The 116755-nt window shown below is 38.5% G+C and overlaps 1 protein-coding gene and 1 pseudogene across 2 annotated transcripts; both read right to left on the bottom strand.

The window, feature by feature from the left end:
• Positions 1 to 794: 794 nt before the first annotated feature.
• Positions 795 to 114778, bottom strand: AGO3 (argonaute RISC catalytic component 3). 2 transcript variants are annotated; one of them, XM_070404725.1, is made up of 19 exons: positions 114472 to 114778; positions 106604 to 106775; positions 87341 to 87461; positions 79269 to 79477; positions 77853 to 77989; positions 56285 to 56419; positions 52099 to 52186; positions 51824 to 51971; positions 51319 to 51438; positions 47784 to 47918; positions 47377 to 47510; positions 42814 to 42998; positions 37682 to 37841; positions 36263 to 36353; positions 29196 to 29390; positions 28740 to 28874; positions 21760 to 21861; positions 15342 to 15541; positions 795 to 14763 (listed from the first exon to the last, which is right to left on the bottom strand). In XM_070404725.1, the coding sequence occupies exons 1-19, from the start codon at positions 114488 to 114490 to the stop codon at positions 14655 to 14657; spliced, it is 2595 nt and encodes an 864-aa protein (XP_070260826.1). In that variant the 5' UTR covers positions 114491 to 114778; the 3' UTR covers positions 795 to 14654. The 2 variants fall into 2 exon arrangements, with proteins under 2 accessions (XP_070260826.1, XP_070260827.1); XM_070404726.1 differs by having other exon boundaries at positions 47796 to 47918.
• On the bottom strand, positions 66100 to 66231 carry LOC139004548 (U1 spliceosomal RNA; annotated as a pseudogene).
• Positions 114779 to 116755: the final 1977 nt, after the last annotated feature.

The following is a 116755-nucleotide window of genomic DNA, read 5'->3' as shown; positions in this document are numbered from 1 at the left end:
TCTTGCTTGTTATACCTGAACTGTCTATCCACTTCTGGGCCTGTGAAGAGTCCCCCAGTTCATATCAGTTTTTTCACTAATTGTTCTTAAATTCTTTTACTGCCTGACTTCTTGCCTCCCCTTCCTTCCACTCCACCCAGTGTCTTTTATTTAAGGACAAATGGAGTGGGGGAGAACCTCTTTAAAACCTGAGCTCAGTCCACATGCCCAGCCCTATTAGGTACTTTCTGTATATTATCTCATTGAATGTCCCAACAGCCCTACTGTTATCTTCTTACAGATAGCATCAAGGAACTTGCCCTGAGTGTCATACAATCCAGGTTGGAGCCCAGGACCTCATGACCCGTAAAGCCTGAATTCTTTCCATTGTATCACACTGGTTCCCTTTACCTAAGAGCTACAATGATGACAACACAACAGGAAGCTTGGAGCAAAGCTTTTCTTTTTATTGCAGTTATTAGTGAAAGTTACACTTCAAACTGAAGCTAAGCAACATTAAAACCAGAATTTCTTTTTAAAATCAAGCATTAAAAACAAATACAACATAGAACTTTTCCAATACGCAGAATGGCAGAAAAAGAGGAGTGGGGCTGTCACAGGACATTTTAGTGACAGTTTGGCTCGGAAAGAATTGTGATAATTTAACACAATATTGTAAGTGACTGAACTGCTTAAAAAGCGGCCTTTTTAAGCTTCTCAATCTCAACCCTAAGTTTTTTGTTGTAATTTTTTTGGGGGAAGATAAAGTAAATGAAAGTAGAAAATTTACTACCAAACTTTAAATAGCAAAAAAGTACTTTTGTTTAAAAACTTTATTTGCCTTCTGCTCATCATAATTACATATAGTCTTCAAGGAATTAAAATAACAATCAAATCCAAAGCCTGGCCCCCAAGTGCACAGTGATAAGATTCAGCATTTGGTGTTTCTAATTATACAGTGATTACATACATATGTCATAGCTTGCTCCCACCCCCACCATATTCCCTTTTAATAAATGTGCTAGTCAAGTTTAGTATCATTCAAGATCTTATCTGGTCCTATAGCATATTACAAACTCAGACTCATTCCATTGTTTTAACTGATGCTTCTGCATAACCAAATATTAACAAAGGAATTATAAACATTTTGAAACTCTGAAGTCTTTATATTACTACAGTAAACTGTTCTTACTTATGAAAAGCCAACAAAATATATAAGGCCAGGCCAGGTGTAAGACAGGGTAGGGAAGATGAAGGAGGTTGGAGAATCCCATCATTTAACCACGCTGAAACTTGGTATCAGTAGACATATTTGGCAAGAACAGTTAGTGTGAAAAAGGAGGATGGAAAAAGAAGTTACTCTGATTTTATGTAATAATTCAGTTTCAAAACATACTCATATCGACCCCCAAAAATAGTTCACATCTGCAATACAAATAGGCACACACGGTCAAGATGGTTAAAAAGGAAAATTTGAAAGGCTATTTGTCCATCTGCAGGAATCTGCAGGGGGCCCCACCCCCCACATGTCCTATATTTACATTTTATTTTCAGAAAAGGGTACTATTTCCTCCTCCATTACCTGGGTTTTAAAAAAAGCAGCAGTTATCTACAGTGGGAGCAGTTAGCAATGCTTTAGGGGTGTGCATTTGTGTGCAATAGAAATGTTCTCTAGAGTGAGTAGTCAGATTACACTGGAATGGTTATATTACAGCTTTAGTCCCCCAAACACTAAAGAAACATTTTTTTCTATATAAACTTATATAATACATAGTGTTATAAACATAGAATATTTACACACACACACACACACACACACACACACACACACACCCCACTGCTTTCCACAGCCTAGCAATACATCCATATACTAGCCCACAAGAATGATCTTTATTCACAAGATACAGTAATACTTTTATGGGTCTCTCTGTAACCGAAGAGAGACATTAAAGCTACAAGTTACAGCAAAAATCATTTAAAAGTATTCCTGATACATCCATGTTCTTAGCTGTCTCACTAAACAAGATGGATTTTTTGTTTATTATTTTCCAAGTATGAATCTCCCCAACTGTTTACTTCCAGTACTTGCAGTTCCATTATTCTATAAAACTAAGACAGACACCACCAACTGCCTGCAACAAGGGGATGCCAGCATCTATAGAGATAAAAAAATAAATGTTTACTGTTTCCATACCCTGTGTACCTAAAATGCATTTTTTTTTCTTAAACAAAACCAAAAACAAAAAACTGGTTTGTTGCAACAAGGAATTGCTTATATAACCTTTGCTATTTCCTAGAAACAAGACATCCCCCTGGAAATGGGTAAGCCTATCAAAATGTAAGGCTCTGCCCTGATCCATGAGGATAACTGGGTCAGACACAACAGGCTGCCTAAGAACACCTGCAGAAGTTTAGAATTGAACTAAAATGGGAAAAAAAAACTTTCACTATTTTTTCAACTTTTACAGATACATTGTGATTGGACAGCAAGGTTCAATTCTGCAAAGTGATGAGTGAAATAAGCAGACTTTCCTTCTTAAAACCTAACCCCCTACTCAAAAGCAAGGTACCAAAAATTTGCCCAGAAACAAAGGGATGACTATGTGGTTGTACAGCAGCCCCTGATGGCAATATGCAGCAAAAATGCCTGAGGGAAAAGGCAAAGTTAATTTCTGATTATTTAATGGTTTCACCACATTAACCTACCTCAAAATATAATTGCAGCTGCCATAGTACCACTACAAGGAGTTTGGTTTTTGAAGTTACACTTTTGCCAAGGATTACTGTAAAGAAAACTCAGCCTGTGTGCTAAGTATCTGGCAGGGGAGAAAACAACAGGATAAGCATACCATGATAAGGCCCATGTTTTACCTGTTTGATGATCTATGGCAGTGGTCGGCAAACCGAGGCTCGCGAGCCACATGCGGCTCTCTGGCCCCTTGAGTGTGGCTCTTCCACAAAATACCACGTGCGGGCACGCACGTACAGTGCGATTGAAACTTTATTAATTTTAGGGAACGTTGTGGAGTGAAAGAAGATGTAGTGTCAAGGATTGAGAAAGGTATGTTGAGATGGTTTGGACATATAGAAAAGATGAATGAAAGGAGATAGACGAAACAAGTATACAAGACGAGTGTGGATGGGAGAGTTGGAAGGGGTCGACCTCAGCGAACGTACTTCAATCAGATTGAGGACGTTTTTAGCAAAGGCCAGCTTAGGAGTACCCTAGTTAAGTTAATAACAATGTACCTACCCTATATAGTTTAAGTTTAAAAAATTTGGCTCTCAAAAGAAATTTCAATTGTCGTACTGTTGATATTTGGTTCTGTTGACTAATGAGTTTGCCGACCACTGATCTATGGTAATTAAAGATACTCTCATAGAGGCAAACTGTAAATGAACCCTCATACAATAGGATTATATTATCTTGAAACTTCTGATCAGCTTTTCCTTTGGAGAATTAAAGCATAGTCACAAACACCCTAGTCTTACAGCAACTGTGTGAGGTAGGTGAGCGCGGTTATGATCACTACCAGTTCACAAGGAGAAACTGGACAGAGAGAGTAAGGAAACTGCCTAATGACACAGAGCAAATCAGTGGCAGAGCGCTGACTAAACTCCAAGTCTCTGGCTCCAGTTTTAGAGCTCTTTCTAAATTCTCAAAGCAACAAGTTCTCAACAGTCTTTTTCCAGTTGTGATCTTTTAGAAGTTCCTGCAATTTGAAAACACTTTAAATGCCTTCTTCTTTACACCTCAGGTTTGACTAGAAAATGAGTTAAAACTTTTATAATATAGAATTTTGCACACACCAAGAGGGATATGTGAAAGATCTATTTAACTGAAGTCTGAATAAATCAATATGTAAATTAAGAGGAAAGACTAGCCTAATTGTTGTCCTGGCCAGGTGGCTCAGTTGGTTGGAGTGCCGTTCCATACACCAAACAGTTGGAGGTTCAATTCCTGATCACAGCACACACCTGGGTTGTGGATTTGATCCCCGGTTGGGTGTGTTTAGGGTGGGGGGAGCAACTGATCGATGTTTCTCTCTCATATCGATGTTTCTCTCCCTCTTCTCTAAAAAATTAATAAAAACATATCCTTGGGTTAGGATTAAAAAAAAATTTAAGTGTCCATTCAGATTTTTTACATATTTAAGAAAATATGTATCAGAATAGAAGTCACAAACCTTTTAAAGTTTAAGTTAAAGTTTAATTCATTAAAACCAGAAGCTATATTAAATTTTCCTTAATCTCTGTTGCAAGTTGAAATATTACTTCCAAGAATAATTTTATCACTTTCCTATCACATCATATTTTATATATATATTCTGTCCACACAATCACTCTATCACTAGCAAAACATTCTATGGCTAGAGATCATTCCTGCAGCATTAACACTTCAATCTTAATTCCCACTTAACCAAGTTCAGGTTTCTTTCAATCTATATTAACTAAAGTTACATTCCAATGATTCTTATGATACCTTTTTGTTTTATCCTTCCCTTTATTAACAGTGTGTGTGTGGTGGTGGGGGGTGGGAACTGCACAATTCATAAATGGCATAAAACGCTGATTACCTTACAAAACAGAATGGCCCTCAAGTAAATAAAAGAATGATATGTCAAAGGAAAAACTTTAGAACCCAAACATAAAAAAGTGCTCAGTCTTGCAATCAAGCTGTAACTTGTGGCATGTAATCCTCCTTCCCCAATTAAAATTTATTATTTTCTCATAGTAGAATCCTATATAAACTGCCTTTAAATACCTTTTCTTTTCTTTCTTTTTTTAAAGAGGAGAAAGGGGTTGTACCCTGGGCTAAGAAATAAGAAAGCTCCCGTAAAACTTTTAAAGAATCTAAGAGAGACAAACTATGAAACGTTTCAGTTAGTGCTTGCTATTCCTGGCTTTTGATTTAGAAAAAGAGCATACACGTCCTAGTTGGTGCAGCGCAACTGGGTGGGTGTTGTCCTGTGCACAGAAAGGTTGTCTGTTCTATTCCTGGTCAGGTCACATGCCAGGGTTGCAGGCTCGAGCCCCAGTAGGGGATATGTGGGAGGCAGGAGATCGCTATTTCTTTCTTCCTTCCTCTATCTCTAAAAATCAATAAAAATATATTAAAGAAAAAAAAGAAAGAAAAAGAGCAGATGCACACTTGCAGGGTCATCATCAATACTCTGAGATCAATCACTTTCTGTCAAACAGGGAGATATTTGCAATGAATTACCATGGGAGAGCCAATCTATTGCTACCTAAAACCAAAGCTTCCTCTTGTTATGCTCCCTGGCCTGGGACCAAACTGAATCCATTAACCTGGTTGGGCTGTGTACGTGAGACAAAATTCCTCCTTCTACAGCCTACCAGTGTTTTTCCTAAACCTTTCATCCAAAGCATTTTTGTTACAGGAAAGACCACCTTGTCTGGAAAGGCCATGTTGATAGCAATGTCCTGGCTCTAGTTAAGGATAAATACTTCATTTAATTTCTTTATTATAATTCAGAAGCAACTGTGAGACATCTCAAATTTAACGAGGGTAGATGCAGTTTTACATCTGAGGCAACATGAAGTAAACAGGTTACAGAGGCATTCACTCTTAGGTCTCTTCTGTAGGTTCAAATAACAACTTTTACAATGTGGTTTGAGAACTACACAAATACTAAACAATTGTAAGGTGTCTATGCAAGGATCCTAGCACAATCCCATTAGTTCTTTACAAAGACCTCCTGCTTCCATAGGTTCTTATAATAAAGACTAGAGGCCAAGTGCATGAAATTCATGCACGGGTAGGGTCCCTAGGCCTGGCCTGCGTTCAGGGCCAATCAGGTTCCCTGCCTCCTCCTTCCCTTGCTCCCTCAGTGCCCGGCCACCACTGCTGGTCGCCCACCATGTTCTGCACCACCCCCTGGTGGTCAGCACATGACATAGTGAGCGAGTGAACTCCTGGTCTCCCGGCTGAACTCCCAAGGGCACACTGCATATTAGCCTTTTATATATATAGAATATAGTCACACCTACAACATCTTTGTGGAGTCTTTCCTTCTTTGGTTCTAAAAATGTTATTAAAGGGCCAAATTAAAGGACTTCTCTGTTTGTCTGTCCTTCCAACTAAAGCCATAAAATATAAAGATGGAAAGATTTAGGCATTAAATACTAATCTCCCTCTCTGGCACAGCCTCTTAAGCTGAAAACATAAAATTATAGAGGTGCAGACAATTTTTGGAAATGAAAAACCCCCCACAGAGTTCTAATGACCAACACTCCCATCTGTTTTCTACTCATATAAGACTGTTCATGACCGTTCTTTCTGGGGATAAACTATTACTTAATGCACAAATATTCCTTTCTGAGGAAATAGACTGCAAACACGAACAAGTCACCCAGTACTTCACCACAGTTACTCACTACGGATGCCAGGTACCTTCATTTATGGAGCCCAACAGTTAAAAGAGCAAAATAAGCTCTATGTATGAGGTTCCCATAAGCTTTCAGAAGGAAAAAAAAAAGAACTATTCTACTCAGGCTGCCTTAAAAATGTTGGTCTACAATTATATGCCTGCCAACCTCGGGCAATGCTGAAACATAATGAATAAAACTATTAAAATTACAAGCACAGTAAATATTAAGAGGGGGGCATAATGAAGTCTTTTAATAATAAAGTATTTTCTGACTGCTTGAAACATATTTAGCTTTTATTTAGTAGCAACAAACTGCTATAATCAGAGTGCCAATCTTCAACTGTGGGAGTGGGGGTGAAGGAAGTAGCTCAGACTAGTATAGAAAATGCAAAAAGAAACATGGCAAATGTGTATATGAAACCTCAGGCTGACTCACTTTAAATTATAAAATTTTACGTAATATAAAAATAACGTTTTCCAAATTATAATTACTTGAAACTTTCTCACTTACCCCCTCTCAGTAGAAGAATAGGCTATATAGTTCATCAAAATGCCATACACTAAGCCCTGAGGATGGGGTAATGTTTATCTTCTAATCTCTTATAAAAAAAAAAAGGCTTCCAAGCAAAATCACAGTGTAAAAATACTATGGAGCCTGGCCGGTGTGGCTCAGTGGCTGAGTGTCAACCTTTGAACAGTTTGATACCCAGTCAGGGCACATACCAGCGTTGTGGGCTGGATCCTCAGTGAGATCATAGGAGGCAGCCAATCCATGATTCTCTCTCATCACTGATGTTTCTCTCTCTCCCTCTCCCTTCTTTTTTGAAATCAATAAAAATATATTTAAAAAAATACAGTGGAAATATTTTACCTGCTTTTCAATTAATTCATCCATAAATTATTTTTAATTTTTAAAAAAAATCTATTTTATTGATTTTTTTACAGAGAGGAAGGGAGAGGGATAGAGAGTTAGAAACATCGATCAGCTGCCTCCTGCACACCCCGCACTGGGGATGTGCCCGCAACCAAGGTACATGCCCTTGACTGGAAATTGAACCCGGGACCCTTCAGTCCGCAGGCCGACGCTCTATCCACTGAGCCAAACCGGTCAGGCTATTTTCAAATTTTTAATGAACTGAAATACTACATTAATTAGTGTTTATCCCTAGCTCAACCTAGCCACTTAAACTCTGTTTCTTCTTTGATGTTTAGTGTTGAATATACCTAAAGCATGCTAGGGAAAAGATCAGGGTAGCAAAGTTTCCAAATAATATAATGGGGGGCGGGGAGGGGGGAAGGGAGGAGAGAATCCCATTTCAAAGTCACTTATCAATGACTTCTGGCCTATAAAAATGGTATCATAATCCTAATGCTGGATGATATGACCATTTTAAGCAGTTTCAATGCAGCTGAAGTTAAAGAAATACAACACTCGTTTATTTGACAAGTTGCTCCAAAACTGCCGATCAGATCAAGTAAATCCAATCTGTTAGTGTTAGTTTGCTACTTAAGGGAAAGACATCTAACTTATAGAAAGGCCCCACTTCCCCTCCACATTTAGAAATCTGTCTAAAGACAGTCTTTAATGCCCATTATATAAACAACATTGAATAATTCTAAGTTAGAAAATAGTGTTAATGGTTTATTGGTAAAAATCCAAATTCTAGACTTTATAGAATTAGTAGTTTGGTTGGTATATTAACATTCCATCTTAATCTTTGCTAATAATATTACAAAGGAAGAAGAAAAGCTAGACATATTTATAAAAATAAAATACCTTAACATCTAAGCAAAATATGAAAGTTGCACACAAATTGCCAATAAATATAAACATTAGAATAATTAATATTAAAAAAATAAACTCATAATTGCTATTAAGACATTATAAAAATGAAGAAGTTTAATGTGCATGCATATTTGCAAACAGACAGAACACTCCAAACAAACAATATAATTTTACTATCATTATTACATAATGCAGCATTGAAGGTTACTGAGGTGTTTTTTTTGTTTTCAGTCTACTCCTTTTTGGAGAAATGCTCACCAAATTCATGAGCAAGAACTGGTTAGGGATCATTTACTGCTGTTTACTGTTCCTAGTCTGGGGGAAAATTGCTTTCTGGTAGATTACCAAATTTCTAATAAGTGTGAATGGTCCCGCTATTATCCTTCCTTTTACTTATTTCCCCCAAAGCCCACTTTTGCACATTCTATATCTAATGAACTGATTATACCCTTTTAGATGCACTGCCATCATTTTTCTTAGTTCCCCCATGCTAGAAAAAAGAGAGTAACTTAATCTTGATTCCTAAAACAGAAAACTTCCCTAAATATAGAGACATGATCATTTTACTTTTTCTCTTATAATGATTTCCATGACTTGGCTGTCCCTTTATAAGCAGTCTTCTTTAATAAAAAATATTTAGAAATGGTGGCCAATAGATATTTACAAAAGGGTCAGTCTATGCTGGGGGGAAAAAGGAAATATAGCCTATGACATGTAATTCCTTTCCCTTTGGGCACTTGCTACTTCACCCATATTCTTGTTAAAAAGTTAAGCAGATTTGCTGTTTTATGTGCCTTACAGATTACCTTCAACACAGCTGAGAAATAAAAGCATTTAAAGTTTGTTTTCAAACTTACAAAATATATTTGGTGAGCATTTACCTAGATACTTTACTGAATAAACATTTTACTTCATTCCCTTGGACCAGATTCAGGACAACATATAACATTTATATGAAATTGTCACACTCTTGGAGTTCTAAAATATTTATTTTTAAAAGTTTTAGCCTCATGCTAGTTGAAAAATAAAAATCTATAGCACCATCTTCTGAAAAGGCACTTTCTAAGAACCGCCTTGCTTTAAAAAAAATGATTGAAAAATTTAATACAGTGTTCACCCCAAAGAATACCTTTGTTTTACCCTAGATACAACATTAAATTTTGGATACTTCAGACATTGATTACAGAAAGGAAGAAAGACCAATGGCTGGGTATATGATTAGATAGGATTTTAATTTTGTCACACTGTTTGTTATCTGATATTTCAACAGGTTTCTCATTGGTAAATCTCAATCATCCATATTATATTTATTATCTATCTTTAATTCAATTAGAACCTTTAACTTACATACCTTAAGAGCAAAAGATTCTTGAGGCTTAATCAACAATGTAAAAATCTAGAGTACTATCTTTGATGGGTAAATAAAAATAAAATTCAACTAGTAGTAGATATTAGTACAAGCCTTGACAATAATATCTTAGTTAAAAAGAAATTATTTTAACTGACATGGGAACTTGTAAACTGAAATGTACCGTTTTTAAAAGTAGGAAAATGTAAAAATATTTTTCCTTTGTGGTATTTATAGATATATGACAAAGAGGAGGAGGAGGGGAGATGTTATTCTTCCTGGGAGTCAGCTTAGGTTTCACTAATCACAGTATAATTTCTAACAGTGCCACTGATCAAGAATTTTCTTAGTATAAGCAACAAGATTTTTTTGGAGAAAATTCTGACTTTCACATTTTGTAGTACTGATTTTACCAATTTTTCTTGGCTTACCTGTTGACTCCTATAGAATCACAAAAGTGCTTTATATGATTAAATGGGAGGGAAACAGGAAAATAAAGACAGAGTCTAGAGTCAAGGTTAGACTGCCACTTAGGAAGGCCTCACTTGATATAGTCTCCCAGCTATTATGATTGTAGCTTTAAAACAACCATGAATTCTCAAAAAGAATGAAAAGGATTAAAACTTCATAGGGATAAAAAGCCAAAATAAAGATGCTGGGCCAATGAATCCTGACTGATAACTCATAAAAGGTAATTTAAGTAGCAAGTTACTGTTCAGGCAAACTGTCTTTAAAAAGTATTCAATAGGGAAACATCTAAGATGATGAGTTAAGCAAATATTTAACTCCGGTTTTATGATACTGAATAAAAATTATGCAGAGCTGTGTTAAATTTCTTGGCAAAACATTACTATCAAGTTTGACATAGCAAGACTACAAAATATTCTTGCTAAATCCAAGTGGCTGGCTTCATTGCTTTCATAAAAATCATCACCCCTGGTAAATTCATGTCAGCATGTGAAACTCACCACATTCCTTGAATGACAGTCTCTAATTCCTAGCTTATAATCCATCTAATTACTTCAGATCTATTACTGCCACTCTGAGTGTTCACCTTTTCTTTAAACACCCAGATCCTCTGTCAGTCACTTCTACTTAATGACAACCTGGCTTTTATTTCCCTAGACATACCTTAGGTCTGTCATGATGTCTAGATACTAAAATCCATTTTAGGATAAATATAAAAGTAAACATTAGGCAGTGGTGGGTCATCAGAGAACCTAGTTTGGAAAACTAGTATAGGACTTTACTAGTAGAAGGTCAGGAGTCCCTAAGCTAGAAGGAAGAGATGAATCTTTATCATGTGCCTTCCAGAACACCCAGTACATTCCTACTAGAATCCCTTCTAGACGCTCTTAAATAAATTAATAGGTTACAAATAGGAAGCTTTCCATAGAAGAAAATTTTTTTTTCTGAGAAACCTTTTGTTAAAAGGTAAAGTATTAAGAAAAAAATAAAGGGCATCTTTATTTCTGTGAAAATATGCCAAAACCAGTACTGAGGAGGTTGAGGTACCCTTTTTCCAAAATGCTAAAGTAAAAATCCATGTTTCGGCAAGAGGGGATCAATGGGGAAAAAAGGAGACATCTGTAATACTTTCAACAAATAAAGATAAATTAAAAAAGTAGTGTCCTGATATTAAATTGAAACTAAAATGGCAGCACCCTTTGTTATCATGATATTTCATGTTCTTAATCTTATTTAGAAAAAAAAAAAAAAAAGAGAGTGGGGGAGGGGGTCTAACACTAGCCTTGAAACTTGCTCATCTCCTTACTGTTTAGTGCAGTAACTGTCAGACTCTACCTAAATAAATATAGCAGCTACAGTATTATAAATGTATGGTCCTCAATGCCAGTAACTTGCTACTGTAATATAATAACATGTAACAGCAATTTACACAGACTCATTTGCTATCCAGAGTATAATTAAACTCCCAACTTTTCTTCACATGAAAATCAATTATACCAGCTGCTGGCACTGACATTTTGAAGTCACTCCTACATCACAGAAAACAGCATTCATCATATAGTTAGTGAGCAAGGGCAGGAACAGAAAGGTCACTGTTCAGTTTCATGGCCATTAAATTTGAACAACCTTCTTCAAAAAATGAAAAAGATCAGGAATTCTACACCAGAAATGCAATAATTAAAACAAAAATCAAAAAGTTATTTGTCTCTTAGTCTTCTATCTTAAAACTCTTAAGTACAAGGTTTCTTGTAATTAAGTTTGACATACTAATTTGTTAGTAAGTATAGTAAGCAAAGTAAAAATATACTATACATACTTTTTCAAGTTAACCAACCTTAAACTATTAATGTTGAAACTGTAAGAAACCCTAAAAAAGAACTCACTTCAAAGGTAAAGGTTTATATTTAAAATTATTTTTTCCCTTTATAAAAGTCCTTCCAAATAGATTTAAATTATGGGCTTCACTCTAGTGCAAGTGAAATTAAGTAACTGAAAATTAGGTAAAGCAGGAAATAGGAATAGAACACAGTTCTTCCCTGGGCCCTAAAGTTTCCCACATGAATCTGTGTAACTCCCATTGATAAATGAAGATGTTTTCTCATACCGAGCAAGCACACAACAATCAAGTTTTTACCATCTAAAAACACTATTTTCTTCTCTTGCCCATGTTCTTGACTACTATATTTAGTAAAATTTCAATGTAAAAACCCCCAAACACCTTGCTTTATAGGAATTTTTTAGAGGAGAGCAGGGAGGGTTGGGAGAAAAAATGTATATACTATACAAATATTACCTCGTGTAAAGAGCTTTGAAACAGTGTTGTAAATTGCATTTCAGACACTTCAATATAATAAACATACAAAATACAGTACTTTCTTAGTTTTCTGGTAGAGGGACAGAAGATTTCATAGCTATTGGAGGACATGGGCTCAGATTTTAGGCTCAAAATACAGTAAATTGGCAATTAAAAGTAGATTACAGGTAAGGGAGAAACTATAGAGCTAATCCATTCGTTTTCATAAACAGATGGAATTTTGAAAGGTTAACAACAATGCCCATTGAAAACAATCTGCAATATTTATACTCTAAACCAGTGCAAAAAAAATTAAAATGCAGATTTCATGTGTTACAAAGTGCAAAGCTCCCCTGAAACCAATGTTACTGGTGAACTTGGTTTTGACAGCTTAATGGTACTTTTTAATATCTTAAAGTGAAATCAATAAAACAAAAGTTTTGCAAAACTTTCCCCCACATTTCAGTGATTTAACTCTTTTAAAATAATCCAAGCCCTAACTTCCTTTGTTACCATAACCCTAATTTTAAAAGGAAAGTTAGACGTGAAAAAATAGCAAAGTTTTAAAAAAAGTATCACATTTTCCTGATTCATTTTAATAAATGAAAATGGGCACCTAAGCAGTATGATTCTTCAATAAACATGATTTATCTCCAAAGAATTTAAATACCTTCTAAATCCTAATCTATTCATGACCATTTCTTAATTAAAGTTCAATTTTATTTTTAATATTTAAGGTCAGATTCATTTAGGATATTAATTTCCTTCATTTTCATTATGATTTTTAAAGACATGTTTTAGACTCGAAAATTACAAAACTTTCCTTCTGAAATTAAGGCTGTATTACTTTGCTCTTTTAAAATCATGTATGTGCCTGCTTCTCCCACTATCTGTGGTAAAGATGTCAAACAGCTTTCCTTTAAAACTGCTTATTGCACTAAAAGATAGCAAAAACAAATTGTCAGTTCTTAAAATAAACATGATTATATTTCTATAAAAGATGTTGCCAATACAGTTCTATAATTATTAAAGCACTATTCTAATAAATATAAAAGAAAAGGAAGCTATGCTTCAAAATACATACATATATGTTTATATATATATATACACACACACATATATATATAAAAATATATATATGGAAATCACATTAATGTATGAGAGGCAGCAAGTAAAATAGCAAAAAAAAATATTTTTTAAAAAACCTCAACCCCTTCTTTTTCTCCATCCAATTTCAGAGGCCTCACCCTACAGAGTTTCAATCATTTAAAATATTTACTCTTTGTAAAAGCTTCAAAAATTTCCATGTATAACCCATAGAAACAGAAGGAGAATACTTATCACTCATAGAAAGAGTTATAACTTCTGACAGGGTTTTATATTTATAGCAGCTTTAACAAACTCACTAGAGAAGAAAGAACAGTTTAGGTTGCTACTGCTTATGTATACATTGCACAAATGGCAAATATAAGTTCAGAGCAGGAGGGGACAGACACAGACTCTCATAAACACACACACACACACACACACACACACACACACACACACACAATAATTTTGCTTCTTAAGAAAGCAATATCAAGAGTTGAGGACTCAGAATTGTGTATGAATCAAGAGACAGGAGTAGGTGTGCAAAATAAAAATAAAAGTCTAGTTTGCCATGCTTCATATTCAAATGAACCAGATACATGAACATTTGAGTATCACTGGTAGCATTAAGGAAAAAAAATGTAGATGATGAGGCAAGGGAGGTGGAGCAAGAAATAAAAGTGGTGGTGAGAGGATAATAAAAGGGAAAGAAATTTCCCAATGGAATGAACTATAAAATATATACAAAGAACATATATATCTATTATCAATGCAGATCCAGATATATATGCATATGAAGTATACATGTATACACTTAAAGTATACACAGATACTTTACAAGAATACACGAATACACATTAATTTTGTTGCACACATAATTGTGAACAATCACTGATTATTCATGTAGGTGTGTTTTTTTAAAACCATTATTCACCTTTTCTTTCTTTCTTTTCCTTTTTTTTTTTTTTTGCAAAGATAGTTGTGCTGCCAAGCAACTTGAGGTAAAGGCATTAAAAGGGTTACACTACAAGAAAGTGAAAAAACAAAACAATGGCGATACTTCCTATAGGAGACCGCACAAAAAAAGCAGTTGGCTGGTTTCATATTGCATAATGGTGCTGTGTCCCTTGATAAAGTAAACAATCTTCCTTGTATCAACATAAAAATCAGACCCTGGTCCCCACAGTGTTGGTTTCTGTATGGCTGGAGGCATCCCCACTCAATGGACTCCACTGGAAACATACGGTGTATGTCAATTCATCTTTCAATTGTTCATCTCAGAGAATATTCTCGGACTTTTTAAGCAAAGTACATTGTGCGTAAGGTATCTTGGTGAATCTGTACAGCCTTGGCAAGAGCTTGCGGATCTCGCCCATTGCTCTGTCCTGAAACGTGACTTCCTTCAGCACTGTAAGAGAATTGGCAATGAACACACAAACAAACCCTATCCTGATGTAATAATCCTGAACACTATTATTTGTTGTAGAAAATTTCACAAATATTTTTAGGAATAGAGGCTGGTATAATCTTACATGTCTGTCACCCAGCTTCAATAATTAACTCATGGTCAATTTTACTTCTCTCACTTGCTCAGGATTATTTAGAAGCAAATCCAAGACATCCTATAATTTTGTTGGTATATATCACTTTTATCATCAACAATCTTTCCCTTGAGTTAATCTGATAAAGCAAGTAAGTCACTGTATCATTCTATTACTAATAAGCCTAGACTGCACATTTTAATGGGAACCCTTATCTCGGGCAGTCAGTTCTGACTATCACTGCTTTTCATATGACCACTGACTCCTCTAGTAGGTCATGGAACTTTAATTCTAAATGGCCGTTCTTTATGGCAAATAGAGAGCCACATACTTATATGGAACCACATATTTACATGGAAACAAAGAAATGTCCCAAGAAAATCCTAATATGTAGGCCATATGTGAATTTGGGTAAAAATCTGTATTTGTTACACTTTTATATTACCTGTCATGTTCTTTGTCTACGAGATGATATCTGGCTCTGAATGCCACAAGGTGAGCATAATACGCTGGTGCAGGTATAGAAACAGATCGTGTACAGCGCACATAAGTGTGGCAGAGCTGGTAAGTTAGCAGCTGAAGTTCATCTGCAGTAAAGCAGTTATCATCCCATAAAACATGGTAGTGTGAAGGACGGCTGGTACCCTATAGAGAAGGCAATGACATATTCTGTTGATTTCTAAACTTTTAAATAAATATTTAGCATAGACGAAGTTATACATAAAGTCAGCTTTCTACAACAGTAAAACATATTCTAATTTAATAATGGATTTAAAAAAACATTTAGTTGGTTCTGGGTGTACATCCAAAAAAAGTGAAAGCAGGGACTTGAACAGTTATTATACACCTATGTTCAAAAGCAGCATTAGCCTAAAGATGGGAGCAACCCAAGTGTCCATTAATAGATGAATGGATAAACAATATGTGGTATATACATTTAATGGAATATTATTATTCAGGCTTAAAAAGGAAGAAAAGTCTGACACATACTACAACATGGATGAACCTTGATGACATTATGCTAAATGAAATATACCAGTTACAAAAAGACAAATATTATATGATTCACTGATATAAGGTACCTGGAGTAGTCAAATTCATGGAGATAGAAAGAAGAATGGTGAGGCTGGAGAAAGGGGGAATGAGGAGTTAGTGTTTAATAGGGACACACTGTCAGGAAAGATGAAAAAATTCTTCAGATAGATGGTGATAGAGGTGCATAACAATGTAAATGTAATTAATGCACTGGAATTGTATACTTAAATATGATTAAAATGCTAATTGTATGTTATGTATATTTTACCACAGTAAAAACACCAGAACATTTACTTGAGCTTTTATGTATTAGTTACTATGTTAGGTAATACGGACTCTAAGAAAAACAAAGTAAAACATTTCCTGTCTTTTGGAAAACATAATTTGTAAAGGACTACAGGAGACAGAGCATCGGCAATTATAAAACAAGTAGTAAGTGGCTATAAGACGTGGCACTCAATCCTGTATGAGAATACCAAGGCAAGTGATTGTGGAAGTAAGCCTGGTTCTTCACCACGGGGGAATGAGTGGGATTTGGCCTTTATGTTGAGGTTAGTGAGGAGACACTAGAATGCACGGGGGGCATAATAATTCCTGGTGTATGTGGGGAATGGCTACCAGACCAGTATGAACAGAGTCTGGCACAGGAAGGGAAAAAGATGAAGATGAAAAGAACATTTGGAATCAGACTGAATGACATGCTTAAGAATTGCAGCGAAAGCATTATTTTTATTTTATTTTTTTACAGTTTTTAGGTGTGATGAGATTGGGGTTTTCTAAAAGTAACATCAGCAATAATATGGAGGATGGATTAGAAACAGGAAGAGACTGAAAGCAAAAAGAGCAGTTAGGAGCCTGTTGCAATAATTCTGGTGTGAGATAATGAAGGTATGAACTAAGGAAAGGGCAGAAGCTCATACTTTAACAAATATTTGTTTGTTAGACACTGTGCAAGATTTTGGGGATAAAACTCAAATTATTATCAAATATACCCCCCAAATTACAGGTTTATAATGCCTATATAATGTATTATACATTCACACACATTCAATATTAGGTAATCGCTCACTATATGCCATGTCCTGTATAAAGTGCCAGGCACACAGTAATGAATAAGACACATTCCAGAGATGAGGCAGGTAATGTATAAATAAAATCATCAGAAATTGGGCTATAAGGAGAATTAAAGTTTTTGGTTAAGTACATTGGGGAAATATTCCTGTCTTGAAGATTCATTTGCATTATCAGGAATATCCAAAAGTTCTAAAGTAAAAAAATCTTATTTATTTCCAAAATTTATTGAACAGAGAAATCCTTTTTTCTCCTCTGTGGTATTTACAGCAGTAGTGTTTCTTGGTATACATGGTAAATATGTACTCTAATAATATAGATTTTTATCTCTAGAAGGTCCTTTTAACTTTATTTTTAACTACCCTCCATGAAAATGTACAACATCGATTGTAAAGAGGAGCAGGTATAAGAACATAGATAAATGAGTTGGACAAGAATTTTAAAGCTGTAAGAATGAAACTGGGGTTAGTGTATGTGAGATGTATCTACACTAATAAAAGAGAAACATGGTAATTGGCGTACGACCGCTACCCTTCCCATTGGCTAATTAGCGAGATATGCAAATTAACCACCAGCCAAGATGGCGGCTAATTTGCATACTGCGGCGGGCTGACAGTGCCAACCGCCAGCTCCCCTCCATCCAGGGCTGGCGGCAGAGGTCCCTGCCCTCATCCGGGCCTCCCGCGGGGGACCCTGGGCTGGCGGGCGGGACTGCGATGTTCTGCACCCGCTCCGACCTCATCCCGGCCTCCCGCGGGGGACGTGGGGCTGGCGGGTGGGACCGAACCCGCTCCACCCTCATCCCGGCCTCCCGCGGGGGACCTGGGGCTGGCGGGTGGGACCGAACCGCTCCACCCTCATCCCGGCCTCCCGCGGGGGACCTGGGGCTGGCGGGTGGGACCGAACCCGCTCCACCCTCATCCGGGCCTCCTGCGGGGGACCTGGGGCTGGCGGGTGGGACCGAACCCGCTCCACCCTCATCCGGGCCTCCCGCGGGGGACCTGGGGGTGGCGGGTGGGACCGCGATGTTCTGCACCCGCTCCACCCTCATCCGGGCCTCCCGCGGGGGACCCGGGGCTGGCGGGTGGGACCGAACCCGCTCCACCCTCATCCGGGCCTCCTGCGGGGGACCTGGGGCTGGCGGGTGGGACCGAACCTGCTCCACCCTCATCCGGGCCTCCCGCGGGGGACCTGGGGCTGGCGGGTGGGACCGAACCCGCTCCACCCTCATCCGGGCCTCCCGTGGGGGACCCAGGGCTGGCGGGTGGGACCGCGATGTTCTGCACCCGCTCCACCCTCATCCGGGCCTCCCGGCGGGGGACCTGGGGGTGGCGGGTGGGACCGCGATGTTCTGCACCCGCTCCACCCTCATCCGGGCCTCCCGGCGGGGGACCTGGGGGTGGCGGGTGGGACCGCGATGTTCGGCACCCGCTCAGACCTTATCCGGGCCTCCCAGGGCTGGTGGGTGGGACCGAACCTGCTCAACCCTCATCTGGGCCTCCCGCAGGGAACCGGGGCTGGCAGGTGGGACTGCGGTGTTCGGCACCCGCTCAGACCTCATCCGGGCCTCCCGCGGGGGAGCCAGGGCTGGTGGGTGGGACCGAACCTGCTCAACCCTCATCTGGGCCTCCCGCAGGGAACCGGGGCTGGCAGGTGGGACTGCGGTGTTCGGCACCCGCTCAGACCTCATCCGGGCCTCCCTCGGGGGAGCCAGGGCTGGTAGGTGGGACCGAACCTGCTCTACCCTCATCTGGGCCTCCCGCAGGGAACCGGGGCTGGCAGGTGGGACCGCGGTGTTCGGCACCCGATCCACCCTCATCCGGGCCTCCCGCGGGGGACCTGGGGCTGGCAGGTGGGACCAGGGTGTTTGGCACCTGCTCCACCCTCATCTGGGCCTCCCGCCGGGTCCTGGGGTTGGCGGTGGGGCCGCAGCTATCGGGTACCCACCCGGGTATCCGCTGTGCTACCGGCTGGGCGGCAGCAGTGATCTGACCACTGGCGCATCCCATGTGCTACCCAACTCGGGCGGGCAGGTCAGGGGCATGCCTGGCAGCCTCAGTCAGTGCCTCAAGCCCCAGCAGCAGCAGTGGCAGTGGCAATAGCAGTGGCGGCAGTGCCCCCGACCTGCCCGCCCAGGTTTGAGCGGCCCCAAGCGGGCAGTGCTTTCCATCAGCCGATGGTTGGCGAAAACTCATGCAGGTGAAATCACCAGCGCCTGCTTTCCCACAGGCCTGAGCCCCTCAGGCCTGTGAGAAAGCAGGCGCCCTGAGCTGGTGATCCCAAAGGCCTGATAGCCGGGCAGTGGAGGCCATGTTGGGACTGGGGAGTGGTGAGCAGGCAGAACATGGCCCTGATTGGGCCAGTCGCTATGACGCCCACTGTAGCCAGCACACCGCCTGATCAGGGGGCCAGCAGCCAAACTTGCAGCCCCTCCCCCCTGCAGGCCTTCCCCTGATCAGACTCTCCCATCCACATGGAGAGCAGGGTGCTCAGAGCCTGGACCCTTCCTGGCAGCCCCGAGTCCCTGGGGTTAAGAATTCTGATGGCCCTGCCCAGAGAGTAGAGGTGCCTGAGGGGCAGGGACAGGGACCACAGGCCTCCAGGGAGCACCGCAGAGTTGGCAATGAGAGGAGAGGGCCTGTGAAGGGGGAGAAGGTGAAGCCAGTGGACATCAGCCCAGAATCCAGCTCTTCCCCTCCAGAGGCAGCAGGACCTAAACCCCAAACCCTAGCCAAAATTGGAAGAGCCTGGGGGAGCTTCAGGAAACTCTACGAAAAGCTGCACATTGAGAATGAGAGATTTCGTGAGGCCCTGACCCAGACCATCCCACTGCTGGAGCAGCTCAAGGTGGAGCTGGAGCACGCCATGCAGAGGCAAGAGCACTTTGCAAAGAGGCGGGCCAGAGCAGGCGAGATTTGAGTGCAGGGCCCTGGAGTGCAAGGCCGCTGAGCTGGAAGAGGAGCTGAAGGGCCTGTCCAATCTCCGAGCTGACAACCAGCGCCTCAAGGATGAAAATGTGGCCCTGATCTGCGTCATCAGCAAACTGTCCAAGTGACCCCGGAGGACTTGCTCCTGCACCCGCATTTATACAGCTGCTTTTGCCACATGCACCCCTTCCCTGTGTGAACATGAGTGATAGGGCTGTCGAGGAGTCTCTGAGAAGCCATAACCTTCCTTGAGATCTCCAGGTTAGGAGGGGAGGACAAAGCCCCCAGGAGCCAAGGGGGCCATCTGAGGCCAGGTAGGGGGACCAAGGCTGCAGGCAGGACCAGAAAGGAACTGGGGACCAGGAAGTGCCAAGACCAGTAGCCAGGACCAGAGTGGTCACCCAGAGGTCCCCTCTCACGTGTGCTGCCACCAGTCACCCCTCCAGGCCCTGAGCAGGGATCCTAGAATGTGCCAAGCATCCCCCCGGCCTGGGCCAGGTGAGCATGTATATAGGGTCTGTGTGCAATAGGGAGGGATGTCTTCTATTTTTTGCTGCCCCCTCCCCATCGCTCTCCTGGGCAGGGGAAGAAGGTCTTTTTCAGACATAGCATAGGCACCACAAATTAAAATTGTGGAGTTGCCAAAAAAAAAAGAAAAAGAGCAGGCCGGCTGGCCAAATACCCACTCTCTTCCCACCCCCCCCAACCTCCCCCCCCCCGCCAGCCACATCCTTGGCCAACCTGCCCCACCACAATAGGCCCACAGCCCCTCCCCGTGGCCATCTGCCCCTGATTGCACCCCCCCACCCCAAGAGGGGGCAGGGCTGGGCGGCCAATGTCCTGCAGCCCCTCCCCAGGTTGGCCCCACCCTTGATCCCCCCACTCCAATAGGGGGCAGGGCTGGCCAGCCAATCTCCTGCAGCCTCTCCCCTTGCCCAGCCCCACCCCAGATTGCCCCCCTACCCCCACCGCAATCAGGGGCAGGGCTGGCTGGCCAACCACCCATGGCTCTTCCCCCAGGCCACTGGCCCTGATTGCCACCCCCCCAACCCATTTGTGGGGGTGGTTGCCCAACCCACCAACCACAGCCCCTCCCCATGGCCAGCCCCACCCCCAATCGGCCCCCCAACCCCAATCAGGCTGGTGAGGGAGGGGCAGTTGGGAGCAATCAGGCTGGTGGCAGGGGGTAGTTGAGGGCAAACAGGCTGGCAGGGGAGGCAGTTGGGGGTGATCAGGCCAGCAGTTGGGGGTGATCAGGCTGGCAAACAGAGTGGTTAGGGGCAATCAGGCACGCACGCAGGCAGGTAAGTGGTTAAGAGCCAGCGGTCCTGAGTTGCGAGAGGGATGTCCGGCTGCTGGTAAAGGATCGGGCCTAAACAGGCAGTCTGACATCCCCTAAGGAGTCCCAGATTGGAGAGGGTGCAGGCCAGGCTGAGGGGCCCCCTCCCCCCAGTGCACGAATTTCGTGCACCGGACCTCTAGTATATATATAAAGCTTTAAGATACAGCTATACAGTAAGGTACATCTTCTTGAAATTTCTACTTTAATCAATTGCCAGCAGCCTAAAACAGTTTTGGGCTACATTCTCTCAGACATCTAGGAATACAGATTCACTCTCTGCTGCTGGGATGTTTAAGAAGCACTGAATTAAATAGACATAAGTCCCTCTTAAAGTAAGAAAGGGGAAGACATTTACCTACTGAAAATTTCATGTGGACACAATTTGGAGTGCATAAAAGGTTACTTTCCCTTTTCCTGACATTAAAAAAATATATACATATTAATGGGAGTTCCTGAATTAAAACATTTCATCCAAAGTGTAGGCTTACCTGTATTCCAGCATGACTACAGAGGTAAAAATCAAACTCATATGGGTGTGTAATGTCTGTATCAACTGTTGTTCCAGCTGGGATATTGCCACTTCTTCCAACCTGGATTTGTTTGGTCAAAGTTTAAACAAAAAAGACAAATGTAAACAATGTGTCTGAAGGCACTTTTAAAAATGTATAAATATATAGGGTGATCCCACAATTCACTACTTTCAACTTGATATATTACGTAAGCAGGCATTAAGAGCAGACCTTATTCTAGTCCTGGTTCCTATTCTTAAATGTTGCTGAGAGTGGGAGATGATAAACAACAAAGAGTTATTAGTCTCTACTATATGCTTAGCTGGTGGTAGTGGATCCCAGTATGGGTGGAAGACCTAAAAAATTTTTTTTTCAAGTTACGTTAAGTGCTCTAATTTATGATACCTGTGCATAGCCGGTACTCTCTAATGTGTAATTTATGAAAATTAGCTCTTTCCTTGTTGAACACTGTATTTTTAGAGAGAAAGAATGCTGAAAACAACATCAACAATAATCACCATTTGTTAACCATTTTTATGTTGGGTACTTTACATACATTATTTCTAAGCCTGGTAATTCTGCGGGGTCATCAGAGAATAGTTAGGCACTATTCCCCTTTGTTTGGGGAAACTAAGGCTCAGGACTATAAAATAATTTGCTCACTAGCATACCATAAAGGGCAGAATTGGGAGTCAAACACAGAAACGAGTGCCAAGGCCCTACTTCTTTTATTTTATACTAGCAGTTTCAGTATTTTATAAGGAAACATGATTCTCCCTAAGTAGATATGTGAATGAAATGGTTCAAAATAATGAAAGGCTCCTATTAAAACACTTTCAAATATATATATATATATACTCACCTCCACCTCCTTATACCTAACACTTTTGAAATCATGAACTAACATTATTTCTGCCATGTGAGGTAGTGGCTTGAGTCACAGCCATGTAGACCAACCAGTTAGCCTCTACCAAGCACAAAACAAAGAAAACAGTTCATGATCTACTAAATTATGCTGATTCATTACACATAAATTTAATTAATACATGTAAAAAGTTTTACTCTATTTATTTAATACATTTTATTGATTTCTTTACAGAGAGGAAGGGAGAGGGATAGAGAGTTAGAAACATCGATGAGAAAGAAGCATTGATCAGCTGCCTCCTGCACACCGCCTACTGGGGATGTGCCCGTAACCCAGGCACGTGCCCTTGACTGGAATCGAACCTGGGCCCCTTCAGTCCGCAGGCCAATGCTCTATCCACTGAGCCAAACCAGTTAGGGCAAGTTTTACTCTATTTAGAGAGGTAGCAGAATGCTTGTGTTCACATCACTGCTCTACCAGTTTCTAGTTGTGCGATCATGGTATTTTACTTAACTGTGCCTCTGTTTCCTCATTTATAACTAGAGGCCCAGTACACGAAATTCGTGCATGGGTAGGGTCCCTAGGCCTGGCCGGTGATCAGGACCGATTAGGTTCCCTGCCTCCCTACGTCTTTCTTCTCTCGCCACCCACTTGCCACAGCATCATTTCCCCTGCCTCCTCCTCTCCTCGTTCCCTCAGTGCTCAGCCACCACTGGTCACCCATCATGTTCCACGCTGCCCCCTGGTGGTCAGTGCACATCAGAGCGAGCAATCGAATTCCTGGTCTTCCGGTCAAACTCCCGAGGGGACACTTAGCATATTAGCCTTTTATATATATAGATGATCTCTAATCTACAAGGTGTCCCAAAAAATGTATACATGCTTTAACAGCTGATCGCTAGTAAATAAACATAAAATGTATCCAAATAAACACTGCCTTTATAATTATTCAAAGTGTGTACTAATATATATATATATATTTGGGATACCCTACATTATCAGTAGTATTTAGAGCAAAACTAAAAGAGAAGCAAACAAATGGAGGACTGGCATAAACTAAACATCAGGTGCCAGTAATCATTAAATTTAACTTAGTTTTTCCCTATTCCTACTTTTTAAAAAAAATATATTTATTGATTGATTTCAGAGAAGAAGGGAGAAGGAGAGAGAGATAGAAACATCAATGATGAGAGAGAATCATTGATCGGCTGCCTCCTGCACACCCCCTACTGGGAATCGAGCCTGCAACCCAGGCATGTGCCCTTGGCCGGGATCGAACCTGGGACCCTTCAGTCCCCAGGCTGACGCTCTACCCACTAAGCCAAGCCGGCTAGGGCCCTATTCCTACTTTTAAAGAAACATTTGATTTTCTAGGTGCAGAAATATACCTAGTAATTTGGGGTCAAAGGCCTTTAACAACCTGGCCATAATAAAACTATCACTACTGCTATTAAAGAGGTTATTTCACTGTGAGAAGGGGTATACCACTCTGGAGACAGAATGCCTGATTTGAATCCTAGCTCTACTAATTACCAGCTTTATAACCATGGGAGGTTATTTAACTGCCATGTGACAGTTTCCTCCTGTAGAAAATGGGGATAATAGTAAGTATCTCATAGCGTTGTTTACGAAGATCAAATGAGTCCAATTTATAAAAAATACCTCAAACAATACCAACTATTATTCTTTTTCTCTATTATTAGCAGCATCACCACCACACATGATAACTAGCTAACCTTTATTGAGTGCTAAGTATGTGCCAAGCACCATTCTTAATGCATTACATATTTTAAGTTATTTAGTCCTCTCAACAATCCAAATAAGGTAAATATTAATATGACCCAAACCTTGTTGAGAAAGATACAGGCACAGCAGTGTTAAGCTACTTGCCCAAACTTACATAGTGAGAGTAACCAAAGACCAAATATACACCAAAGATAAGACACACTCCTCTCTCTCTCTCTCAGTCTTTTCTACTGAACCCTTTCCCAAGGGGACACAGACACTAGTAGTCTTAGATTTCTCTGTTATAAGGTTAGCAGGATGGGGGGCAGAGCACTGGAAATGACAGTAAGACTGCTACTTGCCTATGTTACACACAGACCAGAAGACCTATTTCCCCCCAGGTATTTATACCACCTTCCCCTTCCTAATTATAAAAATACATCTACACAATGGAATTCTATGCTGCTGTAAAAAAGAAGGAATTCTTACCATTTGCAACAGCATGGATGGAACTAGAGAGAATTATGCTAAATGAAGTAAGCCAGTCAGAGAAAGATAAATATCACATGATCTCACCCATTTGTGGAATATGATGAACAACATAAACTGATGAACAAAAATAGAACCAGAGACATAGAAGCATCGAACAGACTGTACAACGTATAAGGGAAGGCCGGGGATGAGGGGGTAAGAGATCAACCAAAGGACTTATATGCATGCATATGAACAAAACCAATAGACAGAGACAGTGGGGGTGGGGGTGTGAGGGCTTGTGCTTGGGGGAGGAGGTGGCAGGGGAGAGGTCAATGGGGGGAAAAAGGAGACTCATGTAATGCTTTAAACAATAAAGAATTAAAAAAAGGAGAAAGAAATCACCTTACCATTCCTATCTAGCTATTGTGAAAAATCAGGAATGAGTATGAGTATTTAATCATTGAATATGATCAAATTCTTCTACAATGCCTATGAAATAATAGTGCTTTTTAATACTTTAATTTTGCTGTGATACATTTTATTCATTTTCAGAAATAAAGATAATTTGATCATCAAAAAAAAACATAGTCACATTATAAAATACAGAAGGGAGACAACCAAGATGGCGGCATAGGTTAACACCTGAATTTGCTGCCGCGCACAACCACATTAAAACTACAACTAAAAGACAAAACGACTATCATCCAGAACCACGGGAAGGCTGGCTGAGTGGAAATTCTACAACTAGAAGGAAAGAGAAAAGCGCATTAAGTCCGGTAGGAGGTGCAGAGGTGTGGAAATGTGGAGGTACGGAGGCACACACAAAAGGGGCTGGCAGCTGGGTACGCTGCTGTCTTTTTCAATCGGGAGGGAGATAAAAGCTCCAGACTGCTCTGAACTCCAGTTCTGGATGAGAATCTGGGGACCCAGACTCATATGGAGAGAAACTGGACTGTCTGGCATCAGGCCGGAATGTGAGGGCGGCTTTCTCGCCGAGGTGCTTGCAGCGGTCATTGTCCCTGCACAGGGCTGCGGGACAGAGAGACCCTGGGACCTCTCTGAGGCAGAGCAGATTGGCAGCCATTGCTATTTGCTCTGCCCTGGTGATTCCCTGAGACCCCGCCCCACCCAATTTACAACCCCACCCAAGCTATGCGCAGAGGCTTTTGCCTATGAATGGCCTGGCCTTTCTCCACCTAAAAACCTGTCAAACTGCAGCTGGGTCAGAGAACCCCAGAGCTTCCAAAAGAAGGCCTAAGGCTCGTAGGCAGCCTGCATTGCTTCACAGCTGTGCCTCATTTGGGCACCTCCAAACCCCAAACAAAGAGGAGGAATCTGCAGATCTCTCTGTAGTTCCTGCTGGGTGGCCTCAGGCAGTGGGTGACTTTGCACCTCCTTAGAGATCCAAGAGCCAGTGTACCCTGTGGTCAGAGTGAGACCATCCAGATTACAACTCTTCACATCCATAAGAGACACACTCAGGGGGCAGACTCAGTGAGCACCAAAGCCCCATTGAAGCAAGTCCTGCCCCATAAGGGTGTCTCCAGCACAGAAATTCTCCCATTGTAGACACAACTGGTCCCCACAGCCAATTGGCCTGGAGGTCAATTCCTCCCAGTGATATCAACAGCAATCAAGGCTTAACTACAACAAGACTGTGCACACAGCCCACAAAGGGGTGCACCAAGAGTGTCCACCTCAGGTAATTAGGGAGGCTGAGCAACTGGGCCCTATAGGACACCTAGCACACAAAGCCACTCTATCAACACAGGGAGGCAGCCAAAATGTGGAGGCAAAGAAACAAGTCACAAATGAAAGAAATGGAGAAAAGCAAACTACTGGATATAGAGTTCAAAACCACGGTTATAAGGTTACTCAAGAATCTTCTAGAAACCGCCGAGAAATATAATGAGACCCTAAAGGATATGAAAAAGGACCAATTAGAAATTAAGCATACACTGACTGAAATAAAGAATAATATACAGAGATCCAACAGCAGACTAGAGGATCCCAAGAATCAAGTCAAAGATCTGAGATACGAAGAAGCAAAAAACACCCAACTGGAAAAGCAAAAGGAAAAAAGAATACAAAAATATGAAGATAGTGCAAGGAGCCTCTGGGACAACTTCAAGCGTACCAATATCTGAATTATAGGGGTGCCAGAAGAAGAGAGAGAGCAAGATTTTGAAAACCTATTTGAAGAAATAATGACAGAAAACTTCCCCTACCTGGTGACAGAAATAGACTTACAAATCCAGGAAGCGCAGAGAAGCCCAAACAAAAGGAATCCAAAAAGGACTACACCAAGACACATCATAATTAAAATGCCAAGAGCAAAAGACAAAGAGAGAATCTTAAAAGCAGCAAGAGAAAAACAGTTAGTTACCTACAAGGGAGTACCCATACGACTGTCAGCTGATTTCTCAAGAGAAAATATGCAGGCCAGAAGGGAGTGGCAAGAAATATTCGAAGTGATGAACAGCAAGAACCTACAACCAAGATTAGTCAAGCCAGCAAAGCTATCATTTAGAATTGAAGGTCAGATAAAGAGCTTCACAGATAAGAAAAAGCTAACGGAGTTCATCACTGCCAAACCAGTATTATATGAAATGCTGAAGGGTATTCTTTAAGAAGAGGAAGAAGAAGAAAAAGGTAAAGATAAAAATTATGAACAACAAAGTGACAACAGATACGTATCTATCAACAAGTGAATCTAAAAATCAAGTGAAGCCCTGACTGGTTTGGCTCAGTGGATAGAGCGTCAGCCTGCGGACTTAAGGGTCCAGGGTTCGATTTCAGTCAAGGGCATGTACCTTGGTTGCGGGCACATCCCCAGTACGGGGTGTGCAGGAGGCAGCTGATAGATGCTTCTCTCTCATCGATGTTTCTAACTCTCTTTCCCTCTCCCTTCCTCTCTGTAAAAAATCAATAAAATATATAAAAAAAAAAAAATAAAATAAAAATCAAGTGAATAAAAAATCTGACGAACAGAATAAACTGTTGAATAGAATAGAATCAGGGGCATAGGAAGGGAGTGGACTGACAATTCTCGGGGGCAAGGGGTGTGGAGGGTGCGGGAAGAGACTGGACAAAAATCATATACCTATGGACGAGGACAGTGAGGGGCAGGGGAGTGGCCTGGGAACCGGGTGGAGGGGAGCCATGGGGGGGAAAAGAGGAACAACTGCAATAATCTGTACAATAAAGATTAAAAATAAATAAATTCTATTTCACCTTAAAAAAATACAGAAAATAATTCAGTGAATTTTAAAGGAGGCATTGTTTAAAAGTTAGTTTGCAAGAATTTCCATTAATCACTCTAGACCAGCCGTGGGCAAACTACGGCCCGTTTGAAATGAATAAAACTAAAAAAAAAAAAAAAGACCGTACCCTTTTATGTAATGATGTTTACTTTGAATTTATATTAGTTCACACAAACACTCCATCCATGCTTTTGTTCCGGCCCTCCGGTCCAGTTTTAGAACCCATTGTGGCCCTCGAGTCAAAAAGTTTGCCCACCCCTGCTCTAGACAATCCCCTCGCTTTTAAAAAAGTTAATTTTTACAAGATATTTTAAAAGAGAATGTACCTTTTTTCTTTTGAACATTTAAGGGACATACAAATAGGAAAGAAAAAATTTAAAATTATGAGTTTCTTCACAACAAAAAAAAGTATTAATGGGATTTTGAACATTTGGAATGTTACTAGAATTTCTAAAGTTAAAAATTTTAAATAATTAACCTAATCTTGATGCTTCTATACTCATAATCTGCTTTGCTGAAATCTACTACTATGTATTAGAAACTTTGCTGTTGGCAAAGAGTCTTTATTAAGTGCTCTACAAACTATGTTAGATAAGCCTGGCTTATGTTAGTATTACAAAAGATGTGATTACCCTTTCTGTCCGATCAGCACAAAATAATCGAGTGTGATGTCTCTTCTGAACTACAATGTAGGTTATTCCAGGTTGATAGTCTTTCTCCAAACTGATGCAGGCTTCTCGAATTGCTAGTAGTTCATAATATAATACCTAGAGAAGATGAAATGGAATGACTTGACATAGCCATTCTCTTACACAGACTTCAAAGTAAGATAATTATTTAGTCTCAGTATTTCTTAATGTCATCACTTACAGCTAAATATACCTCTCTATTTCTTCTTAATTATTATCAGAGCATGGTCTTAATAATCAAGGCTTATACATCCATAGTAAACATTTTAAAAGGAAGCATCAAATTTTGATTTTGGGAACTCTCAACTTAATTAAGGTTTCTAACTTCAGAACTAGACACCATATTATATACACAGTATTTGATTTAACCATAGTATGATGAGATCCCAGGCAACCAACCTGCCTAAACTGTCCCTCTGAAACACCATCCCGATAGAAGATGATACGAGTAGGTTTGAATCGAGTTGACTTATAAAATTGAATGAGAAGTTCTCGGACCATGGAGGCCAAGTCCTGGATGATCTCCTGTCGGGGTCTCTGAACTCGTACTGTAGCACAGTATCTGCTTGGGTGGGCATCCATACTACCTACAACCTAAGTTGGAAAAGTAAAGAAAAATAGAAAATTAAGATAGTCAAGACTACATGATTATGAATTTACTGCAATTAAAAAATTGAAAGAAAGTACATGGATTTCATTTAAACTTGTATTTTACTATAACCTTACTATTTACCATTGTTCATTTGGAGGATAATAAAAAACAGATAATTCCCAGTGAAGAACAGAATAAAAGACCCAGTATAGGGTCAAAATTATTTTCCTATAAGAAAGACTGCACTTTACATTTAACAATTAGATTCTAATTTTGAGATGTCGCTGGTACCTAATGATTAGTAAGGGGAAAAAAGAGACAAAAAGATGTACATAAAGAGAATAAAAGAAAGAAGATAAGTAAAAAAGAGGACCCATGAAAACCCTTGATTTCTCTTTATATCTTTTACACTTTAGCAAACCACCCCCGGAAGCCATACTGAAGACTCTGGCATCATCTTAGGACTGCTATGCTTTATAAATTTTATTTTATTTTTTTATTATTATTATTTTTTAAAATATATTTTATTGATTTTTTACAGAGAGGAAGGGAGAGAGAGAGAGTTAGAAACATCGATGAGAGAGAAACATCGACCAGCTGCCCCCTGCACATCTCCCACTGGAGATGTGCCCGCAACCCAGGTACATGCCCTTGACTGAAATCGAACCCGGGACCTTTCAGTCTGCAGGCCGACGCTCTATCCACTGAGCAAAACGGGTTTCGGCTGCTTTATAAATTTTAAAAGAATTTTACTTCTATTACTGCAATGTCCTAGACCAGAAGGCTTGAATCCATGGTCAAGTATTCCTGCGTTGTATTTGTGTTTTTTGTCTGGTCCTAAGAGAAGCTAATCTTGGTTTTGAGAGTAGCTATCTGAATTTTCTATGTTGTGTCTTGTTTAATACTGTTATGTGTTTGGAGCAGAGGGAACTTTGAAGCATGAACTTGTAAGTTCACCATGACTATAGTCACTTATAGACCTACTGAAGCATGATCTCTGGAACCTGAATATTTTAAAAATGTTTAAACATCATTCTAGGCTGCGAACCAGCTTATGGTAACTGTGCCTCCAGCTTCTCTCTCTTCCAGGGTAGTAGTTATACCAAAGTCATGCTTCAAAAATGGAACTCTGCAGTGCACTCAATGTTCAATGCAGCATTATTTACAGTAGCCAAGACATGGAAACAACATGTCCATCAATGGATGAATGTTACTATCATTTTCAAAGATAAGTAAGGTTTATTGGATTGTTAAAACTTCAACTTTATGTAAAGATTATTATACTAGATAATAAAAAATATAAAAAATTTTACAGCTTAATTTCTAAAATTCATTAAATATGCCTAAAATATGTTCACATTTTCAAAAAAAAAAAATTTTTTTTTGACGTTCTAATGTAAGAATTTGCATTCACTCAAAATGTTGGTAGTTGTTAAAATCAAGTAATGTGCCCTAACTGGTTTGGCTCAGTGGATAGAGTGTCGGCCGGCAGACTGAAGGGTCCCAGCTTCAATTCCAGTCAAGGGCATGTACCTTGGTTGCGGGCACATCCCCGTAGGGGGTGTGCAGGAGGCAGCTGATCGATGTTTCTCTCTCATCCATGTTTCTAACTCTCTATCCCTCTCCCTTCCTCTCTGTAAAAAAATCAATAAAAAATATATTTTAAAAAAATCAAGTAATGTTCAAGTTGGGCAAAATATCATATGGCTTTCTCTAGTTTAAGAAATACACTTAACACTTGGATTGCGGGAAACGAGTTAAGTCGGCTCGCGTGAATTGCGCGTACTCCGCGGGAGCCGTCTTAACTCGGTTCATATAGATTTGCGGTGGAGTGCGGGAAACGTGTAAACTCGGGCCGATTGTAACTGCGTATTACCAAATATTTGTTTGTTTGCCGTTCACAAAGATACCTACCTGCGTATGCGAACCGTTTCATACCCATTGGGGTAATAGGTATCATAAAAATCCCTTGTAAGTAGAGAACACTTTATGGCGCTGGTCGAGTACAATACCGTTAGGGTACCAATGTATTGTTTTCTCATTTTATAACCGATATCCCTGGATATCTCACCATGCAAAGAGAATAGTTATTGAGAAATACTTCTTGTGTCCGGACGTCTTTAGTTTTGAGTTTTGTGAATATTATTACGTGTTTAAATATTTAAATATATTGTGATAAAGACATTCATATAGAATTTTTTAACCAAATAAAATAAAATCGTTCCGCAAAGTGTTCGCATAATAATTATTTTTTTATATCAGATATCTATCGGAGTACCGCTATTTTCAGTTAGTATTATTTTTATTTGCTTTAACCTAGAATGTCGCAGCATTCAGACTATAGTGATGATGAGTTTTGTGCAGACAAGTTGTCCAATTATTCTTGTGATAGCGATCTTGAAAATGCGAGTACAAGTGATGAAGATTCTAGTGATGATGAAGTAATGGTGCGTCCCAGGACATTGAGGCGACGAAGAATTTCGAGCTCCAGCTCTGACTCAGAGTCAGATATAGAAGGCGGGAGAGAAGAATGGTCGCATGTTGATAATCCACCGGTCTTAGAAGATTTTTTAGGGCATCAAGGATTAAACACAGATGCTGTTATAAATAATATAGAAGATGCCGTGAAATTATTTATCGGAGATGATTTTTTTGAATTTCTTGTAGAGGAGTCAAACAGGTATTATAATCAAAATAGGAATAATTTCAAACTTTCAAAAAAAAGCCTAAAGTGGAAAGATATAACCCCTCAAGAGATGAAGAAGTTTTTAGGGTTAATTGTTCTCATGGGACAGGTGCGCAAAGATAGAAGAGATGACTATTGGACCACGGAGCCATGGACGGAGACGCCATATTTTGGTAAAACGATGACGAGAGACAGGTTCCGACAGATATGGAAAGCTTGGCACTTCAATAATAATGCGGATATCGTAAATGAATCAGATAGACTTTGCAAAGTGAGACCAGTACTAGATTATTTTGTGCCTAAATTTATAAATATTTACAAACCTCATCAGCAATTATCACTAGATGAAGGGATCGTACCTTGGAGGGGAAGATTATTCTTTAGGGTATATAATGCTGGCAAGATCGTTAAATATGGAATATTGGTTCGTTTGTTGTGCGAAAGTGATACAGGATATATCTGTAACATGGAAATTTATTGCGGCGAAGGAAAGCGATTATTGGAAACGATACAAACAGTAGTGTCTCCATACACTGATTTGTGGTACCATATATATATGGACAATTATTATAATAGCGTCGCAAATTGTGAAGCACTTATGAAAAACAAATTCAGAATATGTGGAACAATCCGGAAAAATCGAGGTATACCTAAAGATTTTCAAACAATTTCTTTGAAAAAAGGTGAAACAAAATTTATAAGGAAAAATGATATATTGTTACAAGTGTGGCAATCAAAAAAGCCTGTATACCTGATTTCTTCGATTCATTCTGCGGAGATGGAAGAAAGTCAGAATATTGACAGAACATCAAAAAAGAAAATTGTCAAACCGAATGCACTCATTGACTACAATAAACATATGAAAGGTGTTGACCGGGCCGACCAATACCTTTCATATTATTCGATATTGCGGAGGACGGTCAAATGGACAAAAAGGTTGGCAATGTATATGATAAATTGCGCATTATTTAATTCTTATGCAGTTTACAAATCAGTGAGGCAAAGAAAAATGGGTTTTAAAATGTTTTTGAAACAAACAGCTATCCACTGGTTGACGGATGATATTCCAGAGGACATGGACATTGTTCCAGACCTTCAACCAGTACCGTCTACTTCTGGAATGCGGGCTAAACCACCTACATCTGATCCACCATGCAGGCTATCGATGGACATGAGAAAGCATATGTTACAGGCAATTGTCGGAAGTGGAAAAAAGAAAAACATTTTGAGAAGGTGTCGCGTATGTTCCGTTCATAAATTGCGCAGTGAGACACGCTACATGTGCAAATTTTGCAATATACCTCTACATAAAGGGGCGTGTTTTGAAAAATATCATACGCTAAAAAACTATTAATTTCTATTTGTTTTGATTTATTATGAAAATTTTATTTTAAACTTTAAAAATATGTGTATATTTTTAGGTAATAAGTATTTTTTGGGTTTTTCGTATTTAGTTTATATATATCGAATTATTTATGTACTGAATAGATAAAAAAATGTCTGTGATTGAATAAATTTTCATTTTTTACACAAGAAACCGAAAATTTCATTTCAATCGAACCCATACTTCAAAAGATACAGGCATTTTAAACTAACTCTGATTTTGCGCGGGAAACCTAAATAATTGCCCGCGCCATCTTATATTTTGGCGGGAAATTCACCCGACACTGTAGTGTTAAAAGAATGGACACGGAAAAATTATAAGTATAGAAGTGGGCAAACTTATAGTAAGGACTAAAACAAAGAATTTAGGTCAAAGTATTAAACTGGACAAAGGTGGGAGATATTTATATTGAAAAAAGTGCAACCCACCAATCTTATATGTAATGCATCTTTCTGTATCAAAGACAGTAATGAAATATGTAAGCAAACTTTTTGAATTACAAAGTAACTGAAATATACAATCTTGGAGAAGTCAAATAGACAAATTAAAGTAGGAAATAAATTAAAGATTTGAGCAATATCATTAATAAACTTGATTTAATAGCTATATATGGAACTTGTAGCCCTCAAACCAGAGCAAAATCATTCTTCTCAAAAAATCCAAAGAACCTATGAAAGTTGACTTTCTCTCTATCCTATTTAAAAAAAAGAGTAATATGCAAATCAACTGAACGGTGGAATGACCAGTCGCTATGACATGCACTGACCACCAGGGGGCAGATGCTCAATGCAGGAGCTGCCCCCTGGTGGTCAGTGCACTTCCACAGGGGGAACACCACTCAGCCAAGCCGGCTCACAGCTGGCCAGTGCAACGGTGGTAGCAGGAGCCTCTCCCACCTCCATGGCAGCACTAAGGATGTCCGACTGACAGCTTAGGCCTGCTCTCCAAGCCATCAGTTGGACTTCCCCCAATAGCTCCTGGGCAGCCAGAGGGATGTCTAACTGCCAGCTTAGGCCCGATCCCCCGGGGAGTGGGCCTAAATTGGCAGGTGGACATCCCTTGAGGGGTCCCGGACTGCGAGAGAGCACAGGCCGGGTTGAAGGACCCTCTTGAGTGCACGAATTTTCGTGCACCGGGCCTCTAGTCTACACTAATAAAAGAGAAACATGGTAATTGGCGTACGACCGCTACCCTTTTCATTGGCTAATCAGTGAGTATATGCAAATTAACTGTCAGCCAAGATGGCGGCGGCAGCCAGGCCGGGATCAGCGGAGCCGAGAGGCCTCCCGGCCGCCTGGATCAGCGGCCGAGAGGCCTCCCGGCCCCAGGATCAACGGAGCAGAGAGGCCTCCCGGCCCCAGGATCAACGGAGCCGAGAGGCCTCCCGGCCCCGGCCTCGGGATCAACGGAGCCGAGGGGCCTCCCGGCCCCGGCCTCGGGATCAGCGGGGCCGAGGGGCCTCCCGGACCCGGGATCAACGGGGCCAAGAGGCCTCCCGGCCGCCCGGATCAACGGGCCGAGAGGCCTCCCGGCCGCCCGGATCAACGGGGCCGAGAGGCCTCCCGGCCGCCGGGATCAGCGGAGCCGAGAGGCCTCCCGGCCGCCCCGATCAGCGGGGCCGAGAGGCCTCCCGGCCCCGGGATCAGCGGAGCCGAGAGGCCTCCCGGCCCCGGGATCAGCGGGGCCGAGAGGCCTCCCGGCCTGGGATCATCGGAGCCGAAAGGCCTCCCGGCCCCGGGATCATCGGAGCCGAGAGGCCTCCCGGCCCTGGGATCAGTGGGGCCGAGAGGCCTCCCGGCCGCCCGGATCAACGGGGCCGAGAGGCCTCCGGGCTGCCCCGGGATCAGCGGAGCCGAGAGGCCTCCCGGCCGCCCGGATCAACGGGGCCGAGAGGCCTCCCGGCCGCCTGGATCAACGGGGCCGAGAGGCCTCCCGGCCGCCCGGATCAACGGGGCCGAGAGGCCTCCCGGCCCCGGGATCAGCGGGGCCGAGGGGCCTCCCGGCCCCGGGATCTGAGGAGCCTGATGGAAGCCCTGTGTGTTCATGCACCCTGGGGGTGCAGAGGTCCTTTCCTAGGCAGAGGCCTATGGCGAAAATTTCGACTCTAAGAAGCAGCCTACGGCCTGGAAGGGGGCTCCCCTGACCTCAGTGCTGGAGAAGACCATTAAGCAGAAAACTAAAGAAACCGATTTTACATCATTTCCCAGGTGGAGAATAGTTGGCATGTAAGCCCCTGACCAGTGCCCAGCCTCTCCTCTGTCAGTCTATCTCACTCTTAGGTACCATGTTCTTTGTTCTGTCTTAACTGCAACTCATTTTTAAACTAGATTGCTTTTAAAAGAAGACTAAATAAAGTTTCCCTTAAGTTATTTAGGTGGTGCTGGGGCTGCTGGGGCTGCTGGGGGCCTGATAGAAGACACAAACATGCAATGGGGGGCCTGTACCCAGCAGCCCGAAGGCCCGCCACCTTGGTGCTGGGGCTGCTGGGGGTATCAGAGACACAAACCCGCAGGCCCGGCACCCAGCAGACCCAAGGCCTTCGTGGCAGAACTAAGGAGCAGCAAGCCAAGCCGTAGGAAGCAGCAAGCAGGTGGGCAGTAACAAGGGAGGGGTCCTGGACTGCAAGAGGGCACATGCTGGGCTAAGGGACCCCCCCACCCATCCCCAGTGCACGAATTTCGTGCACCGGGCCTCTAGTATATTTATAAAAGTGGTTTCAAAGAAAATATCATTAAAATTAAAAAAGTTGAAATCAAATGATCCTTTAAACTTTAGATAAGATAAATCTGCTTAATGACACTCACAGCAGCAATAGAAGGCTTCTTTCCATCACCAGCTGGTGGATGAGTGACATCTGCTCCCAAAAAGATCACTGGTTGCTGGAACACAGAAGGTCTTAAACACATTTTTTAAAAGAGTTAGATAATTCATTTTTTTTCATTATCCATTTATCTGTTTCACATTACTGTAACACAACTGCAAGTTGCTGACACAGCACAGAGAAGGTCCTATATAGACAGCTTCATAGGCCTGAAATACTGACAGCTTTATTCTCTTAGTTCATGAATCCCTGGCCAATGAAGTAAAAGCTGTCCCAGTGGGTCTATCCAATGTCTTATTCAGAGCAGTTTTTTGCCTTAAGTAGTGGTGATGGTGGTTGCAAAGGGAAACTGCTGCCAGCATTCTTCATAATAAGCATAAAATGCTAGACTTCCTCATATTAATCCACCATTTTGTATCAATCTTTCTTTAATGTACTTATATTTTAAGCTTATGTACTTATATTTTAAGCTAAAGAGATTTCTCAAGGCAAAAAAAGATAATTAAACTATACACAGAGAGGGATTATGGGAGTTTACTACTCTTCCTCCCATGGCCAAAAATATAAATTTGAGTAACATATAATTAACAGTTATAAAGTAGTTAGTTCATTTTATCTCTGCAACTATATCCTTCAAGCGATTATTCCTTAGTTCTTGGGCTTGTTGATAACATTCTATATTCATCTCACTTATGAATCTCATCTCATATTTAATAGGAATAGGAAGTAGAGGCAGCAAGGAAAAATAGGGAAAAAGAGCTTTATGTCAAACACACATCCTTATTATAATGCTTATCTGTGTGCATACTGGTGAAGATATTTAAAAAAGCCCAAGCCGCTTCAACTATTAAAAGACACCTGCTGTTCAATTCTCCAAATAACAGTATCTTCCCCAGCACCTGTTTCTAGGTCATTAGTCTCATACTTCCTTAGAGCTTAGATATGATGGCGATCCACAGTAACATCCATTGTCCCACTGACTGCAGCAGGGGTTGATATACTTTCTTAACTGATAAAATGAATTGACATCCTCCTTGCCCATCCCCCCACCATCCATTCTTCCCTCATTTCCTCAGTAAGTAGGCTTATGACATAAGTTGTAGATGACTAGCAAATAATAAGAAAATTCTGGGCTCTCCAGTAAGAAATAAAGCTCTCTATACTTTCTAGATAGGCGAGAAGTATTTTGCATACTAAATGAAAATGGAAGTGGGAGGGGATTTTTAAAAGGAAATTTCTTAATCTTGCTAATCCAAACTCTTTTAATTTTTTGCCAAAATGTCTCCTCATCTCCCATGGCAGGATTCATCAAAGCTGTTTCTAAACAGATTTTAGATGTGACAATATATAGAAAAAATTAAGCTAAAAAACAATATTTTATCAAGCAATTGGCTTCACTTACCTTTGATGAGGTACAAGAATATTATTGATCCCTCCGAGTTTAACATTTATCTTTAGGCACAGATTTGAGAGAGTTTGGGGGGATGTTTTTATTACATTCTTGACTTGAACACACTGTGTAGCCATACCCAAAAGTGTATCTCCTACACGTTTCACCTCCGCTATGGAACAAATGCAGATACCTCTAGTTAGAAAAAAGGCTGAAAAACACTGTATTTCTCCCCTTTAAATACATTACTGTATTACAGGGCACCAAAAATTACACCAACACTAAAACAATGCTGTTAAAACTTAATGTATACAGACAGTCCTCGGGTTATGTCGGACTCGACGTACGTCGTTTTGTGGTTACGTCGCCATCTCCCATTTATTTATAAAAAAAATAGTTCCGTTATTTTGACGTATTTACATATGTGCTTTATGTTTTTTATTATTTATTAACCACAAGTAAAGGTCAGGAATTGTTATCTTTCTTTTAAATTTTTTTTTACTGTTTCACTTCATTACTGCTGTGTATGTGCTCCATGTGAGTGATGTAGGTGCTTATGTAAGTGGTTCCGACAACTTACGGCGAAAATCGAGTTACGTTGCGCCGTAGGAACAGATCTCCAATATAACCCGAGCACCTACTGTATTGCTTTGAAGATCAGCTTAAGCATTTACTGATAATTTTTTCGACTGTTTTCTTCTTTGTGTACTAGTAAAAAAGTTTATTTGTATAATCCTGAAAACACTATAACCACAATAACTGATAAACCATGCAGAGAAAAATATAATACATAACCCCTTGTTATCATTTTACTGTATTCTCTTCAGTAATTTTCTCATTTATATGATTTTAATGCAGTTATAATCCTGATATATTTACAGCTTTCAATCCTATTCTCCAAGATTTAATTTAAAAAGTACAGAGAGACTACAGTGTAAAGAATAAAAGGCCCCTGTTCATTTCCCTCTCTCTGCCATTATAACTACCACAAAGAGTTCAGTGTACTTAACTTCTTACACAAAACACATGGGAAGCATTCTAAAATAAAAATTGAGAACACACTATACATTCTATTTTGCAACTTGTTATTTTCACTTAATAATACAGTATGTTCTGAATCTCAATATATAGGTTGCAGTTATCCTGTTTTTAAATGCCATGAGGTATCTGACTAGTCACACACTGATATATTTTTAGCTTATTTAAGTTCTTATTATTTCAAATGATTCTGTGGATAGTATCCTTGTATATTTATTTTTGTTTGGATGTGTAACTATAGCCTCAGAATAAATTTCTACAAGTAGAATTAAGAGTTAAAGGTATATATATTTAACATTTTTAAACATGCTAACAAACTGCCCTCCTTAAATACTTATTCATTCATTCAACAAATATTTAATGTGCACCTAATCCATGCTAGTACTGTGCAAGGCTCTGGATATATACAATAGTGAGTTAATAGAGACACTGTTCCTGTCCTCACAAAGCTTATAGTGTAGTCAGAGAAACAGGCATTAATTAATTAAAACCCATAGACCTGTACAAAACAAAGAATGAACCTTAACAAACTGTGGACAATAAGTTAATAATAATTTATCAATATTGGTTCATTAAAAGTACCACACCAAGATAGTATTAATAATAGAGAAAATTATGTGCAGGGGAGGGGAGGTATATAGGAACTTTATATTATCTACTCAATTTGTCTCTAAATCTAAAACTGTTCTAGAAAATAAACTCTAGTTCTTTTCTTCCCTGGCTCCTTGAAGATCAGTCGCCATCATAAATGACACAGTAACTATTTGGACCAGGAAGTTCATGACCAACAAACTACTTCAGCGTAAACAAACGGTCACTGACATCCTTCACCCTGGGAAGGCAACAGCATCTAAGACAGATATTTGGGATAAACTAGTCAAAATGTATAAGACCATACCAAATGCCATCTTTGTGTTTGGATTCAGAGTCGATTTTAGAGGCGGCAAGGCAACTGGCTTTGGCATGATTTACGATTCTATAGATTTGCAGGACCTGGCCTATATGAGAAGATGATGCTCTGCCTCATTAGTCATTAAAGAAATACGAGCCCTCGCCAATTTGGTTCAGTGGATAGAGCATCGGCCTGCAGACTGAAGGTCTGAGGTTCGATTCCAGTCAAGGGCATTTGTTTTTCTGTTTTATGTCTTGTGTCATTTTTTTAGTTTATTAAGTTTTTTTCTTACTGATTTTATAAATTCTTTTAGTTTAAACCCTTCTGTATTTTGTCACAGCTTAAATATATTTTTAATTTCATAACCATCATTTTAAATCACTGTATAATATTTCATCAACATACTATAACTTACGCATTTAAAATCAATTCTTAAGTTTTTATGAATGTCATTACAAAAGTTTTGTGCATGGAGATTTTTCTTTCTTTTGAACACATTTTAGAATTAGAAATACTGAATTGTAGACTAAAAACACATTTTATATATTTTTTTTATGAGAATGATGCTATCAATTTCTACATTCCCTGCATACTCACAAGTACTAGGTATTATAATATTTAAATACTAGAGGCTTGGTGCACGACATTTGTGCACTGGGGGGGGGGCGGGGGGGGGGAGGGTGAAGAGTCTCACAGCCCGGACTGCGCACTCTTGCAGTCCAGGACCCCTTAGGGGATGTCCGCCTACCAGCTTAAGCCCGATCCCTCCTTACTGCCCACCTGCAGCAGAGGCGGGAGAGGCTTCGCCACCACCGCTGCGCTAGCCAGCAGTGAGCCCAGCTGCTGGCTGAGCGGCATTCCCCTGGTGGGAGCGCACTGACCATCAGGGGGCAGCTCTTGCGTTGAGTGCCTGCCCCCTGGTGGTCAGTGCGTGTCATAGGTGACTGGTCGTTCCGCCGTTTGGTCGATTTGCATATTATGCTTTTATTATAGAGGATATTTGCTAATTTAGTAGCATACAATTTTTCTTTTTCTTTTTTTTAACTTTTTACTTACTGATTTTAGTGGGAGGAGGAAAAAAATGTCAATTTGTTGTTCCACTTATTTATGCATTCATTGGTTGATTCTTGTATGTGCCCTGACCAGGGATCAAACCTGCAACCTTGGCATATCAGGACAATGTTCTAACCAGCTTAGCTACCAGGCCAGGGCTAAATTTTTAAATTTTTAAAATTAATTTGTACTGCCGAGACCGGTTTGGCTCAGTGGATAGAGCGTTGGCCTGAGGACTGAAGGGTCCCAGGTTCGATTCCGGTCAAGGGCATGTGCCTGGGTTGTGGGCACATCCCCAGTGGGAGATGTGCAGGAGGCAGCTGATCGATGTTTCTAACTCTCTATCTCTCTCCCTTCCTCTCTGTAAAAAATCAATTAAAAAAAAAAAAAATATATATATATAAAAAAATTAATTTGTACTTTACTGGTGAAAACTAACGTTTTCTTATATATTTAGTTGTTTTGTTTTTTTCTTGAGAAATTTTGTTTATATTCCTTGCACATTAATTTAAAATATAATAACTTTTTCCTTTGTTGAACACAATAACATCTATATAAATATTTTAACTAATAATAAACTAGACTTTTATTGTCTCTATTTGCTGCAAATATTTTTCACTTTCTATTGGTTTCCTTTTAATTTTAGTTACACATTTGTGACATACAGGAATTTTAATTTTTATGTAGTCAAATCTAATAATTTTCCTTTGCGAATTCCATCATTTCTAAGCTTAACTGATTATACTCCATTCAGTAGTTTGAAAATTATACTTTCTTTGTGTTTTTCCATAATTCAATGATTTATATTTAACTTATTAATCTCACAAAAGTTTAATTGGTTTATAATAAAATAGCTAAACTTTACTGAGTTTTTATTATAAGTGTTTCTTCCAGGTCATTTACATATGAAAATTTATCTAATTCTTACAACTACCTTGTAGGGATTAGTTATTACCGTCACAATTTACAGATAAGAAAACTAAGGTTTAAGTAACTTACCCAGATCACACAAAGGTACTATATCTGGCAGTACCTGGGTATTAAGCAGCACAGTCTAACTCCAGATCCATAGTTTGACTCCATAACCACTATATTATACTGATAATCAAGTGATCAATGGCATTTAAAATTTTTTTTTTTAGAGAGAGAAAGGAAGGGAGAGGGAGATCAATAGCATTTTTAATGCTTCTTCCTTTAACCATTGTTTTTATTTGTTGTTGTTGAATTGAACATATCAAGATTTTATTGACATACTAGAGGCCCGGAGCACGAAATTCAGGTCCCTCAGCCTGGCCTGCACCCTCTCACAATCCGGGACTGCTGGCTCCTAACTGCTCAACTGCCTACCTGCCCGATCTCCCCTAACCGCCTCAGCCTGCCTGCCTGATCGCCCCTAACTGCTCTCCCCTGCCGACCTAATCGCCCCTAACTGCTCCCCTGCCAGCCTCATCACCCCTAACCACCTCTGCCTCAGCCCCCATCACCATGGCTTTGTCCAGAAGGAGGACCGGATGACAGGAAGATGTCCGGTCTATCTGGTCTAATTAGCATATTACCCTTTTAGTAGTATAGATAAAACAAAATATGAAGTTTAGAACTGGATCACTTAACCCTTTCTCTTCTTATTTCCTCCCAGTTTAAAATGCTTCCATCTCTTGATAGCCAGCATTCTCTTAGATCTGCAGTTGGGCTCAACGCATTCAAGCCTCAGCACAATCTTCTTGTAGTTTTAGCCTTTTTTGCAGAAAATTAGTTTAGTCTGCCCACCATAGCCACTGTGCTTCCCATCATAATGCCGCTTTCCCTGCACATAAGAGAGAATCCTTGCCCTTCTTGTACTATGTGGTAACCCTGTGGGGTTGATGCTTGCCACACTTCTTACAGAATGTCCGGTGGGTTTTAGGAATGTTCACCATGTTTGCGAGAGCGCTATCAGAGGGAAAGCTTAACCACTGTTTTATAATGCCTACTTTAACTACCAAAATTCTTTTCACCAGGTCTCTTCATAGACAAATCTACTGATTTGTCTTTTTAAAATAACAAACATGGTTTTAAACACTGTCAGCTATAACATTTTTGCAAGTTTTAGGATATGTTTTAGCATCATTCTAAAAGGAACATCATATACTTGAGGAAAAATGAAATCTTAAGGTATTCTTACCATATACTGGTGTCTTCCCTGGCAAGATGACAATAATGAGCTGTAGTCCAGAGTACGTGTTCTTGAGATGCCGGAACATGGGCTCCACGCTGTCTGCCCCCTGCGCATATTTGCAAAAGCAAGGCTGGCCCTGGATGGGCATTCCTGCATCTTTAGAAATCTTACGCAACTGGTCCGTAAAACCCCTAGAAGGAGCAATCACTAAATATAAAACATTTGTCTAATCATCAATACCTACAAAGTAGTAATGGAAAGTTTGGGATGGGAATGGAGAATGAAGCAAAGATTAATGTGCTCCATAAATGAAGAGGTCACCACACTATTGATGTTTAGGACAATGTGGGTCAGTAATCTATTTTGCAAACTAACACTACTATACAGTTGTGTAGCATTTTGTAGTTTACAAAGGGCATTAGTAATAAATGTGCTGATTAAGAGCTCAGCTCTAGAGTTACCAAGAGAGGTTCTAATCCCAGTTCTGTTACTTACTAGCTTTGAAATTTTAGGCAATTTTTTTCAGTTTCTTTCATTTGTAAAATGATTACTTCCAGGATAGAGTTGGTGTGCAAATAAAATGAGATAATACACGCAAAGCCCTTAGTACACTGCCCAAGACATGGTAAGATCTTGATAAATTTAAGTTACTGTACATTTTCTAAATTGATCAAGATTCATAAGAAAGAGGTAGGTCATGAAAAAAGAAGTGGTAGGTCAGGTATTATTCCCATTTTATAGGTCAGGAAACAGTTTCAGAGACATTAAGTATTTGGCTAAAGTCAAATGATTAAATTACAGAGTCAGAACTCTGACCTAGTCCAGACTTTCCTTCCATATTAGCTTTCTCAGAAAAGATTAAAAAAGAAAAATGAAACCAATACTTAAAAACAAATGAGGTAGGCAGCACTTTTAAGTATTTTTACCCACACTAAAAAAACAAACAAAAGACGAATAATTTCATATTCAACCAAAATTCTCCATTTAGCTTAGGATAAATGAATAGTGATGTCGAGGTTTAACAATAACTTTATTTGTTTTAAAAACACATAAGGTCCTAAGTCAAGGATCTCAGTTATCGTTGATGAAAAACACTCTGATTCCATGAGGGCAGAGATAAGGTTTGTAGAAATTCCCTTCTTCTTCTTGAAAAAAAATTGGAGGATTTGTTTTTGGTCTCTAGAGGTCACGTAAAATAATCGTAGCATTGTAGTTAAACTGTCCTTATGACATTTTACTTGAAAGCAAGGGGATAAAAACTTTAGAGAAAAATATAGTAAGTGAACCTTAAAACATACGTTTAGATATATGGAGCCAATAAAAAGGAGTGAACAGAATTAAATAAATTTTTTTATTTTTTCACATAAGGAAACAAGGTAAATTCTGATTTGACCTGGGTAAATTGGTCTCTAAATCACTCAAAAACTATTCGTTAGGGGGGCAAGGGCATGAGTGGGGGGTGGGGTGGGGGGTCATGTGGGGATAAGAACACATATGTAATAACTTAATCAATGAAAAATTAAAAAACAAACAAAAAAACAACAAAAAGAATTATTCGTTATGGGCATACTTTATAGGCTCTATTAATGGAGATTTAAATTAGATGCCAATCATTTTACTAAGAAAATTAGATTCTAGAGGGGAGATAAATTTAAATAAATAATTATAATTTTTACACAGAAAGTGACAAGTGTAAATAAAGATATTAATAAATTCGTATGTTTAGAGTTAAGAGATTATTTCCAGAGTCACAAATGACAGAAGATTGAATAGCATTTATTTATTTATTCTTTCTTTTTACCCTCACCCAAGGACATGGTTTTTTGTTTTTTAAAAATTGATTTTGGAATGAGAGAGAGAGAGAGAGAGAGAGAGAATCTATGTGAGAAATGTTGATCCAGGGATGGAACCCAAACTAGGTACCTGACCGGGAAATTGAACCTGAAACCTTCTGGTGTGTGGGATGATGCTCCAACCAACTGAGCCACCTGGCCAGGGCAGATTGAATAGTATTTAGATGAGCAGAGATAGTAAAGAGTAGCATAAGTGGAAATGGAAAACAATGCCAGGGAGATATAAGAAATGCAGTGCTACAGTTTTCTGTCCAAATATGTGAAAATGAAATGACTTAAGAGGCAGGTGAATTATTTGAAATGTTGTACTCAGTTTTAATGTTATTCTTTGTCAAAGAGAAGTCTAAAAGTTTTGGAATGGGGTTAGTCACAAGAGGAACTGGCACTCTTTCACAACAGCACAGCTCCTCAAAGAAAAGTGACAGCAGAAGCCCCTGAGACTGCTAAAGGCCCAAAGACCTGAGAGTCCCAAATGAGAGGAGACAGAGAAGAAGTCAATATGATAAAAAGGAACATGGAAGGCAAGAATGGAGAGAAGGTCAGAAATAAGTCATTGTGCCCTAGCCAGTTTGGCTCACTGGTTAGAGCTTTGGCCTACGAACTGAAGGGTTCAATTCCCAGGCAAGGGCACGTACCTCGGTTGCAGGCTCGATCCCCGGCTCAAGTTGGGGCGCATGGGAAAGGCAACCAATCGATGTTGTCTCTCTCACATCCATGTTTCTCTCTGTCTCTCTGCTCCCTTTCAACTCTCTCTAAAAAAATGGAAAAAATATCCTTGGGTGAGGATTAACAACAACACAAAATTTAAAATAAAAAGCCTGGCTGGCGTCGCTCAGTGGTTGAGTGTTGATCTATGAACCAGGAGGTCACAATTCGATTCCTGGTCAGGGCACATGCCCAGGTTGTGGACTCGATCCCCAGTGTGGGGTGTGGAAGACATTGTGGATGTTTCTATCTCTCTCTCCCTCTCCCTTTCTCTCTGAAATAAAAAAATATATATTTTTAAAAAGTAGTCAACTGTATCTAATGCTGCACAAATTCTGAGAAAAATAATGGCTGAGACGAGACCATTAGAACTGATAAGCACAAAGATACTGGAGATCTTCCAGAAACCAGTTTCAGCAGAGCATTAAAATTTCTAGGAAGGAGAAAGAATGGAAGCCTTGGAAGCCTGAGAGAATAAGTTAGGTAAATTAAAAAACTGAAGATGTTTTTGTTTGTTTCAAATTTACTCATTCATTCATTATTTTTTTTACAGAGAGAGTGGAAGGGAGGGGGAGAGACAGAGTGAGAGAAACATCGATGTGAGAAAGACCCATTGATTGGTTGCTTCCTGAATGTGCCCTGACCAGGGCTGGGGATTGAGCCCTGGTACATGCCCTTGACCGGAATGGAACCCAGGACCCTTCAGTACGCAGGCTGATGCTCTATTTACTGAGCAAAACTGGCTAGGGCTATTATTATTTTTAATCCTCACCCAGGATTTTTTTCAATTGATTTTTTTTAGAGAGAGTGGAGGAGAGGAGACAAACATCGATGTGAAAGAGATACATCGATTGGCTGCCTCCTGAATTCACCCCTACCAGAGCTGGGAGGGTTGAACCTACAATTGAGTATGTGCCCTTGACTGGGAATCTAACTGTAACCCTTCCGTCCGTGGGCCTATGCTCTAACCACTGAGCAATGAGCCAGGGCTTGTTTCTTACAAATTTATCTTTTTTTTAAAAATATTTTTTTTTATTGATTTCAGAGAGGAAAGAAGTGAGTGAGAGTGAGAGAGAGAGAGAGAGAGAGAATCAATGATGAGAGAGAATCATTGATTGGCTGCCGTCTGTATGCCCCACACTGGGGATCGAGCCCACAACTGGGGCATGTGCCCTGACTGGGAATCGAACTGTGACCTCCTGGTTTATAGGTTGACGCTCAACCACTGAGCCATGCCGGCTGGGTGTTTCTTACAAATTTAAACAGAAGATTGGTGAGCACTTACAAATTGAGGACAAAAATCTGGGGTAGAGGGAAAATGGTGGAGATGGAGGCCAAACTTTGAAAAGTAAGGAAGTGGAAATGAGGAGTTAAGCCACTCTTTTAAGGAACTCGAATGAGAAATAAGAATCTTATTTAATACTATTATCTCTATTCTAAAAAGGTAAAAATTGAAACATAATGAGATTAAAAAATTATCCATGGTAATAAAGCTAGGAAGTAGCAAGGTTGGGAATTAAACGTAGTTGCCACTACAGTCAATGATGCTCCTGCTATACCACTTAAGCTAGTCTATTAGGACAGTGGTTGGCAAACTGCCGCTCTCGAGTCACATGTGGCTCTTTGGCCCCTTGAGTGTGGCTCTTCCACAAATACCACGTGCGGGCACGCACGTACAGTGCGATTGAAACTTCGTGGCCCATGCGCAGAAGTCGGTATTTTGTGGAAGAGCCACACTCAAGGGGCCAAAGAACTGCATGTGGCTTGCGAGCTGCAGTTTGCCGACCACTGCATTAGGATGTCTACAAGAATGAATTAGTGAATTTATGATGACTAACAAATTCAGGAATCTTCATCAAAATATTGAGAAGAAACATTTTTAAAGGCTCAGCGATTAAGTACACGTCATACTGAGGCAACATGGGTTAGAACATTAGCTGAATAATTTAAAACTGAAATACAAAATTTTAAAACAAAACGGTTTCAAAGCCAAACTAATGACAAGACTTACTTCAGTATTTCTTCTCTGCACTGCCTCTGTGTGGCAAAACAAGCTATAGCCCACATTTTGATTTCAACTCCTGTGTGGAACTGTTTCCCTCGCATGTCCCATACTCCATGGCTTGGTGTTGCTACTGTTCGATTCTACAGAAGAAGGAGAAATAGAAATACAGCAGAAGAGAACAAACACTTAATATAGTTTATTTCAATAGCGGATATATATATCTAATATTCTACATGGAATAGGTTATTCTAAATCAATATTATTTATACTTTATCATAGAAAAACAAAAACTCTACTAAACCCAAGCGAAGACACCTTGAAACAAAAAAATGTTGAAACAATAAAACATTTTCAAATTCAAGACTTAGAAATCTCCATACATAGAAACTGTTATGTTTGTAATTAAAAACTACCAAGAGGTTTACCCGTCCTCCATACTGGAGCATAGGTGCTGGAAGTACGCGTCCAGTTACATGGGCCATTTCATCCCGAACTTTAAATTGAAACTCCTGAACAAATGGATCTGTTTCATAATTTGCACTTCTTACCTAAGAGCAGAAAGTTAGTAGTTACTTAAAAAAAAAAAAATTCCTCCAAATCTCCTGCTTTACGTATTAGAATTCTCTATTTTTTTTCCTTTCACTGTGTCAACATGTTTTACAATAGGTTTCCTTAATGGTACCCTAAGCTATATATAGAGCAGAGAATCTTAACCCGGGGTTCACAGATCATAAATGATTGCAGGAAGTCTGTGAACCTACTGGTAATTTATAGAAAATTTAAATGTATTACGTTGAATAATAAGAAATTTCAACTATTTATGGCACACGAAAATGGTAATTTTATATGATTAAACATAAAATATTTTGGAGAGGGTGGTCTAGAGATTGCAAGAGAGAGAAATACCTAGCCTAAAATATACTATTAAAACTATGTAGAATAACAAATATTGATATGTAGAATAGCAAATATTGATAACTATTTTTCCTCTAATTACTATGGCTTTCTCCCAATTATTTGATTTATAATATATATAAAATTTACTTCAAGCCCAGCTGGTGTGGCTCCATGGTTAACCATGGGCCCATGAACTAGGAGGTCACGGTTTGATTCCTGGTCAGGGCACATGCCTGGGTTTCCAGCCCGATCCCCAGTAGGGGGTGTGCAGAAGGCAGCCAATTAATGTTTCGCTCTCATTGATGTTTCTATCTCTCTACCCCTCTCTTTCTCTCTCTAAAATCAATAAAAAATGTACTTAAAAATTTTACTTCATGCCGAAACCGGTTTGGCTCAGTGGATGGAGCGTCGGCTTGCGGACTGAAGGGTCCCAGGTTCGATTCCGGTCAAGGGCATGTACCTGGGTTGGGGGCACATCCCCGGTAGGAGATGTGCAGGAGGCAGCTGATCGATGTTTCTCTCTCATCGATGTTTCTAACTCTCTATCTCTCTCCCTTCCTCTCTGTAGAAAATCAATAAAATATATTAAAAAAAAAAAATTTTTTTTACTTCAATATAAAAAGTACCATGGTGCAAAATTTACTTAATGGGATACACTTGAGACAGATAAGAAAGCCAGTATGAAATACAGATTATAATTTTTATATATATTCATACATATAAAGAATCTGTTGTAATTCAGTGTAGACTTGGATCTCAGAGTTCAATTCATGTTTATAGCATGCTATACACACACACACACACACACACATACATATGTGTATATATATACACATACATATACACACACATGTATGTATATATATGTGTACACACACACACACACATACACACACACACACACACTAGAGGCCCGGTGCACCCTCTCACAATCCGGGATCCCTTGGGGGATGTCCAACTGCCGCTTTAGGCCCAATCCCAAAGGGATCCCTGTGGGATCGGGCCTAAAGTGGCAGTCGGACATTCCTCTTGTAATTCGGGACCACTGGCTCCTAACCGCTCGCCTGCCTGTCTGCCTGATCACCCTTAACCACCGCTGCCTGCCTGCCTCATCACCCCTAACCACTTGCCTGCCTGTCTGATCACCCTAACCGCCTCTGCCTGCCTGATTGCCCCTAACCACTCTGTGTGCTTGTCTGATCACCCCTAAATGCTCGACTGCCTGCCTGATTGCCCCTAACTGCCTCTGCCTCAGCCCCCGTGGGTTCATCCGGAAGGATGTCTGGAATGACATCCAGAATGACAGCTGGAAGGTCATTTGGCTGTCCAGTCTAATTAGCATATTACGCTTTTATTATATATATATATATAAACTGTTTTTCAAAACATTTACTTCGTCTCAGGGTAAAGATCAAACAAGGCCATTGTTCAAGCTTTTGAGTAACAATCCATTAAAAGTAACCTATATAATCTAAATATGTAAAAAGAATCTCCTCAATGATTCTCTCATCAATGATGTTTCTATCTCTTGCCCTCTCTCTCTCTCTCTGTAACCAATAAAAAAATATTTTTAAAAAAAGATTGCTTTTGAAAATGCTTTTAAGTTATTTTAGGTAATATTCATATTTCCAGACTTTTTCTCTTCACTTGGACAATTTAAATGATGCTAAAGAAGAACATAAGATAGCCTGGCTAGGTAGCTCAGTTGGTTAGAGCATCGTCCCAATACAACAAAGTTGCAAGTTCGATCCCTGTCAGAACACAATATAAGAATCAACCAATTGTTGAACACATAAATGAGTGGAACATAAATCTAATAAAAAAAAAATGAAGTGCTTTATTTAAAGAAAAAAGAAGAACATAAGATCCAGGTGCCTTTTATTTTTCATTTTGCCTTATTACATCAGTTTTTTAAAAAATATATTTTATTGATTTTTTTACAGAGAGGAAGGGAGAGAGATAGAGTTAGAAACATCGATGAGAGAGAGACATCGATCAGCTGCCTCCTGCACATCTCCCAATGGGGATGTGCCCGCAACCCAGATACATGCCCCTGACCGGAATCGAACCTGGGACCCTTCAGTCCGCAGGCCGACGCTCTATCCACTGGGCCAAACCGGTTTTGGCTATTACATCAGTTTTATAAAGTGGTATTGATAACTCTTCCTTCCTCCCTATTTAGAACAATGGGAGAGCTTAGAAACCCTACGTGGTGAGAGCCATCTGATATTTCTTGAAAAAAAATTTTTTATTTATTAAATTGACTGGGGTGACATTGGTCAACATGAACGTATAGGTTTCAGATGTGGGTTTCTATAAGATCTGTATATTGTACCATGTGACCACCACCCAAAGTCAAATCTTCTTTGGTCACCTTATATTAGAACCCTCTTCTCTCCCCACCCGTCTTCCCTGTCAATCACCACACTGCTGTTTGTGTTCACGAGTTTCAGTTTTATATCCCACATATGAGTGAAATCATATAGTTCTTAGCTTTTTCTGACTTATTTCACTTAGCATAATGTTCTCAAGGTCTATCTATGTTGTTGTAAATGGTGCTATTTCATCCTTTCTTATGACTAAGTAGTGTTCCATTGTGTATATGTACATCTTTATCCAGTCCTCTATCACAGGAAATTTTAGTATTTCTTTGTTCATTCTGTAGTTGTCAGTCTGATACTGGGGGTTAAGCAATCCTACGATGAGTGTTGAACCTCTCACTACCGCTAAACATGATACCTTTACTTTTCTTCCTTTCCCCCTCCTCTTTTAGCTGGGAGGCAATAAAGTTCCAGTTCACTAAATTGAAACATTAGTTCTGAATCTGTTCTGTATCTAATTAAAGAGTTTGGGATTAAATTAAAAGGGTCTAACCTTTCTCATAGAACCTACTAAGGTTTACCCCCAGAACACCACTATATTACTTCCATGATCCCTTATAATTCTCATAGTTCATAAAATGGTAATTAGGTATAAGCTGATAAGGAGATGGTTCTTTAGTAGCTCACTCTAATATATTTTTAAGTCCCATTTCTAAGGTTAAGTACTAACCAATCTGCTAATTTCGTCTTGTCTATCTGGTGCAGATCTTGCTGTTGCTTTGATCATAGTGGAAGTCTGATTGTCCGTTAGCTTCTTGATACATCGTTGCCCTGCCACAATATTACAGACCTATAAATAAAAAAAAGTTTTGTACTAGATGTATATATCCTTTTTTAAATCTCAGTGCCAATTACATATGAAATTATATTTTTAATATACTTCATCAAACTATTACTTTTTAATATCATATTAAGTAAAATAGTAAACAATACTGCTTTACAGTATGAGAAGAGGTAAAATTTATAACTTGAATAAAAAGGCTGAAAAGAAGTGTACCAAAATGCTAACAGTGGTCACATTTAGAGTGGTAGGATTGTGGATAAATTTTTTCCCTATTATTTTATTATCAAAAATTTAGAATAAAATAAATGTGAGCATATAAAGTTATAGGTCATAAAAGACCACACCAGAACGATGAATAAGAAGATATTAATAAGCAGCCTAAACACATTACTTCTAGTGGCAGATATGTATGTTTTTGCTCTTGCCCCACTTGCAGACAGGGAAGGTGTGGGTACTTCAGCTGAAGAGTATACTTTTCTCTGAAATACTGTGCTACTGTTCTCTCCACAGTTTGGCCATTTTCTAACTGCAAAGGAAAGCTGAAAAAAAAAAAAAAAGTGCACATTAACAACTCTTATCCCATTATGAGCCAGCAACACTCCCAATCCTTTAACTTGAGCAAGCTGCCTCACATCATCTCTGCTGACAAACACCAGCTTTTCTTACGTTTGATGACTGGCAGGCCTTCTTGTTACATTACAAACACGGTATTTCCGTCTCATTGTTCCACAATGAGTCACTTCAACCTTCAGACCTGTTCCCAACAAGAAAAACAAGGTTACAGACTGTCAAATGTAAAATATTTATAGCTACCAAATCTGTTCACTACTATAAAAACTCAAATAAATTCTAAACAGAAAATTTGTGATAAAAGCAATGTGATATTAACAAAGGATTTTATATAAAACATTGCAAATAATGGTTACAATTACAATAGACTTAACTCCAAACATCTTCTCTATCATGTCAAGCTCTACACATTAAAAAATAATATCATAAAATCTACAAAGCTTGTAGATCATGGGACAAAGTTCTCCATTAATAAAAACCTTGTTCACTTACTGAGTGAAGATCAGAATTTGGTAAAGCTCAAGAATGAAGACCTTCAGAGCTTTTTAAAGCAGGAAGGAAAAAAAAATCCTGGCCCTTTTAACGTTAAGTGGAGTGACAATTTTGATGAAGTATAATATAGTGACACAGCTTTTAATACTATTAGAATTCAAATGCAACCAAAAGAATCCTAGATCAGGTGATCCCTACTTTCTTATGGAATCACTGACTTCTTTGAGAATCCGATGAAAGCAATAAACTTGGGAAAAGGCACATAATTGAACATGTGATTTTTTATGTTCCTGGATTCTTGTAGCCCATTTGTGGACTCTAGGGGTTTGAGGATATACACCTGCTTTAGAAAGGGAAAGAAGAACTTTTAAATCATTGGCTAAAATTCTTTGGGATACATTTTCTTAAGCAGTGCTGTCCAACAGTTTTCTGAAATGATGGAATATTTGCTATCTGTGCTAATATGGTAATCACTATCAATGTGTTACTGAGTACATCAAGTGTATAGCTACTTTGACTGAGAAACTGAAAATTTAATTTTAACAAGTTTAAATTCAAATAGCTATGTTTGCTAATGGCTACTGTATTGGCCAATGGTTTTAGAGCTATCTAGAGGAGTTAAACACATACAGTGGTTACTGCTCACAGATAAACAACTCCACTTCTATGGCCTACACTCCAAAGGTGGGAATCTAAAAATGGGTAGATGGAGGGAAACTTTCAGTTCCCTGGTAGTACTCATAGTTACTTTTGTATTATTTCCCTTTTATATCTGTGATTCCTATAGTGCAGTGGTTCTTAACCAGAGGTAATTTTGCTCTCCAGGAAACATTTGGAAATGTTTGGAGACTTAACAGAAAATTATTTTTTAATTACAGTTTATGTTCAATATTATTTTGTTTTAGTTTCAGCTGTATAGCATAGTGTTTAGACAATTACATACTTTACAAAATGATCCCCCGATATTTCAAGTACCCAACTGGCACCATACATAGTTATTACAGTATTATTAATTATATTTCCTATGCTGTACTTACAGACATTTTTTATTGTCACAACTGCTGGGTGCTATGGCATCTAGTGGATGCTAGATTTAGGGACATTTAGATCTGGGGATGCTTCTAAATATCCTACAATGCACAAGGCATCACTAACTCCCACCCTCTGCCACGATGAAGAATCATCCCATCCAAACATCAACAGGGCCAAAGTTGAGAAACCCTGCTATACTATAACTTATTTTCCTATCTAATTACTAATTATAGAACCAAACATAAAGTTCACTCATAGTAGTGTTTTCTTCTGATATATCACCAAAAATTAAGATGTTAAATGAACCAGTGTCACTGTACCAGATTGGTATGGGTTTTTGAGTACCTAATTAAATCAGTGAGAAATAGTTTTTTAATAATTACCTTTATAAAACTAAAATTTCAGATCAATTAGAGCATTTACAATGCCTCTATATTATTAAGGAGAGTAGAAAATAAAATACTATCAAGGGAATGCCTTAAAAGAAGGAGATATCAATAATTTAAAGTATGTAAGATGTAAAAAGTTATGTTCAGTGGAAAAATAGAATAGAAAATTTAAAACCAATTTCTGTTATCTTACATCACTTAGCAATTTGTTTACAAGTCTTCCCCTTGAATTAAAAAACTTATTAATAAGGTTCTACAAGCCTAATATGTAAGTTTGGACAAAAAATAAATTGGTACTCTTACATATATATGATACTTTTACCATACACTTCCCCCAATATTTTGCTGTTTAACTATGAATTATTGCACGAAGAAACCACCTTAATATTTAGAAAAAGTTCAAATGGAACCAAAGGAATATACTAAGGAAATTTATTCATTATATCATAGTTTGTATCACTATTTAGGTTTTCATCAAATTCCTCCTGCCAGCTAAAAATTAAACCGAAATATATAGCACAAAACACATAACTTTGATTTTTAAAAAAAATTTAAAAAATATTTTTACTGATTTCAGAGAGGAAGGGAGAGGGAGATAGAAACATCAATTATGAGAGAGAATCATTGATCGGCTGCCTCCTGCACACCCCTACTGGGGTTTGGGCCCGCAACCCAGGCATGTACCCCTGAGCGGAATCGAACCCAGGAGCCTTCAGTCCTCAGGCCAACGCTCTATCCACTAAGCCAAACCAGCCAGGGAATAACTTTGATTTTTTTGAGTTACTGTGGTAGTAATACTCGATGTACTTTGAAGAGCCATCTTTAAAAAAACAAGTCTTCTTGATTTTGGAGAAAAAAATCATTAGCTTGTTAATTAGATTCAATTCAGATTTTTCTACCTCAAATCTAGGGTTATAGGTGCCTACGGATTAGACCCAAACCCAGGTTAGGAGAAAGTTGAAATTTAAAAAAAAAATGGATTACGTAATTCTCTGCCCAGGTCCCCCCTACCCAAAACCCTCCATCCAACAACAACAAAAAATTGGCTTTAATAAGTCAAATATTTAACCTATAAACTTGGCTTTACCTTCACTATAACATCAACTTTATAATGCTTTCTAGTCATTTTTTCAGTCATTTCTTTAGGCCCCTGAGCAGTTGAAGTTAAGATCGAGTCCATGCTCTTCGGGCAGCAGTTGAATCCTTGTTCTGTACATCTTGTATTTTCTGTGATAAAGTGGTGATATGAGTTGATAGCATAGTTACCGCAAAATAATCTAAGTGACTTCATTATATCAGAGGTGGTAACTAAGCAGCAACTCCACGGGAAACCATGGCATTTAGATGATCACTTATTAATGGCGGGTAATGCACTATCTCCCAACAATGCTAACTGTGCAGTTAATACAGATTATGAAAGAATAATGGTATGATTGCAGTAGAGTACATTTTCTTATTTTGGTACTTCAATTACTTGAGATAAATGGATGCTTATATTCAAAGCAGGAAAGATTTTCCTTGTAATGCTTTATTACAACGATTACCTCTTTCCTGGTTACTAAATGGCAAAGAATGATTGACTACTAGAGCAAGCAGATGCACTCAGCTACTACTCTTAATCAAAACTGCTCTTGAAAATTCCCTTAAATTGCTGAAAAAAATTAGTGTATGTAGGTCTGCATATAAAACTGTATATGCATTTTTAAATGTATACAGGAATGTACATACATATAAAAAGTTAAATATATACAAAATATATACTTTAGAACAATATTAAAATTATTTTTGGGGGAAGACCATGTAGAGATGAATTAAATTAGTAAAACATACATATGATGCAAGACCACTATACAAATTTTAGTTACTAATAAAAAGAAGCAAGATCAATGATCAACTGTATAAAGTACATAGAATAACTAAGTTCCAACTCTAGAACACATGAAACAGACTAGCCCCTTATCCATAAGTTTTCTAAGGAATAAAATATTCTGCTATCATTTCAGAAAAATAAGAAAGTCATTGTATTAGAATTTGTTCAAAGAATGATTCCAATTCTGAAGTACCAATGTTTTTGAAATAACCTTTCTATTTTTAACAGTATCATAGAAGCATTTCCCTATGAGACACTCTTACACCTTCAGCTAATAAAGGAAAGTATTAACAAAAAATTAGCTGGTATTGCTATTAATCCCACTACTTGGTACTTCTGTCACTGAAACACTAAGCTGTTATTGTAATGAATATTTTATAACTGATCTTTATTTTACTGGTAATGTTACATGAATAAATTATAATTAAAAAAATTTTCAATAAGTTTGTCATACTCATGAATTTTATAGTTAAGTTGTTCCAAATGCTAATTAATTCACCTTTTATCTCTTTGGTGAATTTTACCCGATGAGAATCAGTCAGAGGTCTTGGTTGCTCATCAATATTATGAATGTCAAGAACTTCACACATGAACTGAATTACAGGTTGTGCTTTGTAGAAGGCAGTGGCAGAAACTAGGAAGAAAAACAAATAGTACAAATTAATGCTTCCTTAAAAAAATTCAGAAACAATCTCAGCTCCATGATAATGAACTAATTATAGAATTAAAATAATCCTTTACGTATACTTATATACTTAGAAAAATATTTCCAAAATTAAGCAGTTTCAATTTGACCTCTGACTAAAAGACAAGCACAGAACAAAAAAGCTAAAAACTACAGTTTTTATAATCTCTCTCTTTCACCATGGTAACTGAATCATTCCATTCTCTACTACATGTACAGAGAAGTGTTCTGGGTGTGAGACAAGACCTGTAAAGGGACAAAGAAGCCCTGAGACCCTTAGCAAATGAGAAAGTTATGTATTATTTCTTAAAGCTTTCAATGCCACTCTAGACTGTTTTATCTATTCTAGTGAGAGCTTTCCCTGTTTTGTACAGATTTGAGTAGATAGCTGTGTTAAATGTTATTAGTGCTAATGAAAGCTATAGATAGTAACAATAGTAAGGGGTATCTGCCCAATGTTATCTAGCAACAGTTGCAGTTTTCTAACAGTCAACCAGCATGATTTCTTAATCTTTGCTTTTGGTACTGGAAGAACTTCACCAATGGTTAGTATATCACCTTCACACATTTCTTAAACGCATACTTACTGACTGCTATTATGTGCTACACTAGAAATTAAAAAACATGCCCACTGTCTACCGGTGAGGGTGGAAGGGATGAAAGAGGGGGACATATATAATACCTTGAACAATAAAGATAAATTAAAAAAATATATTTTATTGATTTTTTAGAGAGGAAGGGAGAAGGATAGAGAGTTAGAAACATCGATGAGAGAGAAACATCAATCAGCTGCCTCCTGCACACTCCCCACTGGGGATGTGCCTGCAACCAAGGTACATGCCCTTGACCAGAATCGAACCTGGGACCCTTGAGTCCACAGGCTGATGCTCTATCCACTGAGCCAAACCGGTTAGGGCAAGAGAAATTCTTTTAAAAAGGAAGATATGCACTCCTATGTTCACATAGCATTATTTACAATAACTAAGATCTGGAAACAGCCCAAATGCCCAGCAGTAGATGAGCAGATATAAAAATCGTGGTACATTACACAATGGAATACTATGTGGCTGTAATAAAGAAGGCTCTCTTACCCTTTGTGACAGCATGGATGGACCTGGAGATTATTATGCTAAGTGTAATAAGCTAGTCAAAGAAAGACAAATATCACATTATCTCACTTATATGTCGAATCTAATGAACAAAATAAACTGATGAACAAAATAGGTCCCGAGACATGGATGCATGGAACAGACTGACAGATCTCAGAGGGAAAAGGGGGGAGGGGTTGGGAGGGCAGGAAGAGATTAATCAAATAACTTATATGCATAGCCCATAGACACAGACAATAGTGCAGTGAAGGTCTGGGGTAGGTTAGGGGCAGGATGGAGGGGGGCAAAGGGCGGGAAATGGAGGACATCTGTAATATGCCAATAATAAAAATACATTTAAAAAAAGTTCTACCAAAAATTGATGGCAAATTTCTAATTCAACTTCAGTTAATAGGAAGTCCTACCTAGCACAGTAATTTAAGTTAAAAAACAAAAAAGGTAAAGAGAATGAAAAGGGGGAAACAAAATTATTATTCTCTACAACATGACTGTCTACCCAGAAAACCCAATATTCTATAGATAAATTACAGAATTAATAAGAGAGTTCAGCAAGGTTGCTAGATTTAAAATCAACATATGAAAATAAATTATATTCTTATATATTACTAACCAACTTAAAATGTAATAAAAAACACTTAAAATCACAACATAAAATATAAGGTACTTGAAATGAAATCCGAACAAAAGATGTATAAGACCTATTGAGGGAATAGATATCTTTACTATTGAAAGGTATTACAGAAGATGTAAATACATGAAGTAATATACCCAATTCATGTAAATTATCCCCAAATTAATCTGCAAATTCAAAGCAATTTCAATTAATATACCCACAGGATACAACCTTTACTCCCTTGAGACGCTGAGATGGAAATTAATACAAAAAATCAGTAAAACATGAATATCCTAAACAATTTTTAAGAATAAGGTCAGTGCCCGGCCAGCATGGCTCAATGGTTGAGTGTTAACCTATGTACCAGGAAGTCACAGTTTGATTCCAGTCAGGGCAAATGCCCAGGTTGTGAGCTTGATCCCCAGTGTGAGGTGTGCATGAGACAGCTGATCAATGATTCTCTCTCATCATTGATGTTTCCATCTCTCTCTCCCTCTCCCTTCCTCTCCGAAATCAATAAAAATATATTAAAAAAAATTAAAGAATAAGGTCAGTCCTATCAATCATCATGATTTTAATAATCCTATTCAAGTCAAGAGACTGTGGGGACAGACACATAGACCAGCAGAATTGACTTGAAAACCTACCTCATACTCTACACAAAAACAAATTCCTATTCAGAGAACTAAATATGAAAAGAAAAATAAAGTTTAAAGTAAAATATAGGGTATGTTGATCTTGGAGGTAAGAATTTCCTAAACAAGATACAAAACTACAAACCATTAAAACTATAAAAAACAAAGATAAGATTTAGAAAAGCGAGAAAAATCCCTAACAACCAGGTTATAGATTGGTAGAGGATATGTGTAGTAAACATAACAAATATTTCTATCTAAGTTCTTATAAATTAAGATAAAACAATAAAAGTGGTAGGCATTTCATAGAAAAGCTAAATGTCAAAAACACTGAGCTATCATTTTTACACCAATCAAGATGGGCAAAAAATATCAAGATTAGTAACACACACTGACAATCCAATGGAAGCTCTCATAAAGATTATAGGAATATAATCTGACACAATCAGTCAGGAGAACAAATGATAACAGATAGTAAATTTGAAGATGCGCATAATTACCAACTCAGCAATTCCACTATACTGGAAGGTATACTAGAGAAATTCCTTATCTGCAAAAGGAGATATGAATAAGAATGCTTACTGTAGCATTGTTTCTATTTTTATTTTTTAAAAATATATTTTTATTGATTTCAGGGAGGAAGGGAGAGGGAGAGAAACATCAATGATGAAAGAGAATCATTGATCGGCTGCCTCCTGCATGCCCCACACTGGGATCAAGCCTTCAACCTGGGCATGTGCCCTGACCAGGAATCGAACCATGACCTCCTGGTTCACAGGTTGATGCTCAACCACTGAGTAACACTGGCCGAACTGTAGCATTGTTTTTAATAGAAAGAATGGAAACAACCTAAATATCCATCAATTGAATGGATAACTGTGTAGTATATTCATTCAATTAAAATTAATGGGCAGGTACTAGATTTCAGATAAAAAATTGAGAAATACAGATATTACTTGAGAGGAGTTTGGTGGAAATGAGTTGTTATCAACAGTTAAATTGCTAGAATCTAGATATGTATAAATACAACTGAGGACTTTTTTTTTTTTTTTCTTACAAAAATTGACTAGAAATCTAGAATACCAGTGAGATAGTCTTTCAATTTATGAGCAAGCCTATTTCTGAATTTATTAAGGTCATTTAAATTTCATTAAGGTTTTATAATATACCCTTATAACTCTCATGTATCTTTCAATAGACTTAAAATTTTTGTTGCTGCTGCAAATTTATCCTTTAATTCTTTGTCACTTACTAACTGCTGCATGTTTGTTTTTCAACTATGTTTATTTTTTTTAATTCATTGGTAGCAGTGTTAGGATTATTTAAAAAAAGGACAGGCTTGGAAATAAAATAGATTTTAATCCTAGGTCCAGCATTCACTAATTTCTATCCGTTTATCTGTAAAATTAGAAAAATACCTACTATTCATAGCATTAGGGTGGAGATTCAATGTAAGGTACCTACTTGTGCCCAGAACATGATAGCTCAATAGAGCTCCTTTTCTAATTTTTGAAGAATTGTCTACTCATGTCTTTTGATCTACTGAAGTCTTAATTCTAGGCAAAATCATTTTGTCAATGTAAACACATTAAAGGTGTTACATGAGAGAATGTTCCACAAAAAAGAGGTTAGGGTTTTTAAGTTTGCTTTTTTGTGTGTCAAAATTAAAAATTTATGTTAGGGCACAGCTGAAATAACAAATGTGGGGGAAAAAAAGAAAATAAGAAATATCTGCCATATTTAAAAATAACTAGGAATACATGTATCAAAATAAGTCAAGGTTCAAATGAATAGTATAAAACAAAGCAGTAATTAATGCTGGATCATGACAAAAACATAACCACAATATATGAACTATTTCAGCCCTGACTGGTTTGGCTCAGTGGATAGAGCATTGGCCTGCGGACTGAAGGGTCCCGGATTTGATTCCGGTCAAGGGCATGTACCTTGGTTGCAGGCACATCCCCAGTAGGGGGTGTGCAGGAGGCAGCTGATCAATGTTTCTCTCTCATCGATGTCAGTATCAGAGGTATACCAGCCTTATAAAATTGAGTTGACAATAAAGTATTATTTAATAAATAAATAAAATAGAGTTAAAAACCTTTCCTTACTTTTCTGAATGAATTGGTGCAAGATTGGTATTATTTTTTCTTAAAGGTTAGATAAAGTTCTAACATTTAAGCAAAAAAAATAATTTGGGACTGGGTTTTGTTAGAAAGAATGATGAATTTCAATTTCTTTAATAGATACAAGGCTATTCAGATTTCCCTTTGAGTCAATTTTTATAAAGTTGTGTTTAAGTTATAAAATTAATTGGTATAAACTTGTTCATAACATTTTATTAATCTTTCAATTTTGAAGGATCTTTAGTGATACCCCTCTTTAATTCCTGATACTAGTAATCTATTTTTCTTCATTAGTATTGCTAAGAATTTATTGATTTTATTAATATTTAAAGAAGAACTAACTTTTGGCTTCTTTTTTGTTTTCTATTTAATTTTTGCTCTGATCTTTATTATTTCTTACTTTCTGCTTACTTATGGGATATGCACATTTTTGTAAGTCTCTTCTACACTGAATACATCTGATCTGTGTAACTAACAGGATATTATGAAAATGGCAGAATGTAACGTTCATTGCTAGGCCTTAATGCCATTACAGCTTCTGTCTTGCTCTGTCTTAGATTACTTCTCCAGAGAAAGCCAGGTACAACGTCATAAGGAGACTTACCCAGCCCTATTGAGAGGTCCATGTGACAAGAAACCAAGCCTCCAGTACAAATTTGTTACCAATTGTGTTTTATAGATGTCAAACAAGACTTAATCATCCATTTAAACATCAAGTACCTACTAGACAGGGACTCCTTTATGGGTTGGAATTTAGAAAGGAAGCATAAAAAACCTCAGCCTTTTTAAGAACAGACCCTGGTTAACTACAAGGAACTCATTTCATTTCTTCCGAAACTCCACTATAACTATAGTAAGGAATAATAATAATAACGACATAAATCGAGAAGGTGGGGAGAACAGAAAACTGGAAGTGCATCAACATTTCAGAAGATGAAAAGCTAGTTGACAAGTTGTAACTGATAGCAGATCCAGTAAATGAAATTCTAAGCCAGCTATGTTGGGAATGGTAAGAAACAACTGCATTTACACTATAGGATTCTCAAAAAGCACAACATGTGGCAGTACTAGGTACCTCTGAAACTGATGACAGAAGGATGGGGGTGCAGAAAAACACAAAGAAAAACTGAAAAGCAGGTAAAGTCCTAGATCCCTTGTCTAGCTCCACATTATTGAGCAACTGCCTCTTCATTCCTGCATAAGTCTTAATGGGAGCTTTAATGTCTGGAAAAAGTAAAAGGTTCTTTGAAGAGAGGATATCTGGTACAACTGAAAGCACAGGACTAACCCAAAAACAAGGAATTAAATAACTATAAATATTAAATGCTGAATGTAGACATTCCCCAAGCCAGAATTCCCAACTTGGTTTCCATAAGGTAGGCAATAAGGTTACTCTCAGGCAGGAATTTGGAAGACTCATGTTTGGGTAACCTGATTAGCCAAGAGGAGAGACCTAGTGTTCTAATGTTATAGGTTCCCCATTAAAATCACCCAATGAAGAAACTTAGTCAACAGGCCCTACCGATGCATTCAAAGTTTCTAGTCAGTGTTTATACTCCCACTGAATCATGAGTAAAATATTCAAGGATACGACATATTTGAGGAAAGCCTCCAAAGTGGAAGACAGGTTAAAAATATATATATTTGGAGGAAAAATAAGAATGTGAAGGATAGAGACACCAAAATAAATTATTCTCACAGGTAAGAGAGGACACTACATTTATGAAACAAGAATAGTATGCTGTAATAAAATAACATTCAGGAAATAAAAAAAACTATTAGAAATTAAAAACATATTAGCATGAAAGAAAAAGTGAATAGAGGGTTAGAAGATGAAGATGGGGAAATTTTCCAGAAAGTAAAGCAAAACAAGGGAAAAAAGACAACAGACATACACTTAAAATGGGTGAATTTTATGGTATATAAATTAAGCTTCACTAAAGCTATTTAAAAATGGAACACTGCTTTTGTCCCGGCTGGGTGGCTCAGTTGGTTGGAGCATCGTCGTCCCATACACCAAAAGGTTGTCAGTTCAATTCCTGGGCGGGGAGTAGAGAATTGATGGATATTTCTCTCTCTAAAATCAATTTAAAAAACAACAAAAACATAATCCTTAGGTGAGTGTTAAAAAAAAAAAGGTGCATGCTTTCAAATTTATGAAGGAAAATTATTTCCAACATAAAAACCCAGCTAAACTACAATCTCAGTTTGTGCAAAGTGTCAAAAAAATTGCCTGTGTGACCTTTTCTCATAAAACTTCTAAACATTAAAAAAAGGGGGTGGAGGAAGAAAGGGGATGCAAAAACAGATTAATTTAGGAGAAAGACAAAATTTCCCAGGGAAATAGTGAAATGTGATCCCAATAAGACAGCTGTGCATCAAATATGAAGGGCATGCACAGACCAGACTGAAACAGGGTGAATCAAGAAACAGATCTGATGAAGACTGTCACTGAGATTCCTGCAGCCTTATACTGATCTTCTAATATAAGGATAGACTGGGTAAGCCTGATACAGATATCTATACTTGGCCCTGCTTAACCTTGTGTAGAAAGTTCAGACTTTATTTTCACCCTAAAGAAATGCTCTCCTTTGAACTACCTCTGAGAAGACTAATATGAATAGCATAAAAAAAATACTTCTTAATCTTAGAGATGTTATACCTTAACTCAATACAAACATATGAAGCAACACTAATATTGTGATTAATAAATTACTAAAAATTTGTTTTCCTTACAAAGAAATTTTGACTCTTAAGCAGAATAAATTACAATTTAATAATTTATTAGCCACTTATATTTTACAACCACTTGTATTTTCTGACTACTTTCTTCTAGGAGCAAAATACAGTGAATATGTTATAGGAAGCTACTTTTTACTGAAAAGCACAGAAAAAAGTAAATAAAGATAAAATAACATTTCTCAGTCTAGCTGTCCTGGGTCTGACATTTGTCTGCCAGAAATCTTGCTTCTTAAAGGAATAGAGCAGAGAGCTGTGAATATCGAGAGCATAAGCTTTGCAATCAAAACAGTTGACCTATCTTTTAAATATCAACTATGTGACCTTGAGCCTTAAATGTAAACTTTAGTTACATTCAAGTATAGGTTTAATAGGTTATATCACATGTAAACTATTTAAATATAAACTATGTGACCTTAGAGAGAGAAAGCCATTTTAGAGGAAGTTGAGAGATTTTTAACTCTCTAAACTTCAATTGGGGGTATCACCTAACTCATACAACTGTGGTGGAGTTTGTATGAGATAATTCATGTAAAACTCTTAGCATTCTATCTGGTATATAATAAGAGGCAAATAAAAATATCTTAAGGGAGAAAGCACTAATAAACACCAGATTTATTGTGATGCTCTTTTTTTCCCCCAAATATTTTTATTGAGTTTACTTATTTCAGACAGGAAGGGAGAGGGAGAGAGAGATAGAAACATCAATGATGAGAGAAAATCATTGTTCGGCTGCCTCCTCTGCATGCCCCACACTGGGAATTGAGCCCACAACCCGGGCATATGCCCTGACTGGGAATTGAACCCGTAACCTCCAGGTTCATAGGTTGACGCTCAATCACTGAGCCACGCCAGCCAGGCTGTAATGCTTTTAAAATGTGTGAATTACAATAGTAAAATGAAAGTTGAAAATGAATTTGGCCTAAAAGCAGGCTAAGTTAAAAATAAATTCCACATTTCATTGAATCTAAGATGCTAATGAAGGTAGGGCATATATTGATTTTATGTAACCTGATAAAGAAACTTGCCAATTAAACTGACAAACCATCACCTATAAGACATCTCTCAATTTTAGAGATGAAAGGTGATAAAAAACTTTTTTGAGTCTTAGATTGATAAAATTAAGTAAGTTTAATTTTAATTATGCAGTTGAGAGAATATTAAGTACCATGAGAACAATCATTTTGAAGGTAAGATTAAGTCACACAATTAGAATTAAATTGCTCTATTTCTTAGAGTACTCTTCCATGCTTATCTCCACCACCAATTTCACCTCACTCTCATCTGTCACTTCCTCAAATAAATGTTCCTGAGAGTAGAATGGATTCCTGTGTTATATGCTCCCATTGCACTCAGAACTTCTTCATAGTACTCATTATATTGCTTAATACCAGTTTTCTTCAGTAGATTTCATGTTCAGTAAAGGCTGTTTTAAACTCAGTGCAATATAGCAAATGTAAGGGTTGCAAAATCAGTATCACACAGAAACAAAAAAGGAAATATAAGCAAGTAAGGTGGTCAGTGCAGTATTTTCACTCCTTTTTCATAGCATTACATATTACGACAATTAAAAAATAAACCCATTTACAAATTTAGGCTTTATTTTCATTTCATTAAAATTTCATATAGGTCTTTAAAAAAATACTATCGATCTTCTGATTTCTTTGCTTTACAATGGCACAAATAAATATATTCTCACATTTTTCTTGAAATATGCAGCCTTTCAGGTCTATCTCTTCTCCCTACCCCAACCAACCTATTCCATTCCTCTCAGTACTTTCTACTTAAAGGGAACCAACCACTATCCAGAAATTGGGATGTATTTGTCTCATCTAGGTTTTGATCATTTTACTGCATTTGCATGTACCCAGTATATACTTTTCATACTTTTTTGTATTAAATTTACATAGGTAACATATCCTTTTGCTATTTGCTCTGCCCCAACTTTGCTTTTAAAACTGATGGATTAATGTAATCACGTTTATCTGTATTTTCTATTATGATTTATAAATTTATATTTTAATGTTAGAGATAGATGTTACAAAGTTTCCATATAAACACACATGGTTTATTTTTAGGCTCTGTATTCTACTTCATTAATCTGTCTGTCCCTGCACTTAAAAACAGTATGCTATAATTGTTATAGTTTTAAAATAAGGAGGGCAATTCCTTCCTCTTTACTCTTTTTAGAAATTATACTGGCTTTTAATTCAATCTTGATCGTATTTTTCATAAGTATAATATAAAGATTCTCACAAATGCTTTAAATATCATTAAGGAAAGATGAATGGGGTAATGTGATGATCACATCGATCAGTTTCCTTATATTAAACTGGTTAAAAAAGTAAAATAAAATTATACTGGCTTTACCTGGTCATTAATTTTTTCATATAAATCCATCCCCCCCGCCAAACTATGCAGTCGAGTTTCCCACATTTGGGGAAATCGCAGGGGTCAACACATGCAGAGTGCAGTGGATAAGCCTCACCCTGGGAAAACCACCTTCGTGATCATGGTATCTCCCCTGCCACGTAAGTATCATATAAATCTTAACATTAACTTTTCAAGAAATCCCTATTGGGAGTTTAATTAAAATTGTACTTATAGATTAATTTTGGGAGAACTAACATATCAAATTGAGTCTTCTCAATAAGCCTACTACATTTCATTCATTTAGTATTTCTCTTATGTCTTTGAATAAAATTTTTTATTTCTGTGTACCTCCTTTTCAATCCAAATTCTTGATCTCATCGTATCTGTTAGAGCTCAGTTAAGACATCATTTACTTCTACAAACATTTTTCTAATTTTCCAGGCTTATTTGGATGCTCCTCCTCTATGCTCTTGGTTTCATTTATTCTTTGCTTAATATGACCAAGAGCTGTGCTAGGCCTGGAGGGTATATACATTGGTGAAAAAGATTAGCTTCAAAACGCTTTAATTCTAATAGGAGACACAGAACAATAAAACTTGTCATTCAGGGTGACACATGCTATTGCAGGGCAAGTACACTGTGCTATGGGAATACATAAGAGAAATACCTAACTCAGACTTGGGGGGTGAAGGGTGTCAAATACTGCTTCTCAAGGAAGTAACATGTAGACTGAAACCTGTAAGAAGAACAGAAGTTAGCAAACACAATAGTTACTAAATATCATAGTACTTGTCTTACTCTTGATTTTGTTGGAAAAGCTCCCACTACTTAACTGTGAATTCATCTTCTCTGAATGTTTCCTCTCTTGAAACCACTTTTTTTTTTTGGCTCTCATACTGCCTGTCGTAAATGTTAATTGGTCACTGGTCCTTCTTCCTTCCTTAAATGCTAGTATTCCCGATAGCATTATCCTTCTCATTTGTTTTTAATTTAAATACTATCCTTAAGAAGCTTTTCCATTCCTACAGTTCAAGTATGGATTTATATACTGAGGAGTCCCAAAATTTTATTTTTAACTCCTACCACTACAGATTTTCATACCTGCATTTCTAACTACATACTAAATTTCTCTATCCATATGTCTCAAAGAATCCTCAAACTTTAGATATATTAACAATTTATCTATTTTTATACATGGTGTATACTGCCAACTAACCAGCAACAGCAGATCTATCTCCCATATTCAGTTGACAGCATAACCATTCATACCTGGTATGAATGAGTCACTATTCTGAATGTATGTTGGCGAGTATGCCCTTCTTAGAAGCTAGTTTATAACACAGCACAAATACTGAGCCTGAGATTTGGTAACATAAAAGCTGTTTCAAAGGTTGAATAATCACAGGATTTTGCAGGCAGGGCATGTTGTTTTTCAATGTGTCAATGTGGCTAAACTACTAGTTGCCAGTTATTCAAACAAACACTAATCTAGCTGTTGCTGTGAAGATATATTACAGTTGTAATTAAAGTCCATAATCAGTTGACATTAGGAGATTATCTTGGATAATACAGGTGGGCCTAACTCAGTCAGTTGAAAGGCCTTAGAAGCAGGCTTGAGGTTTCTCCCAGAGAGAGAAAAGAAATTCTACCTATGGATAGCTGCTTCAGCCTATGCCCATGAGATGCTGCCTGCCCTTGCTGACAGCTTACCCTAAAGATTTCAGACTTACCTAGTGTAAGCCGAATCTCTCTCCATATATATCTCCTACTGGTTCTGCTTCTCTGGTTGAACCTAACTAGTAAACCAGGCTTGAGGTTTGTTTACAAAAACAATTCCTTAAAGAAGCTAGTAAGCCCTCTGGTCTATTCATTTCCAATCAGTTCCATGTGCCAGTAACTATACCCAAGTTTTTTTCTGGACATGGTTCTTAAACCTTTTGTTTTTATTTTTTAAAAATTTAATCCTTGTAATATGTTCCTTCCTCTCCATCCCACATTAGACCATCACCATCTCTTACCTGAACTAGTGATTGAAAAAGCCTCCTAACTGGCTTCTCAGATTAGTTTTTTCTCCTCTATCTATTCTCCACACTGCTGCCAGAGGTCTCTTTCTGGAAAACAAATATGATCATGTCACTATCCTTCTTAAATACCTTTGAAGTCTTCCTACCTACAGGATAGAGGTAAATGTGTTTACTAATTCATCAATTCTGTTTTTAACTCTTATTTCCTTATATTTTTCTTTGCATTCACTTTTCTGTTATTTTTCTAACTTGTTGAGATGAATGGGTATGCCACTGACACTTTTCTTCATTTCTAATAACATTTAAGGTTTTAAATTCTCTCTAACCATTTCTTTAGCTAATCATACCACAGTATGTACATTTTCATTACCCTTCAATTCAAAATATTTAAATATTTCATTGTGATTTCTTTGACCAATGGATTATCTAGAGATTATTTATTAATAATATCCAAAGCTGGACTTTAAGTTTCAGTAGGAAAATAGCAAATTTATTTCCAGATTTCCCCACTTTCTTCAACACAGAGCTACAAAGAGAATGTTAAAAAAAAGAAAGAAAAAAAGTCTCTATCTTCAGTGAACTTTTAAGACAATAAAAACCTGAAAATGCCAAGTTATAAGAAATATGGCCCCAAGTACTTGGGGCTAGTAGAACCTATGCAAGAGAGGACAGGAAGTATAAAGGGAGTCTAGTGGGGGACCAGTAAATTTTTATTCCCATAAAGAGAGAGTCCTATCCTAAGTGGGAACTGTAATGCTAGAACTAAAATTGAACAGGGGAAATCTCAGAAGGAAGCAGAGAAAGGAGGTGTAGAAAGTGTCATGAAACTAAGTAGAGGGTGATTTTTAAGTGACAGATCTGACTGGACCACCCTTCTAAAGCAAGGCATGCACTTTTCTTTTGTAACATCAAACTTACAAAAAGTTAAAAGAATAGTACAAGACCTCCTGTACAGCCTCCACAAATACTCTAGTTGTTAACATTTGGGCAGGCACTTTAAAAAGCAGAAGTTGTACTAGTAGAAGCTAATAAGGACCTAGTGGACCTCATAGCTGGTAATTCCCACCTGTTAAATGCCTAACTTACTGAAAGGCAAAGGAAATGTGGCAATATTTTGAAGAAAGAACCCATCAGAGCAACAGGACAGAGGTCATGAGCAGAGAAACCTGGAAAACTACCTTGCTTCTAATGTTCTATCCCACCTCTCCCTCCTACTTCATCTCTTCTAACAGGTGGCTTGGAAAAACTAGTATCATTTAAATGTGAATAACAAAAAAGGGATACGTTCCATACAAAAATACCAAAGGAAAGTGTAAAAAGGCAGCACAAAATCCCTGATGAAGAAAACGCAACAGAAAATATCACCACAAAGTAGATGAAAATTAATTCAAAGATTTTTAATGCAGCTAGGATGAAAGATCTCAGAGCAGAAATTTAAGAACTCAGGAGACAGCCAGTCAACAGGAGAAGATAAAATAAGCATTGCAATAACTCATGTAAGAAATGAAAGAAAAAAAAATTTTTTAATTAAAAAGATGAAGACTAAACTACAACTAGTACATGGTAAAACTTACACCACAAAAGGCACTGTAAGGAGCAAATAGTACAGAACATTTTTAAAAGAAAATGATAAATTTTATTAAAAAAAGATAAAAGACTTAAATTTACATTTTCAAAGGAAATCCCGTGTTTTAAAATAAAACTGACCCAAAACAGTAAATACTGAGAAATAATCTAATAAAACAATTATGAAAAATACCTATAAAAGGAAAAGAAAATCAAGCTGACATCATACTTCTCTACTGAACATTCACTGTCAGAGGACAGTAAAAAAATACCTATAAGGTAACTCAAGAAAGTAAGTCAGTAATTTTATGGCTAGCCAAGCAGTCCTTTAGGAATAGGCTATAGACAAAACACAAAAACTCAGCTTTTATTCATATTAGCCCTTCCTGAAGAAACAACTTGAGGACACACTGCAACTAAGAGATGACAGGAAGGAAAAATGTCAGGAAATGACTGGTAGTGACCAATACATTTAATTGTAGATTTAAGATTAAAACAAATGGAAATACTTGTGGCAGAATGGAATGTAACTGTTACACACTCTAACAATACAGAAATCGTAATACATACAAAAAATGAATGACAGGAGTAGAAAACAAAAAAGTAGAATAAACTCACTGATTGTACCTTATAGTAATAGATAGTCAAAGTTGAGAGTCAAGTAGTAAAAATGTAAGAAAAATTAATAGGTCTAGAGGCATGGATGGTTGGAACAGACTGACAGATCTCAGAAGGGTGGGGGTGGGTGTGGGGGACAGAAAGAGATTAACGAAAGAATTTATATGCATATATTCACAGCCCATGAACACGTACAATAGTGCGGTGAAGGCCTGGGGTGGGGAGGGGATTGTTGGAGGGGGGCAAAGGGAGAGAGGGATATTGGGGACACCTGGAATACTGACAACAATAAAAAAAAGTAAGCAAAATTATAATGAATAAAATAATGCTATAATGGCTAAAACTAATTTGTAAAGGAGAGAGAGGAAAGAAAGAGAAGAGAATAAAGCTAATATAATTGTTACTCAATAAGGAAAACAAAAGACACTGCTTTAAAAAAGAAAGTTGAAGACCAGTTGGTGTAGCACAGAGGCTGAGTGTTGACCCATGAACCAGGAGGTCATTGTTCGATTCCCCATTAGCGCACATGCCCGGGTTGTGGGCTCAATCCCCACTAGGGGGAGTGCAGGAAGCAGCTGATCAATGATTCTCTTTCATCACTGACGTTTCTAACTCTTTCTCCCTCTCCCTTCCTCTCTGAACTAAATAAAAAATATATTGAAACAAAGAAAGTTGAGTATTATATGAAGTTATAAGTATAAAGGTAACCATTTGTGGGGAGAAAAAAAACCTTCCTAATTCAAAACTATCATTAAAAAAGCACAAAATAGACCACTTAGTTTAAAAAAACATATATAATCAGAAAATATAACAAAATAATTTGACACAACTAAGATGAAACATGTATGTTATTCCTATCTATATGGCTCAACTGATCCATTAACAGAAAAAAAGCTTTGGACTGACTCCAAAGCAAAAACCACTGTATGCTGTTGCCAAGATGTATTTGTGATTTAAAAAATATTTTAAAATTTAAAAGAAATAAAAATTTAGGGCCCGGTCTAGTAGCTCAGTTGATTAGAACATCGTCCCAACAGGCTAAGATTTTGGGTTCAATCTCTGGTCAGGGGACATACAAGAAGCAACCAATGAATGCATAAATAAGTGAAACAACAAATCTCTCTCTTTCTTTTTCTCTCTCTCCCCTTACTTCTCTCCCCCTACTTAATCCTATATAATAAGAGAGGAATATGCTAATTAGCTGTTACGCCCTGAGGTGCAACGACCAAGTGCATCACCAGATCACGGATCAGCAGGAGGGTGGGCCAGCAAGGTACAGGTGGGCTGCAGAGAGCGACAGGAGGGGGTAGGGCTGCAAGCTATGGAGGGGAGGGGGTTGGCGGGGCTGCGGGCAGAGAGCTACAGAGGGCGGCAGTGACCTATTGGTGCACGGATTTGTGCGCAGGGCTACTAGTCAATAAATAAAATAAATGAATGAACAGAATATGGTTCACAAAAACATAGATTATAATCCTTTATTTAGATAATGTAGACAGACTTTGGCCAAAAAGTACTAAAACAAGTCATTTTTACCATTGTAAAAGATACAATTCACAACGAAGAAAACAGGTATGTTTATGTTCCCTATAATATACCAGTAACATTAAGAAAGGAGAAATGAGCCGAAGCCGGTTTGGCTCGGTGGATAGAGCGTCGGCCTGCGGACTGAAGGGTCCCAGGTTCGATTCCGGTCAGGGGCATGTACCTGGGTTGCGGGCACATCCCCAGTAGGAGATGTGCAGGAGGCGGCTGGTCGATGTTTCTCTCTCATCGATGTTTCTAACTCTCTATCTCTTTCCCTTCCTCTCTGTAAAAAATCAATGGAATATATTTAAAAAAAAAAAAAGAAAAAAAAAAAAAAAAGAAAGGAGAAATGATAGGAGATAAAAAAAGAAAGGGCAGAAACATAATAATAAGAAATTTAAATTTATTTCTCCCAGTCTGAGAGAACAAGTACACAAAAATAAATAAGGACAAAAATAATCTAAATAACAATCAAAATGGTAATGCTGATGGATATTCATTTAACTCTACCCAAATAATTGAATATCCCTTCTAATATATATATATATTTTAATGTATTTTATTGAATTTTTACAGAGAGGAAGGGAGAGGGATAGAAAGTTAGAAACATCGATGAGAGAGAAACATCGATCAGCTGCCTCCTGCACACCTCCTACTGGGGATGTGCCCGCAACCAAGGTACATGCCCTTGACCAGAATTGAACCTGGGACCCTTCAGTCCGCAGGCCGATGCTCTATCCACTGAGCCAAACCGGTTAGGGCTATATATATATATATATATACATATATATATATATTTACTGATTGCAGAGAGTGGAAGGCAGAGGAAGAGAGACAGAAACATCAATGATGAGAGAGAATCACTGATCGGCTGCCTCCTGCATGCCTCCCACTGGGGGAGCCTATTACTCAGGCATGTGCTCCTGACCAGAATCAAACCCAGGACCCTTCAGTCTCCAGGCCAATGCTCTATCCACTGAGACAAACCGGCTAGGGCGAATATTCTTTACTTTTACTTTTTAAATGTTTTTATGGATTTTAGAGAAAGAGGAAGGGAGAGAGCAACATTGATTGGCTGCCTCCTGCACATCCCCTACTGGGAATAGAGCCTACAACCCGGGCATGTGCCCTGACTGGAAATCAAACCAGTGACCTTTTGGAGCATGGAATGATCCTTAACCAACTAACTGAGCCACAACTGCCAGGGCTATACCTAATTTTTAAATAGCTATTGAATTTTTGTAAAAATTGACTACATATTAGGCTACAGAAAATACCTCAACAAATTCTAAAATTTGAAATTACAAAACACATTCTGAGTAACAACACAATAAAATGAGAAATTTGTAACAAAATCAGAAAATAAAGAGATCTTCAATCTGAAAATTTAAAGTCTCTCAAAAAACATTTAGGTAATTGGGCAAATACAAATAAAATCTGTGGTGTTTGGAATAAAGCTAAAACAATGATCAGAAGAAAATTTATTATTTTACATACTTTTATCAATAAGAAAAAAATGAAGGTAAGTGAGTTACTAATATAGCTCTAAAAATTACAATAACAACTAAATTAACTGAAGTAAAGTAGAGGGAAAAAATATAGAGTTAAGAGTAGAAATTAAGAATGTTAAAAAAAAAAAAAGCCAAAAAACTGAAAAAAAGTTTCCAAAGTTCTTGCTGGTGGGGGAAAAAAATCAACTGATTAAAACTACTCCTTCTCCTAATCAAGAGTAAAATTAAGGACAAAGTACAAATATACAAAATAAGAAATGGGGGTAAACAACAGAAATAGACAACATTTCAAAAAATAGGAAATTAATTTATAAAACTCTATACAAATAAATATAGATAATTTTCTAGTAAGATATAACTTACCAAAACAGAACCAAAAGCCTACACAAACTGATTTTCATAAAATAAATGGAAGAAATTTTAAAAGAGCTACCTACCAAACAAAGCAAAACATATAGGCCACAAGAGTATACAGGGGATTTCTACCAAATCTTTAAAGAGCTGTTAACTTCAATACTATTTAAAAACTGTTGTACATTTTAAAAAATGAAAAAGGTCCAAATTCTTTATAAAATATAACAATAGCAAAACTTGAAAAAGACTACACAAAAAAAGAGAAGATCCATCTTTATAATTTTGCATTTTAATTAAAAAGATAAAGTGTTAATAAACAGAATTCAGCATCACATTAAAAGAATCCAGAAACATTAGTTTGGTTCAATGCTTCTTTAAAATAAGAGAAACACCATATCATCAGCTCCATTAGTGCTAAAATGACATCTGAGAAAATTCAATATCCATTCCTGATTAAAAGTATTTAATAGGAAGCAACAGATCCTCCTATACATACATACATGTATGCATTATACTTAATGCAGAAATTTTGGAAGTATTCTTTCTAAAGTCAGGAATAAAAAGAGGATGCCCACTAATCACTAATGTTTAAATTGTCCTGTCTAAATATTTAGTCAGTGTAACCTGAAGGAGAAGTATAAAAATCCAAAGGAAGAGGTAAACCTATCACTATCAGCAGATAAAATGATGATAACCTAGAAACTAGGAAAGTCACTTAAAAAACTACTATAAACAATAATGGAATTCAATAAGGCAGAGAGAAATGTCAGTATATACTTAAAAGCCTTCATGTATATAAACAATAACCGGTTAGAATTTATAAACTCATTTAGTAGCAAAAATAAGGGGGTAAATGTCCAGAAATAACAAGAAATGTACAAATTTTATGTTAGAAAAACTTTAATACGTTCCTGAAGAAAACAAAAGTAATCTTGAACAAATGCAATAACATATCATTTCATTTGACAGAAAGTTTCAATATTTAAAAAAAAACCCAATATGTCCTAACTTAATTTATAAATATGAGATCTCAGTAAAAATAATACCCCATCCTCCACATCTATTGGATCTAGACAAGGTGTTTCTAAAGCTTATACGGTAATAAATAAAAATGGCCTAGAAAAACCTGAAAAAAAATGAGACTAGTGCTATTAGATATTAAAAGTCATAAAAGAAATTATTGATCACTACTTTTAAGCGTTTGTGTGTATAGACAGACAGACACACACACACACACACACACACACACACACGTGCGCGCGCGCGTGCACAGATAAATTTCTATGTGACAAAAAGCAAAAAAACCCAAGACAAAGGCCAAAAGACAAGTAACAACGAAGAGATATCATCTGTAATTCACATCTCAATTGAGAAAGCTCAGTAAATGAGGAGACCAAACATCCAATAGAAAAAAAAGGGCGAAGGATACAAACAGTTAACAGAAAAAGAAAGGTGGCCCTTACATATGTGAAAATGTTCAAATGGAAAACAAAAGCACATAGTGAAACTATTTTTTGTAAATCTGATTGACAAAAATTGACACCTGTAGAGGCAAAGGCGTAAGGAAATAGGTAGTCTCAATCACTGATGCAAAGTAAGTATTTACAATCTTGGTAGAGGGCAATCTGGCGATAACAATAAAAATTACAAATAGATTTGCCCTTGACTCATCAATCTCACTTCTGGAATCTATCTTAAAAAAAACACCTATATATATATTTGAAATGATGTTCTGAAATGGCATATAATTAAAGGGGACTCTTAAAATATATCCCCTCAATGACATATCTCCATAATGGCAGATGCAGCTGAAAATAATAAGGAAACTATGTACTGATCTAGAAAGAACCAGGGATCCTTGGAGGAATGGCTGATTCTAGGTACAGGGTAAGAAATATAATATGAGCCTGGAACATCCTGCTGTGCCAGAAAGCTATCAAAGACTAATGAATTAGCAATAGGACATTATGATTTTCCACATAAGAATTCCATCTAGCCCTAACCGGTTTGGCTCAGTGGATAGAGCGTCAGCCTGCAGACTCAAAGGTCCCAGGTTCGATTCCGGTCGAGGGCATGTACCTTGGTTGCGGGCACATCCCCAGTGGGGAGTGTGCAGGACGCAGCTGATCGATGTTTCTCTGATCGATGTTTCTGGCTCTCTATCCCTCTCCCTTCCTCTCTGTAAAAAAAACCAATAAAATATATTTTTTTAAAAAAAGAATTCCATCTAATACAAAAGGAATAACAGAATTAGAAAAAATATCAGTTGATAGTGCCTAGTGAAATAAATAGTTCAGGTAACAATGATCAATGAATGGAATATTAGAAATTGAAAGGCTGATTGGGAAATTTTAATGGAGAGATCAGGCCTATTGTATTATTAAAAAACTGGGACCACTAAATACTGATACAATATAAAGCACTTATAAATTTATAAAGTATTTTGAACCAGAATTGAATCAAGCCTCAAGGGCCAACTTTCATTTTAAGGAAATATAGGGAACAGAGGAACAAAATAATCACACCACAAGTAAACAAAAGGCAAATCCAGGTTTCTGGATATTCTACAGGACACCTGACAACAAGACAATAGCAAACAAAAAAACAACAACAAAAAACAAACAAACAAAAGATGGGGGAAAAAACAACTAAAAAACAAACAAACAACAGACAAAATAAAACAAGAGGGAAGGAAACAGGACTACTACATTTTAAAAAGGCATAGGAAAAACATTGATGAGAGAGAATCATTGATTGGCTGCCTCCTGCACGCCCCTTACTGGGGATCCGGCCCGCAACTTGGGCATGTGCCCTTGACTGGAATCAACCACCACCTCCTGGTTCATAGGTCCACGCTCAACCACTGAGCCATGCCGGCCAGGTTAGAAACTGTATATTTAATAATGAAAAACTGAAATATTGAGAAGATGGATAAAAAACAGCTTAGTCACCCTAGCTGGTTTGGCTCGGTGGATAGAGCACCAGCCTGCAGACTGAAGAGTCTTGGGTTCAATTCAGCCCGGGTTGCAGGCTGGATCTGCAGTATGGGGCGTGCAGGAAGGAGGCAGCTGATCAGTGATTCTTTCTCATCATTGATGTTTCTATCTCTTTCTCTCTCTCACCTTCCTCTCTGAAATCAATAAAAATATATTTTAAAATAAATAGATAAAATAGGCATAAAGCCTAATGTAATGTGTGAATCTTATTTGGATTCTGATTAGAACCAATAACTATAAAAATATATTTGAAACAATCAGGGAAATCTGATTTTAGACAGGGTATTAGAGGCTACAAATAAATTATTATTTTCAATTTTCTTATATATGATAACGGCATTGTGACTGAGTAAGAAAACATCCATGTTTTTAGAGATACATACTGAATTAGTAGGGACAAAATAATATTCTGTCTGGGATTTTACTTAAAGACACTACAGTAAAGGAAGAAATGGAGATAGTTTAAGCAAAGGTAGAAAAATATTGACAATTTGGATAATGACTCCATAGGTGGCAGTTTCTCATACTATTCTCTCTTCTTTTTTATAAGTTCAAAAATAAAAAAAACACCTAAATATTAATGCAAGTAGCACCACATTAAGCATCAGTAGTAGGTATAATGCCAGGGGTGACCATGACTAATAGACTTCTCTTCCTGTAAAATATGTATTTTGTAATTAAATATTGACTTAGATTTAAAAGGACAAAAGTGATTTATAATAGAAGATTGCTCAGATGATCATGTCAAAGCTTTTAACCCCTAGAGTGCCGAGGAGCCCGATCACGATCCTCCTGTCTTTCGCCAAAAGTGCCGGGAGCGCTATCGCTATTGCGCTCCTCCTGCAGTGTCACTATTAGATGCTAGTAGTTCACTCTTTATGTGGGGGAAAAAAAAATTACAAACCTTAACTCAAAATGCCTTGGCAATTTTAGCATAGTTCCTAGGATATTGGTTGGCACTCAAAGGGTTAAATTTACTTAGTAGCAAACCAGGACAAGTTCTGTGTAAAGGCTTTCTGAATGAAATGTAATATAAATATAAAGATTTTCTATTTTGTCTTAATATAAGTCCAAATATTACTTCAAGACATAGTACATATAATTATACATAAAATGCACATATGCACATTAAACACACAAGCAGGCCATACAGAAATCAATTATCCAATACAGAATATGGTTTTATTCCCTTACCATCAATATTAAGCATCATTTTCCACATGGCAGGACGAACAGATTGATGGAATCCAAACCATACCTCCCTGCCCCCTCCCAGAGGGTGGTCATATCCTTCTGGAGCCGAGAAAAATGAACGCCCCACAGGTGTATATCTACAAAAATTAAAATGGCATGTTCAATCCTTTCCTTCCTATATAAGTATTTAAATATGCAGAACAGGTGAGTCTAGAGCACATAAATTATCATGCTTATCATTAAGGATATATGAAACTAAACATTTTCCAAATTTGTAAAAGCAAAAAGCAGCTATTTTAATGGAAAAAAATCTGTATCCTTCACTGCAACCCTATATTGTTACAACTAATGTTAGTATGAATAAGAACAAATTTTATTTAAAATACTTTCTTAAAAATAAATTTTAAAAAGTTAACAGCTCCAATCTTAGAAAATGCTAAATAATTACTGATCAAAAAGCTATTTCTATAAACATGTTTGTAAGACATAATATTTTCTTTTAAAAAGACACAGCCTGCCCTAGCCGGTGTGGCTCAGTGGACAGAGCGCTGGCCTATGGACTGAAGAGCCCTGGGTTTGATTCTGATCAAGCGCACATGCCTGGGTTGTGGGCTCAATCCCCAGTAGGGGGCGTGCAGGAGGCAGCCTATAATAGATTCTCTCTCATTGATGTTTCTCTCTCTCTCTCCCTTCCTCTCTGAAATCAATAAAAATAAAAAAAACATTAAAAAAAAAGACACAGCCTATCTGATCCTATATAAGCACAGACACACACATACACATGTGAGATGCTAGTGTGATTAAAACAACAGCAATTTTAACACAATTTGATACTATTGTATCAACAATGAAATTACCTTTAAAACAAGGTGATTTAACTATAGCCTTATATCTGAAAACACATCAGTTGCTCAAGATTTAAAGCTCTTAGGAGAAAGGGTTAGACATTTTTCTAAAAAAATATCCATTAGAATAGCTAAACTAATAAGGTGCATTTATTTTCAAACGTCAGAGAATTTTCTGTAACTTACATCTATCAATGAACTTGTATGCAGGCTATTCTTTTTAAAAAAATATATCTTTTTATTGATTTCAGAGAGGAAGGAAGAGGGAGAGATAGAAACATCAATGATGAGAGAAAATCATTGATCAGCTGCCTCCTGCACGCCCCCTATTGGGGATCAAGCCCACAACCCAGGCATGTGCCCTTAACCAGAATCGAACTCAGGATCCTTTGGTCCACAGGCCGACACTCTATCCACTGAGCCAAACCAGGTAGGGCTGCATGCTATTCTTCAACTGAAATATTCAAAATATACAACATCTGAAGATTAACCAAAGGAGGCCTGCACAACTCTTGGGAGGAAAGCCTTCATACTTAAAATCTAAAGATGAAAAAAAGCCAGAAGCACCCACTTCATGGAGGGCAGATGTCGTAGCACCACATCAACGGCATGGACAGGATTAGTGCTGATTGGCTTGTCTAATTCCAGTGGCTCAGGCAAGGTCCGTCCTGTCAGTACTTCATGTAGTAGGTGCCAACTCACCCGAGAGACAAACTTGATTGACACCTTGAAAGGTCGATCTTTTCCACCTTCCCCAGGGAGAGTAACATCTAAATCTACCTGTTAGTGAGAAAAGAGTCATCTGGTAAAAGTTGAAAAAGATAAATACAATTATTTTTAAGTTTAACTTACACAAATATTTAAGAGAAAACAAGGCAAATATAAAAAAAACACACCAATCTCAATGTTAAAAAAAAATAGACTAACATTTAAATGACAGTTATTTATGCCAGCATTGTCATTAAAAAAATACTGAAAATTGCCTAAATGCTATTAAAGAAAAAAGATGAAGAATATCTCTTGGAATTGTTATGGAATAATTTCCAAGCTATACTGCTAAGTGAAAAAAAAAAAAAAAGGCAAAGTACAGAAGATTACAAATAGTATGCCATCTTTTATGTGAGAAAAAGAGGAAAATGGAAAAATCTTTTTGTATTTGCTTATTTATGCAAAAAGAAACACAGGAAGCATAAACCAGAAACAAAGAAATTGGTTACTTTAAAAGGATGGAAAAAAACAAACTGGGAGAAATAAAAGGGATTAACAATTCAGAGTGTATTTTCCAGTATGTTCTAACTTTTGGAAACATGTTAAATAAAGTTCTATACATTAAAAATTAAAAATTAAATCAATAAGGCTGGAGGGAAAAACTAAATATAAACAAAACCAAATGAAACCAAATGCACTTCGAATGAATAATATAGCCATACCAAAAGAAGAAAAAAACAAGAATGAAAACACTAATGCAAGTAACTCTTGAATACATTATACTGACTATACCAGTGATCGTGAACCTATGACACGCGTATCAGAGGTGACACGCATCGACAGACACAAAAAATTGCATAATTCAAATATTTGTCTCTCGCAACGGCCAGAGTTGGGCATCACTCGAGTAATATTACTACTCACGTTACTCATGATCAATAATGCAATTCTAAAACCGGATGTAAACATGTACATCGGTGTTGCATAGCAAAGATACATAGTGAAAACATCCAAGATACATTGTTCCAATATTGACATTAATATAAAAAGGTTAAGAATTGCACTATAAAGAGATTAATTTTTACTCATGACATTTTATTTTTACTCGAGTGACAAAATGCCCAATTTTGGAAACGGCCTCGTTATTGTCAACATGTGCCTCGGGTAAGCTTCCCGGGCGTTCGGGTGCATTCGGCAAACGGACACACTTGATCGCCATGTTCGTTAGGAGACAGGAGTGGGAGGGTTAGAAGAAAAAGATATACAGTGCAACAGTGCTCGACGAGACATTCTGCATGTCGGATAATTGATTACAGCACCATATATCTGTTGGTTATACATACTAGCTTTGAATTGTCTTGCACCAGGAGTCAGTGCAACAACACTGCAAAAAGTTAATAGGTAAGAAACCTATCAACCTTTTATAAAAAACGCCGTGATTTATATTTACTTATTTTTGCAACCTTGTGATGGAGAATCAAAAAAATAAAAAAGCAAGATTGAATGATAAAGGAAGTGGAAGTAGCAGTAGCTGACCCTTTCAAGACATATGGACCAAGATGTACGGGACTGTCGACAGAAACAACAGATCATTGTGCATACTGTGTAATGAAACGGTAGTAAGCAGAACGTGGAATGTAAAGAGACATCTTGAAACTAATCATTGTCAGCTCTTGAAAAAAAGTATCGATGAAAGGAAGGAATACATTTCTAGGCAGCTACATCTCTATAAAAGTCAATCAAATTCCATCATTAAATTTGTAAGATGCTCTACAAATTTAACATCAGCAAGTTACTGTATTGCTCACTCCATAGCTCAGCATGGAAAAGCCCTCAGTGACGGAGAATTTATTAAGGAAACATTTCTAAGATGTGCACCAGCTCTATTTCACGATATGAAAAATAAAGATGTTATTATTAAAAGAATTTCTTAGTTACCACTCAGTAGAAATACTATCAAAGACAGAATAATAGATCTTAACAAAAACTTACAACATCAATTAAAAAAAGACTTAAATAGTTGTAAATATTTTTTGATTTCTCTTGATGAAACTACTGATGTCACATCAAATGCTCGGTTGGCCATTATTGCTAGATATTCTGATGGTCTCACAATGAGAGAAGAGTTGATAAAGTTAGAATCAGTGCCAATAAGTATATCAGGAAACGAAATATGTAAGGTTGTTATAAAAACATTCAGTGACCTAAACATTGATATCTCTAAAATTGTGTCAGTAACGACAGATGGGATACCAAATATGGTGGGAAAAAATGTGGGATTCCTGAAATTGTTTATGGAAGCTATTAGACATCTACTTGTACCTTTTCATTGCATTATCCATCAGGAGGTGTTGTGTGCCAAATCAGGATTCTCAGAATTGAATGATTTAATGTCAGTTGTAACAAAAATTGTGAATTTTATAGCTTCTCGACCCCTTCACAAGCGAGAATTTTCTGCACTTTTACTGGAAGTTGATTCAACCTACAGTGGACTACTGATGTTCAATAATGTGATATGGCTGAGTCGAGGTAAAGTACTTGAGCGATTTGTGGAGTGCTTTGAAGAAATTACGGTACTTACTGAGAATAAGGATCTGGCAAATTTTCCTCAGATCAATGATCATAAGTGGGTCAGCAATTTGATGTTTTTTACAGATCTCTCTGTTCATATGAATGAACTGAACTTATAATTACAAGGTTTTGGCAAAAGTATTGACGTTATGTTTGGATACATCAAATCTTTTGAAAGTAAACTTAAAATTTTCAAGCGAGATATTGAAACTAAAACTTATAAGTATTTTCCTCGTATAAAAAAGCATTTTGAGAAGGCCACTACAACGAGTGTAATGGAGTCCATACTTATGTACCAGAATATAGTAAACTAGTTATTTGAACAGTTCAGCGAAAGATTCAACCAATTTAGAAGCCTAGAACAGACCATTAAAATAATTAAGTATCCGGATGTAGTTGTTTACAGTATTTTGGAATTAAAGGATTTCCAAAGGATGCAAATTGACGATTTAGAGTTGCAACTTGCAGATTTTCAAGGTAGCATTTGGACTCATGTGTTTGTCGACTTAAGGTCGAAACTTGAAAATCTGGAACGAAATCGTTTGAATAATGAAGAAGAGTGCAACTATGAACAAGAAATTTTGAGTGCTTGGAACAGAGTACCTGATACTTTTAGCGACATAAAAAATACAGCGATGGCCTTGCTAACAATTTTTTCATCAACATATTTTTGTGAGACTTTGTTCTCAGCATTAAATAATATTAAAACAAACAAAAGAAACCGACTAACAGATGAAGTTAGTGGCGCTTGCTTGGCCTTGAAGTGCACCAAGTATGAACCTGCAACCGAAGAATTAGCAAACAAGCTTCAGCACCAAAAAAGTCACTAATTTCTAGTTTTCATACAATTTTATTATCATTGTTTTTATTATTACTTTTTCCTAAATGTACATTGTTTTTCTGTTTTTGTTCATTTTATACATATTTTTTGGTTGATTTTTCTTTGTTAAATGGCATTTAAATATATAAAATAAATATCAAAAATATAAATCTTTTTTTTTTTACTATGGTTACAAATATTAAAAAAAATTATGAATATTTCTATATGTGACACGGCACCAGAGTTAAGTTAGGGTTTTTCAAAATTTTGACATGCCGAGCTCAAAAGGTTCGCCATCACTGGACTATACTCTCAGTTGGGGGTGGGGAGGAGGGGTGAGTAGGAAAGAATTGCATACAAAATAAAACCATAAACTCTTATTAGTAGGTTTGTTTTCTGTATTGGTATGGTATAGTAATTCTGAAACTATTTTACATGTATTGTAGGACTGAACAGATAAGTAAAAGCTGTGATGTTTGGGGAAGCCAGGAGTTTAAAAAAGAAGGAAGATTCAAATATGCAATGTGAAGAGTAAAGAAAGATTTCTGTGAGGATAGAGTGGAACTGGAAAAATCAGTTTGAGCTCATGAGTTCCAATATACAGATTGTATGTATACAAGAAGTGGGACTTGCAGGACACCTAAGTTAGGTTTACTGTATGACATATAATATTGTCGTTTTATTATATATGTATATATGTACGTATTTGAATTTCCTACTTCTGTCCACTGAAAGGGCTTAGAAGCACATATAGCAGTGAGCACACCCAGTTCCCATATTTTGATTTCTAAACTGCATTCCCCAACTAAAAGAAACCTGTGCTCCTTTCGGAAAGAGCAAGTTGCAGGATTTTTGCAGGGAAAAATTATGAGCCTGGAACATCTTGTGCCACAAAGTAAGGAAGTACTCAAAGAAAAGAAAAAGTTGATGTCAAAAGGACATAGGAACCACTTTGAACTGTCAAATAAATAGAATAAATAAATAATGGAAAAGAAAATGCTCTCCTGCCTTGGCCAGTGTGGCTCAGTTGGTTGTCCCATTCACCAAAAGGTGGTGGTTCCCGGTTAGGGCATATACCCAGGTTGTGGGCTCAATCCCTGGTTGGGGTGTGTATGGGAGGAAACTGATCGATGTTTCTCTCTCTGTCTCTCCTTTCCTCTCTCTAAAATCAATTAAGAAAAAAAAGCAAATGCTATTCCTTGCTATAGAATGTTACCTAATAAATGTAGAAGGAAATCATCATTACTATATAGTAATAATCCTTCCAAGCAAGAATCATCAATTACTTAAATAATCTAATGAGAAACAAGATCTTTTAAAGTAACACCCATATCAATATTAAAAACTTCTGTACATCAAAGGAAAAAAGCAACAAAGTGAAAAGATAACCTATGGAATATTAAGAAATATTTGGAAATCATGTATCTGATAAGAATACATAAAGAAGAGCTAAAGCCCGGTCAGTGTGGCTCAGTGGTTGAGTGTCAACCTATGAACCGGGAGCTTACAGCTCGATTCCTGGTCAGGGCACATGCTGGGGTTGCGGGCTTGATCCCCAGTGGGAGGCATGCAGGAGGCAGCCAATCAGTGATTCTCTCTCCCTTCCTCTCTGAAACCAATAAAAAAAATATATATGAAAAAAATAGCTAAAATTCAATAACAATAAAAAAAACACTTAAAAAATGGGCAAAGAACTTGAGTACATATTTCTCCAAAGGTACACAAATGGCCCATAAGCAACATGAAAAGATGCTCAACTTCACTAATAATTAGGGATATACAAAATCAAAACCACAATCAGATATGACTTCATACACATTAGGGTGGCTATTATCAACACAATAGAAAATAAGTGTTGACAAGGGTGTAGATAATTTAGAACCCTTGTAAGTACTGCTGGTGGGAATGTAAAATGGTGCAGTTGCTATGGAAAACAGTATGGTGGTTTCTCAAAACATTAAAAATATAATTACCATTTATATGATCCAGCAACTCCACTTTTGGGTATATGCACAATAGAACTGAAAGCAGGGATTAGAACAGATATTTGTACCCATATTTACGGCAGCATTATTTGCAATAACCCAAAGATGTCCATCAGTAGATGGACAAACAACAAAATGTATACACACATACAAGCACACGGAAATATTATTCAGCTTTAAAAAGGAAAATCCCTATAACGTGACAACAAAGATGAACCTTGATGACATTATGATAAATGAAATAAGCCAGTAACAAAAAGACAATGTACAATTCCACTTATATGAGGTACTTGGAATAGTCAAATTCATAGAGACACAAAGTAGAATGGTGGTTGCCAGGGGTTCAGGAAAGGAGAGAATGGGGAGTTAATGTTTAATGAGCATAGAGTTTCAGTTTTACAAGATGAAAAAAGTTATGGAGATGGATGGTGGTGACAGTTGTGGAATGTATTTAATGCCATAGAATAGTCTTTAAAAATAGCTCAGATAATAAATTTTATGCTATCTGTATTTTACTAGAATTTTTAAGAGTCTCATGCTCTATCGACTGAGCTAGCCGGGCGCGGTTGTATTTTACTAGAATTTTTAAAAAAACTATCTCGCCCTGGCTGGAGTGGCTCAGTTGTCCCATGCACCAAAAGGTCACCAGTTCAATTCCTGGTCAGGGCACAGACCTAAGTTGACTCCCATATGCACCCCGACCTGGGTTTGATCCCAAGTCAGGGTGCATATGGGAGCCAACTGATCGATGTTTACTCTCACATTGATGTTTCTCTCTCTAAACTAAATAAAAACATTTAAAACAAAAAGTTATCTCCCGCCCTGACCAGTTTGGCTCAGTGGACGGAGGGTCGGCCTGCGGACTCAAGGGACCCAGGTTCGATTCCGGTCAAGGGCATGTGCCTTGGTTGTGGGCACATACCCAGTGGGGAGTGTGCAGGAGGTGGCTGATCGATGTTTCTCTCTCATCGATGTTTCTGGCTCTCTGTCCCTCTCCCTTCCTCTCTGTAAAGAATAAATAAAATATATTTTTAAAAAAAAGTTATCTCCCAAGAGCAAAGAGAAACATGGCAAATACCAACTTAACCAAGTGATCAAAGTTAACATCACCATTAATGAAACAAATACATGTGCTTCTTGATATGATACACTGATAAGGAAAAAAACACATATTAATTCCTGCCAAAAATGCTTGATCAGAATTTAATAAAGAGGAAGTATCAGACAAACTCAAGACTGAGGGACAGTCTAAAAATAACTTGCCTGCAACCTTCAACCATGTTAATGTCATTAAAGAAAGAAGGCAAGGCTGAGAAATTGTTCCAAAATAAAGAAAACTAGAGAGACATGATATCTAAATATAAACATGAACCTGGACTCAATTCTGTATTAAAGGGAAAAAAAATGCTAAAGGACATTATTGGAACAAATGACAAAAATGAAATATGGGTTGTTGATTAGACAAAAGTATCACATATCAATGTAGAGTTTAGTGAAGTTGATTACTGTACTATTTAAAAAAAATTTTTTAAGTCCTCACCTAAGGATATTTTTCCATTGGTTTTTAGAGAGAGTGGAAGGGAGAGAGAGACAGAGAGAGAAACATTGATGTGAGAGAGACACATCGATTGGTTGCCTTCGCACACGCCCCAACCAGGGCAAGGGGATCAAGCCTGCAACCTAGGTACGTGCCCTTGACAGCAATCAAACCTGGGACCCTTCAGTCCCCAGGCTGATGCTCTTTCTGCTGAGCCAAACCGGCTAGGGTCATTATGCTTTTTAATAGTACAGTTATCACCCTAGCCATTTGGCTCAGTGGACAGAGTCGCGGCCAGGGGACTTGAAGGGTACTGGGTTCTATACCGGTCAAGGGCACATGCCCAGGTTTCAGGCTCGATCCTCATTATTGATGTTTCTATCTCTCTCTCCCTCTCCTTTCCTCTCTGAAATCAATAAAAATATAATAAAAAGAAAAAAAGTATAATGTATGCAACCTACTCTTGGATGGTTCAGAAAAAAATAAGATATGCCCTGGTTGGTTTGGCTCAGTGGATAGAGCGTTGGCCTGTGGACTGAAGGGTCCCAGGTTCAATTCCGGTCAAGGGCATGTACCTTGTTTGTGAGCACATCCCCAGTAGGGGGTGTGCAGGAGGCAACTGATCGATGTTTCTCTCTCATGGATGTTTCTAACTCTCTATCCCTCTCCCTTTCTCTCTGTAAAAATCAATAAAATAATTTTAAAAAATTTTTTAAAAAGATAGATAGATAGATAGATATGGCAGTATCTATAGAAAGAGACAGCAAAGGAGAGAAAGAAAGAGAATGCTAAAACAAATGTGGCAAATGTTAAGAACACTGGTGAGTCTTGGTAAAGGGTACATGAGTTCTTTACACGATTGTTACAACTTTTCTGTAAGTTTGAAATTATTTCAAAAAAGTTAAAAAAGATAAATGATACACATACATATATAGACTGAAATAAAATAAAAAGGTAACAAATGCATTTAAAATAAGAAATTGCAAAAGTACAGCTTCCCAAAAAAGGAACACATATCTTACCCCAGTAGTTGCCACAGGAAGTGGATTGGCTGTGTAAAGGCTTCTTTTTCCATCATAAACTGGCCTACGGTCCCCAAATATAGTTACTTTAAAATGCTGAACCATTGAGTCAACCACCTCCCTACAAAAGGGAAAAAATACATTCACATAATCTTCTACATGATGAAATTTTAACAACTTAAAGTAATTTCTTAACATTATTTAAAGCTGTCAAAATTCTATCTACCCTGCCCCCCTTTATTTTTGAGAGAAGGGAGGGAGAGAAAGAAACATCAATGTATGAAAGAAACATCGATCAGTTGCCTCCCATATGTGCCCACCAGGGATCAAACACGCAACCCATGCATGTGGCCTGACGGAATCAAACCGGCAACCTTTCGGTGCACAGGACGACATTCCAACCAATTGAGTCACACCCACCAGTAAAGCTGCCAACATTCTAAAAGACAATCACATGTAATAAAAGTTTTGCTTTCAGGACCAGGCTTAGATATCAGAAAGGGATGATAGGAATTTCACACAAAAATAAAGAATGAATTCAGTGTATTACTTAATCATTCTGGGCCACAGTTGACCTGCAAAATATTAATCTTAGAACCTGATCTAAAAATCCCTTTCACCATCTCTAAGCACCATCCGACACATTCATCTTTCTTTGTCTAAGAGTTTGATGCTCATTCCTCTGTGCTCAAATAGCACCTAGTAAATATATCCATTAAAACACTTATTGCTTTGTATTATTCTATATAATAAAAGGCTAATATGCAAATAGACTGAACAGCAGAACTACCAAAACAACCAAACAACCAGTTGCTATGACGTGTGCTGACCACCAGGGGGCACACGCGGAACATGGCGGGCATCGGCAGCAGGCGGCTGAGCACGGAACATGGTGGGCATCAGCCACGGCAGGATGGTGGAGCAGGTGAGCAGGGGCGCCAGATCAAGGCAGGGCACCGGTCCCTGTTATTGGGGCAAGCCTCTGATAGTTAGTGAAAATTCTTTGCCCCAGCATGCTGCAGCCCCACCTGGTGCTTGCACTCACTGCCAGCGCCGGAGCTGCTGCTTGCACCCACTGCTGGCACCTGGCGCCGCCAGCAGGTGTGAGCAGTGGCTGCCAGCCCCAATCACTCCTTAGGGCTTCTCTACCTCCCACTGCTCCTGAGGGGCGATTGGGGCTGGCAGCCACCTCTCACACCCACTGCCGGCAGCAGCCCCACTCGCACCCACTGTTGGCGCTGGCCCCGCTCACACCCGCAGCCAGCACCAGAGCCGCCACTTGCACCCGCAGCTGGTGCCTGGCACCAGTCCCACTATCAGTGGGTGTGAGCAGCGGCTGCCAACCCCAACTGCCCCTGAGGGCTTCTCCACCTCCTCCTGCTCCTGAGGGGTGATCAAGGCAGCAGCTGCTGCTTGCACCTGCTGACAGCACTGGCCCTGCTCGCCGCACCTGCTGCTGGTGCCAGCCCCAATAGCTCTGGGCTGTTCAGTGGGTGCGAGCGGGGCCAGCGCTATCAGCATGTGGGAGCAGCAGCGGTGGGAGCAATGCTGTTGGCAGACAGGAGCCTGGGGACTGCGGCAGGAGGGGCAGGGGTGGGGGGGTGCGGAGGATGGGCCTAGACCTGCCCCTGTGCCCACTGCAGCCTCATAGCCCACAGTTCTTTTCAAGGTGCATGAATTTGTGCACTGGCCCCCTAGTAGTTACTACATACTTCACTTCTACTAGACTGAGATTCTTGACGGTAATAAACACACCTGTACCTTGTACCACTCCTATCCTTTTACATACACTCCCCATCTTTACTCAAGTCTCCAGGCAATAAGGATATTGTAAAGCCTCCATTTTTACCCAGCAAACATTTTTATCCCATTTACTTATATGGAAAGAGATTCAAGACATTTTTTTTTTTAAGTACAGACTACAGAGAGAACAATACCAAATATCAAAAAGTCAATATTTATTTTTGTACACACATACTTTGTAAAAGCAGGGGAAAGATATCTAGAAGGATAGGTACCAAAATACATATAGTGGTTACCTCTGGAGAGAGAAGCAGAGGGAAGAATGATTTTTAAATTTTGTTTATACAAATCTAAATATATTATGATGAGACTATGCTCACATAATACTGGTATAATATATAATAGATATAAGAGAATTAAAAAAATTCAATTCTAGCCCAGTCGAGGTGATAGGAAAAAAAGCATTTTCTGGAAGAAAATAATTAAGCTGACTTGATACCCAGAGCAATTTTCTACATACTCAAAGTTTCTACTTTCCCCCCTTTTCAATTTTATTTTTATTTTGCTGAAATTATTTAACTTAACGTCATCTTTTCTAGAGTAAATTTTACAACAAAGATATGAAGCACTGCTCAGTGTTTAGGTATAAAACAAATTTCAAAGATTTCCTGCCATTTCAAGTTTACATCTGTGGCCATTATCATTAATTCCAGTTTCTCAGGTGAAACTTTTATAGATCTAACTCATCAGGATATTTTTTCACTTTTTACTTAGCAGTAAATTGGTGTGGTTTCAAGCTAATCAAATCTTGGCAAACCACTCTAAGGATCCAAATGGCGGTGGAGATTTAAAATAGTAGGGCCAAAACATCTTAGGGCTAGAAAATATTTCGCTTTGATGCCTAGCACACAGTATATACCTGGCTCATCTCTTTGTCCAATTAGTTGCTGACTCCACCACTCTGCAGTATTTCTTCTTCTTTCCTTTCCTTTTTTTTTTTTTTTAAATTGATTTCAGAGAGGAAGGAAGAGGGAGAGAGAGACAGAAACATCAATGATGAGAGAGAATCTTTGATCGGCTGCCTCCTGCACACTCCACACTGGAGGGTCAAGCCTGAAACCCAGGCATGTGCTCTGACCAGGAATTGAACCGTGACCTCCTGGTTCATAGGTCAACATTCATCTACTAAACAACACTGCCTGGGCTTTTTTTTTCCCTTCCTCATCATATATTATACAGGTCATTTCACATTCTGGAGTACTCTGTTCAATTTGTAAAAATTTAAGATCCTAAAATATGAAACATAACCAGAAGATGATCCTGATATAAACTTATGTAGTATGAGTAAAAATAAATAAAACTAAGGACTTTTAGTCTGGAATAGAAAAGACTCAAAGGAAATTATAGAAGTTTTTGGCTATTTTGATGGACTGTCGTGAAAAACTGAGCAGAAAACCTACCTTGTATGGGCCAACAGAACTAGGACAAATAGTTGGAAAAATATAAGAAGCTTGATTTTTGGAACAAAAATTTCTAACATTTTTAAACACCAGAATTACTCACAAGTGGATTATACTAATTTTAAATTACTTGAGTTTGTCCTTACTAGAAATGTTTAAAGAGCAATTATGTCAGGGAAGATACCAACTAGAAGATTGAAATAAATAATATATATGATCCCCTCTAACAGTAAAATATTAATTATGAGAATATCAAATGATAAAGCACTGCACATTTTATCATGGCATCAGATATAGAAACTTCTTTATCATATAATTGCACTAAAACTGATTTGAACTTAAGGCTTTAGAGCAAGCATGTGAAACTCACAGCCAGCAGGCTGCATGCCTCGAGTTTGACATGCTTGCCTACAGCCTTAATGGAATCTAACTGGTTCATGGGTCGATAGTCAACCACTGAGCCACTCTGGGTGGGCCTGATAATATTTTTATATAAAAATTTAAGCATAATTATCTCAAAAATATACCTCAAAAATTATACTGAAGTACAGTACTGAAGCTTTCCAAATCAATACACTGCAATGCATTAGCATTAAATGTAGTAAATTAATACAAAAAATGAATTCTGATAATTAACAGAAACTACGACTGAATTTTCTCTATATTGTAGTTGTGGAGCACTAGTCTTTTATTATAACAGTGGGCGAGGATGGGAGCTCTTTGATCTTTTGTTCAAATGTAGAAATTCTAGTACAATATATGTGTATTTGTTAAACCAGCTTCTTAGCTTACAATAAAAAGTAAAACCACAATAACCAAAATACATAAAGTTATAACTTCTAAAGCAATAGTTAGGAAAGCAATTTAGAAAAGAAAATCTGAATAAATAAGGATAAGAACTTCTAAACAATCTTTAGTGGTTTCCTCTTACTAATAACCTTAGTCTGAGGTGGAATGGTTTTTGCAGAGTGGAATATGATGCATTTTTAGAACATCAGGTTACAATTTAAAAATCCATAAGAAAAGCCCTCGCTGGTTTGGCTCAATGGATAGAGCGTCAGTCTACGGACTGAAGAGTCCCAGGTTCAATTCTGGTCAAGGGCACATCGCTAGGTTGTGGGCTCATTCCCCAATAGGGGGCGTGCAGGAGGCAGCCAATCAATGATTCTCTCTCATCATTGTTTCTATCTCTCTCCCTCTCCCTTCCTCTCTGAAATCAATAAAAACATATTTTAAAAAAGAAAAAAAATCCATAAGAACATCTGGTGATTACTACACAAATGGAACCTGTCTGAGTATGTTAGGTCTTAGAAAGGGCTACAGCATATCTCATCTTTTTTTTAAATAATAAATCTTTATTGTTCAGATTATTACAGGTGTTCCTCTTTTTCCCCCCATAGTTCCCCTCCACCCGGTTCCCAGCCCAACCCCTGCCTTTACCCTGCCCCCCACTGTCCTCGTCCATAGGTGTATGATTTTTGTCCAGTCTCTTCCCGCACCCCCCACACCCCCTTGCCCCCGAGAATTGTCAGTCCACTCCCTTTCTATGCCTGACTCTATTCTAGTCACCAGTTTATTCTGTTCATCAGATTTTTTATTCACTTGATTTTTAGATTCACTTGTTGATAGATATGTATTTGTTGTCACTTTGTTCATAATTTTTATCTTTACCTTTTTCTTCTTCCTCTTCTTAAAGAAATACCCTTCAGCATTTCATATAATACTGGTTTGGCAGTGATGAACTCCGTTAGCTTTTTCTTATCTGTGAAGCTCTTTATCTGACCTTCAATTCTAAATGATAGCTTTGCTGGGTAGACTAATCTTGGTTGTAGGTTCTTGCTATTCATCACTTAGAATATTTCTTGCCACTCCCTTCTGGCCTGCATAGTTTCTGTTGAAAAATCAGCCGACAGTTGTATGGGTACTCCCTTGTAGGTAACTAACTGTTTTTCTCTTGTTGCTTTTAAGATTCTCTCTTTGTCTTTTGCTCTTGGCATTTTAATTATGATGTGTCTTGGTGTAGTCCTTTTTGGATTCCTTTTGTTTGGGGTTCTCTGCACTTCCTGGACTTGAAAGTCTATTTCTTTCACAGTTTTCTGTCATTATTTCTTCAAATAGGTTTTCAATATCTTGCTCTCTCTCTTCTTCTGGCACCCCTATAATTCGGAAATTGGTATGCTTGAAGTTGTCCCAGAGGCTCCTTGCATTATCTTCATATTTTTGTATTCTTTTTTCCTTTTGCTTTTCCAGTTGGGTGTTTTTTGCTTCTTCGTATCTCAAATCTTTGACTTGAGTCTTGGGATCCTCTAGTCTGCTGTTGGACCTCTGTATATTATTCTTTATTTCAGTCAGTGTATGCTTAATTTCTAATTGGTCCTTTTTCATATCCTTGAGGGTCTCACTATATTTCTCAGCGGTTTCTAGAAGATTCTTGAGTAACCTTATAACCATGGTGTTCCTCTTTTGCTTTTCTCCATTTCTTTCATTTGTGACCTGTTTCTTTGCCTCCACATTTTGGCTGCCTCCCTCTGTTGATAGAGTGGCTTTGTGTGCTAGGTGTCCTATAGGGCCCAGTTGCTCAGCCTCCCTAATTACCTGAGGTGGACACTCTTGGTACACCCCTTTGTGGGCTGTGTGCACAATCTTGTTGTAGTTAAGCCTTGATTGCTATTGGTATCACTGGGTGGAATTGACCTCCAGGCCAACTGGCTGTGAGGAACAGTTGTGTCTACAATGGGAAAACTTCTGTGCTTGAGACACCCTTATGGGGCAGGACTTGCTTCAGTGGGGCTTTAGCACTCACTGAGTCTGCCCAGGTTTTTAGGGGGAGAAAGGCCAGGCCATTCATATGCAAAAGCCTGTGCACAGAGCTTGGGTGGGGTTGTAAACTGGGTGGGGCAGGGTCTCAGGGAATCACCAGGGCGGAGCAAACAGCAATGGCTGCCAGTCTGCTCTACCTTGGAGAGGTCCACGGGTCTCTATGTCCCATGGCCCTGTGTAGGAACAATGACCGCTGCAAGCACCTCGCAAGAAAACTGCCCTAATGTTCCGGCCAGATGCCAGACCGTCCAGTTTCTCTCTGTATGAGTCTGGGTCCCCAAATTCTCACCCGGAATTGGATTTCAGAGCAGTCGGGAGCTTGTTTCTCACTCCTGATTGAAAAAGACAACAGCGTACCCAGCTGCCAGCCCCTTTCGTGCGCGCCTCCGTACCTCCGCACTTCCACACCTCTGCACCTCCTACCGGACTCAATGCGCTTTTCTCCTTCCTTCTAGCTGTAGAATTTCCACTCAGCCAGCCTTCCCGTGGTTCTGGATGGTATTCATTTTGTCTTTTAGTTGTAGTTTTAATGTGGTTGTGCACGGCAGCAAGTTCAGGTGTTTACCTATGCTGCCATCTTGGTTCTCTCATCTACTTCTTACCTCAACCACCACTTCCTACATTCTGGTGCCTTTTTTTTTTTTTAACTCTGTCATGCTCTGGTGCACAGATTGTAGAGCAAAGTTTATTTTGTTTTTATATGCCTTATATGTTTATTGTTCCTCAGTTACTCCATTACTGTCTTCTTTTGTGATTTTTTTTCTAGTGTACTCCCTTAGGCTCTCTTCCCATTTTATTTTCTGTATATTTTGTTTATGGACTTTATTGGGGTGACATTAATAAAACCATACAGGTTTCAAGTGTACAACTCCATAACACATCATCTGCACACTGCATTGTGCACTCACCACCCTAAGTCAAGTCTCTTTTTGCCACCATTTATCCCTCCTTTGCCCTCTTTCACCTCCCCTCACCCCCCTTTCCCTCTGGCAATCACCATACTGTTGTTTTGTGTCTTTTTTTTTGCTTAATCCCTTTACCTTTTTCAACCAGCCTTCCAACCTCCCTCCCCTCTGACAAATGTCACTGACTGTGCAATAAAATTTAATATTGGTTTCAGTAATTTCCATTTTACCACCTGCCTCAGAGCAGAGTAGAAGAGGGTAACTTTAATGTAAAAAAAGAAGAAATTATTTTTCTGTTAATTGTTACTGTAAGGTAATAAAGAACCATCTTCATCTCATTTTAATTTCTCTGCTCTCAGAGGCAGAATGGGAATTACTCTAGTCTATAGGAGAAGATATGAAATAATATTTTCCCCTCAAAGTGACTATACACATTTGTTTAATATTCACAGCTACAACAAATTAATCTGTCACTATACATATAGAAAGAAGGAAGATTGCTAAGGTATAGATGCTAAATTAACCCAGAGGTTTATAAAACACAACTAAAACAGCTGGCTGTCTGTCCTTGTATCCTTCCAACCTCTAATTTATCTTCATAATTCTATAGTAAGTAGCAGAGGAGGTAGCCAATGAATATTTTGCATCAATATAACTTTTAAAAGATACAGAGTAGAGATATTTTAGATCAAATTTTTAATATAAGATAAAATCTGCAGTATAGCAAAGCATTTCACTATTATGTATTGTATCTTCATAGTCATTTCATATAGGTGAATGAATTCTTTCACAATCCTATATAATAAAAGCCTACGCCCTAACTGGTTTGGCTCAGTGGATAGAGCGTCGGCCTGCGGACTGAAGGGTCCCGGGTTCGATTCCGGTTAAGGGCATATACCTTGGTTGTGGGCACATCCCCAGTAGGGAGTGTGCAGGAGGCAGCTGAAGTGATGTTTCTCTCTCATCAATGTTTCTAACTCTCTATCTCTCTCCCTTTCTCTCTGTAAATAATCAATAAAATATATTTAATAAATAAATAAATAAAAGCCTAATATGCTAAGTGACTGGTTGGCTGTTCAACCAATCAAAGTGTAATATGCTAATGATATGCTAAGGCTGCTCAACTGCTCGCTATGACGTGCACTGACCACCAGGGGGCAGACACTCTGACTGGTAGGTTACCTTGCTGCTGGGGTCCGGCTGATTGGGACTGAACGAGACGGGCCAGACACGCCCTGGAGCCCTCCCTCGGTCCCTCCCTGGCTGACCAACCTCCCGCGTCCCTCCCTGGCCCCGATCATGCACCGGTGGGGTCCCTTGGCCTGGCCTGTGCCCTCTTGCAATCTGGGACCCCTTGGGGGATGTCAGAGAGAAGGTTTCAGCCCAATCCTGCAGGCCAGGCTGAGGGACCCGACTAGTGCACGAATTTGTGCACCGGGCCTCTAGTCTTATATAACCACAATAGCTAACCCAGTAAACATTTCTAGTATTCACAAATAACTGACAGATTACTTTAGACTACAAAATAGATTTTTAACTCAATCTGGCTTACACTAACAACTCTTCTCTAAAACACTTAACCCTCTGACCACCACTGACTTCTTAATAGATATGGTTTCTTTCAGCCTTTTCATTTGGCTCTTTTAGCATTTGCCACTGTGATCAATCCTTGAATATCAAGATCCTTGCTTTACCTTCTCTAAAAAACCTTCTACTCTGTCCTGGTCCTCCTACCTTTTCAGTCTCTTAAGTGTCTTCACTGGCAAACCTGAAACAATAGTATCCCCAGAGATCTATTCTCAGTTCTCTTATCTTGACTCTACTCACTTTCCTTATTAACTATCACCTACCTATATACTGACATCTCAAATCTCAATCTCCATCTTGACTTATCTCCTAAGCTTTAGGCATTTATTTTCAATAATCTACTGAACTCCATTTGATGCTTTTTACACATTTCAACATCCAAATATCCAAAACAGAAAATAAAAAACTTGGTCCTTTCACAGCCTGTATTTCTGTCAAAGCCATCACCATTATCATCACCATTATACAACCTAGGGACTATGAAGCCATTCTTATCGCTGCCCTTTCCTTACACTCCTAAATTATTCATTCTTCTAAATCAACTAAGCCTTGTCTTTATCACTGCTGTTACTTAAGTCTTAGAACATACAACCTCTAATCTGGAAAAGTAGGTACCAAAGTGCTAGGGGGTATGCTGAAGTATGAGAAAAAAAGTCTTTATATTTTAATTTTCATCTAACAATCTGACTATAGATTAACACTGGTGCCCTCACTTAGCCCAGGTTAGAAGGTCTGGTGTAACACATGGTACACCAGGAATCCTAACGGAATAATGGGAGCTCTGCAACATATTAAGAGTTAATAGTGAACTCTTATTCATTTTCAGCATGTTGCAACTTATTTTAGTTCAAGTGTGTGGCACATATTCAGTCAGGTTTTTGGTACATTAATCTGAAAATTTTAAATTAATAAATATATTCTTAAAGAGTTTATTTCAAAATATTGTTTTTTTGCCTTTAATTTTTCAATAGTTACACAATGTTAGAACAGTAGTACAAGTCTATAAATTAAAAAATTTTAAACATGTATGTGCATACACTTATCTATTAAGTGCATGGTCAAACATTTTAATTAATGGGGATGTGTGATCAAAAGTTTGAAGACTACTGATCTAGACTACTGCAACAGTCTTCTAAATGTTCTCCAGGACTGGTCTTTCTCTTCTCTCATTCATTCTACACAATGCCATTAGTTATGCTTTTAAATATAGATGTTCCTCATTTGCTCAAAGCCTCCAATGGCTTACTACTATTTCTGAATTCACAGGCCTTAGCTAACTTTTCAGACTCTGCTACTCTATTTATACTGGCCTACTTTTCTTACATAAACATGTCTTCGCTTTGCCCATGCTCTCTCTATATGGATTATCCTTTCACCTGGCCCATTCGGCAACTATTCAGCTCAGTTACCATCTTCTTTCTTCCCTAACCAAAGGCAGTAATCATTTACATATCAGTGAGGAAGGGAGAAGGAGAGGGACAGAAACATCAATGATGAGAGAGAATCGTTGATCAACTACCTCTTGCACGCCCCCTACTGGGGATTGGAGCCAGAAACCTGGGACCCTTCAGTCTGCAGGCCAATGCTCTATCCACTGAGCAAAACTGGCTAGAGCAGTAATCATTACTTTAAAAAAATTTTATTGAATTTATTGGGGTGACATTGGTCAATAAAATTATCATTACTTTTTTATCACAGCACTTAATACTCATCTCACAGAACTTGTCATTCCACATAGACTATGATATACTTATCAGGGATCATGTCTTTATTTAACTTGTTATTTCCAGAACATAGCACAATTTGTGCCTGACACAAAACAGGGGCATAATAAATTAAATAGTTAAATGAAAACATAGGAAATACCCAAAAAGTAATCTTTAAATTTTAAAAGTTACTGCAAGATTTAGAATTATAATTCCAGTTAGGGTCCATATATTTTTATTGATTTTAGAGAGAGGAAGGGAAAGAGATAGAAACATCGATGAGAGAGAAACATCAATGGGCTGCCTCCTGCACACCCCCTACTGGGGATCGAGCCCACAACCTGGGCATGTGCCCTGACCAGGAACTGAACCATGACCTACTGGGTCATAGATCGATGCTCAACCACTGAGCCATGCTGGCTGAGCAGGGTTCATATATTTTTAAATCTAGTACCAATAGCATTCTATTTTGGTACAACCATATGGTAAATTGAGATAACTGGTGTAAATGGATTTAACTTAGTCTAAGGAAAAAAACTAGAGCAGACCAAAAGTAAACAAAATCAAGGCACATCCATACAACGCAACATTATACAGCTGTTGTTATAATTTAAATCTACACGAATGGATACATGTCAGGAATAAATCCTAAATACTAGTCTCTGATGTTTAGAAATATATTTGTTTATAAATGTTTGAATTTCAAGTATATTGTAATATTAACCAAAAGATTATAATTACTATTGAGTAATTTATTTAGGTGCAACTTTGAAAGAATTTTGATATTTGAAATAATCACTAACTCTTAGCTTTTCTATCTTCCAAGTGATTAGTTAACAAGGACAATTAACTGACATATTATTATTAATTAACATAGTTTATATGGTACAGTTTCCCCAAGACAGATAAACACTATCCTGTTTGATTTTTCACCAGCAGTGTTTTCTAGGGTACATCCTCAAGTCATTTTAATCAGAAATATGGCTCTCTAGGTATGACACCAAAAGAACAACTGGTAAAATAAAATATTAATTGGACTTCATCAAAATTAAAAATGTGCTTCAAAAGACATCATCAAGAAAATGAAAAGATAACATGCAGGAAGGGGAAAATGTTTGCAAATCATTTTTAACGATCATTATAATTATCAATCAAAAGGTCACAGAAGGGACTTTTTACTAGAAGGTATAAGGAACTCCAACAACTCAATGAAAAGACAAAAGATCCAACTTAAAAATGGGCAAAGGATTTAAACAGACATTTCTCTGAAAACATAAATGACCAAAGATGCTCAGCATCAGCCATTGGGAAAATGAAAATCAAAATGATAATGAGATACTACTTAACAGACACTAAGATGGCTATAAAAAATAAGACAGATAACAAATGCTGGTAAGGATGTGGAGAAATTGGAATCACTGGACACTGCTAGTGGGAATGTAAAATGATGTAGCCACTTTGGAAAAGAGACTGGCAGTTCCTCAAAAGAGTAAACACAGAGTTACCATATGATTTGACTCTTAGGTATACACCCGAGAAATTAAAACACATGTCCACACAAATCCTGTACATGAATATTCATTAATTATTCATATGAGCCAAGAAGTACAAACAACTCACATGTCCATCAACTGATAAATTGATAAAATACCCATGCAATGGAATATTATCTATATGCTAGAGGCCCAGTGCATGAATTTGTGCACAGATGGGGTCGGGCTGGCCTGGCCCCAATCGGGGCAGATTGGGACCGGGCCTGTGGGGAGGAGGAGACAGTAGGAGGTTGGCCAGCCAGCCCGCCCCAATCGGGGCCTGATCAGGGCTGGGAGGCTTGGGGGAGGGGGCGATTGGCGGGCAGGCTCCACCCTCAATTGGGGTGGGGGAGCTGGTTGGGGGTGGGGTTGACCGTGGGCAGGGGCTGTGGGCCGGCAGGCCCCACCCCCAAATGGGGCAATCGGGTGGGGTCGGCGGGGGGGCGGCAGTGGAGAGGAAATGGGCTGAAAAAGGGGTGGGGGCCCATTGGGGGCAGGGCAGGCCGGGGGAGGGGCTGCAGCAGGTTGGCCGCCGACCTGGCCCCTATTGGGTTGGGGGGGGCGATCAGGCGTGGGGCCGACTAGGGGGAGGGGCCATGAGCCGGTTCGCTGGCTGCAGTGGGTGTCATAACGACTGGTCATTCCGGCATTCCAGTCGCTGGCTTTTTATATACATAGATATAAAAGCCTAAGTGACCATCCAAGTGGTAGCTATGATGCGCACTGACCACCAGGGGGCAGATGCTAAACGCAGGAGCTGCTGAGCTGCAGTGACTTGGCAGCAGTGGTTCTCAGGTGATGCACCCCAGAACCAGAGAGGAGGGAGCCCAATTCCGGGGTGCGTCACCCGAGAACTGTCCTCTCACAATCTTGAGGGATGTCGGAGAGCCAGTTTCAGCCCGATCCCCGCAGGCCAGGCTGAGGAACCCCACCTGCCAGAGGGACCCCGCTCACTCCACAGACGCCCTTCCAGCTGTGGTGCTGCCCTAGATGTGGCCGGCTGGGGAGGGACCAAGGGAGGTTGACTCCAGGGCGTATCCAGACTGTCTCACCCAGTCCCGCCCCACCGGCCACCTTGTAATTAATTTCTTTTCAATGTGCACAAATCTATGCACCAGGGCACTAGTTCAGTAATGAAGAATGAAGTAGTAACACATGTCACAACTTCGATGAACCTTGAAAATAGGTGAAGTGAAAGAAGTTAGTCACACAAAAGGCCATGCATATTATACAATTCCATTTACATGATATGTCCAGAAAAGGCAAATCTAGAGACAGAAAGTAGAGTAGTGTTGGCAGGGGCTGAGGAGAGGGAGACATTGGGTAGTGACTACTAATGCATATGGGATTTCCTTTGGGAGGACAAAATGTTCTAAAATTAGATAGTGGTGATGGTTGTACACCATCTCTATAAACATACTAAATACCACTGAATTGTACACTTTGAGTGAATTGTATTGTATGTAAATTTTACATCAATAAAGTTGTCATTTTAAAAAAGTATATCCCTCTCTTGGCATACAACCCAATTATAACACTATGCCACTGATATTCCTAACAGCAGAAAAGGAGTTCTCAAATACTCTGATTTGAGATTTCCATTTAAAAGCTAAAATGATATCAATATAGATTTATTTTTTCCTTCTAAAATTCAATCATCAGAATTACATTACATCCATATACAATATGCACAAATACATGGCACTGTCCTTAATCATAATAACAGTAATTATAATAGCACAATTAATCTAACATTTAATTTATAAAAGAAAATTGAACCCCTTAAAAATTCAACCACATTGGGACTCGACCAAGATGGCGGCATAGGTAAACACCGGAGACTGCTGCCGCAAACAACCACTTCAAAAATACAACTAAAAGACGGAACGGACATCACCCAGAACCACAGGAAAGCTGGCTGAGGAGAGACTCTTCATCTAGAAGGAAAGACAGCAGTGTCCCGAGGCTCAGAGGAGGCGCAGTGTGGAAAATTTAAAGGTGCGGTGGTGCGCGAAAAGCGGGCTGGTGGCTGAGGGCACGGTTGTCGTTTTCGGTCGGGAGTGAGTCTCAGACTTTGGGCTCCAGATCCGGGCGAGTCTCTAGGGACTCAGACTCAGACGGGAGAAGCGGGATTGTCCGGCATCAGTTGGAACCTAAGGGCAGCTTTCTCTCTGAAGTTTGCAGCGGTTGCGGGGGTTCTGAGAAGCAGAGCCTCGGGGAACGGGACTGAGAGCAGCCATAACTGCTCCCTCCGCCCGCCCTGCTGATCCCTTGCGACCCGCCCCGCCCAAACCCTGCGCAGAGCCATTTGCCGGATCGCCTCAGGCAAAGGCTAGATTAGCACCTCCCCAGAGGACAGAAGTTTTCCCGGGCAGACACAGGTGATTCTCACAGCCAGTCGGCCTGGTGGTCAAATCCCTCTAGTATTAACTACAACAATCAAGGCTTAACTGGAACAAGACTGTGCACAAAGACCACAAGGGGGTGCACCAAGAAAGCATAAAAAATGCGGAGACAAAAAAACATGACAGAAATGGAGGATATGGAGCTAAAAAACGCAATTTTGAGGGCTTGCAATAAACTTGTGGAGAGCCTCACGAAAACTAATGAGACCCTCGATGCTACGATAAAGAAACTAGAAATTAAGCATACACTAACTGAAATAAAGAATATTATACCCAATAGCAGACCAGAGGAGCGCAAGAATCAAGTCAAAGATTTGAAATGCGAAGAAGCAAAAAACACCCAACCGGAAAAGCAAAATGAAAAAAGAATACGAAAATACGAAGACAGTGTAAGGAGCCTCTGGGACACCTTCAAGCGCACTAATATCAGAATAATAGGGGTGCCAGAAGATGAAAGACAGCAAGATATTGAAAACCTATTTGAAGAAATAATAGCAGAAAACTTCCCCCACCTGGTGAAAGAAATGGACTTACAGGTCCAAGAAGCGAAGAGAACCCCAAACAAAAGGAATCCAAAGAGGACCACACCAAGACACATCATCATTAAAATGCCAAGAGCAAAAGACAAAGAGAGAATCTTAAAAGCAGCAAGAGAAAGAGACTCAATTACTTACAAGGGAATACCCATACGACTGTCAGCTGATTTCTCAACAGAAACTTTGCAGGCCAGAAGGGAATGGCAAGAAATATTCAAAGTGCTGAATACCAAGAACCTACAACCAAGATTACTTTATCCAGCAAAGCTATCATTCAGAATTGAAGGTCAGATAAGGAGCTTCACAGATAGGGAAAGGCTAGGGGAGTTCATCACCACTAAACCAGTATTATACGAGATGCTGAAGGGTATCCTTTGGGAAGAGGAAGAAGAAAAAGGTAGGGATACAAATTGTGAACAACAAACATGCATCTATCAACAGGTGAATCTAAGAATCAAGTGAATAGATAGTCTGATGTACAGAATGAACTGGCGATTATGATGAATCAGGGACATAGGGAATGGACTGACTATTCTTGGGGGGGGAAAGGGGGATGGGAGATGCGGGAAGAGACTGGACAAAAATCGTGCACCTATGGATGAGGACAGTGGGTGGGGAGTGAGGGCGGAGGGTGGGGCGGGAACTGGGAGGAGGGGAGTTATGGGGGGGAAAAAAAGAGGAACAAATGTAATCTGAACAATAAAGATTTAATTAAAAAAAAAATTCAACCACATCTATCAACTATTTTATGATTCTTTCAAATCTTTACCTGTGTCCAAAATAGATTTTTTAAAATTTTATTTTTTAAATTTATCTTTATTATTGAAAACTAGAGGCCCGGTGCACGACATTCATGCACTCGGGGTGTGTGGGGGTCCCTCAGCCTGTCCTGCACCCTCTCCAATCTGGGAGCCCTCAGGGAAGCCCTCTCCAATCTGGGAGTTTCTGTCTGTCTTTGCAATCATATGAGCGAATTGTCTGAGACCCCAACTCGGTTTAGTTTGTTGCTCACAGAATAATAGAGGTCTTTTTTTTTCTTTGCTCCATTGGTGGAAATTTCCTAGAAGTTGCAGGGTATCTTCCCTTTAATTTTTCCTAGACACTCTGATTTTACTTATGTCTTTCACCTTTGCTTTACCGCCATCCCCCACCGCAACAGTAACTTGCTCCAGGCTCACTTTGCTCTAGTGCAGTGATGGCGAACCTATGACGTGCGTGTTAGAGGTGACACACGAACTCATTATTTTGGTTGATTTTTCTTTGTTAAATGGCATTTAAATATATAAAATAAATATCAAAAATATAAATCTTTGTTTTCTTATGGTTGCAAATATCAAAAAATTTCTATATGTGACACGGCACCAGAGTTAAGTTAGGGTTTTTCAAAATGCTGACACGCCGAGCTCAAAAGGTTCGCCATCACTGCTCTAGTGTCTAGGACAGTGGTTCTCAACCTTCTGGCCCTTTAAATACAGTTCCTCATGCTGTGACCCAACCATAAAATTATTTTCGTTGCTACTTCATAACTGTGATGTTGCTACTGTTATGAATCGTAATGTAAATATCTGATATGCAGGATGGTCTTAGGTGACCCCTGTGAAAGGGTCGTTTGACCGCCAAAGGGGTCGCCACCCACAGGTTGAGAACCACTGGTCTAGGAGCTCCATCTGCCACCAGAACTACAATTCCCAGCATTCCTGGTGCTCCCTGCGATCTTGGTTTTCCCTTCCTGCTCTCTGTCCCATGGCCTCCCACTCTGCCAAGTCCTCCAAGCCGCCAGCTCTCCCTCTCTGCTCTCTGTCTGGCGGCTTGGGGAGCCAATTTCCCTAAGCCACTCCACTCTCCGCTGGCTCTCTGGCTCTGCTCTCTGCCCGGCACCTACATATGCAAATCAACCGGTCATCTTTGTTGGGTTCATTTGCATACTCACTCCTGATTGGCTGGTGAGCAGAGCGGAGGGACCATCAATTTACATATTTCTCTTTTATTATATAGGATATTACAGATGTTCCCTCCCCTCCCCCCATTGATGCCTTCCACCCAACCCCTACCCCATCCAGAGGCCTTTACCCCACTACTGTCTGTGTCCATGGGTTATACATATATGCATATAAGTTCTTTGATTATTCTCTTCCTGCCCCCTCCCCTCTAGTTACAATCATGCTGTATATACAATTTTTCCAAAGTATTTCATTATACCGTGATTCTAAATAAGTGCCTAACTTTCTACTGAAGGTTTATCCCCATATATATTTATAGCTGGACAAACTCGCATAAAATTTCTAGTTACAGAACTTATACTCTAGGTCATGTTACTTCTAAAAATATTTTATTTTTAGTTATTGAGAGCATTCACTTGTTTAAAAAAAACTAGAAACATTTGAAAGCTGCTTAACAAACATGCTCTGTGACCAAATGATCATTTTCAATCAAAATCATTAAATAGGAAGGAAAAAAAAAAGACACACATACACACACCCAAACGGATGAGGAAAGGAAAAGAAAACCAATAGACAAAGTCTAAAGTAGAGAACTTGACTCACAAAAAGACTCACAAGAATTTTTGTCTAAGAAAACTCCTCTATCTAAAGTGAAAATTTGTTTTGCTACAACACATCATTCTGCTATTATCATTAATGCCATAGTGCCAAATATCTGAGCTTGTGGCATGTAGACAAGAGAAACCTCATATGTGTTTATTTAATACTGCTGCATTTTGGCCCATAACTGTTTAGGTAATATTGAAAAGGAATTGTAAAGTTCTATCTAGTTCCTTTTAAATTCCAGAATTCTAGTTATTGAAGTGTAAGAACTAAACTAATTTCAGAAGCCAACCAACAACCTTAACTGACTAGTTATGTAGTAATAGTGCAAAAAAGTTAAGACAAAAGCTAGTTTTTTGAAGAAAATAAGGGGAGTAAGTTTTCCAGATGTTGATTTAAAATCAAGTCATTATTATTAATAAAGTATAAAGTTGATTTATGCTAGTTTTAGATTCCATACAGAAGTGAAATCATATGGTATTTGTCTTTCTATGTCTGATTTATTTAGCAAAATTCCCTCCAGGTCCATCCAAGTTGTCACAAATGGCAAGAATGTAGTATTTTTTATGGCTAAGTAGTAGTCTATTATATCTATCTATCTATCTATCTATCTACCGATATTCTTCTTTATTCATCCATCAATAGTGCTGCCTCATCATTAAAAGGTGTTCTTTTTACTATAGTTATCCACAATTCTTCCAACTGTTTTAGATTAACTCAATTCCTTTTCTTCTTGCTTTACAAATACTTTTTAATGACTATCAAGTCAGGATTCCAGAGTTCTGTTCTAACTTTTGCTACCAAAATGTGTGCTCTTGAGTTAGCCTCTTAACCTTTCTGGATTTCAGCTATTAAAAAGGTTATCAGCCTTGGCCAGTGTGGCTCAGTTGGTTGGAATGTCATCCTGTACACCAAAGGGTCCAGGGCTCAATCCCCAGTATGGGGAAGCAACTGACTGATGTTTCTCTCTCTCTCTCTCTCTCTAAAATTATAAAAACATTCTTGGGTGATGATTAACCACAATTCCCTTCCTGACCTCAGATAGAACTCTGCATTACATGTTAATTATAACATTCATATGATTTTTTTTACATTGTCACAAACTTTCTTAGTGCTCATTCACTTCATATGTCTTATGTGTCTTATCGCCACTAAATTACAAATTTCTTGACAGAAAGAACCATCTATATCTTTTTTTAAAAATTGAAGTAACATTGATTTACACCATTAGATAAGTTTCAGGTGTACTCACCTATGTCTTAAATGAAGGCTCTTAATAATAGCTATTGAATAAGAAAAGCCTGGGGTATTTGATATTACAAACCAAAATATTGAGTATCATTGTTTTCTAAATGTTTTAGACATGAGTCTTCTTTTTTTAAACCTCTTTATGGGGTTACACTACATCATAATTTCCTTTTATATTCCCTGTATTACCTAAACTACAGCCATACACACATACAGACATATAGAGTATTTGGGGAATGTGAGAGAAGAAACTTACTGAGAGCAGACTGAAAATCCTTTACATACTATATGTACTTGTTCCTATATAAGATTAAGAAACAGTTAGGAGTTGAGGATCAGGAGAACAGAAAGCATGAAGCCATGACAAACACCATCTTTACCACTACTATTATCTTAAAGAAAACAACAAAAGAGTAAATAAGGTGGGGTGGGGAGATAAAAGATATAGTACCTAAAAGCAAAGGAAAAAACTGCTCAGCCTGATTTCAAAAACATCTAAAGATGACTTGGACCTTTTTTTATCATCACAGAGAGAATATTCATATATTGTAACATGAATATTCATATATTCATGTTACAATGGAAAATTTTCAGGGCTATTAGAAGATTTTACCTACTAACACATTTCTGAAGTACAATCAATTTCAAAACAAATTACCATGTGTTCTTAGTCAAACTGCTAGACATTATCATTGTTATTTGGATATACAAGATAAGCAATTATTATGGCAAAGACAAATACCAACAGCAAAAAATCTCCATGCTTCATGATTCTTACCTGTTCACTCTCCTAGGACACTTGTCTGGTTTAATATCTACCTCATAGAGGTAGACATCAATCTTTGGGATTTCAACTTGAAAACAGTTAGCCAGCAATTTAATGGGTTTGCCCATGGTGCCATAGCCAGGTCTTCTGGGCACCATGAGTAGGGGCTGGGCCCCAACGGGTCCTGCAACAGAAGGGGGGAAATAACACTGTTACAGACTGGATTGGATAATCTTGTCAATCAGAGTATGTTAGAACTTTAAGTAAATCCGGTAATGGGGCCAAAGCCTATTGCTGAAAGATAACAATTTCTAGCATCTCTACTTCTTTCCTCCCCAATTTATTCTCCTTATTAAAACAAACATACATATAAACAAACAAAACCCTGGGTGCTCCTGGAAAACTGTTTTGGAAGGGGTAGAAAGAAGGGAGAGCAATCACACAAACTCAGGAGAACATGTACAAACACAAATCAGATCCAAAGAGTGTGATACCTAGAGCAAAACAAACTCAGAGAGTAGAATAAGTATAAATGAACAAAATAAAAACAATATACAATAAAAAGTATCAGCCAAGCACAGAATCAATTATTTGAAAAGATAAATAAAATCTATAAATCCCAGGCAACACTGATTTTTCAAATAGGAGAATTGACTTAAATAATCAATGTAAGCGTGTGGGGATCATATAACTACAGATACTGAAGACGTTATAAACAGTGTTAATAAATTTAAAGGTTTGATGAAAAAGATATATATAGCTTACTTACACACAAAAATATGTAAAATATGAAAAGTCCTCTGTTGGCAGAAATGTAAAATGGTACAGTTGCTTTGGAAAACCATATGGTGGTTCCTCAAAACATTAAAAATAGAATAACCATAAGATTCAGCAATTCTATTTCTGGGTATCTACCAAAAAACAATGAAAGCAGGGTGTTGAAGAGATCATTATACACCTATGCTCACAGCAGCATTAATCACAATAGCCAAAAGATGGAAGCCACCTCAATGTCCACTGATGGATAAGTGGATAAACAAAATGTGGTATGTACGTACAATGGAATATTAGCTAGCCTTAAAAAGAAATTAAATTCTGACACATGCTACAACATAGATGAACCTTGTAGATTTATACTAAGTGAAATAAGTCACAGAAACACACTGTATGATTCCCATTATTAATACTACAAAGTGGAAGGATGGTTGCCAGGGACTGGGGGAAAAGGAGAATGGGGAATTGATGCTTAATGGGTATAGTTTCAGTTTTGCAAGCTGAAAACAGATCCGGAGACTAGCTGCACAACAATGTGAATGTAGTACTTATATACTATGAACTGTACACTTAAAAACTGCTAACATGGGCCCTGGCCAGTGTGCTCAGTTGTTAGAGCTTTGGCCCACACACTGAAGAGTGGAGGATTCGATTCCCAGTCAACGGCACATACTTGGGTTGCAAGTTCGATCCCCTAGACCCCAGTTGGGATGTGTACAGTGGGCAACCAATCAATTGATGTGATCTTTCACATCAATCTCTCTCTCACACATAAATCTCTCTTTCCCTCCCTCCCTCTCTTCCATTCTCTCTAAGAATCAATGGAAAAAATATCCTTGGATGAGGATTAACAACAACAAAAAAACCTGCTAAAATGGTAAATTTAACATTATGTATATTCTATCACAGTTAAAAAAAACCTCAGTGATACCTAACATTAAGTTTTTAAAGCTCAAAATGTTGTAGCTTTGTTAAAGTTCAAATGATAAATTCACTTAATAAATTAATAACTATTATCTCTGAATGAACTTACATTTAAATATCTGAGAAGGACTGTAACTATTTGAAAAAAATGAAATCCACAATTAAAAATATCCAACAATTCCACTTCTGGGTATTTAGCTGAAGAAAATAAAAACATTAACTTGATGCTCAGCCAGCATGGCTCAGTGGTTGAGCATCAATTAATGAACCAGGAGGTCATGGTTCGATTCCTGATCAGGGCACATGCCTGGGTTTTGGGCTTGATCCCCAGTATGGGACCATGCAGAAGGCAGCCGAACGATGATCCTCTCTCTCTCATCATTGATGTTTTTGTCCCTCCCTCCCTCTTACTTCCTCTCTGAGATCAATAAAAATATGTTTAACAACAACAAAAAGAAATAAGAGAAAACATTGGTTGTATGACATAGTTTTGCTAAATCTCAAGTATTTATTTTAAGTAATGGGTAGCCATAAAAGTCAATATGAACAGACAATGACAGAAAACTACAGAAACTCCAAATACAGAAAGGCTGCTCATGCATCCAAACAGCATAACCATTATGGTTGAAAAACCACACAATATTCTTTCTCACATGTTTTGTTATTGAGCCAAGAATGAGGGTCTATTAAGTATCCTATACAACTGAAATAGAAGTAGGAATCTCTGGTGAATGTTGCTCAGCTCCCAAAAAAATGAGACTAAACAGGTTTGGAAAGGATAGTATTCTTTTCTTTCTTTCCTTTTTTTTTTAAATTTTTTTGTTATATATTTTTATTGATTTTTTACAGAGAGGTGGGGAGAGGGACAGAGAGTCAGAAACATCGATGAGAGAGAGACATCGACCAGCTGCCTCCTACACACCCCCCACTGGAGACACGCCCACAACCAAGGCACATGCCCTTGACCGGAATCGAACCTGGGACCCTTCAGTCCACAGGCCAATGCTCTATCCACTGAGCCAAACCTGTCAGGGCAAGGATAATATTCTTAAGTAAATTATCTTTTTAGTTTTACCAAAACAGAACTATCACTTGTCTTTTTTCTCCTTATCCATTAAAACAAACAAACAACAACAAAGAAAAAAAAAGTTCCAAGTTACTTAAGGTCCTAATCCTATATAATCCTATATAATAAAACCCTAATATGCAAATCGACCGAACGGCAGAACGACCGGTCGCTATGATGCACAGTGACCACCAGGGGGCAGACGCTCAACGCAGGAGCTGCCCCCTGGTGGTCAGTGTGGGAGCGCCACTCAGCCAGAAGCCAGGTTCACGCCTGCCTCTCCCGCCTCTGCGGCAGCGCTAAGGAGCAGCAAGCCTAGCGGTAAGGAGCAGCAAGCAGGTGGGCGGTAAGGATTCCGGACTGTGAGTGGGATCCTGGACTGCAAGAGGGATGTCTGCCTGCCAGCACAGGCTGATCCCCAGGGGGGATCCCCTGAGGGGTTCTGGGTAGGCAGACATCCCCCGAGGGGTCCCAGATTGTGAGAGGGTACAGGCTGGGCTGAGGGACATCCCCCTCCCCCACACAAATTTCATGCACTGGGTCTCTAGTTTTAGGTATAAGAAAATGTTTTGTAAAATTAACAAAATATTTAATTCACCTTTCAAGTAGACCCTCAAGTATTTTAAGACTATGGAAACCAATGTGAAAAAAGATAGTTGTGATATAAAGCATCATAGTATTAAACTAGAATCTAATAGCTTATGACAATTTGGCAAGAATTCTACTCTGAGCTAGGGTTTTTCCATATACAACAGAGAATTCTTCCAGGAAATGCGTCCCCTCCACAGGGCCCTGGACTTCTGTCTAGGCATACTATCAGGCCAGGCTTACAAAATCAAATAAATACAATGTTCCCAGTGGAAAAAAATAGATATAAATTAATTCTAAAATACCAACTTATTATATAACATTCGAAGCAAAATTTAGTATCTAGAAATCATTTCATTCATTCTAACTGCTTTCCTAAATTACTTAATGTCTTAAATATTTTTAAACTAATAGATTAGTTTGGAATTTGGTTTAAAAATTTAAAGAGTGGTTATATCAGGGGGATAAAATCATGAGTCTTAATCATGTTAAATGAATTATATCAGGGTTACGTGTACGTTCTTTTTTTCCTGTAAAGTCTGTTTAGAAGAAAAAAGTTATTACTTGCCTCCTTTTTAGTTTTTCCCCAGGGTATTCTATCAACTGTCAGAAAAATTAAATTTTAAAACAAAAATTAAAGTAATCTTGTATATTTTTATAAATGTATAAATAAATTCAATTTGCTGCCAATCAAGAACAGCAAATAATAGAAAAAAATGTTTTAATGGCCACTCTAGAGTAGCACAAAGTAAAATCTAAGTGACAACCAAGTTTAAAAAACAAAAAACAAAAACTCTCCATGTTCAAAATTCATGCCCTCCCAAAGCAGCATTTTTATATTTTTTCAAGGCAAAATTCTACAAGAGAGAAAAATTTATATAATAAAAACATTTCCCAAAGTGATTAAAGATTTATTTTATATATTCAACTGACAACCTAACGGCATTATATTATTTTGTATTTTGAATCCACTTTTACCAACCTCATTTAAATCAAACTTCCATACATAAAATTTTGTTTCTTTGGAACTTGTTCTCAAATGATTTTTCTTGATTTTTATTATTAAAGAATGCAGAGCCCTAAAACAACTATTGTTCAAACACGAATTTAAAAGTACAACTAAGAAACATAGTCTATTCACTTTTGCCAGACTATATAAGACAATCACCAAACTTTTCAAATCAATTTGCGTATCATTAACTTAAGGTAAAAGTAAAATTTTTTTCTTCTATTGGTAGAATAGAAGACTAGTAGAATTCCATCGGCCCTAAACAGTAGTCTGACTTTACCTAAAAAAACAAACTAGAATAGTATGGTCTTAAAAAATAGCTCCTCAGGAGAAGTAAAACCTCAATGAATATTTGTTTCCCCTACCCCCACTTTATTTGGAACTAAAACATAACATATACTCTTAGTCCAGCTGTAATTAAACCATAAAAAATAGGATTTCCTTAGAAGTTCTCCTAACTAAGGAATGATAGGCTCAAATGCTAACTGTTGATTATTATTATTTAAAAACCAATTGTGCCAGTTTTATTTAAATAAAAGTTCACATAGGACTAGGTCAGTAGTTTGTATAGGATATCCTTAAAAATCACTTAAAAGATTTCATGCAAAGGAAAGAACAGAGAAATATTAACTTTTAGTGAGGAATGATTCACCAAGAGACAATTACATAGTATTTGTATTCAAAGGCTCTAATGTGAATGAATTTAAGTTTTCTATGTATCCACTTAACAATTAGAAATTAAAATATCTTGTCATAAGAGGTCTGAGGATATTCACACATAAGAAAAACTTAGAAAAGACTTGGAGAGCCAAGATCCAACATTGATTTCATAGACAATTAAAGAACATTTACATTTAAAATGATTAAAGATTTTAGATACAAAATCCACTTGGGGTGCTAAACACACAATACAATATACAGATGATGTATTATAGAACTGCATACCTGAAACCTATATAATTTTATTAACCAACTAGAGGCCAGGTGCACTAATTCGTGCACGGGTGGGGTCCCTCAGCCTGGCTGACAATTGAGGCCTATTCTTCCCTCCCCCGCGCCCCCCGCTGTCTGGGGGAGGGGCCATGGGAGGTTGGCTGTGGGAGCGCACTAACCACCAGGGGGCAGCTCCTGTGTTGAGCGTCTGCCCCCTGGTGGTCAGTGCGCATCATAGCAACTGGTCAACTGGTTGTTCCGGTCATTCAGTCGTAAAGGTTACTTAGGCTTTTATATATATAGAAAATAGATGTCACTCAATAAATTCAATAAAAAGTAAAGGCTAAGTTAAAATAAAAAGTTTAAACCAAACAATATATCTGTCAAATTCTTGATTTAAAACGTAGTTGCACATTTTCCCTAATATATAGTTTTAATTTCATGTGCAGCAAAAATTGCAAGTAAGTTACAGGAAGAATGAAAATTTTGTTTTTGATGATGACACCCTTAAGACAATTATACCTTATCTTCATTTGAGATTATAGTCAATCATGTATAAACTGCACTTAAAATAAACTTTGCATTTCAAGATGTCTAATTCTTAGCTCAAGAATTCACAGGAGCATTTACTGAATGATACTTGGCTAGTTGGACCAGTTGACTAGGTGGTTTGACTTTAGAAGGATTTTCTAAGATGTTGTTCACATACTGGACATAATTTCATATAAAAAACCCAAAGGAGAAAAAGAAAAATATCTTTGAAACTTTTTTGAAATATTTTAAAAGTTTTAGGATGATTAACAAAGTGTTTTTAAGTTTTATGTTTTGTTTTCCAGGCTTGACAACAGGATAGTTACGTAAAAATCACCTATATCCACAAATCATCACAGTCTCTAAAAAGTATAGTAGAAAGTTTAAAAAAAGGCAGGATACGGTTTTGGAAAAACACAAACCAACGATAAACAAATAAGAGTCTAAAACTTTTCACAATCTAGACAAACTTTCCCTTTTTAAGAAGATATGAAGCCGGGTTGGTGTGGCTCAACGGTTGAGTGAAGACCCATGAACTAGGAGGTCACAGTTGGATTCCCAGTCAGGGCACATGCTGGGTTTCCAGCTCCATCCCCATTGTGGGGCATGCAGGAGACAGCTGATTAATGATTCTCTCTCCTCATGATGTTTCTGTCTTTCTCTCCCTCCCCCTTCCTCTCTGAAATCAGTAAATATATATATATATATATATGTAAATATATATATATATATATAGAGAGAGAGAGAGACTTAAAAAAAGGACATATGAAGAAGGCAAAAAAAAATATTTTTAATGGAGGGTGCAAAAGAGAAATGGCACAAATTGATTAGAGAAAACTCCATATAATAAGACTTGTAATAAAACTCCCCATCCCACCTCTACCATTGGAATGCTTTTGTGCCTACTTTACAATTATACTCTTTAACCTAGTCAATAAATTATTTAACATTAAACCACCAGTTTCTTTTATATAAGCTTTTCTTATCTCATATTCAGGCACCTCCCAAATTGGCAAAGTGAGATGTGAAATTCAGGGGCTTATGATACCATTAGTAACAAGACACCCTCTGCCCCACCAATATTTTGAAAATTAATTTATAAGTCTGTGACAATCTGGATGAAGCAAACTTACAAATTTAGCATGTCAAGTATGAATGATCCTTTTGGAAAGCAAACTGTTATGTAATGTCTACTTTATGTTTCTCAATTACTTAAGAACCATAAAGATTGCTTTTTTCTTTTAAGATAAATGCTGCCCAAATTGCATTTTTTCCTCAAGACCATCGTTTTTCTCAAGGACAGAAAGCGGTTTTCTTAAGTGCCAAATTTCCAGGAATATGACAACTCTTCTCTAGGGAACAGAGAATGAAAAATAAAATACTGTCAGCAATTTTAAGATTCACCTCCTCACGCCAGCAATGATCCAGCCTGATATGACATTCCCAAGAGCCTCAAGAACTTACAGGGTAAGGCAAAAGTAGGTGTACAATTGTGAGGACGCGAAAACACTTTATTCTCGTTTATTAATTATTGTATTATTTTCCATACGGACAACTGTAAACCTACTTTTGCCCCACCCTGTATCAACCAGGCTGCCACGGACATCAGAAGAGAGCTCGGGGATGGAAGAAATGCCATCTTGCATTTGATGCTGCACTAAACCCAAACTTAATCCTCGTCTGCTCTCTCAGTCTATCTACATAACCACCTTAAGAGGTGAGTAATAGGCGCCCAGCGCCTCGACGGGAGCACACACCGTTACATCCCCAACCCGAATACGAAAGCGATGGCAAACCCTTCTGGACTCCAGGAGTACACCGCCGGGAGCGCCCCAAACTTCAATCCTGTAAGCAGTGTTCCCTCCCCGCAGTTTCGCCCACTCGGTGGCTCCGGGGAACTGCGGCGGGGCTGCGCGGAGGTGGAGGAGGGGCCGGAGGAGGGGAGGAGACGCCCGGACCTCGGACCTCGGACCTCGAACACCGGGGCCGGGGCTGAGGGAGCGACGATGCTCTGGGGACCCCCCCGCTGACCCGGCCAACAGCTCTGACACTCACCTGCGGAGCCGATTTCCATTCATGGAGCTGGGGGGAGTGCTTCGAGCGAGAAGGGCGCCCGCCACTGGGGGCAAGGCGGCGGCGCAGGGGGCGACGAGGTGCGACAGGCAGTCTCACTTGGCCACGGGGCGGGGTGACCACAGTCTCTTCTCAGTCACCGCGGCGAAAACTCTCCTCGGGAGGAGCGGCCGGCGGGAGGCAGCACGCGACTAGGAGAGAAGCGCGAGACGAGAGGTGAGCTCGGTGAGGTACTTGCGTCGCCCGTGGCCGCTCACGCTCCCACTGCCTCTCCACGACTGCGGCGCCGCCGCCGACCTCCCCGGGGGCCGGCCCCGGAAGTCCGCTTGCGTCAGTTCCGCTGCTCTGGCTAGCCCGACGCCCAGGCCTCGCGGTTCCGAGCCGTGCGGGCGCGTCGTCCGTGCGAGCAATGCAGGGGCGTCGGGGAGCTGGCGCCGAGTCTGGGCGGGGCCTGGGGCTCAAAGCGGCGGGGTGCGGGCGGGGCCGGCCCTTCTACGGTCTTCCGCTGGTTTGTGCCAGCCGGAGACAGTCGCTGGGACTACGCTCCTAGCTCCACCCGGTCTGCCTGAGGCGACGTCGCGGAGGGCGGTGTAGCTTCTCTGGGGAGGAGCCTACCTGGAGGGGGCTGGTCCGAGGTGCAGGGCCCGGACCTGCAGCTGAGGGCCCCAGCAGAGCAAGGCTTGGGCTGGGCCGCCCTCATCGCTGAGTCCCTCCCTCCACGCCGTTTGGGCGGCCCCACGCGCCTCCTCAGCAGGCAATCAAGTAACCGCCACTGATCACTCTTAAGTCTATGGGGTTGCTTTGTCGACCACATTTTTTTGGGGGGGCGGGGGGGAGGGAATGTACCATTTAGCTTGGGAAAAGATTAAGAAACAGGACATTACACAAAGATCAGATCGAATAATTTCCACGTTTAAAACTCTTTTAATAGCGCTTGGTCACACTCAGAAGACCCAAACTCCTTTCCAGGGTCCAAACGCTGGGCTTAACGGGATCCCCGCCTTTCTGAAGCAAAACCTCATCACTATGCTAGTTACACGGTCTGCTTCTACTTCCCCCAATGGCAAAGCGCTTCTTTCCGGCTTGGGGTCCTCTGCTTCGCTTCCTTGGCCAGGAATCCTCTTTCCACTCTCGCCTTTTTATACCTCAACTTAAGATTTATCTCTGAGAGGGCTTTTCGGGTATGGTGGGACACCTGTTTTTCTATTACAGTAATCCTGTCCTAATCTGTAATTTCTTTTTACTACTGCTCTCTCTCCCACTAGAATGTAAACGTTAATGGTGATACTATTTTACTCAGGCTGATAAATGATTCATGACTTTTCCCTATGTCTTTAAGCATCAGTAATGGTTAGACTTTTTAAAATCAAAGTTCATTCTTTTATTAAAGCTTAGGACAAAGAAGAAGAAAAAGTACCCTATCTTAAGTGTGCTTCCCCCCATGCCCCAATCACTGTAGGACTTTGGATCAGTCACTTGAGTTTCTGGGCTTCAGTTTCCTAATCTAAAAAATGGAGAGAATAACATGTACCTTAGAATTGTGAAGTTAGGAAATGTAATTAAAGCACAAAGAAAACCCTCCCTAAATGTTAGTGAATTTAAAAAGTAGTTATTGTTTTGGTTACTCTTTTATCATTTACTAAAATGGTTACTATTATATTAACTATTTTAAAGCACTTATTAGAGGCACCTACATGTAAACACTTTATAAGTTGGATTCAAACCCACATCTGATTCCAATTCTAATTTCTTCCTTTCCATCCTTACACCTTTTACTGAAAATGCCCTCCCAAATTTAAAAATGTCAAATTTAGTGTCACCAGATGAAATACTGTATCTTCAAAATTATTTTCAATCCTTGACCGTACACAATCCAAGTCTATGGGAGCATCAAACAGAGTAAATACCAACTGTTGTGCAAGGGTTTCTCACACCTTCAATCTTAATTCTGGAACTGTTTTCTAATGATGCAGGCTTCTTCGGTGTCCAGAGTAGACATGGTGATGGTGATGAACCCTGGAAGTAGGCCACTGTCTTCTTTGTTGACACTGACACCGACAGGATTTGGACCTTTCAATTGGATCCAATTTAGCAAATGTCAATGATGCCTTACCATCTACTTCTGCTATCCAGGGACCCCACCTCTTTATAGTGAGTCCATATGAAAGGCTCATGAACTGTAATATCAGGAAGTGAGGAAGCAAAAAAGTTTGAATGATTCTGCCAAAAGCAAAATTGTATGAGGCTTACTCCTGGCCATATGCAC

This window comes from Myotis yumanensis, unplaced genomic scaffold (assembly GCF_028538775.1).
Source record: "Myotis yumanensis isolate MYYU_CA2020_CCGP unplaced genomic scaffold, mMyoYum1.0.hap1 SCAF_2, whole genome shotgun sequence".
Taxonomy (NCBI): domain Eukaryota; kingdom Metazoa; phylum Chordata; class Mammalia; order Chiroptera; family Vespertilionidae; genus Myotis; species Myotis yumanensis.
Note: the sequence above shows the minus strand (reverse complement) of the source record. Positions and strands in the feature narration are given on the sequence as shown.

Excerpts from the sequence above, each read along its gene's own strand:
- AGO3 (XM_070404725.1), bottom strand. Across the intron at positions 52,187-56,284 it reads ATTCACCAAAGAGATAAAAG|GTCTGAAGGTTGAAGTGACT; the intron begins GTGAATTAATTA and ends TGTTGGGAACAG. Across the intron at positions 51,439-51,823 it reads ATACATATCTGCCACTAGAA|GTCTGTAATATTGTGGCAGG; the intron begins GTAATGTGTTTA and ends TTTTATTTATAG.